The sequence below is a fragment of the Pipistrellus kuhlii genome, unplaced genomic scaffold (genome assembly GCF_014108245.1).
Source record: "Pipistrellus kuhlii isolate mPipKuh1 unplaced genomic scaffold, mPipKuh1.p scaffold_m20_p_7, whole genome shotgun sequence".
NCBI classification, from domain to species: domain Eukaryota; kingdom Metazoa; phylum Chordata; class Mammalia; order Chiroptera; family Vespertilionidae; genus Pipistrellus; species Pipistrellus kuhlii.
The window spans coordinates 19,431,047-19,573,137 of record NW_023425573.1 but is presented as its reverse complement, the minus strand read 5'-3'; the positions used below and the strand labels follow the sequence as shown (position 1 = coordinate 19,573,137).

Below are 142,091 nucleotides of genomic sequence, written 5' to 3'. Positions count from 1 at the left end.
GACTTTGTAAAACAACAATTTACTTTCGATGTCTGTGCTGGTAAAACACAATAGGCACTCTGAGTCCCCAGAAGCCTGGGCCACTAATATCGACCAAGGGGACCTGATGCAGGACGAACCACACCGAAGTTTGCCCACGCCATTGACCTGCTCAGGACCGTTCAGGATTTCATTTTCTGAGAAACTCATGAAAGCATGTCTTTTTTTGGGAGAGTGAAGTTAGAACATGGTTTTGTTTGTTTGGGAACTACAATGATAATATTAAATTTGGAGTCCATTCTGAAGATTTGAGATTATGCGTTTTCTTTCTCTTGCTTTTTCCAAAATCAAATACATGAAATGAGAGGAATGATTCAGATTATTATTTAAAAATACTAGACACCAAATCCATATCTTTTTAAATTTCATTTATTTTTTCCTATAAGAAAAGAGAAGTCAAGCTTGCATGTTACCCTAATAGTAAAACGTGCTTTGACTAAAGTTGCAAGGAACACTTATATTTGTATTCAGTCTGCTAGTGCATTTTAGTTTCAGTTTTAGAAATGAGTTTTCTTGTCAAGGTACTTGGAGTTTTAGGGCAAATCACGTCAAGTGGCTGGAATCCAGCGAGAAGGGAAGTGGCTGCCTTACAAGGAGGGTCGCAGAAGGAGGTGAACAGGATGCCAGTTTGACCTGAAGTTGAAGTTACCCCTTTTGTGTTATTCTTGAGAAAGGCTGCAGTATGAATGAAGAGAGTTGGAGAGAGATCTGGGAAGCAGAGTAAAAATGCTGCAGAAGAGAAAAAAAAAAATCCCAAATCTAAACCATATGACAATGCCTATTTCTTCATTTTCTTTGTCATGTTGTTTTGCTCTTTCCTGGCATTAACTGTCTTTTCCGGTTACAGTTGCTCCAAGAAAGCCATTTCAAAGAAAGATCTTTACCATTTCAGTGAGAGGAAGCGTGAAATAAGAATGTGACCTGTCCATGGCGGAAAACTAATTCTTAGAAACAAGTCCACTGGGTTAAATAGTTGTAGAGACTCTTCTCTCACAGGGGTTATAGATACCTCATTCAGTTAATTCCAGCCTGATAAGCCAAAATTATTGCCTAAACTCAGATAATCCCTATAGAAAAAAAGAAAGAAAGAAAGAAAAAAAGCCACTTCCTAAAATGCTGATTTACTTATGAAAGGACTTTCAAGAAGCAAAATAATTTATGATGACTTTTTGTCCTTTTACAAGTTGGTTATTCACATGCCACTAATTTATCATGGAGCATGAGTAATGGAATCTTTTTGGATTGTGCTCTTTTAAATTATGGGCAGAAAAAGAAGAAAAAACGTTAGAATCAAATGGTAACTAGTTCCAAGGAATTTGTCACTTATGATGTTATCTGGCTGGAAGGACCATGGGCTTTTGCTTTTAAAGGGACTTAACTCCGGGAGTGTATGTGGTGCAGCAGAACATGCTTTCTTCTTGCTTATGAGCTAATCCCACTGAATATGGAAGTATATTACCCCTCACCCCACCTGATTGAGTTCATATGCAATGGGAAAATTATTAGCATGACATCTGCAGTACATAATTACAATGCTGTTTTATATCCTTTCACTGGAAAGCCAGGAGTTGAAAGCTGACATTTTTCCTTTCCATGACTTGAAAACATTCATAAATCTTATAACACTAGTGTTTCTCTGATTTTCATTGGTGGCCATTAATAGTCATTTATTCCCACAGGTTATTTCCATGAATATAAAAATGTATGTATTTTAATATTAATTAAGTTAAGGCAAAGGCACAGTATGTTTTATGTATATTTATTTACAATTACCAGATTGTCTGACTCTTTCTGTCAGTGATTTCCTTGACATTATAGACTATTTTAGAGACCCTTTGTATTTGTTTGATATCACAATTGCAAACATCCTATCTAATAAAAGGATAATATGCAAATTGACTGTCACATTCAACACAAAAGATGGCTGCCCTCATGTGGTCAAAGATGGCTGCCCCATGTGGACACAAGATGGCCACCACAAGATGGTCAGCAAGGGAGTTGGGGGTGATCAAGCCTGCAGGGAAGAGCAGTTGGGGGGGACCTAGCCCTTCAGGGGAGGGCAGTTAGGGGTGACCAGGTCTGCAGGGGAGGGCAGTTAGGGGCAATCAAGCTGGCAGGGGAGCAGTTAGACATCAATCAGGCTGGCAGGGGAGTGGTTAGGAGGTGATGGCTGCCAGGCAGAAGCAGTTAAGGGCAATCAGGAAGGCAGGCAGGTGAGCAGTTGGGAGCCAGCAGTCCTGGATTGTGAGAGGGATGTCCAACTGCCTGTTTAGGCCCAATCCTACTGGGATCGGGCCTAAACGATCAATTGGACATCCCTTGAGGAGTCCCATATTGGAGAGGGTGCAGGCTGGGCTGAGGGACCCCCCAACCCCCCATGCAGGAATTTTGTGCACCGAGTCTCTAGTTATTAATAAATAAAAATGGCTCACAATGCCTGTGAAAGCATCACAATTATTGTATTGTGTCGAACTTTTAACACTACATACATTCATTAATTGAGTGTCTACTATATGACAGATACAACTCTAGGAGCCAGGAATATAAAGGTGTGAAAACCAAAGTGTTTACCTTCATGGAGATCACATTCTAGTGGAAGAGACAGACAATAACAAGGTCCAGGTGAAGCTGTAAATGCTAAGAAGGAAAGTAAAGCAGGATAAGAGGATAGGGTTGGGTGTCGTTTTAGACCCAGTGTGTCTGGGCAAGTGATATTCAAGCAGCCTTGAGTGATGAGAAAGAGTTAGAAATGAGATAATCTGTGCCAAGAAGATTCTAGGCAGAGGGATTAGGAAGCATAGGTCAATGCCAAGGAAAGAGCATGAGATGTGGGAGGATAAATTCAGATGGGGAGGCTGAGAGGAGAAATTGGGGGGACATGAGTCTGGAAGAGTGGGCCGGGTCCAGATCATGTAAGGCCTTGATGGTCACAGTCAGATCACTAGGTTTATTCTAAGCATAAAAAGAAGGCACTGGAGGGTTTTGATTTTTTTTTTTTTCCCTACAAAAAGCTTTATTGTTTCATTTAGTCCAATCCATGGAAGAGGGCTTCAACGTTGTTAAAGAATGGCTAGTAGTTTCAGGGAGAGGTTCAGGTGAAAGCCAGACATTAGGGGAATGTAGAGGGGCCCCTCAAAGGCCTCTGGGCTCCAAAGGCTCCTAGTCATGCTTCAGGGTGAGCCTTTCAAAGAGATACTCCCCCAGCCCTGCCCGGGGGCCGGCTGCCTGCGGAGGTGAGTCAGGTGTTGCCCATCTTCTTGAAGAGTTTCACCTGCTCACCCCAGAAATGTTTTTCCCAGAAGTCAGGGAGCTGAGGTCCCGGGTAGGCAGAACCCAGAGCCTGCAGCTCCAAAAGGGCCTGGATCAGGATCCTCTCCAAGACCAGGGCGGCTTCCCTGACATCCTGAGTTTTGCCCCCTCACATTGGGAAGGCTCCAGTATGTCCTGGAAGAGAATGTGGCCACTGCACTGGTTTTGCATCTTTAAGAGACATTCTCAGCCTTCGTGCTGCTTCTCTGACAACTCGCGGAAAAAGCCACCAGAGCCCTTGAGAGCCCATCCTCGACGTGGAAATAGAAGCCCAGGAGAGGTAGGTGTGGGAGACCCGCAGACTATTGACAGCAGCCTCCACCTCAGGGGAATAGTTCTGGTGAATTTGGGACTCATGATTTTTGGCAATAAGGAGTTAAACTAGAAAAAAATCCTGGTGTGTTGGCTGGGCCGGAGGTGGTTCTGAAGGTGGTGACTGGATAAGATGCAGGCGAGTGGCCAGAGGCTGGAAGAAGGGACCTCACTAGATCTGTTCCATCCAAACACTGATGAAGCGAGAGACAGATCCGGGACCGCCACGGGCACTGCTGAGGGTTTTGATTTTTGATTTTAAAGAATTGCTTTGGCAGTTGTGTGAAAAATAGACCCTAGGGAGGCAGGAATGGAGGAAGCTACTGAAATGGTCCAGGTAAGACACGTTGTGTTTTGGACCTATGGCTGCTTGTATAACTGTGCAGGTTGTGCACAGGCTAAAATCGCCAAAGACAGTTCTGCTCCGTCATTCTTCTGTGAATCAGTTCTGTTCATGATCCAAAATTTAATTTTGTTTAATCCTAGTGTGAATTTGAGCCATACATAATTAAGATGTGAAATCATCCATATTAATGAGAAGCATCATTTTAGATTATGAAATTGTTATTCATCCTTTTAGTGCAATAGCTATGATGGATTGAATCCTTGGCATATCATGATACAAGTATTCATTTTTCAAATGTGATGAACTCATTTAGGGGAAAAGGAAACACATTAGATGGATAAAATTGAGATAGGGAATGATGGATTAATAGCCAAGTACTAATTTAGGAGGAGAGTTCCCAATAAATTTATTAAATCATTGTTATTACAGAAAAAAAATCTCCCAAACTTCAACAAGGACAGTTGTCCTGGCTGGACTAATCATAGTTCTATCCTGGGATTTTTTTTTTTTTCTTAAGTTTTAAAATAAGACACAGTACAAAAAAGAACACAAAACAAAATGCACAGCTTAGACACCATCCCACCCCCAGTGTACTACTTGTGTTTCCTATACAATACCATCCTAGTTCTACTTCGTTCTTGAGAACAAAAGGAGAAATACCTTTCAGTGTGAGATTATCCTGCATTTGAAATATATATATAATTTTTTTTTTTTTAACAAACTCCCAATGTAACAGATGACTTTGCTTGTATGAACAACTACCCTTTCTCCTGATTTTGTATTTGGTGTTTTACTCTGCTGCTCCCTGGCTTGGATTGGGTTCCTGAGATGCTGAGAGCCTGGGGCAGGGATTCTTGATCCACTGATTCCTGAGGCGATGCTGTCCAGTGAACACTGTCAGGAGGAAGAATGGCAGAGAGACAGAAATCAGGCAAAATGTGGCTTTAGCTGAAGCTCAGCCTCAGTCTGATCCCACAGGGAACTCTGGAGCATGAATGACACCTCGAGGAAAGGGAGAAGGCCTCTTGTGTTGGGTTCTAACAACCTGGCACCTTTGGCAGAGCATCTCTTCTAGCCCAGGAGAAGTGTAAAGTGAAGGGTACAGCTGTGAATTATTAGCATTGGGAACAACAGTTCAGTAGCCAGGGTGTAGGTGGGTACCATCTATATTTCCTGCACTCAAGATCTGGCTTCCTGTGTTAAGTGTTTTCCCTGCACATACATTTACTTGTATCTATAAATTTCATGTGCACACAATACACATACAGGTATATAGGTGCATCTATGCATCTATGTACATCTGTATAGTTACAATGTGTATGTGTTATGCACTTGTGTATTTGTATGATTATAACTACACTAGTGGCTTAGTGCATGAAATTTTTGCATGGGGGGGAGGGTCCCCTCAGCCCAGCCTGGATCCTCTCCAACCCTGACCCTTTGGGGATCCTCTGGGATCCCAGAGATCGGGCTGAAACCACCAGTTGGACATTCCCCCCATAATTTGGGACTGCTGGCTCCTAACTATTCATCTGTCTGCCTGCCTGATCGCCCCTAACTGCCCCCCCCCCCCCGCTGGCCTGGTCACCCCTTAATGACCCCTCTGCCAGCCTGGTTACCCCCAACTCCCCCCACTGCTAGCCTGGTTGCCCTCAACTACACTCCCTACTGGCCTGGTCACCCCCAACTACCCACCAGCCTTGTCATCCCCAACTGCCCCTCTTACCCCCTGCTGGCCTGGTCGCCTCAAACAGCCTCCCCCCACCAGCCTGGTTGCCCTTCACTGTCCCCTCTGTTGACTTGGTTGCCCCTTACTTCCCCCCTATCAGCTTGGTCTCCCTCACTGCCCCTCATGCTGGCCTGCTTGCCCCTCACTGCCCCCCCTCTGCCATCTTGGTCATCCCTCACTACCCCACTTTGCTAGCCTGGTTACTCCTCACTGCCCCCCTGCTGGTCTGGTAGCCCATGTAGCCTGCTGGCCAGTCATTTGGTCATCCCTCACAAAACCCCCTGCTGGCCTTGTCACCCCACACAGCCTGCCATTTGGTTGTTAGTGTGAGGGTGTTGTGACCAATTTGCATATTACCCTTTTATTAGGATAGATGCCTTTTATTTTTGTGCTTTTTCCATTCTACTTTTGTTCTATTTAGACAAAGTTGTGGTATAGGTAGGTAGTCAGCATGAAAAAGGAGCATGGTAGAGACTTGGCTCCTGGAGATGGGTCTGGGGGTCTGAGCGCTCCTGCGACTTCTACTAGGAAGATCCTTCTATGAGAACTAGTACATTTATGACTGGGATGGATGGTGTGTTGAGGGTCTTTCCAGGAAGGCTGAAGGGGCTGCTGGTTCCCTACAAAGGTATAGCTATGGCATCTGTGACTGGGGAATCAAAAGGGGCAGGAAGTAGCCATTCATCTGTATGGGTCACTTCTAAGGCAAATGTTCTCTAAGAGGCAATTGCTTATTTTAGAAATTTGTGGTGTCTCATATTTTGAGGCTTAAAGTGAGAACTATTCCTTGGGTTGTGGTGTGGGGTAAACGTGGAGGCAACAGGAGTAGCTGAGTGATGGAGTAATTAATATCTCAAGGTCAATTTAATTTTTAAGATTTGCGGTTCTGTGGTCTCTCTTTGATTTTTTTTTCTGTAGTAAAACTTGCTATAGAAGTGTTGGAGCTATATGGACCTTTCTATGAGACCTTCAAGTCAATAAAAAAGTACCATCTAAGGTCTTTTGATGGTTTACATTAATTACTTAGATCAAATGTGTATTTAAAATTTCTGTGGTGAGAAATTACGGATATTTGCCCCTTTAAAGAGATGTGGTATGGCTGTTTGTGACATCCAAAGCTCCCAAATTGTTTTAATATTTGGATGTAATAATTTATTATAACTTGCTATGTATGAAATCCATGTTCCCTATCCAAATGGGTGAAAAGAAAAAAACAGGCAAAGGCGTCACTTTGGTTTTCTACTTTTCTCAGAATTGTCAAAACCTCTTTGTTCCCTTCCCCAGTGTGGGCCCTGCAGGCAGAAGTGATGGTAATTTTAGAAATGGGCGATACATAAAGAGGCCAAATCCAGGAGGTCACTGACCTCTGGTTTCTATAAGTGAAGAGTGTCTATTTTGAGAAAGCAGTGTTTGTGATGATGCATGATTATCTGCAGATCTGACAGCATGAGGTGTCACAATTGGCCTCCAGCCTCATTCTCTTGTCCGAGTTCTGAAGACCTAACACAGCAAGGTCCACCCATAACTGACGTTCTTTTTTCTGTACTTCCACATTCCTGTTTATGTCACATTCTCACATTTTAGCATATTTTGTGAATATATATATATATATATATATATACATATATATATACACACACACACACACACACACACCTCCTCACTGAAGATTGCTGAAAATTTCTAGCTCATTTTGGTGTTTGTGTTTTATTTTTTTCCATTTAACACAGATCCTGATTTTTGAGTTGGTTGAGAGACCTTTGTTGGAATCTCCATAAAGGGCATTGTCTCTATAATTTCCTTTCCCTTCAGGCTTTAAAGCCAGAGTTTGAACTTTCTGGCTATTGGGTAAGAGCTGTTCCCCCAATGAAGGATCAGCTCATGTTTAATAGACTCTTAGTGCTTGAAGCTATTTGAAATTATAAACTGTCATCACTTAAGAAATGTCAACAGCCCCAACTGTCTTAATCTAGCATGAAACTGAGGGCTCTTGGAAAAAGGTGATATTTTAAACAAACAAGTGAAATGAATGAGAAGATGGCAGCTTCCAGAAAGTAGAAGTTAGCTTTTAATCATGTGATATGAGATAATGTCTTTCCAAAGAATGGGTCCATTGAGTCAAGGAAATGACCCTTTTTCCCACGATCAGAAAACACTACACAATGTTGCTGGTCACATGGCTTTATAAATATATTTTATGGCTAAGCATGTGGGACTGGAATTGTACTTTAAAGCTGCCAAGGCATAGAACTTGTTTTCTCCTGTGGTTTAAGAAGTGTTTTCACCACACATGAATATACTCCTTCTCAAAGAGAATGTGCTCATCAGCGAAGGGCTTGTAGTTCACAGGAGCCTGGGAAAGAAAGTCACAAGTTAGATTTTTCTAAGATAGAAAATGGGAAACTTTTCTCTGTGAAAGGCCAGAGAATAACTATTTATATATATATATATATATATATATATATATATATATATATATATATATATATATATATATATATATACTGGAGGACCGATGCACAAAATTCGCACAAGAGTAGGTCTTCACAGTCATGGCTGCCTGGATCCCTGGTCTAATTAAGATATTATGCTTTTATTATTATAGATAATTGATTTGAGAGACAGAGGAAACACATCAATTGGTTGCTTCCCCCATGGGCTCAAACCGCAAATCTGGGTTTGTGCTCTGACTGGGAATCATACCCATCACCTTTTAGTGTATGGATGATGCTCCAACCAGCTAGGGCCAGAGAATAAACATTTTAAGTTTTGTACTCTAAGAGGCAAAATTGAAGATATGTAATTACTTATATGACTAGAGAGAAAACATTTTCCACAAATTTTATTGATGAGATAAATAAAATAAAAACAATAATTCATACAATTTTTTGTAATGCAGGCCTACTAAAGAGAAAAAATGATTTTTTTGGGGGTAATGTTGCACTTAATTTCAAATCAAGTGTAATTGTTCACCTGAAAAAGCCATGTTTAGCTGGTGGCCCATATACAGACAGGAGTAGTCTGGATTTGGCTCACCAGCCATATGCCAAGAGATCCCATGCTGAGCTCCATTCTCTGGGTGTTGATTCTGGGTTTATTTCTGTTGCTTGAGGAGGATTAACAGCAGTAGAGAAATATATTTAAGAATGCATATTTATGAAGCATTTATGAAGTTGTTTATGTCTATGATTTGTTTTTAAAATTTGAGAAGTATGATGCTCTCTGTGTGCTCATAGTGATAGATTCTAGCTCCCTTCTTTTCCAACAAGTGAGTCAATCCTAGGATGCTATTCTCCTAGGCATGGCCTTTGGCTATACACGATTGTGCATTTCTTAAAATTTTAAATTATCTACCACAGATCAGGTGGTGGAAATACAGTGGTGAAGAGGAGTGACAGATCTTACCCTTAGGAGCTGGCAACTGAGTGGACAGTTGGACAGGTAATATTTCCTGGACATCTACCAGAAGCCATGACTAGGCTAAGCATTCCATGCTTATTATTTCTAGTTCCCATGATACCCCCTGATGTCCTGTTTTTCTCTTCATTTACAGAAGGGAAGTAAAATTTAGAGTAATAGTAATGGTAACTAGGTACTTGCTCTGTGCAAAACTCAGCTCTAAGTCCTTTACATGGATTTCTCGTTTAACCTCAACTCTAATGCAGTTGGCACCATTGTCATCATTTTCCAGATGTGCAAACTGAGGCATAAAGAGGTAAAGAGCTTTCTGGTACCAGGCAGAGCTGGGATTCAAACCCAGGAAGCCTGTTCTTCAGCACCTGGGGACTTAACATTATGCTTTTTTTATTATTTGAAAGATTGTCACTTGCCCAAGAGCATGCAGGTGGTAAATGGCAAAATGGAGAGTTGAACTTCAGGAGTATGGCTCCAGAACCTTCTTCATTTATTGCCTGTGCTCAGTGGTCCCATTTTTTTCCTCCCACTAGGATTGATCCCTCATTCATTAATGCTTTGGGTTGAGGGTAAGGGAAGGAAGTGGGGCTTGGTCACCGGTTGATAAACTCAGGAAGCTGGGATGACCCAATTCTGCATCATTTCTCAATAGACAGAGGAGAGGGAGGGAGTCACACAGGATGGGTGTGCACCGTGGATTGTGAGCTTGAATCAGGGGGCCTTGGTTGACCAGCTTATTTCCTCACTGGTATTGGATAAATCACAACCCCTGTAATCCTCACTTTTCTTATCTGTAAAATGGAGCTAATAAACTTCCTGGAAGGAAATTTAACATGAAAATGTTTAAAACATCCTTGTCCTCGTGATGCTCTGTTTTCTGGGTCAGTTAGGATAGGCTACAGTCCTGTGAGTTAATCAAATAATCGAAATGTTGGCATGAGATGTGAAGCTATTTTCTAGATGTAGCTAACATCTGCAATCAGTTGATTTTAAGTAAAGAAGTTCACCCTTGATACTTTGGGTGGACTTCTTCCAACCAGCTGAAAGCCTTGAGAACAAAACTGAGGTTCCCCGAAGAAATTGCACCTCAAGATTGCACCATAGAAATCCTGTCTGAGTTTCCAGCCGGCCCATCTGCCCTCCAACCCATATGTCTTCCAATAGGCACCTCACACAGGGTCACTAGGTAACTACAGCCATAGATGTCCCGAGGCCCACAGAAAACCTTTGAATCTTGGTACAAACGATCACAGTATCCACATTTACTTTCATTTGGCTTACACATCTCAGGCCTGCAAAATAAAAGCACTCCTACCTTTGAATTTCATTCCAATTACGAAGTGTATTGGCAGCACAATTTTCTTTGAGCAGGTCTGCTGTGGTGAAAATACAGATATGGTTCCATCATCAGAAAGCCTGATGTGCTGATTAAAGGAGAATGCCATGGTGAATTGAAAGACGTTTTAACTACTATATCTAATTACAAAGAAGAACATGTTACTTACCAAAATTCGAATGCGTTCTATAATAAAAAACAAGGGCAATTAACAATCAAACAAGCAACTGCTCTCTTGACAGGCAGATGACACAGAACAGGACTAAGAAAATGCAGAAAGGTTTTACTTGACGAGGAAAGCTGAGATGTCCCTTTAAATTGGAAGGTAAGATCCCCAAAAGCATATGACTTTGTGGTTATAAGGCCAGGGAGGGCCTCAGGAAGTACTGGAATTGCTAAGCTTGGTTCTGAATTACTGAAGCCAAGTTCTATTTATCTTCAAAATGCAGGAGGGCGGACGTGTAGTTACAAATTCTCAGAAATTTTAATATAAAAATACTTTCCTCCTCTCTGTGTACTTTTACTTAGAGAGAAATTAGTATTTATTTTAAATGCCTATTTAAGTTTGGATTTTTTTTTTTTTTTACTGTATTATCCTTTAGATATTTTGTTTTATATTCAGAATTTCATAGTCTGGCCTCCTGACTATCTCATAGGGATTTGCATGATTAAAGAATATTTATAAATTATCATGAGCTGTAGATAAAAAGTCCTAACCAATTTTAAATATTCTTGATAAATATTATTTTTTCCTTTTACAGGAAGGACTATGTGATGTGCTACTTCCCCCCACAATTATTCCTAGTAAGTCTGAGAATAGGCTAATGGTCCATCATTGTCAACCAAGGGGGATAGATCTTTATGCTCAGTCCAAGGTCTCTGGGAACAAGGAGTACATATGGCTCAGAGTCAGCCATGATTTTCCTGGCTAGATGCCCTGGTTTGCAAACTGTAGCATGCAGAAGATTCACCTTAAGAGCTTGCTAAAAATGCAAAACCTTTGACTACATTGCCAGAGATTCTGAATTGGTAGTTTTGGGTAGGGTCTGGCTGGCCCACCCCAATGTGTGTCGCTCAGGCCAGACCAGTGGAGGGAGGGTGAGGGGGGGAAGGAGGGGCCCGCTGTCCCTGACCATAATTGGGGAGGGGTCGATCGGGGGCCAGGGCTGGCTAGAAAGATGGGCTGTGGGAGGTTGCCCAGCCTCCAGATCAGGCCAGTTGGCTGTCCACATTATGCATTATTGCGACCAATCATTCCAGTCATTCCGGTTGCTTGGCTTTTATGTATACAAATTTTAATAAGAGCAGTGTAATCAACCATGCCCCATTATTTTGGAAATATGGGTTAAATTTACTATGTAGTAGTTATTTAAATAGCTCTCTAAGTTCAATTTATCTTGATCTTTGGTTATAACAGATTTATAGCTAAAAAAAACCTCCCAACCTTTCAATATGCAAAGATTCAAATGAAAGACACATACCTATGGCTGGGTTTAAAACTATGATACTCATTTTTAAATTCTGTTCATCAATCTTGCAACATATTTATTGAAATTTGGCTGATACATTTTTGAATTCTCTGGTTTCATTTAGTTTTTTTTTTTATTTTTCAAGGTAATCAGAATATGCCAAATTTTCATATTAAAAATTAAAAAAACTCTAAACTTCCTTATTTGGAAAATTTCAAAACAGGTTAGAAAGTACTTTTTTCAGGTTTGAGTGCATACTCTAAATTTTTATAATGACATACTACATTTTTTCCTTCCTCAAGTCAGATGTTTCTAAACTTCTGTTTTCAAATGTTTAGCATTCATAGCTTAAATTACCCTCTAAAAGCAATATCATTTTTCAGTTATTATTAAACTGCCACCTTTATTTTGAAGGGATAGATGAAATTTAAATATATAGATCTGACATTGATTTGCCTGCAATTGAGAACTACTAGTCATCACAGAAAATGTTGGCAAATTTGGAACACTTGTGTTCAGAAAAAAAAGAGAAAAAAAAAAAAGTATAACTTTTTTTTAAAGTTGGAAAATTTTTATAATTCCTTGACTAAGGGATAACAGGGAATCTCTGGTACCAAAGATTTTCATGATTATTCTTTCTCATGACAAAGCTTGAGCAACATCCTGCTATAGAAAAGTGCTATTTGTTAGAGAAGTAAGCATGTCAATGGCCATTGAGTTCTCTGGTTTTCACTTCCCTGTTGCCATAGCTCTGAGTGGAGCAGTGTATGAGTTTCAAGTGTGACAATATCTTAGTAATCTTATAATAGCTCGGCATTTTTGTTTGTGCCAGACAAACATTTTTAGTTTCTCATTATTATGCAAGAAACCTCAAAAATTATTTCAAAACATCACCCATTAAGTTTCAGAGAAATTTTTTTCCAGCCATGACTTCAAAAATTGCTTGAAAACATCACAGTTTGAATTTCGTTCCTTGATGCTGATGTTTAAATGCCTTGCTGGTCATGATGACTGAAACCATTTTAAAAATAATATCTCTAGTCTCATTCTTCAAATTAGGCAAGGACATTGTTTGGTGTAGTGGATACAGTCTGATAATGTCTAATTTGGCTGGTCATTCTTCTGTCAGAGTTGATTAGATTGCCATTATTCTTTACCACTACCTCCAAAGAGCTTGTATTTGGGGTTTGGAGAAATTTCAACTCTGTCCCCTCTTTTAAATTGTTCACTTATACTCCCATTGTTTGCATTATCTTCAATACGTATTATTTTTGCCCAACTTTGTAATTCATATTCATTTGTCCATTTTATTACTTAGCTCTGTTAAAATCAGATAATAACACTTCTAAAACTATTCAGTTTGGCACTTGTAAACTAGAATTTCCAGTATGCTGCCCATGAATGTAAGAGAACTGGTGTCACTCTCAGGCCCCCAGGGTGTTAGGAAGTTTCTGCTCCTCGGTCAGGTCATCCCAGGTACCAAGAATAGGTGGCATGTAGGCCAAGTCAGGGCACTGGCCCCAGCCCATGCATTAAATATTAAGAATGCATAATTTACCTTTCTCACTATTATAAAACATTAGAGGCCAAGTGCACAAAAATTTGTACACTTGGGTGGGGGCGGGGATCCCTCAGCCTGGCTTGCACCCTCTCACAGTCTGGGACCCCTCAGGGATGTCTGACTGTGGCTTAGGCCCACTCCTCTGTGGAAGGCACGGTTTTGGGACTGGGACTGGGACTGGGTCCTGCGCTGCAGCCTCTCTCGCTGCCTCTGTGAAAGGGTGAGGGGTAATAGGACACCATGGCTGGAGTGGCAGTGCAGGCTTGCTGCCTCCCCCCCCCCCCCCCCACAACTGGTCGTTCTAGCAGGTTGTTCCCAAAGGTTGTCCCACTATCTGGTCTAATTGGCATATTAGCTCTTTATTATACATGATAAGTAGAATGTCTGAAATTGTCTTCTTCCACCCCAGTAATCACTCTGAGCATCCCTGTGCTGTGTTCTACCACTCATTAGAGAGGACAGCTGTAGAGGCTGTTCACAGATGCAGGACGGGAGTATGCAGATGCCCAGCCCCGACCCTCTAGATCCATCCCTGGGGCTGTGTGTATGCTGAGACAGACAGCACAGAGCACTCTACACTCACTCCAATGAGCTGTGTGTGTGTGTGTGTGTGTGTGTGTGTGTGTGCGTGTGTGTGCGCACGTACACACGTTCTCAAATGTGCTTCCATTGTCCTATGAGGTGGAAGATGCTGGTAGAGGATGCACCACAATCTAGATTTCTCACAATGTTGCAGATCATTATAAATTATCCAAGTAAAAATTCATTCTAAGAAAGTATATATTGAGCTATTTGTGATTTGAAGATAACATAACAAAAATTTGAAGGTGACTGGTAACATCTTATTAGAGATGATAGTTTATAGGTCTCTCATCTTTCCCAAATATACAGGACTGTATGTTCTCTGGACACAGGATCATGTGTCTTGCTCACTGCACTGTTCCACTACACAGAGATGAGAGCATGGTAGGCATTTGGTAAATATTTGTTGATTGAATGAATGAAAGAATAAGCAGGAGATTAGTTACCTCTTTCCTAGCCTCTTATTATTTTCTTACCCTTGCTTTCCCTTTGCATTGATTTACTTGTTTATTTCTGTTCTCTTGTATTTCATGAATATTTGTAAGCTTCTTTAAATTAAATAGTAGTAAAATGATTTATAGTATTATAATTACAGGTCTCTCTCAGTATTATTGAGTGCTAGGTGTTTTGCTAAGTACTTTATACACACTTGCTTATTTAATTTTCACACAACCCCACGAGGTAGATATGACTAGTTCTATTTTATAGCCAAAATGAGGCTTGGAAAAGTTAAATAACTTGCTCAGACACACTGAAGAAGTTGCAGTGTTGGCATTTTTTATTCTGATTAACCTCTTTTCATAGCTTGTGCTTCTAGAGTGTTTGCAACTTACTCACCATGAGATTGCTTAAAAGTTTTGGGGGAGGATAAAATAGTAAAGCTCTTTTTATTGTTTTGCCAATACATTTTTCCCCTAACAGCAATGTCTTCTTGGATTTATTGTTTTGAAATGTCCTTTTTGATTTTTCTCTGCATTTGGACCAAATTGCAATGCCACATCTTATGTAGGCTACCTATATTATATCTGGTCTGATATCATCACTTGAAATTTTATACTTCTGTCAAAACAACTCATTTATTTTTTCTTAGAAAATATTGCAAAATTAGCCTTGGTTATATAGTTAGGATTGTCATGGTATGGGAAAATGAAAACTTCATCCTCAATTTAATATGTGAATTAAATGATGACGCCATAGACCTGGAAGTAAGTGATCACAAAGCCGGATGATAGCTTTCAGAGGGACATTAGTGGTGTCTTATCTTGGGTTCTCTATGTCAGAACACGTGTAGTTGGATATTCCAAATCCAAGTGCAAAGAATCTTTCAGCTTCTGAGCATGAACTTTTATTAATAAGATTATTTTTAATGCTATGAGTCTCATGGAAACAATTTGTCGTTTTCTCTTTCAAAAGTGTGCCATTCACCCCAGTTTTCTTTCATATAATAAACTCCTTATTTTGAAAAAAAGAATCTGCATCTTCTCTCTGTCTTCCACCTCCTCAAAATGAGAACTAATCCATAAACTGTAAGATTGTCCTTGTGGAGATTACTCACTCTTGGAGCATTTCATGGTAATAACCGCAGCCACATTCCAGATCAATTAGGTGTGCGTGAATTACTGCAACCCCAATGCTCCACTCATTCTGCTCTCCCATCACTGCTGTGTGTCATCAGCATATCGGATGTCACAATCTTCCTTAATCCCGTGAGACACACCTCCACCCAAGGCCTAGGCGATTTCAAGGCAAACCCTATTTTTTGTGTGTTTAGATGAAACTCTAAGCCATTGCAAACAAGCTTATAATCTCTCCTAGTAGGTGCTGGAGGGTTTTAAAATGGAAATTAACTAGTTCTTTTTTTTGGTGTGTGTACATGTATTTGAAAACATGAAGAAGATATCAAAGCTAATATCATCTGACTTGTCCCAAATGTTCAGACCGGATCTCCTAGGAAGGTATGTGAGATCAAAAAACATCTAAGTCGAAGCAAGTATGGTTCTTTGAAAAGGCAATTGTTATATAATTATAGATATGTAACTGTGTGAGTGATAGAAATGAGTCTCATTGGGGAGCAACTGTTCTAAGAACATGTCTTATGTAAAATTTGCTTGAGGCTGTAACCATTCTTACTTATTTTAAATTGTTAAGTACTTGAAATAGCACTGCTTCCCTGTGTTAAGATTCATGTGACTTATCACATGAAAAACAAAAAGGACAGAGATGAGTTTTGTTGGGGAATCCCCACTTCCCTAGTCATTCCTTAAAAAACATGTTTCAGATGGCTAGCGGGGCAAACTTACATACATAGAAATTGTTAACTTCCTCTTTGGAATTCCATGGGAATTAGCAGTCTGCAGACCAAGGCTCGGGCTGGAAAGGTCATGCTTGGACCATGACTTCCTATATGCCTGCTGTTCATGGTCAGTTACTTGTTTTTCTTTCTTCAATGTGCGCTTAGGCCCAGAGGCTCTTTATAATGGGAGGATTTAAAGAAATCCATAAATTTAAAACACCCCACATATAGAAAATTCTTTCTGAGTGCATCATCCTAAAATTTGCTTCCCAAATTCACATAAAATAAAAGAGCATAATAGCCCTCTCTTTGAAATAGTCTGTTATGTTTAATTTTTATTAATCTTTACCACCATCCTAGGTAACATTACAATAGAGCAATATAAATTGGTCTTCTGAGTTTAAATGGCCAAAAGTCGTTTTTTTGATGTTTACTTCTTTGAAATAAATAACCTAAAATTTAATTTAAGAGCAAACGTAGTCTAAAGAATTTGTAAGCATTGACGAGGAAGTTTTAACATGGACCTTTTAGAAAGTGTTTATGTGATATGAATTAACTTGCTTTGTATACGGAACAAACATAGACTCTTCAAAGAGCTAGCATCTGATCCTCCAGAACTGAGTTCATTGAGGTTAAATTGTGTCCAGAGAGTTTAAGGTAAGAAGTAAAAAGGAGATTATACTTCTCCACATTGCAGGAAGAAGCTCATTTCCAGGGTAGAAACCCCTGAAACTCTTAAAATATGTTCCAGATCCAAGATCTGATAAGTTCATGCATTCTGTCCGGACACCATTTCTGCTGGAGAGAAATTTGGGACCAGTTTCATTTACTGGATAGGATGTCCAAACTATATGTGAGAGACATATTTTTAAAGTTAAAGCAATTAAAATTTTGTTCTGTTTTACACTAATGATCTCCTTTTATAAAGTCAATATTTCAAACATTGTACACCAAAAATTGAAATGTCGGGTAAACCCAGAAGGACAGAGCATTGATGAATATCTGCTAAGCCAATAGCAAAACAGTCCTTAAAATTCAAGACGAGGGTGAAGATACCTGATCCAGGCATTCTCAAGCTTTTTCTTTTCCATGAACCCTTTAGCAATCAGGTAAATGGTTCCTGTTTCAGAGTGCCATAAAACAAAGTACATAGGATTGCAAAGAAAACCAATTATATTGAGATAAAGATAAAAATATAAAAAAACACCAAATTTAGTAATACATTAAATTAATGCATTAAATACCAAGAGTTAGCAAAAGGTTTGATAACAACTATCACTTTGAAGTGGATATAAATGGCACATTCAGATATTTGCAGTTATAAAATGTTATTTCTATTGGTGACAATGTCATAGAATCTGCTAATAATACTGTAGTTTGTTGAAGGAATGTTAGATTTTAGTTAGAGGTTACTGACTCTGAAGATATAATCTCTTTCCATTCAACTTCACAGACTTTTCTGTGATCTATTGAAGAACCTCTTCAAGATCTCAGGCCCCAGGGTTGGAAGCCTTGTTTTAAATTTAAAGTGTAAGCCATGGCCACAAATACATTGTTCAAGGAGCTTGGTTTTGGTCAAGAGGTAGCCTAATATTTTGGTTATCTTAGTAAATGAGCTGTGTTTACCACATGGACATTTACTCCAAGGATATAAAAAGCAGAAAGCCTTCAACTGGCAAATGGCTTATTAGTTTGGCTCAAAGTTATTCCTTTAAAAGTACAAGAAGAAAGCCATCTCTCCTTTAAAGACCCAGACCACTGAAGTTTTTACCCCATTTTGCCTATAATTATACAGAATGGGGCAAAAGCAGGTTTGCAGCTGTGAGTACATAAAACAGAGAGTTTATTCTTGTATTATTATTTACTAGAGGCCCCTGTGCATGGATTTGTGCACTGGTAGGGGGCATGGCCTTCAGGAATCGGCCTGCTGTGGGAGCACTGCTCACCCCAGCCAGCTGAGCAGCTGTGGACCCATCCTCTGATCAGCTGCTGAATGAGAAAATTAGTTTGAGCTGGTATTTTGGGGTAATGTCTTGGATATAGGTGTGTTCTGTGTCCTGGAGGAACCTGGCAGAGAGCTTTGCACTCCAAAGCCACTTGGTGAACGTCCTTGATGTGTGATGCCAGGTCGGTGACACCATCGGGGAAGTTCAGGGCAGCGGTGCTCCAGGATCCTCAGCCATCAGGACAGCCTCCCCAGGGTCCACAGTCACATCCCCTCTTGCCATCTGCCTATGCCAGCTCCCCACACTCTTTCTAGAACACACCTTAGAGGGCCTGCATCAGCTAGTGGGGTCAGGCCAAAGTCTGGATTGTCTTCGGTATTTGATAGGTGCACAGACTTGGCCTCACCCTGGGCCTGCTAGTGACTGCTCCTGGAGCAGCCACTCATCTCAGTCAGCGAGCAGTGCTCCCATTGTGGGAGTGCACTGACCTCTAGGGGGCAGCTCCTGCGTTGAGTGTTTTCCCCTGGTGGTCAATGCACATCATAGCGACTGGTCGACTGGTCGTTCTGGTCATTCCACCATTTGGTTGCTGGGCTTTTATAGATATAGGTTAATTATTCTATTATTTTTTATATGAACAACTGTAAACCTATTTTGGTCCTACCCATTATTCTGTCAAACAGCACCCCTTGCTTTGTATTTTTGGTTAACTTTTTATGTGCAAGATATTGTTGCATATTCTTCAAGATAAACTTTTACTTGTTTGTTTATTTTTAAATTTAGAAAATATCTAGCAAAGAGATATACACAGAGCAGAAACATTGAAAGGAATGACAGGCTATAAAATACCAATATTCATAGTGCACCTTTTAAAAACATTTCTCAAGAAGTGTTAGGCATTATTTTACTTTTTTTTTGTTTATCCCATTCATCCTTTCACTCTTTTGAGAAATAAAAAAGTAAAAAAAAGAAAAAAACAAAAAATGCAATGGGCACAGATAAGTTATTTATAGAAGAGCTGTGAGTTTCACGAAACCTTATCACTGAAGATTAAGAACAGATTATATTGCCCAGTGACTAGTCATATCAATGCCACATCTTTCTAATGGCCACCAAACATCTATTTTAAAGCCCATGTGATGGGGACTGGCTACTTCCTAAGGTAATTAATTCATTTTTGGAGTAATTATCTTACTGTTAGGGAGCACTTCCTCAGAATGAGGAGTATTGGTCTTCCCTTTCCTTTTATGCAATCTTTATGTTTTTCAGAGTATCAGAAGGCAAGAATTTTGCCCTGAAGGGCCCTGTCTGAGCGTTGGAGAAAAGAGAAAAAGACATTGATTCTCGCTGTAACCACAACTAAAATGATGACAACAAAATAACTTTGAATGATCCCATGTGACTGAGCCACCATCTTTTGAAAAAGCTTCTGTTGCAAAGTTTATCATGTGACATGTCTGGAGTCAGGCATGGTAGATGTGAACTCTAGTTATAACTTCGTGAACTAGTGTAAGTTACTAGATGCTTTTTGAAACTTTAAGTCTTCTTCTGAACAGTGACAATATATGTCTCATACAATTTCTAATGAAAATGAAATGTAATAATTCAAGAAAATGATCAGTTCAGTATTTGCTATTAGGAATTCTTTCAGCTGCAGTTAATTGAGAGATCCAAATCAAAATATCTCAAACTATAGGGGAATCTATGATCCCATATAATAAGAGGTTTGGAAGTAGGGAATTTCAGGGTTTGACTTATAGGATACAACCATTTTATCAGAGATCAAGGTTGTTGTTTATTTTTTTTTCATTTTTCTGCTTTCTCCAACAGTTCTTTGCAGTATATGGTCTTAGACAAGTCATCTACCCTTTCATACCTCAGTTTTTCCATCTGCAAAATGGAGGTGAATAATTATGCCTTTCTCACCATGTTGCTTTTATCCTCAGGATTGTCGAGATGTCCAGCCAGCTTCAAACATTAGGTGTCTACATAATAAGCCTCACAGCAAATCTCCTCTTGTATCTCATTGGTCAAAATGGATCACATGTACATTTCAAGAGCCAATCATTGGAAAGGGGATAGGATTACAATGATTGGTTTAACTAAATCAGGTATTATTTTCTGGACTTGGAAGGATTATTTCTGCTCCTTCCAGGAGATGGCCAACTTATCACTGAGTGCAATTCAGGTTCTATGAACAAGAAAAAAGTGGGGAGATGGGTGCTTGAAGATAACCAAATGTGTATCCTGAACATAACCACATGTGTCTCCTAGATTACCCTTGACATACCACTTTATAGGATTGTAGTGCAGTGGTTGTAACATGACTCCACCAATTCGCTATATGATCATGGACATGACATTTGAACTTTCAAACCTCAGTTTTCCCATCTGCAACATGGAGGTGAATAATTATGCCTATTCCTCAAGGTCAGAAGAAAATGTATGTGAAAGCCTTTTATCAAAAGAGCTCTCTTCAATTTTTATTTCAATTTAAAAATAGTTCATTATGTCTTATGAAGAAAATAATCACTCAGCTTTTCAGTTAAAGCTAACAACTGAACCTAGCTCTCTTGTGGTTTCTCATATAATCTTAAAAAAACTTTTATATTTGTGTACTATAATAAACATACAAAATTTGCATAAAATATAAAGGATAGCTTAACAGGTTTATTTACAATGAACATTTGTGTAATCCAGGCTAAGAAATAATATTATAAGTGCCCCAGAAGTCCTATATCTTCATTGCATCTATCTATCTATCTATCTATCTATCTATCTATCTATCTAATCTACCTACCTGGGATAGGGAATCTTTTTTCTACAAAGGGCCATTTGGATATTTATAACATCATTCATGGGCCATACAAAATTGTAAACTTAAAAATTAGCTAGCCAGCCGAGACCAGTTCGGCTCAGTGGATAGAGCGTCGGCTTGGGGACTGAAGGGTCCCGGGTTTGATTCCGGTCAAGGGCAGGTGCCTTGGTTGCGGGCACATCCCCGGTGGGGGGTGTGCAGGTGGCAGCTGATCGATGATTCTCTCTCATCGATGTTTCTAGCTCCCTGTCCCTCTCTCTTCCTCTCTGTGAAAAATCAATAAAAAAATATATTTAAAAAAATATTAGCTAGCCATATTTGGTCAAGCATTTAATTAACTCATCCTTAATGCCTTGGCAGGGCCAGACCAAATGATTTCATGGGCTTTATACAGCCCGCAGGCTGGCTGTTTCCCACCCCTGATATGTCATCTGTCTCTCTCTTGCATAATAATATACCCAGTAGTTTTACACTGTCTCATACTTACCTCAAAATCTCTTATGTTCTTGTATTGATCATTCTTTTCTATATTCTCCTGCAGTAACCATTATCAATGCACAAACATTTATTGTGTGTACGTTAGACACCGTGCCAAGAATAGTTTTCCCTCTCCATGAAAGCATTATATTATATTGATTTTTTTACAGAGAGGAAGGGAGAGAGAGTTCGAAACATCGATGAGAGTCATCGATCAGCTGCCTCTTGCACACCCCCTACCGGGGATATGCCCGCAACCAAGGAACATGCCTTTGACCGGAATCGAACCCGGGATCCTTCAATCCCCAAGCCGACGCTCTATCCATTGAGCCAAACTGGTTTCGGCACTTTTTTTTTTAATGTAATATATTTTATTGATTTTCTACAGAGAGGAAGAGAGAGGGATAGAGAATTAGAAACATCGATCAGCTGCCTCTTGCACACCCTCAACTGGGGATGTGCCCACAAACAAGGTATGTGCCCTTGATCTGAATGGAACCTGGGACCTTTCAGTCCTCAGGCCTAAGCTCTATCCACTGAGCCAAACCAGTTTCGGCTCCATGAAAGCATTTCTAAGTGTAACGTTCTTCCCAGGAGAAGAAGATCAAATTTTTGTTAACGTGATTTCTTCTGTTAAATGCCAAGGCTCAGAATGTCAGATTATTATGAATTTAAGCAAATCTTTCCCAACATTTGCAGAAAGATGCACCTTTAGAAAGTTTGAAGTTATTTTTAACCACAAAGATTTGTCAGTTGTTGACAAATTTTTAAGAAGATTTAAGTTTTTTTAGTACACTTTATTCATTTCTCTCTCTCTTTTTCCTTCAGGATGCTACCTCTAAATTCTGCATTATGCCTTGATATATGTTGCTTTATAAATTTTTAAGTAGTTTAATAATGAATGGATTTGAGGGGTTCTACGTCCAATCAAGATGGAGTAATAAGAACTGGATTTACCTTCTCACTTGAAATAACTGAAAAACTGGACAATAAAATGACAACATTCAACATATTGGACATTGGGCAACCAAGGCTAGCAGTCCCCAGTAAATAGGAAACAAATAAGGTGACCCTTAGGACTGCCCCAGTTTATTTTGTTTATGAAGTTTCCAGACTACAGTACACAAAATAGAGCATAGTATGTCTGAATTGAGAAGACAGTCTTTGGAAAACAAGGCAGCTAGAGTGAGCTGGGCAGAACACCTAACAGGAAAGAGTTGTATAGAGGTCTGCAGGAAGTTTCCCCTCCCCTAAACATTCAAGTGCTGATAAGTACATGTGCATGGGGAAACTCTCTCAGGCTGGGAGAGAACCACTCAAAAGGATTTGAGAGAATGGTGCCTGAACGTCACACAGGGCCAGGAATAGTGCTTGTTTCAATGGCCATAGTGGAGAATCCATGGGGTATTGCTTATAGGTACTAAGAAGGGCCTTTCCACAGAATCAGGGAAAACCAGACTAAATACTGCTCTGGTTCTATCTAATCAAGCAAGATCTGAAGGCTCAAATTATTTCTGAGTAATTTAATTGTGTCACAGAGTAAAATACAAGAATATTTACAGGAAAATAAAAATAATTAGAACCCAACAAGGGAAGTTCCAATTGTCTGGCATCCAATAAAAAATTATCAGGCATGCAAATAAGCAGAAAAATACTACCAATAATAAAGAGAAAAAGTAACCATAGCTGAGCCAGAAATGACAGATGATAGAATTAGCAACTATTATCAAAATAGTTATTACTGTATTATTGAACCTGCTAATTAGAGACATGGATGATATAGAATGACTCCAGTCAGTCTTCTAGGGAAAAATCCATAGTAAGTGAAATAAAAAAAGAAAGAAAAAAACTCTATGGGATTAACCATAGACTGAACATTACAGAAGAAAATATTAATGAATTTGAAGATGTAGTAATAGAAATTGCTCAAAATGACACACACAGGGGCAAAAAATGGAAAAAACAGAAAGGACAGAACAGCAGTGAGCTCTGGGAAAAGCTCAGATGGACAAGCACATATGTAACTGCAGTGCCCCTAGGAGAGGATGTGGGATGAGGGAGGGCAGAAAATGTATTTGAAGGAATAATGGTTGGAAATTTTCCAAATTTGATGAAACCTATTAATTTACAAATATAAAAAAGCTCAACAAACCCCAAGTATAAGAAACATGAAAAAAACGACATCAAAACACATCATAATCAACTTGCTTAAAGCCAGTGATAAAGAGAAAATGTTAAAAGTAACAATTGTGTTTGAGACTTTACTGTTTACTCACCTAAAACCACACAGGTACACCTATGTTCGTCCCCCCCCCCCCCCCCCCCCCTCTCATCTCTCCTTTCATAAGAAGTTTGAGTGAGGTCTTTCTGTCCCCAGCATTTGGTTTGATTGAAACTGAGCATTTGAGCATTTGCTTTGTGTAACTACAGAAGGACAACTTTTATTTTAAAAGCTAATTCATGTGATTTGGAAATTGCATATCCCCTTAATCATAAGAACTAAAACTCAAATGAGACAGCTGTTTCCATGTTCTTGCCTGGGAATCCATCCCCCAGCAAATGTTTCGCATAAACGTACAACGCCTTTAAGCTCTTGGTGATTATCTATAGCAATTAGGATGCTATGGCATCTGGTGTCTTCTTGATTAGATCTTTCATGAAAGTTCTAAGTGTTAAAAAATAAAATGGTGAGGATGAGTTGCCTCTTTTATGGAACAAAAGGCCTTTCTTTAGATGAGACAACCGCTTAGGAGTCGGACAGACATTTTCCACCATGGATGATACGGGGCAGCACTGTGGAATCACGGAAGGAATCCTAGAGATCAGCTTGCCTTCCCCTCTACAATTACAAAAGAATAACAGAAGTCCCAGGGGTATTTGATGGCTTGCCTTGTTTCCAGATTAGAAACCACTGACTTCTAGGCATTCTGATGTAATGAAATTCCAATTAACCAAATAATTTGATCATCCCCTTCTTATTGGTTGCAGTAGAGCTTGCTCCAAATGTTATTGCCAGGAGGGAGATTTCAACATTAAACCTTGGCCTTTTTAAGGCCAAAGTCCCTAACAATTGCTCCAAGTAACCAATTCTGAGATTTCAGGCTACTTTTAAATGCTTTGGTTATCCCCAACTCCCATTCTCTTTATTTTCCTTCTTAAGTTATCTTTTCATCTATTCTCTCTGTGTCTTTATATTTCTTTAATATCTGTTTTCATAAAACCAAATAACATACCAAACATTCCTTATAATGTGAAAATGCCATTTTGTCATTGAACAATACTCATCTGTTCCTTAGCTTTGTTGCTTCATAATTTCTAATGAGGCTGAATATCTGCTAGGTAATTGGAGTGCCACTCTTTCATTTGTGGTAAGACTACCCATCAGGCAAGAATGCCACAGAACCTATGCCTATGTTTAATGGTATAAAATTCAAGGATAATTAAACTGAAATACTGATAATACTTACAATGTGTGAAATCACAACTAAATAGTTCTGGTATTTGGAATCCTTGATTACAAAAGCACCATCTATATGCATCTTATTGAAATAAATGGAAATTCTCACCATACCAGACATGTTAATGCTCAATTATCTTCTATATATTTTTTTTTTTTACTGGAAACTTCTTAAACTAATAGATTATTATCAAAGCATATTTGAATGTATTAAACTCTCAAAAGTTAAAAAATCCTTTAAGTCTATCTATATAAAAACCTAAGTGACTGTCGCAACTGAAACAACTGAATGGATGACCGAAAAGGTTGTGTGGAGTGACCAGGCCAGCAGGGGGGCTACTGAGGGCTGACTAAATGACTGAGCAGTGAGGCTGTGTGGGGCAACCAGGTCAGCAGAAGGGTTAGTGAGGGATGACCAAATGACTGAACAGCAGGCTGTGTGGAGTGACCAGGCTGGCAAGGGGGACAGTTAGGGGTGACCAGGCTGGCAGAGGGGGCAATGAGGGTCAACCAGGCCAGCAGAAGGGGGTGACCAAGCTGGTGGGGGGGGACTTGGGGATGACCAGGCTGGCAGGGGGGGAGTTAGGGGCAACCATGCAGGTGGTGGTGGTGGGGCTGTTGGGGGAAACCAGGCTGGCAGGGGGGACAGTTGTGACCAGCCCATGGGGGGGCAGTTAGGGGTAATCAGGCAGGCTAGCAGGAAGCACTTAGGAGCCAGTGGTCCTGGATTGTGAGAGGGATGTCTGACTGCCGGCAGTTGGACATTCCCTGAGGGGTCCCGGATTGAAGGTGGTGCAGGCTGGGCTGAGGGAATCCCCTTCTCCCACCCCTGTGCATGAATTTCATGCACCTGGCCTCTAGTGTTTATATAAAAGAAAACAAATGAAAGAAACACACTTTTTCATAAAGTTGCAGGTAGTATTTTTCAGAAAGAAATTCTGTACATCTGCCTATAAGAAATTTCCTCTACTAAAGCTTATTCTGTCTTTTTTTAGTGCATTTTGGTGTACCTCTTGGAACTACCCACATGGTTGGGAAACCCATTAGCAATTGTGATGAGTCTTCCAGCCTTCCTCTTTCTCCCTCTGCCTGGTCATTCCCCCTCTGCACCATCCCCATCCCTGAGGGGCAACATGGCTTCTGCTTTTGGTTCTGTTTTATACTGAACCCACTTGGTTTATGTGTGTGTATTGTGGGACTTATTTGCTCTGTGTGCTGTAATCTTGTGTAAGAAATGGTCTCCTATGCCTTACCCATTACCCAGTTCCTTGACAGGAGAAGAAGGCTGCCCAGGTCTGTCATGGTAAAGTGAAATGCTTCAAAATATCTGGAAATGAGTCAACACATATATCTATCTCAATTGTCTAGAAATATTTTTAAGAACTCTGGTTGATATGGAATATATCAAATGCAGATGCACAAAACAGAAATCAGTTCTCTGCTGAGCCAACCTGTGTTCATTCACTCATATACTCATTCATTCATTCATTCATCATGGGAAAACATCTCGAGCATGTCTGAGGTGTTGTGCTTATTGCTGTGTAATTATGCTTTTAAAACAAATAACAATTACTTTGTTAAGCCATGCTATTTGTGCAGTGGTACCTCTGCTCATCTCTGAACTATTCAAGTGTTGGGATTGCACAAAGATGAATTATATGGATTTCCTGAGTCAGAAATCTGATATCCACTGTTCTTCCCAAGGTTCCACTAATGTCACAGGTAATTAATTACCATGATTTTTAAAACCTCCACTTATATCAAAGTATAATTTTTAGACAACCATGCTATTCCTTCATTGAGAGAACTTGCAATATGCTCTGCAGAGTTTCTGTCAATCCAGATTCCATTTGGACAAAATTGTGGAAATGCAGGTGGGGCTTCTCAACTAACTTTATGGAACACCCTGCTGATATTCTATATACCATCATCATCTCTTAACTTAAATAATTGCTGTGTCCTAACTTCCTGTTTTTGATACTCACTGTCCTCCCAGTTACCCTGAAGGAAAGACTCCAGGTCATCTCTATGCTTCCTTTTCCACTACTTCCCATTGAGACAAATACTTCCACGTTATTTATACCCTTTCTTTCCATCGTCACCTCTTTAGTTCATTGATTCATTAATTAGTTCACTCATATTTACTCATTCATTCTGAAAACCTTTATGGAGTGTTTAGTGTATGATATTTAGAGATATCTTGTCACTGAGATTTAAAGATAAGTAAGATGTCATTTTTATTCTTTAGGAGTTTATAGACTAGCTTGTAGAGGCAGGACAGCTAAGGGTATCATAGAAATTCAAACGGGCATCACCTAACTTTCTAAGTTTACCTTCCACTTTTTCTGGGTATGTAATATGTAGTACCCTATGCTCCAGCCAAATTTGCCTTCTCTGATCCCTGAAAATATTTCAAGTGTTCTGCTCTTTACCTCTCCTGTCCCCCCGTTCTGCCTCTTCTGTAAAAATCCTCTTATACATCAGTGCCCACTTGTAATGCTACCTCCTGACTTTCCTGCCTACCTGATACTATCTTTTTCTCCTTTCAACACACAGAACATATTTTTTTTGCATTTTCCTTATGTTATTATGTCACCTCACATTATAATTATGTACATACTGCATTATAGATCTTTCAGGATAAATGTGAATGACTTATCTTTGTTGACCAGATTCTCAAGAATATTGTTAAATTGAATTATGCAAGTGACAAGAAAGAGTTATTATATGGAAAGAAGGTTGAAGAGAGAGTCAGGGTGCTAGAGTCAATTTTCTCACCAATTTGTGGTTAAGCCCCCTACCCCCAAATCACTTAATCTCAAAGTCCTCATGTCTGCACCAACAAAATGGAAATATCAATTAATATTAATGCCTTATTTATATTATAGCATGGTGATAAATAAAATATTAAAACATGGATATAAAAATACTGAGAGCCACAGAAATATGTTATTGATGACAGAATGAAAGAAATTAAGGGTTTCTATGGAAAGTTCTAAGATGTGTCCAATACAAAAAAATACATATTTACTACTTTTTAACTAAGTCTATAATTCAAACTCTTTGAATATCCAGGAGCTGTCATAGAGATTCTAAAAGATTTTTCCAAATAAATTTTTATCTGAGAACATCTGCAACCAGTTCTTAGTTTCCACTTAGATGTATTATAAGAATCAAGTTCTTTGTCAAAGTCCAGGTCATGTCTTGTTTTATTGAAATAACATAAATTATACTACGTTCATGACTAATGTCCCTTTCAACTGGGGATGCTCTATCATTAACAGACTTCTAAATCTTCTGAGATTTGTCATCAGTATGGCTATAACCAAATTTCCAGGTTGCTCTATTACCTCTTTGTTTTATAATAGTTTTTTTTTGAGATAAGGATCTTTGTTTTTGTTTTGAGTTAGCTTTTTCTATATAAACTAAACAAGTCAACATTTCTATAACACCTGAAGAAACCTCCCCTTTCATCTCAATTAACCATGATTACTTAGGTATAGTTAAGATGAAAATACTAATTGGGGGATTAAGAAGCAAGGCACTGGCATGTATTGAGTAACCACTGTAGCTAAGGCACCATGCTAGGCAATTTGCATATATAACCACACATAATCCTCACAATCACCCCACTGAGTGGGTGCTATTGTCCCCATTTTATAGATGAGAAATCTAAGGGATTAAGAGCTCTCCCCAGGGCAAGTCTTGATTCAAATCCTGGTTTGTTCTTTGATGATTCCAAAGCCAGGATTCTTATTTTCTATGGTGCAATGCCTCCCAGGTTTTCTTTAATTACAGAGATATTTCTTCAAGGTCTACCTTACCTTCAGTCTACAGTGAATTTGCTGATGATAACATTGGGAATTTTTTACTTTTTTACATCTCCAATGTCTCTGGTACAGCCTTTTGGGGTCTAAAGATTCCATGAGTTAATATTGAATAAAGTGTGTCAAGGAAAGTCTTTCATCCTTGTAAACATTGCCTCAGTTACATTAAGCATTTTGTATTGTTCTTTTCCTTGATCAATTCTTCTAGATTAATGGTTATCCCTAAATTTAAAAGGGTAATATTCAAATAGACCCAACAGCTGAACCACTGGTCGCTATGACATGCACTGAACACCAGGGGGCAAATGCTCAATGCAGGAGGTACTTTCTGGTGGTCTGTAGGCTTCCATGGGGGAGCACCACTCACCCAGAAGCTGGGCTCACAGCTGGCGAGTGAAGCTGTGGTAATGGGAGCCTCTACCCATCCTTCTGGGGGATGTCTGCCTGCCACCTGCAGGAAGTGGGCCTAAGCCAGCAAGTGGACATCCCCTGAGGGGTCCTGGACTGAGAGAGGGTGCAGGCTGGGCTGAGCAGGAATGTCATGCACCCAGCCTCTAGTGAGTTATAAAGAGTTAACTTATTTGTTGCTTCCTTAGCTTTGTAATCATGCATTGTTGATTGCCTGAGGCCATCAAAGATGTGCCCAACTTCAATTGATCTTTTCTTATATGGAGCAAAAGCACATTTAAAAACATTTAGGAGGCCTATACAGTTTGGCTCAGTTGCAATAGCACCCTCAGTCTACATGATGATCAAATGTTCCCACCCATTGCCAGATGTCCCTGGGGGGCAAAATTACCCTTCTCCCCCAGTGGAGAACCACTGCTTTAAATTTCTTTATTGATTATGGTATCACGTAATTGTCCTCATCCCCCCATCCTCACCCCAAACTCCTCCCCACGTAAGCCCCCACACCCCTGTTGTCCGTGACCACTGGTTAGGCTTATATGCATGCATACAAGTCCTTTGGTTGATCTCTCCTCCTTTCCCTCACCCTTCCCTACCTTTCCTCTGAGGTTTGACAGTCTGATCGATGCTTGCCTGTCTTCTGGTCTGTTTTTGTTCATCAGTTTATGTTGTTCATTATTTCTCCTAGATGTGTAAGATCATGTTATACAAGAAATACACTTATAAGAACCAAAAATGAGACAAGCCATAATGTGGAGAACCATTGCTTTAAAGTATGACAAACAAACCAAGGGAGAATAAAGTACAAAGACTTATATGTCTACAGCAAAACCCATACTTTCAATACAAAGGCACCTTTTAAAGAAGTTGGATATGTCAATGTTTAAGAATGAGTTCTGTTTGATTAAATTGGGAGCACGAAATTAGATCACTGTTCACCTTATCCTTAACTTTATATGATATTCATTGGATTGCAAATTAGGTAAAATTAAAAAATATATTTTTATTGGTTTCAGAGAGGAAGGGAGATGAAGAGAGAGACAGCAACATCAATGATGAGAGAGAATCATTGATCGGCTGCCTCCTACACACCTCCTACTAGGGATTGAGCCCAAAACCCATGTCCCCTACTGGGGGTTGAGCCCACAACCTGGGCATGTGCCCTGACCCATGAGAATGGACCCAGTGACTTCTTGTCTGTTGGGTTGATGCTCAACCATTGATCTACACCCAGTTGGGCCAAATTAGGTAAATTTTTATTTCCCTTAAACACTTATATTTGAATCACTTGTTCTGTGATAAATAAGAAAACTTGGAATATTTTGGTTCTGCTTTCCCTCCTAAGTTGTTCATTTCAATTTTATATATTAGTGAGAGTTGAGGATATGATTTTTACTGATAGACATTCAAGGAAACCTAGGTCAAAGTGGCTGTGATTTTCCTAAGTTGATTTGCTTCTTCGTGAATTAAGTTGATTTTTTTTCATTCATTGTCTTACTTTATTTTTCAGTTTGAAGCCATTGTAAAATGTACTTTACCAAATCAAATGGTTAGTTACCCAAAGAGGAAACACCCTACCAAAGCTGAAGTATAAAATGCAAAGGAATTAGGCATTCATGTTTTCCTACTGAGCTGTCATAGAAATCTCTTCTAGCCCCTTATCCCTGCTTTAGCAAAGGGCGAGCAGAGGCCCGGCATACCCTGTTCTTTAGCATCCTCACCACAGCAGGGAGAGGTGGGGCTTGGCAAACGTTGTGCAGTGAATTCTTCTGCTTGTACTTCTTTCCTCTTTACTTAGATGGCCCTCTCCCCACAGCCTCCATGTCTTTTGTTTGTTGTGGGGGGGTGGGGGGGTGCGGGGGTGCCCCTCTGACTGAATTCCTTAACATGGGCATAGACTCATACTTGTCTAGTTTCTGGCAAAGTCTAGGCTGGAATATCACAAAAATGCATGAATAGTTGGGCCATTCCAATAAAAACTAAGAAACTTCTAATAAAATACTTGGATTGAATGTGAGAGCGAGGGGAGCAGGAGCCACTTCCTCCCCCTCCCCCCAAGCCTTTCTTTTCTCTCCCAATATTGAGCATGCCATTGACTTTGAACTCACTCTGGAATAGCCTCACTAGAACATCTATTTTTACAAGGCCTTGTGAAGCCCATGTCTTCACAACACTTAGGTAGATATTGTCAACATCCAGCAGATCTTTTTGGGTACTCCTGGAATATACCAAGTCACACATTATGGGTTGAGTTGTTGTGCCAGATACTCAAGCTGGGCAGACAGCAAGCCACTGGTGCCACAACTGGTGGATCAGGCTGTGGTTCTTGTTTTCCTTAGTAGGAATAGCTGGTTTGGCTTCTTAAAGGGTAGACTTACACGACATCTTCTCTTTCAGGCACACCTGTGTCCAATTAGAAGCAGGACTACTTCCAAGTCTCAGAAAGGTGCCAGCATTCCTGAAGGGTCTTCATGTTGGTCTTCAATTTGTTTACACTCTCAGCTACCAGCCTGCAGTATTTTCAAGGTTGCTGAGAAAAGCCATTGAATGACATAGGTTTCTGGCTATGAGAAACAGACCTGTCTTTATAAATGTTTCAAGATCCTATCACTCCCAGGTAGACTGTATATGTGTGTGTGTGTGTGTGTGTGTGTGTGTGTGTGTGTGTGTACTCTGGAAGGGGTCATCTGTGCTGACTGGCCACCCAGTTTTCACCTCCATGGACCCCCTTTTTATTTTCATATGGAGTGAATGCTTGAAAGGTTTGCCAAACAAACAAACTAACAACCCTTGAATTTATTAAGGAATTAAAAGAATCACAACACAATTCATACTCATTGTCCAAATTCAAACCATATAAAAGTTTAGAGTAGAATGTGAAAAAATGTGTCTATTTGTTCCCATCTGCCCTCTTCTCCTTCCTGGCAGTAACTGCTGTTACCAATTCAGACAACCTCTCCCCATTTCCTTTTCTATTAATGTACTTAGAAGGTATATTGAGTATATATATAATCTGTTTACATTTTCTGAACCTAGACAAGAGTGTAAGGTGCATGTATCTATGTAATACATGTTTTTCTGTGACTTTCATGTTTTATTCTATAACATATCTTGAAATGGTGCTTGCCCTCTTTCTAGTTTCATAGAATTCTATTACATGGATAAGCTATAATTTATTTAGTTTTTCCATTATTATTGAGCATCCAGTTTCTTCTCCCACCTCTTGGTACCATAACCACAATGCTGCAATAAGCTGGTACATATATTGGGTCGGCAGCTAAGTAATTGCGGGTTTCACACATATATGGCTTCAGTTGAATTTTTAGGTTTGCAGACGTAGTACAAATGTAAAACACATTTTGTTATTTGATAGTTGGCTATTCAGCTGTTAATCAGTAAAAAAAGTTTTTTGATCTGTTTTGTAGTTTTTGTTTGGCGTTCGTTGAAAAATGGAAAATCAAAAGGAACATTTTTGTCATATTTTGATTTTTTATTTCCACAAAGGGAAAAACGTATCCCAAGCTCATAATAAGTTATGTGTTATTTATGGTGACGAAGCCTTAAAAGAATGGCAGTGTCAAAATTGGTTTGCCAAATTTTGTTCTGGTGATTTTTCACTCAAAGATGAAAAACGCTCTGGTCGTCCAGTTGAAGTTGATGACGCCCTAATCAAAGCAATAATCAATTCGGACTGTCACAGTACAACACGTGAGATTGCAGAGAAGCTTCATGTATCACATACATGCATTGAAAATCACTTAAAACAACTTGGCTATGTTCAAAAACTCGATACATGAGTTTCTCACGAACTGAAAGAATCACAGTTAACGCAACGCATTAGCAGCTGCGATTTGCTAAAGAAACATAATGAAAATGATTCATTTTTAAAACGACTGATAACTGGCGATGAAAAATTGGTTGTTTACAACAATATCAAGCGGAAAAGATCGTGGAGCAGGCCAGGTGAACCAACTCAAACAACATCAAAAGCTGATATTCATCAAAAGAAGGTTTTGTTATCAGTTTGGTGGGATTACAAAGGAATTGTCTACTTTGAACTCTTACCACCCAACCAAACGATCAATTCTGATGTCTACATTGAACAACTAACGAAATTAAACAATGCAGTTAAAGAAAAGTGGCCCGAATTGACAAATCGAAAAGGTGTTGTATTCCATCATGACAATGCAAGGCCACACACATCTTTGGTCACTCGGCAAAAATTAATGGAGCTTGGTTGGGATGTTTTGCCACATCCACCATATAGTCCTGACCTTGCACCATCTGATTACTTTTTGTTTCGATCTTTACAAAACTCCTTGAATGGTAAAAATTTCAATAATGATGATGATGTCAAATCGTACCTGATCCAGTTTTTTGCTAATAAAAACCAGAAGTTTTTTAAACGTGGGATTATGATGCTGCCTGAAAGATGGCAAAAGGTCATTGATCAAAATGGGCAATACATTACAGAATAAAGTTATTTAGTTCCATAAAAAAATTGTCTTTGATTTTCTTTAAAAAATACGCAATTACTTAGTTGCCGACCCAATACATTTACTAGAGGCCCAGTGCACAAAATTTGTGCACTCAGGTAAATCCCTCAGCCCAGCCTGCACCCTCTCACAGTCTGGGAGCCCTTGGAGAATGTCTGACCAATGGAGTGGGTCTAATCCATCAGTCGGACATCAATAGCACTGCCACGGAGGTGGAAGAGGCTCCAGCCACCACTGCTGTGCTCACCAGCTGTGAGCCTGGCTTCTGGCTGAGCAATGCTTCCCCTGTGGGAGTGCATGGACCTCAAGGGGGCAGCTCCATTAGCCTTTTATTATATAGGATGACATTAGGTAATTCTTATATTTTTTGAAAATGTTTTATTAACCAAAGACACATGCATCTGCCAATCAGTCTTCCCAGTCAGGATGAGGTCATTAGTATTACTGCATTGAGCTGAAATAATTCTGGCCAATAGCTTAGGAATGTGAGTATTTAGTGAGCCTGTTCTGTTTTATTTGGAAAACCTAGTGGGTATTTGTTAGACTCTTTGAAATGCTGAAAACAGTCTTCAGATCTTCTCCCTTCCCCATGCCACCCGACTGTAAGTGTATTCTACACATATAGAACTCAGGGGAAAATAGAAAGTTCAACTGGTTGTGTGTGTGTTTTTAAAAAATATATCTTTATTGGTTTTAGAGAGAAAGGGAGAGGGAAAGAGAGATAGAAACATCAATGATGAGAGAGAATCATTGATTGGCTGCCTACTGCATATCCCCTACGGGGGATTAAGCCCACAACCTAGGCATATGCCCATGAACAAAATCAAACCTGGGACCCTTCAATCCGCAGGCTGACACTTTATCCAAACCAGCTAAGGCTGGTTGTGGTTCTGATTTGCAAAATTAAAACTGAAAAGCATAAACAGTTTGACTTTCTTAATATCTAATCTACTTGACTGAACTGATTTATTTAATGAGCTTAATCAATCTTTTGGGGGTCTTTATATAGACTGAATATATGGATTTAACTACATATACCAAATATACTTCTGACTTTATTAATTATTAATTTCATGTAGTTAAGCATGATAGATAACCCAGTAATTTTGATCTTTCAAAATTTTATGGAAGTTCTTTATAAATTACATTATAATCTTATTGGAAACTCTTAATGATTCTGATATAGTAAAACTAACTCTATAATTTGAGCACTGTAGAGAGACCTGGATTCAAATTCAATTTATACTGAGATTAGTTGTATGGTCTTGGGAAAGTCACATAGATTCTTCACATGTAAAGAGTGAGTAGTAACGAGACTGCAGAGGTGTGAGGATTAAATCAGATAATGTCTTTAAAAGCACTTGGTTTATTGCTTGAAATGTTAGAGATTTGATATTATTAATAAGCTCTTATTATTATTAGCTGATATATGGACTACATGTTTATATTTTTAGAAAAGACATGACCAAACTCAGAAGATGCCTCAATTGGGTTAATAAGAAGTCTTCCATGAGAGTGTAAAACTCTCTTCACCGTGTCCCAGAGAGAAGAAAATGGTTGTTATTGTAGTCACTTTAGCCATTAGAACACTGAGATACTGTGAGATTAAGCAAACTCCCATGGCGACACAGTATGTCAGGTAGGGAACCAGAACTGCCTTTCCAGGGGCTTGATTCCAATCCTTGGCCAGTAGGCACATTGTTTCTTTACAGAATGGTGCCCTTTTTAGAATCCTCTATAAAATATTGGAGTTGAGAGACAAAACTGATGGCCATGTGATGGCTGGAGGCAATCATTACATATAGTACTCTCAAGTGGACATGATTTGATCACAGCACATCTGAATTTTTGAAATCCCAAATCAGCACTGTCTTACTTGGCTTGACTGCACATGGGGTGTTTTTAGAACCAGAACAAATACATTACCTTTCTTTGTAGAAGAGATTATATTTTAAGAGAAATCTATAATTATTACTTTAAGCTTAAGGCATGAAATATTTTCAAAACTCGTCAGTAAACAGAACATTGTCATTAATTTGTTGTTGTGTTTGTATAATTTCAAGAAATATTGGTCATATATTACTTAAAATTTTAGAGATTTGGGCACCATCCATTACAGAATGGATTAATTTTATGGTTTCTATTTGCATTTGCACAAATTAAAATTTAAAACCTCACTTAATTTTTTTGAACCACTTACTTTAATTAGTTCTATAAGCAGAGCCTGTTAGACAGCAAGTTTCACAAACAGTCCAATGTCTTCTATATGCTGTTGTTATCATATAGTTGAGTTCTTTTATGTTGCACATACTGGTGTGATAGGACTGATGCCTGAATTATAAATTAACCTGCTGTATCAGTTTCCCTCAGTGACAAGTTCTATATATACAGATTTGCAAAATAATGACAAATCTTTCTCTGTAGGGGTCTTCTTTTGTATTAAAGAGCAAAAGCATTAACTTCTTATGGACAATGGTCAATTTAATCTTTTTTAAAAATATATTTTATTGATTTTACATAGAGAGGAATTGAGAGGGATAGAGAGTTAGAAATGTTGACCAGCTGCCTCTTGCACACCACCCACCGAAGATGTGCCCACAACCAAGGTACATGCCCTTGACCGGAACCGAACCTGGAACCTTTCGTCCGCAGACTGATGCTCTATCCACTGAGCCAAACTGGTTTCGGCTTTTTTTTTTTTTTTTTTAAAGGAAAGCCAATTCTTGGTCAGAATGTTTTAATCTAAGTTTTTAAGAACCCTGAACTAAGTCATTGACTTCACAAAGATTCCCAACAGCTAAATAATGGACCCAAAGAGTCAACTTCAGTGATCTCAATTTATAGTGAGGATAACACAGTTTGGGAAGCAACTATTATGATTGGATGACTGACCAACCAGGGGGAAGATACTCAATGCAGGAGGTGCCCCCTGGTGATCAATGTGCTTCCACAGCCAACTTCCCATGGTCCCTCCCCCCAGCTGGCTGGCCCTGATCAGTCAGGCAGAGGGACCTCACCCATGCATGAATATGTGCATTGGGCCTCTAGTTATAAACTAATATTCATGCAATATTCTTCCCCCAGGATGCAAATAGAATGTTGCTAGCACTCCAACACCCTCAGCATGCCTCTTTTTTAAGAAATCTTCCTCTCTGGTAGCCACTCTCCTATTTTCATATCCTTTTATGGGATTATGCTATCAAATATCTATTATAGTACTCATTTTCTTTATAGTTTTACTACTGAATTATGCATGCTTTAAGAATACAAATAGAGCCACACAGAATGTATGCTGTTCAATCTGTCTTATTTTGATCAATCATATATCATTAATTTTTTATTTAGAAGGAAACAATGAAAAAAATTAAATTACAAAAATAAAATAGAACAAAGAACACCCATTTATCTTTTATCTAGATTTACCTCAGTTGCTTCATTACTTGTGTGTGCTCTCTCATCCCATATATACATATTTTTTCTGAACTACTTGAAAGTAAGTTATATACTTTCTGGCACTTTAACCAATAGATACTTAGGATATGTTTTTCTTAAGAGTAAAGATATCTCTTATGTAACCACAGTGCAGTGATCAACTTTATAAATTTACATTGATACAATACAATGTGTTGTCCATAACTCATCCACATGTGTTAGATAAGCTAATAACTGTTTATAGCATTTCCCCCTTCCAGTAAAGCTTCCCTCCTGCACAGGACCTAGCCTGTTTTTGTACTTAGTTGTCATGTCTCTTTGATGTCCTTTAATCTGGAATATTTCCTCACCTTTTCTCTTTTTTTTTTATCTGAAAATTTATTTTTGTAATGCATACACTCCACCCCCTATAAATAGACTATTTCTCATTCCATGTTTGTTTGGTTTAACAGTATTTCTTAAAATTCATCCATATTTTTTGTAGTTTTCCCCATTTTTGTTGCTAAATCATGTGTGCCTCGCATAAAGAACGCCTCGCACAGCGAACGCTGCACACAACGAACTTCATTTCATGATTCATACAACGAACTTCGTTTCACACAACGAAGTCGCCCGAGCTTCCACGATCGCTGCCGATGTATTGCATCCTTCCTCGCAGGCACTGCAGGCAGTCGTTAGTCACTGCACTTAACTTAAGCACGTATCGCGGCAATCGTTCTTCATTACGAATTAAATCACGCACGTATCACGGCAGTTGTCCTTTTAAGTTAAACTCAATATTTTTTTTATATCATGGCTTCTAAAAAAAGCAGGAAGGTGATTTCTGTTGAAATGAAACAGGAAATAATTAGAAGGAGTGACTGTGGGGTAAAACAGTGTGACCTCAGCAAAGAGTTTGGCCTCAGCAAGACCACCATTTTCACCATTTTGACAAATAAGGATGCAATCAAATCAGCCAAAGTAGCCAAAGGAGTATCAAAACTATTTCATGAAAAACATAGGTCTTCAATCCACGAGGAAATGGAGAGGCTATTAGTGATTTGGATTAAGGACAGGCAGGTGAAAGGTGATGTAACAACCCAAGATATTATCTGTCACAAAGCCAAGAGAATTTATGACGATCTAAAGAAAAACGTCCCTGGAAGTAGCAGCAATCAAGATAATGAAGAAGAATTCAAAGCCAGCAGGGGGTGGTTTTTTAGATTTAAGAAAAGGTGTGGAATCCACAGCGTTACTATGCATGGTGAGGCTGGCAGTGCTGACAAGAAAGAAGCAGAAAAGTTCTCTATTAACTTTCAAAAATGTATTAAGGATGAAGGATACTGCCCACAACAAGTGTTCAATGCCGATGAAACGGGTCTTTTCTGGAAAAGAATGCTGAGCAGAACCTTCATTACAAAAGAGGAGAAGAAATTGCCAGGACACAAAGCCATGAAGGACAGACTTACCCTTATGTTTTCGTCTAATGCCAGCGGAGACCTCAAGATCAAACCTCTATTGGTTTATCACTCTGAAAATCCAAGAATTTTCAAGAAAAATAACGTTATTAAGTCCAAACTGCCCGTCCATTGGAAGTCCAATCAAAAAGCCTGGGTGACCCAAGTTATCTTCAACGAATGGATTCTGGAAACCTTTGCTCCTGCCGTGAAGAAATTCTTGCTGGAAAAAGAACTGCTGCTCAAAGCCCTTCTGATACTTGACAATGCCCCTTCTCACCCAAAAGACCTAGAGGAAATATTGCAGGAAAATTATCCTTTTACTATCAAGGTGCAGTATTTGCCACCAAATACCACATCCATTCTTCAGCCAATGGATCAGCAAGTTATTGCGAACTTTAAAAAACTCTACACTAGAGCCCTCTTTAATAAGGTGTTTGAAGAATGCGAGTTTGGTGGAGACAATATGACTGTCCGAAAGTTTTGGAAGGAGAAATTTGATGTCCTTATGGCAATACGACTTATACAGAAGGCCTGGGAAGAAGTGTCACAAAGGACCCTCATTTCTGCTTGGAAGATGCTTGTGCCTTCGTGGACCCAGGAAGAAGCAGTAGTTGATGACACAGAAGTGTTGAAGGACATCATCACAGTGGCCCAAAGGTTGGAATTAGAGGTAGAGGAAGAGGATGTGGAGGAGCTTATTGAGGAACACGAAGAAGAGCTGACAACTGAAGAGCTCCAAGCACTTCTGGTCCAGCAACAGGACAATGCTCAAAGGGAAGCGTCATTTGATAACGAGGAGCAACAATCAAACAATCAACCAATCCCAACTGCTGACATCAAGAACATCCTGGTCAAATGGAAAGCAGTTCAGGAGTTTACCAATGCCCACTAACCGGATTCAGCTGAAGCAAACAGGATCAACGATCTTTACTCCGATACTCTTGTCCGTTATTTCCGGCAGATGTTGGAGAAAAGAGAAAAACAAACGACTTTGGACAGGTTTTTCATGAAACCATCGGCCAAAAAGCAGAAAATGGATGAAGATGTGCAAGATTCGGTAGACTCTACTTAGTCTGTCTTAAAATTAAAAAAATGTGTTTTTTTTTTTTAATTATGTTTTTAGATGTATCTAAATAAAAATAATAACAAAAAATTTATCTTTTTTTATGTCATCTTAGCATATTTTATGCTACAGAACGAATTATTTTTTTTAACATGTATTGTTATGGGAAAACGCGTTTCACATAACAAACTTTTCGCATAACAAACTTGCTCCTGGAACGAATTAAGTTCGTTGTGTGAGGCACCACTGTATTTTAAACATATAGATGCAAATACGACAGTTAATAATTATTTCAGTGTGTGCGTACAACTTCCTTTAATGAAGGGAATTAAGCGAGCTATTATGATATTGAGTTATCAGTTTTTGAGAAAAGCCCAGCAAGTGGGTCTACAGAGTTGCACCCAAATTTCCCTGGTGGAAGCTACCTGAGACTGAAATGATGACTTGGGAGAAATAAGTAGTTTCTGAAGAATTAGGATTGCAAACCAAAACCCACAAAATGATAATAATCACAGTCCTAAGGCTTCAGCTTTAAATATCTGTTCTGAAAAGAAGCAAAATTATTAGTCACTGAATCCACTGAACCAGAATCAGGGGGTATTAGGATGTACCGTTAATTGGAAAATGACTAGTGATGGATAAACCTCAGAAACTCTACTATTCAGGATGCTTATGTGAGATTATAAAAAATACTTTTAATCAAATGGACTCAAATCCTTTTGGTTAAACCCTGTTCCTCAATTACTAGTTTACTTTCTATTCAAACCAGGCAGAATTCATATGTTATTTGCCTCGCCTCCATCAAGATATTTTTTCTCATGTCTAAGAGTGATTGTCTTTGTTGATATTTCACTTTGAAGTTGGTACAGGGTTGCAGTACATGACGACTTTTACAATAATAACCCTACATTTGAGCCAAAAGAATTTCAAGAACTAAGTTTGTTCCAGGAAGTGGTTTTAACCATCATTCTTCCATGTTAAATTCTATTCTTATCTGTGACTTGTTTTTAAAAAGGTAGGTGTTTGAACATTTAATATGTATATTTCCAACTTGTCTGTAACCCTACCTTTCTTTGTCATTATTTTCAATTAATTCAGATATTGGGAACATAGACAATATTTCTCTTTTTATAGATGGGATGTGCCTCATTAAGAAATTGATCACTGAGGGTTGAAAACAATGTTTGGCACTGTGCTAGGTAACTGGCCTGATCCTTCTAACAAAGGTGTTTACTTTATTGAGGGATAAACTGAAGGCTAAAAATTATTATAGTATTTTGATTATAAATCAAATGTATTTTCACTTAATGATGTTAGAATTTGGATTTCCTTTACAGTCTAACTTGCTGGAAAGAAATACTATATGTAGCTTTTTGCAGTAGAGTGAGAGGGAACTGAAAAAAGATTCTTTGAAGATAGCAGACATGCAAGGAAAAGCATTTTCATGCCCATAGCTTACATTGAGAATAGTAAGATGTAGGCTCTAACAATGCAGCTATACAAAGGTATCCAATTTCAAGAAAGTAAATTTGGGGGCATTAAGAAATTTAGTGAACAAGGTGCAATAAGGAGAAGTATAAAATTCACGAGCATGAAAGCAGCTGAAGAATCTTTTAAGACATGTTAATTAAAGCTCAGAGAACAGCAGTTCCTCAGAAAAAAGAAGAATGTGGGACTTAACAAAAATAGCATGTGCATAACACACTGGAGATTGCCAGGAGAGCCATGCAAAGATCTGAGAGAGAGAAGCAAATCACTACAGAGTGATTGTCCTGTTTTCTAATGGAAATGATAGGGCAGAATGGAAAATAAATACAGAGAATTAACTGAAACCTTTGCTAAAAAAAAATTAAACAGAAATGATCAAAATTCATTAATTTGAATCCTTGGTAATGAGAAAGCAATTTTTATTCAGAATAAAAAGGAAATTAAATAAACAAAAGCAAAAAATATGCTTAAAAGAATAAAATAGTTGAAATAATTGTTATTAAACTATCAATTTAGCTCCTTATAGGAGAAAGTACATGGATAGCTGGGAATAACTAAATTGTAGTTTAATAAGTAAATTAAGAGCTTTCTAGATTTGGTTAGATGGTTGATTCAAGTGCATAAGGCTGTGAATTAAAAGATTTGGTGACAAGTTCAAAAAAGATGACTTTGGTCTAGAGAAACAAAAGTTTTGGTCTAAAACAGATCTAGCAGTAGGATCAGCATAGAGAAACCCATTTTAAAGGCAGCAGAAAATGGGGGGGCATTTCCCTTGTGATTGAACAAAATAAATGGTGGCTTATGAGAATATACAGATAAAGAGAGAGAAAGGACAATTGAATGTCAGACCCTTTTTTATTTTCTTTATGATGAACTTAATCCTACTTAACATTTGTTGTGTTCTTACCTCTAGTTAAATGCTACCCATATTTCTAATGCTGGCCCTCAAAATTATAGCCAGCTGTGGGCAAAACAAGCTTTTGTGGCCAGAGAAATCAGGTTGAGGCAGTTGGAAATTGGACCAGAATGCACTGAAGCAGAAAGGGCATGGAGATACAGCAAGATAGCAAACACTAAAGTTTGTGATGGGGTTGATGGGACAAAAATAGTAACAATAATACTTAACATTTATTGAGGATTGGTTTAAGCTCTTTACCCAAAGTACCTTATTTAAACATATAACAAACCCATTTTCCTATTTTATAGATAAGACAGCTGAGGCAAAGAGGGGTTTGGTAGCTAGCCCTGATCCCATAACCAGCAAGTACCAGACTCAGAATCCTAACTTAGTTCTTCTTGGCTCAATAAGTTCTGCACCTGCTCTTTCCCATGAAAAGATGTGGATGTGTGATTTCAAGAACTGGAAGCATTCACCAACCCCCAACTTTAGTTCTGGTCTCATTCTAGCTATAACAGTGAGGACATGGTAGATGAAATGACAAATGGAGAGAGATGACATTTTCCAGAAAATTGATTTTTTAAAATATCATAATACTCAAGAGTTTGAGAGTACAGTAAGATACGGTTCAAAACCATATTGTGTGTGAGTGTTTATGAGTTGTGTGCATCACCTCATTCCTGAGATAAGGTAAAGGAAAACCAGATGTGATTATGGTTGGGAGATAAGTCAGGTAAATACAGTGTGTACCACAACCAGCAAACACCTACAGGAGACATCCTGGGAACTTTCATTGGCTTCAGGCATAGATAGGTACCCATGAAAGGTTCATGGTCAGAAATGATACTCTCTAATGTAAAGACCAGTGAGCCAAGGCTTCACCTTCCCAAGTGTGAGATCTAACCTGCCTCTGCTCTCTCCTAAAAGTCTACAGGCTAAAGCTATTGAAATACATATAATTGTACAGAGATAGAGAGAGGGGGAGAGAGGGAGAGAAAGAAAGAAAGGGAGAGAGAGAGAGAGAGAGAGAGAGAGAGAGAGAGAGAGAGAGAGAGAGAGAGAGAGAGAGAGCGCTGATAGATGGATTTATGGAGGAATCTAAGGATGGCTGGATAGACAGAGAGGAAGATAGATATATAAGTATACATTTCTAGATAGAGGTGAAACACTCATTACACAGGTCCCCTTCTTTTGTTAAGAGAATCCAGAAACTGAGGAAGTAGTCATCATTCAGGAGATTGAAATTAGAGTCTTAAAAAAAGGGGGTTTTATTGGGAAATGGGGCTTTTTAGTAAGGACATCCCTGTGTACCTTCAGAAGCTGGAAGGCTGGGAGAGCCTTCAAAGATCATCAAGCCCATTTCTTTTATTATCCAGATGAGGCTGGATGTTAAGTGGCTTGTCTGAGGTCTCACAGATAGGTGAAAACAAGATTGAGGCTAGAGCCAGGACTTCAGACTTCTAGAATCATGTGTTTAACCCTACCACGCTGCATCTGCATTCTAATTTGACTTCTCTGTGTCTTTCTGTAGACACAGACTGGAGGCTGTGGACATGCTTATGATTTCTCTTTGCATTATTTCCTAATATGTGAAGTATGTTAACTGTGCATTTGAAATAAGCTGGCCACTGGGATTTGTTGACAATGTGCACCCAAAATAGACTTGTGTAGTGAAATCAATGTGGTGCAAAATCCTCAGTCCTCTTAGAAATGTTTCTCTGTAAACTCATTGGAAAACAATCTTTAAAAATATTTTTTTTATTCAGTCATCACCATTTCAGTTCAGTGAATTCTTTATCTATTAGTGTTTTTGTAGGGCATAAATTAAAATGCATGTAACGATAGTTATTATTTTCCCACACCACTCAATGGGAAATTAACAGAGTCTAGGGCTGAAAATAATGATGTAACACAAATAAACCTCCCCCCACAAGAAAATGGATATACCAAGCATGTAAAGTATTATATTTTGGAATTTATTAAATTCATCCATATACCTGTGAGTCTTTTAGGAAAAAAAAGAGGACCCTTCCCCCCAAAAAACCCCAAAACACAACACCACCTACTTAGAAGAGGTTTGTGGGTAAGGGAAACGGGATGAGGAGAAAAGGAATGAAAATGAATAACCAGTTAGGACAAGGGAAATAATCCACATTTGTAGAAGAAGCTTTGAAATGCTTCTTTGGTCTGTCTACTGTTGGCCTCTATATCAGAGGCTAGGATTTCAAAATGATTTATGCTAGCGAGAAATTGCATCTAGTGACAGGCCCTCCTTAGGATTCTGTGTCTCTGGCAAGGGTATGCCTCTGATGGCTGGTAGATCACTCACTACTTCCGCTCTATCAAGCTCCAAGTCATTGAGAAGCCCTTTTGTCCCACAATGACAGGCTTAGCGAGCGATGCTGATACATATGGTCTTTGTGGGCTATGATGAGTTGATTATAATGAGAATGAACCTTAAAAAGGACCATCAGAAACACAACTTGTGTAAAGTATAATGGTTTTCCATTTGGCAAGCATCAATGCAAAGGAAAACGGTAGCTTAGGTGGAAGGACCCTGTAACCCTCTTACCTATCCTTCCAGAAAGGTTAGGTAATTTTATGCAAATGCAAGTGCATACAACTGTATCTGTACATATACTAAACTTTAGATTAGTTATTTGTTTACACAAATGAGATTATAGGATATGTATTTCTTGTGCCTTGATCTGAGGAGATTCTTCTAAAACAACATATAAATCTAATCTATTCTGTAACAGCTGTTCAGTATTCTATGGTATAGAGGTAACATAATTTCTTGGTGCAGATTAATATTGTTTCTAATTTTTTGGTATATACAGCAGTTTATTAAGGAAACTGTATCCATTGGATTTGTTGGATCAAATGCATGTATATTTAACAATTTATAAGTATTGCCAAACTGCCTTTCAAAAGTATTGCGTTATTTTTTTTATATGTTTACCAACAATTAACGAGAAAGCCTGTTTTTAAACACCATCAGACATAGTAAATTTTAATTAAACTTTAAATATTTTATTTTATAATTGAGAAAATAAAAGAATCCCATTGTTATTATTTGCACATATTTAATTATGTGTGAAATTATACATCTTTTCACATCCTTTTAGCTGTTTGTATTTCATTTTCTGTGAATTACCCATTGATAGTATTTTCTAGCTTTTTTCTATTGAATGCTCATACTTTTTAAAATTGATTTTTAAAAGCCCCAAGTACATGATAGCAATCTTACCTTTTTCTTTTTATCATTGTCTTTTTGCTCTATGTATCTATCTAATGTCTATCTTCCTTCCTACCTATATATGTATATATATTTCTATAGATGTTTTAATCTTTTTTCTTTATGTCTTCTAGATTGTGTGAAATGCTAGGAAGCTTTTAGGATTAGGGAATTTTAAAATTGGATTTTAAATGCAGTTCAATCCTGTTTCATTCCAGGTGAGCAGAGGATAATGTTCTAAAAAATATTGAGTTATTCTCAATGCTGAATCATCAAGAGAAACATTTACAAAATACAGATGCCTGGGCTCTGCACTCATTGATACTCCACTCCTTTTTTTTATGATAAGGTCTTATTAAAAATATACTTTATTGATTTTCTTTTTTTTTTTTACAGAGAGGAAGGGAGAGGGATAGAGAGTTACAAACATTGATGGGAAAGAAACATTAACTAGCTACCTCCTGCACACCTCTTACTGGGGATGTGCCTACAACCAAGGTACATGCCCTTGACCAGAATCGAATCTGGGACCTTTCAGTCTGCAGGCTGACACTCTATCCACTGAGCCAAATCAGTTAGGCTGATTCCCCTTTTATTTGGTTAGAATGAGCCCTGAACAGGAGCAGCATTTATAAAAACTGCCCTCACACGCTGATGATTTATAGCTGGGATAGAAACTTGTTGGTGTTATAGAATAGACAATTCTGAAAGTCTGTGCATTTTCCATCTAAACATTGTGATTCTTGCTGGTATAGACAACAGACATTCTTTGTTAAGCTTTGCACTTTACAACCTCCCATTAATCTGACTTTATTTTTCACTAATTTTTCTTTAAAATCTTAACTATTTAGAAAAATAAAGAGAATAGTAATTTATAAAAACATCTGTTGTCACCACCCGGCATTAATACTTGTTAACATTTAATCACATTTGCTAAGTCTTTTTTTAAATTATTCATAACTGTAATGAAATTCTTCAGACAAAGTTGAAATATACCATTTGGAGCTCTCATTTTATTTCCAGGCTTTCCTCTGTTCTGATGAAGGTAAAAAAACAGACAAAGGGGTTTCTGCCTTCCTTATTGCCTTTCCATCCTGAGAATCCAGAGGACACAGCTATTTGCAATAAAGAAAATGCTCCCTGAGTTATCAGAGAGCTTTGAGGTCCTCCCAGAAAAGAATGACTCTTGTGTTATGTTGTGTTATGGGGTGCACCAGCTGAGTCAGGGTAGGAAATACTCCTTCACATTCTGGGAGGAGAAAATTGGCTTAGTGAGAAGTTTCAGGAGGTCAGTTTTCATGCTCACAGAAGGACTTGGGAATCACAGACCGCAGACATGTAGTTAGGAATGCAAAAATCCAATAGCTGGAGATATGCAAAGCTATTATTTTTCTTGGCTCACACTGGTACATTTTTTTTCTTTTCCGCATAAATCAGGGTTTTAAAATGTTGTTGCTACCACTTATTTCTCTTGGCATGTTCGATGACTGAGTTTCTTTGTTCCCACTGCCTTTTCTGTAGGACCCTCTTGAGTGCCTTCGCTTGAGTAAATAATCTAGCTTTTCTGTGGCTGCGTAGCTGCATAGCACTCCTCCGGTAATTTGTTCCCTCTGGCTATGGGGCTTAGTTGACCACATTCTCAGTATGTATGTTTGCCTTCTTTAGCTTCTGAAGTTAAGGGTGTTTTGTTGTATTGTTCTTTTGTGTACAATTGTCTTTTCCCTGTCTGCTCTTCAGTAAGCACCTTGAACTGCACTTCTGTTCTGATTTCACACTCTGTCCATTTATAGTCAGACAGTGGCTCAGCCAAATGAAGTGATTCCTCTGATATCCTGTGTGCAATATGTTTCTGCTGAATGGCATTGTGTTCTTATTTTTGTTGTTGTTATTAAAATAAAAAAAAAGACAGGTGAAGACCCTCAATCCTTAACACATTTTAGTAGTCTCTCTAGTTTTCATTCAATTCTAACATCTCTCTCTCTCTCTCTCTCTCTCTCTCTCTCTCTCTCTCTCTCTCTATCTCTATCTCTCTATCTCTTTCTCTCCATCTTGTCTTTTATCATTATGTTGCATTCTACCCCAAAATGAACTTGGGCTAAAGCTTATTTCTTTTTCTAAGTTTATCTGCTCAGCACTTGTTGCATACTCTATAGTTGTCAAATCAATTTTTTTGGCAAGAAAGAATAAACCTAAAAGATCCATAGAACCCTCACAAGTAGATACATGTGTTTTATAGGCTAATGTCAAGTACCCAAACATGAAGAAGAAGGAGACCATGGGTGTGTAATAGCTTGAAAATGCCACATCCAGTCACTTAAGAAATTGTAAGATTGAAAACACAGTGACTGCCTCCCTTCTATTCACATAAGTTATTTGCTTTCTTTTAAAAGTCTTTTGAATTTTAAAGTGAGAGCTTGCTTCTCCATTTTATAGTTTGAAGATAGTGGCCCAATTAACAGGAGAAAGAAAACCATAATGATTCACAGCATTGTGGTTGTGCAGCATTTGTTTGCCTGGATGCAAGGAGATGCATGGAGGTGCAGGAAGGCTATGAGCACCACTCACCCAGGCAGCTCCTCTTCCTCTCTGCTCCTGGGAGTCACTGATGGTATAAGGTTGTGAATCATCAGGCCGCCCCATATGTCTCTGGTTTGCCTCTCAGAAACACATTACAGCTGCTAATTGGGTTTATACTTACTTAGACTTAGCTGCATCATCTGCTCTGGGAGAGGGACTTGATGGATGGGGTGGTGGATTAAGCCCATATTTGCTTTATGTTGTTCAACCTTATTTTGAATTCCAACTTTTAAAATGGCTTACAAATGGCTTCAAGTCATTAATGCTTCCTTTTAAAAAGTTCCATTGCATACTAATGAGCATTTTAATGCTAACAGAAGCTGCATTGCCATGCGAGCCAAAGTTTGCCATATGCTTAACTCCTGTTTCACACAAAGACTAAGTATGCAGAATGCAGAGTTGCCACAAATAGCCAAGTGCAGAATTAAGTCCCATATACAAGTATGTGAGTGAAGAATTTGGCTCATGTATATACCCTTGGAAAAAATTTTCCCAGAGTTTTCTTTTCTCTAAGGTATTGAATGGGCCAATACTTGTCCTCATGTTTCAAACATTTCTGCCCCCCTGAAGGGTTTTGATTGCTTGTTGCATTGACTAGAATTGCACAATTCTATGTTCCAAATGGTATCTTTTTCACTGGCTTCATATAATTCCAGAATAAGTCCTCGGCTCCCTACACCATGTCCTTATGTGTATGGCTTCTATTTTTACTTTGCTTTTTCCTCTGTTTTCCTTCTACTATTTCATGCAACATGTTTTGAATTTGTGTAATTGTTTATATTTGAGACAATCATACTTGAAACCAACAATACTTACTTTATTTAAAAGATATTTGTCTTGATGCAATTCCCCATTTTGGGACCTGGCACATCAAACTCAATAGAAAAAATGTAAGGTTTGGGAAGACACAATAAACCCATGATGTAATTGGCCAAATTGATGTGTTGACTCTATCCTTGTGGAATTAGGATTTTTATTTTATTATTTTTGAAACTAAACAATAACAGAAACATAGAAAACATTTAGCAGTACAAGCTAGATTTTTAAAAAAAATGTGAATGAGAAGATTTGGAACAGAACACTAATGGTCTTGTTTCTTGTACATTTCATTCAATCATCAAATATGTGCCTAAGCACCTAGAATTTGACAGACAGGTGTGTGTGTGTGTGTGTGTGTGTGTGTGTGTGTGTGTGTGTGTTTGTATTTTAAAATACTAAGATGTTTACTGGTAACTTAATAAGATGCCTTTCTCAGGAAATCAGGAGACCTAGATTCTAGACCTATCCTTTAAACGCAAAAGTCACCTTGCCTTATTGGGCAGAGAGATGATCATGAAGCTTGGTTTCATATCCTTGACAAAGAAGAATCAGACACACAGTTTCCTGGTGCAACTTGACTTTCTTGGAAAAATTCAGAATTGTGACCCCACTTTCAGCTAAGACTCTATTGTAATTCCCTAGAAATGCTATTGGTTTATAATGTGTAAACTTCAATTTACAACTCATTTGCCTAAATTAACTCTTGGCTCCAGGTTTTTCCTTCCTGGCTCTACTGCTCAGAACTGGTCTTCTTAACTTTGGTTGATCAAACTTCTCCTGTGGTTGCTTCATATCTCTGTTTCAATCCTTGATCACTGATGAAGTGGTGGGAAGGCCTATGTTTTCCTTTATTGGTGCTCTGTGTTTTTGACCAGCTTTATACTTGACTACTTGCCACCAATGGCTAGTTTCACTCTGTCCTAACTCTTCTAGAACAGACCTCGTCTTCTCTTTCCCTCCCTCTGGCTTGAATTCTGATAATTCCATAATCAGTTAGAGTTTTATTTTTGCTCTTTGCTTCTATGGAATTACCTCACAGCAGATCTAAGAAAAAGATGCAATGATCTTAGAAAGGATAGAGAGAAGGGGAAGAGGGGAGAAAGAGAGTTGGGGAGTACGGCGGGAAGAGAGAGGGAGAGAAAAAAGAGTGAGTTAATTATCTGTTATTTTTCAGGGCTTCTGCTGTGAGGAACAGATCCAGTCCCTGGTGGGATTTTCTGAGAGACTGTGGAGCAAACACCTCAGAATTATCCAATAATGAGGTGTGAAGGTTGATATATTTATTGACTCATAGTTTCGCACTGCTTGAGGTTTGTGAACTAGGTGTTAATTTCTAGCCTGGCCTGCACTCTCTCCTTTAGTCAGATAAAGCACTCTGCCAGGTGGATGCAGGTGCCTGAGGCAAGAAACTGTCCAGAAGGGTCTACGAAGCTGCAGGTATAAGCAGGGTGGCCCGTGTCACATATGGGTAGTGGATTCGCAGCTTTTGCAGCACTGATGCTTAGTATTCAGGCTTTACAGAGGCCATTAGAAGGAACTGTTACCAGGAAGTGCTAGTGAAGGAGAATTTATTTCCTGGGTGGGGGGATTGTTTTTCCGGGTAGCTCTTCACACCAAAGGCAACACTGAGGTTCCCAGCGGGAAATTAAACACAGGCATACCTGTTTATTTTCAAATTTAAAGCAAGACCCTTCACCTGTAATAAGATTATGACTCACTTTCATTGAGATACTCATTTTGTACTGGTGCCCTGGAACCAAACTCGCAGTGTCTCTGAGGTATGCCCATAGCCTTTTCCACTGTGGCTGAGAGCTGAGGAACACAGGAAGTGTTGAAAAGAAAGCCAGCTGAAACAGGTTTGGCTCAGCCGTAGAGCATTGGTCTGCAGACTGAACGGTCCCAGGTTCAATTCTGGTCAGGAGCATGTACGTTGGTTGGTTGCGGGCACATCCCCGGTAGGGGGTGTACAAGAGGCAGCTGGTCAATGTTTCTCTCTTATCGTCGTTTCTAACTTTCTATCCTTCTTCCTTCCTCTCTGTAAAAAAAATCAATAAAATATATTAAAAAAAAGAAAAGAAAAGAAAGCCAGAGTCTATAAAGGGTGTGCAAAATGCATAGCATTGGTTCAGGCTATGCTAAAATACTTGGTGATTCAGATCTCTGAGAATTATTTGTGTTTTCCAAATATGTGTTGTGCATATCTTCCATGACAAACATTTTTCAAAAATATTTTTTTTTATTGATTTCAGAGAGGAAAGGATAGGAAGAGAGATATAGAAATATCAGTGATGAGAGAGAATCATTGATTGGCTGCCTCCTGCATGCCCCACACTGGAGAGCAAACTCACAACCCAAGCATGTGCCCTGACTGGGAATCAAACCATAACCTCCTGGTTCATGGATCAACCCTCAACCACTGAACCTCACTGGCTGGGCCATGACAAGCATTTTTATAAATGACAGGTCACATCCATTTTATTGCTATATGTGTTGTTTTTTTAAGCTCACTTGTTTGTTACCTGGCTCAATGAAAGAAACATTTTGCTTGTGTCTTATGTGAGAAGAAGCCGCTCAGTGACTGATCCTGGCATTCAACTGAGCTAGCCTCCTTATGAGCACAGCAGAGAGATGAACAAAGACCCATATCAACTCTGTTTCTAATTGTGAGTTGGAGAAGAGTATGGGTAATCTGAATGAAACTCACATACATATTTTTTATTTATAGTTATGGTTGTATAAGAGATTTATAATGAGTTGTATATGCTTAATTTGAATGCTTGGTAAATTTTGGTTATACGCTTATGTATATGGTATGTGTACTAAGGCATTCTAAGGGGTGTCTTTGGTTATAAAGTTTCAGTTTGAGGACTCTGGTGGGGCAGATCCTGTTCCACATCTGGTTGTTTCTTTGTTCCCAGGCAGTGACTAATTTTGATCAGATCTACTAGCACCTCCTTCCTACCAAATAAAGAGAGGTCAGATTCCAGAATTCAGACACCAATGTTGATGTTTATATGTAGAAATTAAAAATTCTGCTTCAGATCATAGACTCTTAGCCTTCTATGCTAGACTTGAACTTTAGAGAGAATAAGAAATAGAGCTGGATGAGAGGAAAGCCTTTTACCCAAGGTCATAGAGATCATAGGTTATTTTTAACTTGTATATAATTTTGGTGATACACTTGTTATATAATACTTACAACAAACTATCACAATTTTGATTAATGCTAGTGTCTGGCATTATGTAAAGTTAAGACTCATTTATAGATTCCTTTCAACACAGTAAAAGCTATTGCAGTCATAAATTTCCTCAACCGTGGCAGCTGCTGTACAAGACAGTAGTAAAAACTCTAACATTAATCTCTTTTTTTCCTGAAGATTTCAGTACTTTATGGACTTTTAAACCACCCTTTACAAGTTGAAGTGGGGCCAGATGGCAATAGCTTTCACTAGAAAGCAGCTAGTGACAAGAAGAGCCTTGGTTGATGCACATTAAGGAGAAATGCTGGAAGAAACGAGAGTGAGAGCTGTTAACTTAGGAAAAGGGGTATTTATATGAAACTCTCAATCCCAGCCAGTCAAAGCTGTGAAAGAATGACCCAGTTGGCAATTGGCAAAAGAAAATATGAGGCTAAAAGTCACAGTAAACACTCTTTCTTTCTTTCTCCCCAAAGAGTGCCAACACATTTTTAATTCTCAACAGATACATTATACCTAGAGCTAAACAAGGTACAGATTTATCTTCCTGGGAGGAAGTATGGATTGACTCTGTGACAGTTTGGAGAAGGATTGAATCATTTATTCCATGGTCAGTAATAAACAAAAACACACAAAGAGGAAATGACTCTCTTAGAACACCCAAGACCTCTCACTGTCTGCTTTTGTTTAATAACTATCAATGTTTATGACTATCAAAGTTTTCTGACTTTTTGTCAGAAAAGATCACTGCATTGTAGTTAGAATTTCTCCAAACAAATATAGCAAATTTCTTTGATGCCAACATGGTATTTTTTAGAAATGGATTCCTTAATGGATTATAAGCTTCTCTTTTCCTTTGTAACATGCTAAAGGCTGAACAAAATATTTAAAATACAACCTGCTAATAACAAACACCACATCCAATAAAGTAAGCAGGAAAACAAAGGGCCTCATATTAGGGTACAAGAATATGTTGATGACTTTAATTCAACAAAGAAAGATAAAATAAACTTAGAGCAGTAACTGATGATTTAATCTAATTCGTCTTTAAAATCTATGGAATAGTCCAGAGTTGAAGACACCTGCCACCAAGATGCTGAAATCTGAGAAAATGTTACTTTCCCTTGATTGCAACTGGAGGTAATTTAATTGGAATTACTGCATAAAATTTGTTGAATGACAGTTTAATAAACTCTGCTGAGATAAATATTATATTATTACAAATATAATTTTTGATTTTCCCTGTTTGAAGTAGATAAATGATAAATTTAAATGCCATTTCCTAAACATCTAAACAACAGCAATAATCATAACTTCTTATAACATCCTTAGTCTGTTTCCTAACCAGTGTTTCATAAACCAGAAAGCCATAGACCCGGGTCTATTTATGTGAAGAAAAAAGTAATCTCTCTCCCACGGAGGAATCAGAGAAAGGCATTTTTCTCAGCTCTTTGACTATGAAGTTAATAGAATGAGAAGGTGAAGAACAGAATGCAAGTGATATTCTTGCTTATCTTGAATAAGATAGCTGCTGATGCTTGATGTTGAATCTAAATGTTATCTCATAGGTATTAGATTACAAAGCCAAAATTAATGGATACAGACATACTTAGAATTTATATAAATTTATTTGAGTCTTCATGGAATATAATTAGAAGAGGGAAACTCAGAGTTTAATTGTTTGGAAACCAAACCATACATGTTCCATGCTAAAAATAAGGAGAACAGTGAGTAGGAAAGCATAACCAGTTTTCTACTTTCATCAAATTAACTTGGTGATTATAAAAACCACCTACCTGAGCACAGGAATGGGCCAGTATGTAAAAAGTAGGTACTGAGGAGTAATATGGGATTTCTATCTTTAGAAATCTGTAAAGTAGCTGAGCTATTAGATATTTGATTTAGCTAAAAGCAAATGGGTAGTGTTTTAGTCTTCTAGGGCTGACATACGAAGTACTACAGACTATGGGGCTTAAACAATAGCAACTTATTTTTCCATGGTTCTGGAAACTAGAAGATAGGCAGGGTTACTTCTTCTGAGGCGTCTCTCCTTGTCTTACCTGCCTTGTCTTGGTTGTCTTCTCACTGTGCCTTTACGCGGTCTTTCCTCTGTGTGTGTCTGTGTCCTTATCTCTTCTTCTTGTACATGCATACGTTAATTACCTCTTTAATACAGTCATATTCTGAGCTGCTGGGTATTAGGATTTCAACATATGAATATTTAGGGATACAGTGCAGCCTGTAGGAGATAGGTTCTGTGATATTTGGAAGTTTTGTTGAGGCTACCTGATAATGCTATGAAATAAAGTTATTGCACAAATAATGGCTTTGTTTTGTGACTATACTGAGAAAGGGTAAGTGGAGAGTTAAGGCAGATATTTGATTAATTAAAAAATATCTTTACTGAAGGAAATGTTCATTTTGATCTTCGTCCCTAGATTTCCCCCCGCCCCCAGCACACACCCCTGACCTTTGGGTGCCCTTGACCAGATTTGAACCTGGGACCCTTCACTCTGCAGGCCGATGCTCTATCCACTGAGCCAAACCAGCTAGGACTGTCCCCTCCTTTTTTTATTGTTTAAACTTTAGTATTACAAATAGTAGTACATATGCCTCCTTTTCCCCCTATTGACTTCTCCCCCAAACACCCCCCAACTTGTCCCCTCCTTCTTAATCTAAATCAACTCATTTGTCACTAGGAAGCTTGTATTTTTCTTTGTGATGGCATTCATCAACATATAACACAATTGTTGATTTGTCTTTCTGTCTACCCTGTTAGATTTGTACATTCACAATTATATTGTATAATATCTTACTTGACACTATGTCTACTGTGTTACCCGAATTTTAGAACACTGGTCCCTGGACCAGCAGCCTTATTGTTATCTGAAAACTTATTCAAATGATCAGGCCCCAGTCTCCTACTTATTGAATGAGAAATTTTGAGTATGGGGTGCCCAGTACTCTTTTTTTATTTACAAAAAAAATTTTTTTATTGATTTTTACAGAGAGGAAGGGAGAGGAATAGAGAGCTAGAAACATTGATGAGAGAGCAAAATCAGCCAGCTGCCTCCTGCACACCCCCTACTGGAGATGTCCTTGCAATCAAGGTACATGCCCTTGACAGGAATCAAACCTGTGACCCTTGAGTCTGCAGACCGATGCTCTATCCACTGAGCCAAACCTGTCAGGGCAGTACTCTGTCTTTTAACCAGCCCTATAGCTAATTTTGAAGTACACTCAAGATTAAGAATCACTATTGTATATACTAAAAAAAATGGTTTTGCTTGTTGAATGATCAGTGTATTCCCCCCGATGCCTGCCCAGGACATTCTGTAAAACAGTCCTCTGGCAAGTGGTTTTGACTACAAGTGCATTGGATATTTGTTTAGTTGAAAACAAACTCTCTTCAGGGAAGAAGAGACCTGGCACTGCCAATCACTGTAAATGAAGCAGGGTCTTCCAGAAGTGGGCAGGAGGAGGAAGGCAGGCAAGATCCTCATGGTAACTATTAATAGGAGCAGCAACTGCTCACAGAATCAGTATTGCCAGGAACCAGCAGGGCATGAAAAGCTAAGAGAGGAAATGTGGCTGGTCCTTACATTTACATTTTCTTTTCATCATGTTGATGTGAACACTGTATGGCGAAAGATAACTCATTCAAAATAGCACAAGATGTTTCCCTGTGCAGCCAAGCCTCTGTGCTGCACTAGTGTAAAGAGACATGGAGACAAAAGCACATCTGGCCAAATGATCTCCTCAGTTACACATGTACAACTACTAATGATTTCAATGGGAGTTGCCCATAATCACCAAGGGTAGATTTGGCCCAGGCAGTTTAAGTTGAACTAAAGCCCAATTTGTAATACTTTAGTTGAAAACCAGCAGTGATTATAAGACTAGCATGTGATTAAAGCTTCACCTTCAAAATCTGCTGCCCAGAAATAAAGAAGTTTAAAAAATCATTATGTGTTTTTTCAACTTGTAGTCAAGTATGAATTGTTAAAACTTCCAGCCTAAGAAAAGAATTAAAGTATTGGGGGAAATTGGATATTTAGGGTGGCTGTTTTTCATTACAATACAGCTAATGAAAAAAGTGAGACTTCAAATAGGATTCTGCTTTTGTTGTTTCTATTTCCCCAAAGGACCTTCATCATGTCTTTGGAAACCATATCAACAACTTTTTATCTGAAGGTGGTCTAATCCTAGAAGACATGTTATGAATGTTCAAATCCTTAAATTTAATTATTACTTTAAAATTCTTCATCTCCATTTGCTTTTGTCATGTGGTAAACTACCCCAACACTTAGTGTCTTAGAATAGCCATTTATTTGTCCACAATCTTATGGGGCAGGAATTCACAGAGGACTCCCTTGGCCATTTGTCTCTGCTTCCCTGGCATTAGCTGGGCCAGCAGGGACTACAGAGTTTATTTCCAAGAGGGTTTTTTCACTCTCCGATGCCAGTCTTTCCCTACATGGCCTCTCCATGTGGCTTGGGCTTCACTCTGCATGGACATATGTCTCAGCAAAGTCATCCTTCTTCCCCAATGGTTTTCTTCCAAAGGATAGAGAGAGGATTCTGCCAAGCTAGTTAATGTCTTACTTAAAACTGGGACAATGTCGCAGACACTGGTTTGGCTCAGTGGATAGAGCATTGGCCTGGGGACTGAAGGGTACCAGGTTTGATTCTGGTTAAGGGCATGCACCTTGGTTGCGGGCACATCCCCAGAGGGGGGTGTGCAAGAGGCAGCTGATCGATGTTTATCATCGATGTTTCTAACTCTCTATCCCTCTCTCTTCCTCTCTGTAAAAAAAATCAATGAAATAGCCAGAGCCGGTTTGACTCAGTGAATGGAGTGTCGGCCTGCGGACTGCGGGGTCCCAAGATTCGATCCTGGTCAAAGGGCATGTACCTTGGTTGCGGGCACGTCCCCGGTGGGGGGTGTGCAGGAGGCAGCTGATTGATGGTTCTCTCTCATCGATGTTTCTGGCTCTCTGTCCCTCTCTCTTCCTCTCTGTAGAAAGTCAATAAAATATATATATATATATTTTAAAAAAAATCAATGAAATATATTAAAAAACAAACAAACACTGGGACAATGTCACTTCTATCATATCTATTAGAAAAGCAGCCATAAGACCCACCCAGACTCAAGAAAGAGAAAAAAGATTCTGCCTACTGTTGGGGGAACGACAAGCACACGTAGAATATGGGAGATATTGTGACCATCTTTGGAAAATAAAATCTGCCACATTTTTCAACATCTGAATGAGCTCAATGTATCCTCCTGTCAACAGCCATTATAGATGTTTGTGACCAGGTTCTGTGAACACAAAAGGCAAACAGCATAATTTCCTGTTATTAAATATGCAGAAACCATTCATTCTCTATACAAAAGAAACTCTGTGGCCATATGTAAGTATTCATTTTAAATTACTAAACTAAAAGTCAAGATGAAAACATGGACAAAAGTAAATAGGTTGATTTCAGAATCATGGAAGTTTGCTCAATTACCCTTTTTATAGATAAGAAGGTCTGGTGAGATTTTCTACACACAGAGCCAATTTGTTTCAGTCTGGGTTTCTCCTAAAAGAGACTGTGAGACAAGGACTTGGTCATAGTTGTCAATTTGAAAAGTGATCCCAGAAAGCAGATGTGAGGATATGGGGACAGTGACAGGGAAGGAGGAAACCCACTAAAGGCAAGCCAATGGTTGGGTTACCAATGTGGACAACCGAGGCCCAATCTCACTGGGAACTGCATGGAGTGCATCTCAGAAACATGCTGCCAGATGATGGAAACCCTGGTTAATTTAGGCACCGGCCACCACCCTAGGTTGATGGTTGTTTCTGGCAAGGCACTTAACTCCTGCTCTCAGTTGAGCAAGTTTTTGTGATGCCAGAGAAATCCTTCAGGCCGAGAAGAGAGATGATGAGCTTCAGGTAGGAAGTTGACTATGCTAGAAACTGTCTACCACACATGCTGGTGAACACAGGTATATCAGGGAGTTTGGGACAGGAAAAGGCAATTGGTAGATCAATTTTGAAATGTCATAATCACTATCACTTCTTTGGCATTTACTAGATTCCAAGTGCTTTATATGAATTACTAGAGGCCCAGGGATCGGGCCTAAACCAGCATTCAGAATTGGGCCTAAACCAGCATTCGGACATCCCTCTTACAATCCTGGACTGCTGGCTCCTAATCGCTTACTTGCCTGCCTGCCTTGTTGCCCCTAACTGCTCCCCACTGTTGGCCAGGCTGCCTCCAACTGCCCTCTCCCTACAAGCTGTTCTCTCCTAACTGCCCCTCCTGCCATCCTGGTCACCCCTTACTGTCCCCCCTGCCAGCCTGGTCACCCCTAACAGTCCCCCACCCCCACTGGCCTGGTTGCCCCCAACTACCCCCCCCTACTGGCTTAGTTGTCCCTCACTGCCCTCCCTACTAGCCTAATTGCTCCCAAATTTCCCCTCCTGCTGGTCTGATTGCCCCCAACTATACCCCCTCCCACCAACCTGGTTTCCCCTAACTAACCCCCCCCCTGGCCTGGTCACATCTTACTGCTCCCCTTCCTCGCCCTGCCAGCCTGGTCACTCCCAACTGGTCCCCTCTGTTAGCCTGGTCACCTTAACTGCCCCCCTGATGCTGGCTGGTCTCCTCCAATGCCCCCCTTGTTGGCCTGGCTGGCCCTCACTAACCCCCTCTCCAACATTATCTCCCCATGCAGCCTGCTATTTGGTTGTTGCTGTGAGGGTATCCTGACCAATTTACATATTATCCTTTTATTAGTATAGATGTTATTGGATCATAACAATTATGTGGTATAAGTATTAATATTATTCTTTTTTAATAGATGAGGAAACGGGGGTTCACAGAGGTGTAGTAAGTTCTCCAAAGTTATTTTGATACAAAGTGGTGAGATTGAGATATGAACCTCCATCTTTTTGATGTCATAATTCTTGATCTTAACTATGAGCCTATCCTAAAAACACAATTGTGCCATCACTATGATATCTCAACTGGACCCCCCACAGTAGTCTCCCAAATCCTCTCCCTGATGTCACTCTTACTTTGCAAAGAGCTAGAGTGTTTTTTTTTTTTTAAAAAACACACAAATCCACATCATGGCTCACTGCTCCACTGGATTCTCATTGCATTTGGACTAATATTCAAAACCCATACCAATACCTGTAAGACCCAGCATAATCTAATTTCACCTTACCTCTTCAATTTTTTATTATTATTGATACTATTACAGAAGTCTCCCATTTATTACCTCTTCAATTTTAATACACCCCACTCCACACATACATGATGGTTCTAAGAAATTCATCAGTGAAGTTAAATTTTATGTTTAAGTCATTCACTTAATGTTAACTCAAGTTATTTTATCATGGAGATATTTTGTTTTTTGTTTTTTTCAAGAATGCTTATCATCATCCAGAGAAGTTATAGTGTGAAGTACTCTGAGACAATCGATGATTTCCTCTTGGGGTAAATTCTCAGGAATTAGTTTCTCTGGTTTCCTCTAGGTATATTCTTGTTCTGTTCACAGAAGGTATTGAATGTAGCACTAAGTCCATGGAACTAAAGGGCATATTAGGAGTTTAAAAAGTTTTAACTTTATTTAAAGTTAGACAATTGACATTTTACTTTGAAATACTCTCCAAATTTTTATTATATGATCTGTAAAGATCAAATTTAATAAGAAGATGAGAATTGTACAGTATTATTAGATCCTGGCTCAACTTTTCTAACATATAGTCTTTTGATTTATGACTCATCTGAAACATAATCGTTTTAAAGACTCCATCATAACAACATTGTTAAAATGCTAGATAAATTTCACTGTAAATATCAGATGAAAAAATGTACCCTCTATGAATGATATGTTTCAAGACACAAAAAATGGAATTCACATGAAATTTTATGTGTTTTAGAATGAAGTAATCCCTGATTTGTGCAGGGAGTCCATAAACACTAATGTTATTTATGGAACACAAAACTGTGAGACTTGGCATGCTGCCCCATTGGTGGTGGCTTTTCTGAAACTGCAATAAAGTCCACCTGTTCAGACTCCTTTATAACTTCTGCAAATGAAAGGCAGGCCAATGAAGTCCAGAAGTTGTCTTTAATATTCAACTTTCAGAAATCAGTCTCATTACCTTGTTTCCCTCATCAGAGAAAACTCAGCTCAAAACAAATTTGGCAGGACTGGGAGAAAATGAATTAAAAAACAACAACAGTTAACCAAGTCAATATTCCACTTCCCATCACAAGTATTTCTTCCTTGGGCAGAAGACAATGATCCCTGCATGGTCCCAGCCTAGAAACAATGCTTAGAAACAGTGGGCTTTTCTGTTCTGGCCTCCTGGAAGGTCTGTCTTTGTAGGGTGACAGTGTGGGTACCCCTCGGAAGTCTTGGGGCTGTAGGAGCTCTGCCCCAAGGGAGTAGACTTGGATATCCAACGAGACACCAGATTCATGAGCTATGGAAATGAGGACAGTCATATCTTCTCTCCAGACTTCAGTTTTCATCTCTGAATGGAACTTTTGAGTTCTGAAAGCTCTGTGATTCTACCTTTTTAATGCCAAAATTATTTCCAGGTTATTGTTCAAGGCCAAGTAAATAAAAATAATTATGAAATCCAGTTTAGGCCCTCACTGGTTTGGCTCAGTGGATAGAGCATTGGCCTTCAGACCAAAGCGACCCCAGTTAAATTACTGTCAAGGGCATGTTGCAGGCTTCTACCTCGCCCAGACTCTGGTTGCGGTTTGTGTAGGAGGCAACCAATTGATGTGTTTCTCTCACATTGATAGTTCTCTCTGTCTTTCCCGCTCTTTCCCTTCTCTAAAAATCAATGGAAAAATATCCTCAAGTGAGGATTAAAAAAAGAAAAGAAATACAGTCTAAGCAAATGTTTCATGCTTCTGTATTCACTATTTCATCTTTTTGAACCAGAAACCAAAAGCTCCAAATTATTATTTCACTACTTTGCTCCCTAGCTTAAAAGTATTGATCTCCTTGTGCTTTTTGGATAGCCTGTTTTCCCAGCTCTCCATGGGGGTATGAGAATGGTTTACTTTCCCCATTTCTTCCAAATTAGGGCCACATGGCCTTCTCACGGAGTTCCTGTTGAAGGAAAATGGGATTTTAATCTATGAGAGTTAATTGCCATCAAGGTTGGTCTGTTCTTCTACTGAAACCAGAGTCCACTTTTCTTAGGCTCAGCCTTTCCAGAAACCAGCCTCGTCTAATTACCCATTGGAGGGAAGGACCTCTGTGCCTGCAATGCCTGTGCTCCCTGACTTAATCTGCTACTTCCCCACATCCTCCTGATTGCTCCTATGTCTACTACTTTCCCAGCATCTATATTTATATTCTTACATCCTCAGTGTGTGTGTGTGCATGTGTGGGTGTATGTGTGCAAGAGAGAGAGAGAGAGAGAGAGAGAGAGAGAGAGAGAGAGAGAGAGAGAGAGAGAGAGAGAGAGAGAGAGAGAGAGAGAGAGAATGGGTATCTTCTGAGCCCTGTCTTCTCTCCAGGGTAATTTTCATGACCCTCTTATCTGAGACACTGAGGTTCAATATCAGGTGGGGAGTGACCATGATAAGAGGCTAAATGACAGGTTAAATCATTTTTAAAGAACATCAAGGAATTCTCCAAGTCCTTTGGATGCTTTGTCAATTTTTTAACTGTTTTTTGACATCTTTTTCTCTTTTCATGATTCTGTTTCATTGGAAATTTCTCAAAGTGAATACACTGCCGGTATTGGTGACATTTTGGTTATGTTTATGTCTTTTGGATATAAAAAAAGTCTCTTGTGATGTTTAAGAGCTTGTAGGTGTAAGGATGAGAACCTCTCTTTGCACTGCCTCATGCTTCTATGGTGTGGGAGTCATGGGTTAGAAGTAAGCCCCTGTTGCTCACTGTCCCACTTTTAATCACATTTAGGAAATAAAAAGGAGCTATGCCATGGGTTAGTTTGTGAGAAAGAACATGACACAGCACTTGCTCTCTCTTTCCCTGTTTCTCTGGCTCTGTCTTCTTTTTCTATATGTATTATCTATGGAGACAATGCTTGTGGTCTACTGATGGTCAGGAGGCTTGCCATTTTCCCAGCTCCAGAGACGAAATAAATAGACAAGCCTATTAAATTCAAAGTGAAGTATCAATGCTTTCAGTCATGACTTTAAAGCCACATCCCCCCATCTAGCTTTGCTGCTTCTCCTTCTTCTTCATGAGCAGGAAAGCTAATATCTTGATGTCCAAGTATCTGATTCCCATGTCTTTCTTTCAACATCAGCCCTAACTCCCTTTTAGTTTGGAGACCTGAGACATTTTCTGCTCCTACATTTTCCACGTTTTGAGATGTTTCATGAGACTGAAAGAAACTTCCAGAAATTTCTTGCAAATAGAAATTAGATTAACCTTTCAGAAACAATTAAGACAAATAACAATGACGCTAGAGGAGTTTACTTAGCAACATAACAGTCCTCAGGATGGAACGATTTAATCATCTCCACCGAAAATGGAAATGGGAATAATGACCTCGCCTCAATTTTCAGAAACATTTAAACGCATAAACACATGTCCTTTTGGGCTGCAGTTTTCAGTAATCAGTTTCTGCTTTTTACCCACCTGTGCAACAGTAGGGATTAGTCGAAAATTTTCAATTACACATCATACCACAAGCATGCTGTGTGGGAAATGCAGCATGTAAAAAACACAATTTCTAGCTTTCAAAACAAACATGAAAAGGGATATTACACAGGGTGGTTCTGGGGAAGGGAAGACGGAAGTAATGGTTATGGATACATGGGGAATTGTGGATATTTAATTGAATAGAAAGGTGGCATTGAGCAAGGAAAGCAGAAGGTTGCAGAGGTCAACCTGTTGGTGAAGTCCTGCACTCTAATATTATTCCACGATCACCTATAACATGTACAGATTTCAGTTTTGAGTATTTGGCTTTCTGAGGCAAAAAAAACAAACATCTTCCCATACAGTATTATACCTTAGAGAAATATGATGGTTTGACCCTTAAGGAAAAATGCCAGCTCATGAACAGCTCTGGAAAAGACTTTCTATGAAACTTGAAGTTGACTTAAAAGTCCAGCTTTCATGGAGTTGAAACCATTTTGGAAATAGAAGTGCAGCATATTCAAAATGTTACTTACTTTTCAAGTGTTTTTAACATTTATTACAATTATGAAGTTATGTGCAAATGGAAAGGGTTTCTAAAAGCTTTGCGTTTTCTCATAAATATTTTATATGGCTATGGATAAAATGTTTTTCTTTTTTCTGGTGCTCCTGAAAAATCTTTTCAGTTTCTGGAAAATAAAAGGGAGATTAAAACATAGGGGATTGCTTTCTCTGGTATGTAGATCAAGAATGCATTATCCAGGCCATTTCTTTTTTAAAAAAAAAATATTTCAAGGAAAACAATTTTAAATATAATAATATTACATGCAATAAACATGAATACTTCAAGAAAAAAGATTTTAAATATAATAATATTACCAAAACTGTGCTAATGTAGTATAATGCAGGCCATTTCTGATGGCAGGTCCCCAGGTGACTGACTTTCTGGTTGGAGAGTGAATTTTTGTCCCTTGACTGGCCCCTCCCAGTCTGCTGGCCTGGACACTTTCCTGTGCACCTGTGAGAATGTTCAAGGAAGCAATTCACAGTCGCTTTTGAACTTCTTGGAGAATCTGCAACAGCTTGATTTTGAAAACATAAGTGCTGGAGCACTGCCTGATTGTGAAACACTTTTAAAAAGCATTATAATATGCTTTGCAAGGCCCACATTTCAGACACAAAAATAAGTTCAAAATTGAGCGGTGCGTAGGTAGAAAGCAAATGTTTGAAAACTCTAATGATACATTTAAAGTAATTGGATGTTTGGGGAATTGTGTCTTGGGCTATCTTCTTTTATGACTTGCAAAATAATTGTCAGATTTAAGAAAAAGGTAGAGTAAGTGCATTTAAGTTGATGTTTCTCCAACAGGTTTCTTTATAATCAATTCAATAAAATCATGTATGTTTGATTGAAAAATAGTCCCGTACCTCTGGGAAGGCTGTGTTTTTCAAGGGAGCATTTTTTGGGAAAGGAGTACATGGAAGAGAAGAGGAAGAAAGTGATATCAGCTTGCTGTGAGATGGTCGTTGCCATGAAGGGCATTGCTTATTGTATAGTTGAATTTGATTTGAGTAGGGTTGAGCCTACTTTGGTTTGAGCTTTAGCTTTTTGGTTCAACCCTAGAGGGCCAGAACCTAGAATAATTCCATCTCACCAGCTGCTATAGTGAGTGGGTCAAAGTTGGACATGTGACCAATAGGGTGAAGTGCATTTAAAGTAAAGTATTGCTGTTTTTTTTTATATATATATTTTATTGATTTTTTACAGAGAGGAAGGGAGAGAAATAGAGAGCTAGAAACGTCGATGAGAGAGAAACATCGACCAGCTGCCTCTTGCACACCCCCTACCGGGGATGTGCCCGCAACCAATGTACATGCCCTTGACTGGAATCGAACCTGGGACCTTTCAGTCCGCAGACCGACGCTCTACCACTGAGCCAAACCGGTTTCGGCGTGAAGTGCATTTTAAAAAAAAAAAGTTGTCGAATTAAAAGCAGTATCTCTTTTAAAGGATAGTCTGTGGATTTGAGGCCTGGAATTTCTAAAGCCACTTTGCTACCAGGAGAGAGAAAGCCAGCTTGAATATAATCTAACTAGGGAAAGCTAACCAGTATATATCATTTTCTTGGCCACTGGGATTAATTTGGAGACAGACACATAATTAAACATAATTAGATAAGTCCTTAAGGAAGAAGCTGGTAACTTCTAGTCATTGATTGAGAGGACATAAGTTTTCACTTCTTCTGGGTGATATGGTATGAGAATCTGAGGTCACTTGGCTACAAGGAAAAAAGGTGACCAGAGGACAGAGCCCACACATAGAGAGACAGAGTATGAACAACTGTAGAGAAATGGAGCTGAAACCTTTCAAACCTCTTCTTAAGTTTTTTACTCTCCTCAACTTTGAGTTTTGTGAGCCAATATTTTCTATTACAATTAAATGAATTGGTTGTGTGGAAACATGAGTTGATTTAAATAAACTTGAATTAATGTTATTCCCTAAAGAATAACTGTTGTGTGCTATCATACATACAAAAATACACATTTACTTTCTAGAAGTGTCCTAAAAGGAACATTAACATGTACAAGACAAAGAACAATGAAACATGCAAATTTAAATCTGCACCTTCCCTATGTAGGTCAAATGTCACAGTCACTTAGTTTCAACTGATTTACTGGAGAAAACACAAAAGCATATAATAAGAATCAGATGTATTACAAGTTGCATATAACTAATTGGATTCAACAAAATCTTGGAGATGTTTCTGCTTCTTTTTTTTTTTTTTTTGAGCAATCCAACAATTTAGTCAAAATAGAAACTGTCTTTTTTTCAGTTCAGAGCAACAAATGAAAAAATATACAGTACAACATGAGAAAACAATGCAATTTTGTTCAATTGAAATATACACACATACCAAGAAAACTACAAACATATATACACAAACACACAGAAAAATGTTATACAATGATATACACACCAATAATTTACCCAAACACAAAACTAAACTGTCTCACATGCAGAAATCCATGGGTACCAGTACACAAAGAAAAAGTATCTGCTCCATTTCAACAATTATAGTTTGCTCTAATGTGACAACCAAAATAATTGAAATACCTAGTGGTTATTAAATTTATGATAAATACTTTAATATTTGCATGCTTTTCCCTTCTTTAAAAAGAGCAAAGGAAAAAAAGATATTAAAAAATTATCCAAGAACTAAATCAAACCCTAATGTAAAACTAATGGAATTAAAAAATGCCTTGAGCTTCTTCTTTTCTAAAAAACATCTAAGATCACAAGGCAGGTAGAACAAAGAAGAAGGAGGAAGAAGACAGAGGGCTCGATAACAAAGAACAAAGAAAAACAAAGAGGAAGAGAATGTGAACTACAATTATGTTATTTAGCAAATGAATAATGGATAAATTAGAGAGTTGGGGGAAATGCATAGACAATATTTCTAGAAAGTCTCATCATCAACATCATTATTATTTTCAACCAACCCAACAGTTTAGCTATGGTCATAATTATGTCAAAAGTCATCTGAGTTGGTCAAGTCAGCTATCTTAATAAAAGTAATTTAAATTAAAGATTTTGGAATTACAAGAACATGACCAAAAAGTGTTCTGAAGATGATAATTGCAATACCTATTTTGCTCCTCAGGGCAAAATGCCCTGCTCACAGTGCCACTATAATAGGCTCTTTCTGTTTTATATACTGTTTATTTAGGCCCTATGCTCACAGATTATTAAGCCAGAGTTGGACATCTGATTCCAGGTCAGCAAAGCCATAGGCTCACCCACAAATTTGAGCATAACCTGGCACTAAGAGACAAACTAGACCAATCAGATTTTCCACCTCTGAAATTAAGAAAGACAATGGAATCTGCCAGTTGGCAATAACACAGAAGCTGAAGAGTTACCTTGAGGTGAATTTGAAGCATCATACATCAAAGCCATGTTTAGCCAGAAGTTTGAAGAAGCAGATACTATAGAGGAGTGAGAGAAGGAAGCACACTGGAAGTGTACAGAGTCCTGTAGAGTCATAGGCCTACTGATACTGATGGTAGACTGCAGAGAGACCTACACTTCTACTTGCTGGCATTCCTGGAGAAACTGTGATTCCCCAATTCTTCCTGAAGTGGGGATCCACTACAGCACCTGTTTTGTGAGAGAATGGATTCTCTCAGTGGTGCCAAGTGTATATTTGCAATAAACTCCTTTTTTATTTGGGATCACTTGGGTGAGTCTCTATTCTTGCAAACCAGGGATTTGGATGAAATACTTTTCAACTCACTTAAGCATTTCTGCCTCTAACCCTCATATAATAATTACCTGGGGAGCTTATTAGAAATATAGCTCCCTGAAAAAGAACTCTAGAAATTCTGATTCAATGGGTTGAAAAAAACCCTGAGTTTCTTCCTTCCTTCCTTCCTTCCTTCCTTCCTTCCTTCCTTCCTTCCTTCCTTCCTTCCTTCCTTCCTTCCTTCATCTCCCTCTCCCTCCCTTCCTTCTTTCCTTTTTTAAAGTTAGCCGTCAGAAGACTGGTATATTTTGGAACCACTGCCTTGGTCAGGCTGTCCTTTTACTAGGAATCCTCTAATCCTGTGGTCCTCAAATATTTTGACCTCAGGATCCCTTTTCACTCGTAAACATTATTGAAGATTCAAAGAGTTTTTACTTAGGTGTGTTAGTCTGCCAGTATTTATCACATTAGAAGATAAGATTGAGAAAGTAAAAATTGTTAAATTTATTAAAAGTGATAAACCAATTACATGTAGCACTAGTTTCCTGGTGCTGCTATTGATAAGTGACTTAGCAGCTGAAATTTATTGTTTCACAGTACTATAGACTAGAAGTATGAAATCATGGTGTAGGCAAGACTGATTTCTTCTGAGGGCCATGAGGAAGAATCTGTCTTTATGCCTCTTTTCTAACTTCTGGGAGCCTCAGGTGTTCCTTGATTTGCAGATGACATTCTTCCCATGTCTTCACATCATATTCCTACTATATATGTCTGTTTCTGTGTCCAAATTTCTTCTCTTTATAAAGGCACAAGTCATATATATCAGATCAGAGCCCACCCTAATCACTTCATCTTAACTAGATCATCTATAAAGACTCTATTTTCAAGTAAGGCCACCATCACAAGTATTGCAGGTTAAGACTTCAACATCTTTTGGGGAGAGACAATTCAACCCATTGCATTTATTAACATAACATATTTTTGTGAAAATAACCATATTTTCCAACATAAAATAATGAGAAGATGGAAATTGTTTTACATTTTTATAAATCTCTTTAATATCTTGCTTAATAGAAGACAGCTAAATTCAACTTTTCAATTTGCTAGGATATATCATTTTATTTGAAGTATATGGGGAAAAATCTGATCTCACACATAATTATAGCTGGAAAAAGGAGAGTTGTTTTAAAAGCATTTTCAGATAGTTGTGGATACATTTTCTATGGTACTATACCAAAACTTGACAAATTGTAATTTCATAAACATTATTTTTATGTGGAATTGAAACCATGTTGATAAACATTTCATATGTTATTACTTCAAAATTCACTGGTATGTCTTGCCATTTGAAGGGTTCTTTTATCTATGCATGATTTTATGACATCAGCAATGATCATTTTAAAAATATCAACTTCTTGAATTATGCAGATTTTCTAATTGTACAATGGAAAACTCCAATGTACCCTTATGAGATGATGAAAATAAGGTCACAGAATGTCTTAATATTTTTATGAAATAATTTTTACCTCATAGATTAACTGAGTGTCTCATGTACCCCCAGTAAATCCCCAGGCTATGCTTGGGGAACTTACGTTCTAATCCATTCTTGATTAAGTATTCCAAGTACCACCTTAAATTATCTCTTCTCCAGACATCTTAGCTGATTCCCTGTGAAGATGGAATGGCCCCTTCCTTTGTATGGCTCTATTTGTACACTCTCTATGTGAGTCCCATGGGGACTGGATCTTATTAAAAAAATTTTTTTAAAATCACTGAAGGTAAAAAACATAGAGCCTTGAGACAAATAATATGGGTTTTCAACTCGATCAATTTTATTATATTGTTTTTATGCAGAATAGCTTTTAATAATTAAGGGACCCAGCTTTAACTGCTGCTATTGCCAGTGTTAACCATAATGCAGGCTTTTACAACAATTAAAAAAATTCAGATATCTCTACCCTGAAAAAGAATATTGTTTGTAAAAATAAGTACCACATATGTCTTCTTAAAATCTCATAGATGTACCCTTAGAGTTTTATAAGTGTGTAGATTACAGTTGGCCTGGCAAACTTCTCTTCATCCTTCTTGATGCATATCAAAAGTCACCTTGCCTGACTGCATGAGACACCATTCAGCTTCTAAAGTAATTTCACTCATCATTATGCTCTAAAGTCTTCTTCGTATTTTTCTCTTATAGGAATCTCTAAAAGATGTCTGAACAATTCAGAGAGGGAGAAATCTATTTCTCAATTCTCTTTTGTAGCTAGTGAGGACAGGAGTGTTGTGCTGTGTTACTCATGTTTACATGAGCATTTGAGATAGGGTTATCTCAGTTATCCTAACAAATGATGGATCATATTTTCAGCCAGAATTCATTGGTTTCCAGAGGCAGAAATTCAACTAAAACTTAAGAAAAATAGGGAAATTGTGAGTGAATATGGGTTGCGTGTAAAGTTTATAGAATTGAAGAGCAGTTTCAGGTAAACAGGAATCAGGGCTGCTCCAGGAAACTCAGAGATTGGAACTGGGACCAGAATGCTTTCAGAACTCTGTGTCTCATTTTCATTTCTCTTTATAGACCAGCTTTCTCCTTGAAGCTAGACCCATGGTTGCTGCCAACAGCTCCTGGGATAATACCCAGCTAGTATTGCCATCCTCAAGGAAGGGATGATTTTCTTAGTAATAGCTGAAAAATCTCAGGACCAACACATGGCCTTGTTTTGCATGACCTACTCAATTCCTATATCCTTGACCATGACTATGACTATGATAGTAAACTAGACTTGACTTGGATTGGGTCATAGGCCCACTGTAAGAAAACTTACTGCATCCAGGGAGGGGAGTCATGAAAGAAGATGGCAGCAATCCTTTGAAGCTAATTATTGGAATGGGGGAATAAAAGACTGGGGAGAAACAGTTCCCGCAGAGAAGGCAAATTCTGTTTTTAGAAAAAAGGAGGGTTCCTAGATAGACTAATTATTAATTGCCCATCACAATAACTGCCTGGTCTGTCTCCACAAAATTCCTTGTGAAGACATTTGAAAATACCACGTCAGCCTGCCACGGCCAATTTAATCATGTTGTATGCTTTGGAGTAGTGACATCAATTAATATCTGTGGCTGAATGAACTTACTTATTTAATAATTGCATTTTAATATTTCAGGTTACATGCTTTCCTAGTATTGCAAATCAGCACTTCACAGGGAACTGTTTGTTATTATTTTCCTATGGTAAGTAATGTGATGAAATTACACGGGTACCACTAGATTTTATACAGAATTGGAATTCACATTAGTTTCACCAGTTTCCCCAGGATTAGTCTGGGCCTGCTATATAATGTAGACTTCCCAGGGTAGCTATTACCCTGATAAGACCTTCTTGAGGCCTGGGAAGATGGCCTAGAACCACTATGAAATTCAGATGGACTTGCCCCTTTTAGTCTGCTCTTGAATGATAAGCACAGGGCTTGGCACAGTGGATACAGGGTGACCGGTCACCTCAGAACAAACCCAATGTCTAGTTGCTCTTCCCCAAATAATTTTTGTGATTTCCATTTGTTGACAACCTAGTTTAATTTTGAAAATATTGTAGAAGTCTATCAAATATTATATTTGTTCTGCTAAGATCATCCGTGTTGATATCAGATTAAATGCCAGAGGGTCATTCCCCAGGTTTCCATCAATATTAGATTTCCTCTATTAAACTATCTCAATCTTTTTTCTTTTATAGAACTTAATATAATTTATAATTATATACTCAGAAGTTTATTTGATTAATGTCATCTCTCTAACTATAACCTCATGAAGATAAGATAGGTACTATATCTTTGTTCATTGCTTTGGATGCCCTCCGTCTCACACAGGACTTGAGATATTAGGTGCTCGAAACAATATTTGTTCAATGACTGAATGAGTAAAAGAGAAAGTACATTTTTAGTTATATTTCTTCATGAAACAAAATCTTCTCTATACGCAACAGGTAATTCTAAGTAATGGAGGAGGGGCACGTGAAAAAAAAATGGCAGACAGCCAACATACAAAGTCAACAAAGGCTTTTTTTTTTTTTTTTTTTTTAAAAAAAAACACCACGTTTTTCAAAAGTGGCCTATGCCCCTGTGATGCTCTTGAACACTGGCTGTAAATATGAAGTACACATGTTTTATATTTGAATACATAGAAGCAGGAGGCATCTGGCTCCCACTGTAAGCACTAATAGGAGTGGTGGTGACTCATTGCTGCTCCCCTTGAGTTCTCTTTAAGTTTTTGCTTTACAGACCAAAGAGATTGACCAATGGAGGCTAATGTGTAACCATCTCCTAGAGCTGGTGCCCAAGTTCTTCCCTTCACCTACAATCACCTCTGAAGGGAAGAGGAAATAAAATAGTGAAGCAGCAGTCATTCTTATCTTCCTTTCTTAGAACTCCAGCTTGTGTTTTTCAGTTAAACTGGAATAATTTATTTTCAAAGAAAATAGGAAAGCAATATTTATTTCACAACACTTCACAAGCATCAAAATATTTACCAAATTTTCCTCTGCGTGTAGCACGTTGAGACTGTGTTCTAGTTCCAGCCATGCCACTAATTAGTTGTGTAACTTGGGTTTTTAACATTAACTTTCTTATTTGTGAAAAAAAAACAAACCTTGCTACATACTAAGCTTTTTCCAGGTTTAACAACCAAGGAAGACAAACAGGTAGCATATCCCTTATTTGTAAGTTTACTTAATACAACAAAGTAATCATTTGCTCAAGAAAACTAGGAAATTTATTCATTCTTTCACTCATTCATTTATTATTTCTTTCTTTCTATAATTTTCCCCAGACCTGTAATTCAGGGGATAAGGTATGCACACAGCAGTCTAAGTTTAAATTCCAGCTTCGCCAATTCCCCAACTTTGGGCAAGTTACTTACCCTTTGTGCTTTATTATCTTAAATATAAAGGAAGAACAATGGCACTAATACTAAACTCAAATGATTTTGGGGAGGATTAAGGGTTAAAATGTATATGACACTTAGAATATATAATAAATATTCAATAGATATTAGGTATTATTTATTGAGAAGTAGCTTGGTGTCAGGCACATTGTTAAGCATTTGGGGTATAAGAATAAATAATAAGATAGCTAGATGTCACTGTATTCAATCAAACCTCTAGATCAATAGATTGTGACAAAATTTCATTCTGTCACTTTGTGGGAATTGGGAATTGGGAACCAGATCTATGCTGGTAGTGTGGGTACTGTTATTTCTATCAGTATGTCTCTGAGACATACTGAGATGCTAACTTGCAAGTGGGGTAAAATCTCAGACCCTTCATAGTTCTTGACACAATGTGGATCTAATCATGTGTCAAGGAAATACAAAATACAAAAGAAAGAGAACAGTTTAAATAACACTAAAATGATGGTATCAGCCAAACTCAGGATATAAGACTTAAGAGACTAATAACAATAAAGTAAGATGCATGAACCTGTTTCAACCATCTTATGTCCAGGCCTATGGTATAGGATGGGATCCTTGATAGCTGGTGGGGACTCTAATGCATGAGAGATGCTCAATAAAAGTTAACTCTTTCCCTTCTCTTCTTGTAAGTTTTGTAGATTAAATTGTGGGGTTCATGTGGATGAGGAGATGTGGTGGATAGAGGTAGTGAGAAAGTATTTGTTGGGAGAAAGAAATTGGCCAGAGATGTATACAGGTGACATTTAGCTGCCAGGATTTATAAAACTGGTGAATCATTGGAAGCTTTGAGCCTGGGGAATGTCAGGATCAATTCTATATTTGGGGAAGGTAATTCTATAGATAGCTAGAAGAATCAATTGGCAAGCAAGAGATTAGAATCCAAAAGATGAATTAGTATTTGATGCTCAGGACTGATTGGAGTATTAATAGAAGGAAGTCTGGATCAGAGAAATAGTTGGAAGGTATTTTCAAATCATTCAGGCCCATGGAGTTAAGAAGTCAAATCAGCATGAGTCAGCATTAGGATGGAAAAGAAAAGGTGTGAAGGTTAGTTCTCCCTGAAAAGATGGAATTAAAATTATATACAAGTTCTTTATGGCCTTTTTTTTTTGTTTTGTTTTGCAATTCTTCTTCTAATTCTTCCAATTGTTTTTGTTATATAGTCTTAATTAACAAAAATAAGAACTCCTGCTTAAGTTTCATACCAGTTGTTAATCAGGACCCTGGAACTAAAATACATTGATTTGTAAGTAGACAAGCTTATTGAGAATACTTTAAAAAATGTTTTTATTGAATTTTTTAGAGAGGTGGGTGGGAGAGGGAGAGAGAGATAGAAATATCACTGTGAGCAATAGGCTTCCTCCTACCTGCTTCCCATTAAGAATCAAGCTCACAACCCCCAGGCATGTGCCTGGACTGGAAATCGAACCGGTGACCTCTTAGTGTACAAGACCATGGCCAATCCACTGAGCCACACCAATTGTGCTTAAGAATACTTTTGATCATAGAATGTAAGTTATATTTTTGTATCCCTCAGCTATCTATTTTTAGATATATCCCAGCTACTTCTGTTCTTTATTGATGGTATCTGAACTGGTCTAAAATGAAATATGAGAATATATATCTGAGAATAATATAGTTATGGTGATTGAAACTGGGAGACAAGAGTGAGTTGGGGGACAAAAGAATTGTGTGTGAGCACTATAATTGAGAGTTTTCCAAAGCACAGAAATTTGGATTTACCTATTGTTTAACTGCTTCTTGGTGAAATTTCACTTGGGTGATACATTTTTTAAAAAATTATTATCTAGACTTTTGGCTTGGAAAAAGTAAACCATTAATTGTGTGTCTTTGTAACAGAAATACATTATTCTATTAGTAAAAATACTTGGTCATAAACCCAGTCCTGCTTTATTTTTTTAAATGTATTTTATTGATTTTTTACAGAGAGAAAGGGAGAGGGATAGAGAGTTAGAAACATCAATGAGAGAGAAACACTGATCAGCTGCCTCCTGCACATCCCCTACTGGTTATGTGTCCATAAGTAAGGTACATGCCCTTGACTGGAATCGAACTTGGAACCCTTCAGTCCATAGGCCAGTGCTCTATCTACTGGGCAAAACCTGTTAGACCGTAGTCCTGCTTTATTTTATTTTAAAAATGATGATGGTGATAGTGGTGGGGGAAATCTTATTTTTATTTACTTCTTATATGAGAATAAGCAAAGTACTCTTTGAGAAACCTAATTTAAGAGTGAATGTGCTGTGGGCGAGTAAAACATGATAGCCTGATAGCTAGGGTCAGATGACTTCATTTTGAGTTCCCTTTAAAGCTTCATTAGCTTCATTTTTAAAATAAAATGTGGAATAACTGAATCTACCTCTGAGAGCTGTTAGGAGCATTCAATTAGTTAATATATACAAGCCTTGCCAGAGTATCTGGCATAAAGGAAGGGCTTAGCATTTATTAATTCCTTTGATACATTTTTTCATGGAGATCTTCAGAGCTTTCAGTAAGAAAAAGTATTTGTGTTTAAACCAATCCTATTGTATAAAAACCCAGAGTCCATAATGACCCATCAGGAATGGCTAACGTTTGAACTGGGTCCCTCAGGCTTCAATGAATCTGTGGCAGCAGCGACTGGTGAGTGGGCAGAAGGCAAACCGCTTGGTCCCTCCCGGTCTCACAGGCTCCCATTGATCAGGGAATGGTTAACAAGGAACTGGAGTGGCGTGGGGACTGGTGAACAGCTGGAAGGCAGGCCTCTTGGTCCCTCCTCCTGGCCCTCAGACTCCAATCAATTGGTGGCAGAGGCGGTGCAAAACTGGGGACAGGCTTTCTTAGTGGTCCTGCAGGTTCAATCTCCAGAGGACAGACCAGGCACCAACAGACCAGCTTCTGGCATGATCCTGACAGTGCTGCTGGAACTTGGCCGTGGGCACTGCGATTGCTTCACCTCCCTAGATGCTCCACAAGGAAAAAAGGATACTGCCAGCAGTGCCAGGGGCAACCATCGGTGACTGACAGCTCTCCTTGTGCTTCCTCCAGGTCCCTGGAGCTGGCCCCCTCCTGCCCTGCTCCAGAGGAAGTGTGATCACTGCACAAAAAACCGATGACCAAGAGAATGCTGCAAAGTCGGAGTCTGGTTCAGGAGAATGGAGAGAAGGGAGAATTCCATAAGTTGGCTGATGCCAAGATATTTCTGAGTGACTGCCTGGTGTGTGACAATTGTGTGACTGCAGAAGAAGGAGTTCAAGTTTCTCAACAGAACACCAAGGACTTCTTCCGTGTTCTAAACCTTAATAAGAAATGTGATACCTCAGAGCACAAGGTGCTAGCAGTGTCCGTGTGTCCTCAGTCTCTGCCTTATTTTGCTACTAAATTCAGCCTCAGATTCACTGATGCATCCAGAAGGCTCTGAGGCTTTCTCAAAAGCCTTGCTTGGGGTGCACTGTCTTTGACATGAAGATACCTGTGGACTTCAGCATCCTGAGGAGTCAGAAGGAATTTGTGCATCGGTACTGCCAGCACTGTGAGGAAGAGCCACAGCTACCCATGCTGACCTCCGCCTGCCCTGGCTGGGACTGATATGCAGAGCTTGTGCTGGGTCACCCCATCATCCCCACCTCTGCATGGCAAGACTCCCCAGCACATCATGGGCTCTCTGGAGAAGGATTACTTCACCGGATGGCAGAACCTATCCCCAGACAAGATTTTTCCGTCATTGTGGCCCCACATTATGACAAGAAACTGGAGGCCCTTTGAGAAGATGTTCCCACAGTTTTACATATTTCCCAGGGTGCTAACCATGTGTTAACCTTAGGTGAGATTGTTCAGATAATGGAGCAAAGTGACCTTGCCTCAAATGATGCTGCCTTGGACACTGTTTGGAAACATGAAGGAGGAGAAGGTGAGGACCCATGAGGGTGCCAGCTCCGACTGGTACCTGGCACATATCTTCAGGCACATGGCCAAGGAGCTATTCAACAAGGATGTGGGAGTGCTCACCTACTGCACCCTGAGGAGAAAAGACTTCCAGGAGGTCACCCTTGAAAGCTGGAAGGCGGCCTCTTGGTCTCTCCTCCTGGCCCTCAGACTCCAATCAATTGGTGGCTGCTTACGGCTTTTGGAACATCCAGAAGCTCCTAAATCTGTAGAGGGGCAAGTTCCCCCGCAACTTAGTGGAGGTCCTGGCCTAAGCCAGGGATGCCTAAGTGGCAAGGGCCAGGCCCAGGTGGATGACGGTGTGCAGACAGGGCACTGCTGCAACAGATGGAAGCGCCCATGTGCAGGAGCTGTACCAGGAGTGGCTGGGGCGAGGTGGGGGTGGGGATGACTCCCCCTTCCAGCGCCCCCCCCTCCCCCAGCCCAGGTGGCCCTGCACACTGCCTAGCAGGGCCCAGAGCAATCTGCCAGGACATCAGGTGGTAAAGGTCCAGCAGATGCCTGGTCTGCAGCCCGTCTGAAGAGGGGTGTTAGACATGAGAAGGAAAAGCTTAGCATCTCTGTCATCATTTGGTTTTCAGAATTCACTGCTCTCCATCTGTCGGCTTCCTCCCTCTGAGGGGCACTGTCATTGTCACATGGGTGCCCCTGGAATATTGTATTTCAAGAGGATTGCCCCAACATACATATCATTTTATCTGATGGTGAAAAAGTCCCAAAGAACAAGAATGGAGACAGACTACTGTCCTTTATGCTTAAAAAAAGTTGGGAAGTATCCTGCAAAGAGCTGAGACTTGATTCTGTCCATTGGATGAGGAAATGGCCTGATTTGGCCCCGACTTTACCCACTTATGTTACTCTTGAAAATGTCTTTGCTACAAATAACTGAATAAACTGCCACCTTTTGGAATAGTGGCTCATACAAAAGTCTGCATTCCCAACTTTTATTGAAACAGATCTGTGTTCTAAAGCTGTGGCCACCGTCCTGAGGTCAGGTCCTGTCGACCAGGTCCTGTCGCTGGGAATCAGGGGGTACTGGAGTAGAGCCCCCTATCCTCTCGTGCCCTTTTACATTCAGGGATTGAGCTGAACTCACTTTGGGGAGGCCTGGAAAGGATGACAGGTGTCACAGATGGAAGGATGGAAAATGGAGAGGCGGACACCCTGCTCGGTCCCTTCCTGTGTGGGGTCAGGCAGATGAGGGCCAGCCACCCCGCCTCACAGTTGGGTAAGATAGCATCCTCTGTGTCCACCTCTCACCTCATGGACCCAGACACTCTCCTCAGCTCCAGGCAGCCCTCTGCATTTCATGACAGTGCTTTCTGCCCTCACATGCTGCTCGCCCTAAGTGAGAAGGTAGAGAGTAGTTGGCCTACAGACAACTGCACAGAAAAATAGGGCTTATGGCTGGTGAGTGCATGGCAGTGGCAGGAGCCTCTCCTGCCTCCATGGCAGCACTAAGGAGCAGCGAGCTGAGTGGTAAGAAGCAGTGAGCAGGCAGGAGGTAAGAAGCGAGGGGTCCCAGAATGCATGAGGGATTTCCAATTGTCAGCTTAGGCCAATTCCCATGGAGAATGGGGCTAAGCCAGCAGGTGGACATCCTCTGAGGGGTCCTGGACTTTAAGAGGGTGCAGGCCAGGCTGAGGGACCCCCACCCCCAGTGTACAAATTTCATGCACTGGGCCTCTAGTAGTGGTATAACAAGCAACTCTGGAAGAATGCTGAGGAAAAAAATGAGGAGGATATTTCTAGATACAAGAGCCAGAAAATTATTAGAGGGGAAATAAAAGAAAGATGAACAAAATTAACAGTAATCAAAATGCTGGAAAGTGACAATCAATTGTAAGCCACGAGCAATTTGTAGGTACAGTGGGAGGTAGTGGACTAGGGGTTGAAGAACAAATTTCAACATTACTTAAGTGGCCTCAGAAAGTTATCGGCTTTCTCTGGGCCTCTGTTTTATCCCAAATAAGGACCATCTGCTGGACTCTGAAGATGAATGTGTAAGTCAGATGAAAAATAAAAAATAAATTGTGGAAGGAGGATATATGTTCAAGGCTCTGCTGTCAGATGATGCTGTTCAAAGGCAATAAAGATAAAGACAAAAACAAGGCCCATCAAACATGCCACCACTCCGAGGCCTGGACATTAGCCTTTCAGTGGATGTTAGGAAAAAATTTGACCCCTGAGCCCTGAAGAGGTGTTGTGACTACTTCTACTTCCTTCAAGACAAACAATGAACATTTCAGCTGCTCTCGTTCTGGGTACGATCACAACCACGTGAAGGATGTAAAATATCACTGGGATAACATGCTACAGAGCAGCTGGCTGGCTGGAGAGGCCCCATAAACGTCACAAGAAAACTCATACCCATAGGGAAGGCAGGAGACAAAAATAATAACAATAATTCTTGGCGCTCACATGGCATCTTTCATCTGAAGAGCTCCAAGTATTTTACAGATGTTACATCCATTAAAATGTATGTGGCAAGCATTACTCTCCCTGGATTACAGATGGGGAGGGGCCTGTAATCCTGTCATTCAGACTAAAAGTGGAATAAACATCTAATTACCTTTGAGAGGAAGCCTTTCTACTGTAACCCTTTCCTTCTGCCATTCCCCCATTGCTCCTGAGTGAATAGGACAAGTCACGTCCTTGGGACTGGAATATCTGCTGCAGGTATCCAAACACTGAAATGAGATCACCTCTCAATCTTTCCTCCCCAGACGAAACATATTTAACTTCCCGAGTCTTTCTTCAGAAGCCTGAGCTTCCTCTTCCTTGTTTCCCTTCAACCTGGAGATGGTTTTCAAGTTAAGTAACTAATACCAGGGCCTGGTGCTTCTGTGTAGATCCGTCAGTGACTTTATCTGAATAAATCCACAGTCTTGAGGTTAAATTTGTGTTTTTGCAGCTGGGCCCTAATGGTGATATGTTGTTTTGATTTTGGCATTTTTCTGATAAGGCAGTGGCTTCTATCCTATTCCTGAGTTTCAATATCTCCTTTGTTCCTTCTTTCTTTGATTTGGGAGTTCAACTTGTTTTAAGAAGGCAATGTTTTTTTGTTTTGCTGTTGGTTTTTTATACTGTACAGAAGATTTCAGTTTGCTATAGTTCCAGTCATTTATTTTTGCTTTTACTTCTCTTGGGGTCAAATTCATAAAATTCTCTTTATGAACAAAGCCCATAAATCCAATATCTATATTGTATGTATTTTATTGTTTCATGTATTATATTTAAGTCTTTGACCTATTTTGAGTTCATTTATGTGTGACATTGGGTAGTGAACACACAATGCAATATACAGATGATGCATTATAGAATTGTACACTTGAAACCTATATAATTTTGTTAACCTATATAAATGTCACCCTAAACATTTAATAAAATTTAAACAAGGCAAAGTATCCCACTCTTTTAACAAAGCAAGTATTATTTTTTTCACATTCTATTTTGTCTTTAATTGTATTAATCTTTTCACAGGGTTAAGGTAATACCATACATATTATTACGCATTATTTTAAAAAAATCTTTATTCTTTTTCTCCCCATAGCCCCCCTTCCACCCAGTTCCCGCCCTACCCCAAGCCTTCACCACCCTTTTGTCTGTGTCCATAGGTAATGCATATGTGCATATAAGATTTTTGTTTAATTTCTTCCTGGCCCGCCACCCCCATCCCTCTGAGAATTGTCAGCCTTTTCCATTTCTATGCCTCTGATTCTATTTTATTCACCAGTTTATTCTGTTCATTAGATTTCTTATTTGTTTGATTTTTAAATTCACTTGTTGATAGATATGTATATGTTGCCATTTTGTGGTTCATATTTTTAGTCTTTTTCTTCGTCTTCCTCTTCTTAAAGAATACCCTTCAGCATCCTATATAATCCCATATAATAAAAGGCTAATATGCTAATAGACCAAATAGCAGAACAACTGACAACTAGTCGCTATGATGTATCTTGACCACCAGGGGGCATGCGTGGAACATGGAAGGAATCAGGCACAGAGGGATGGTGGAGTAGGTGAGTTGAGGCACCAGACCAAGGCATGGCACTGGTGGCTATCATTGGGGCGAGCCTCTGGTGGTTACTGAAAATTCTTTGCTCCTGAGTGCCACGGTCCTGCCCGGAGCTTGCACCTGCTGTTAGCACCAGTCCTGCTCATACCCACTGCCAGCACCTGGTGCTGGTCCTGATCACTCAGCACCATCAGTGGATTTGAACGGAGGCTGCCAGCCCTAATCGCCCCTAAGGGATTCTCCACCTCCCCCTGCTTCTCAGGAGTGATTGTGACTCTGAGGGGCAATTGGGGTAGCAGCTGCCACTTGCACTGCTGACTGCACTGGCCCCGCTTATACAAGCTGTTGGCACCAGCCCCAATGGCTCCATGCCTTTAGCAGGTGAGAGCAGGACAGGCGCTGTCAGCATGTGGGAATGGTGGCAGCAGGAGCTGGGCTGCTGGCAGACAGAGAATGGGGCTGCAGAGGATAGGCCGAGACCCACCACTGTGCCTACTGCAGCCTCAAGGCCCACAGTTCCTTTTAAAGTGCATGAATTCATTCACTGGGCCCGTACTTTAATATAATACTGGTCTGGTGGTGATGAACTCCTTTAGTTTTTTTTTTTTTTTTTTTTTTTGTCTGTGAAGCTCTTTATCTGACTTTCAATTCTAAATGATAGCTTTTTTGGATAGAGTAATCTTGGTTGTAGGTCCTTGCTATTCATTACTTTAAATATTTCTTGCCACTCCCTTCTGGCTTGCATAGTTGCTGTTGGGAAATCAGCTGACTGTCATATGGGCACTCCCCTATAGATAACTAATTGCTTTTCTCTTGCTGTTTTTAAGATTCTCTCTTTGTCTTTAGCATTTTAATTATGATGTGTCTTGGTATGGTCCTCTTTGGGTTCCTCTTGTTTAGGGTTCTCTGTGATTCCTAGACTTGTAAGACTATTTCTTTCAACAGGTAGGAGAAGTTTTCTGTCATTATTTCTTCAAATAGATTTTCAATATATTGCTCTCTCTCTTCTGGAACCCTCATAATTTGAATGTTGATATGCTTGAAGTTGTTCCAGAGGCTCCTTACACTATCTTCATATTTTCAGATTCTTTTTTCTTTTTGTTCTTCTGGTTGGGTATTTTTTTGCTCCCTTCTATTTCAAATCGTTGATTTGATTCTTGGGATCCTCTAGTCTACTGTTGAATCCCTGTATATTATTCTTTATTTCAGTCAGCGTATGTTTAATTTCTGACTGGTCCTTTTCCAAGTGTTAGGCATTCTCACTAAGATCCTTGAAAGTCTCACTAAGTCCCTTGAAGGTTTCTAGAAGATTCTTGAGTAACCTTATAACTGGGTTTTGGACTCTATATCCAGTCATTTTCTTTCTTCCATTTTTTCCATTTGTGACATATTTCTTTCTTCAACCCCTAATGACTACCTTCCACTGTGTCTGCATCTTGGCTGCTTCCCTGTGTTTGTTTCTGTGTATTGAGTAGAGTTGCTAAATCTCCTTAAGTTGATAGAGTGGTCTTGTGTAGTAGGTATCCTATAGGACCCAGTGTATCAGCCTCCTCAGTCACCTGAGGTAGACACTATAGGTGCACTATGAGTGGGCTATGAGCACAGTCTTGTTGTAGTTGAGATCTGATTGCTGTTGGTGTCACTGGGAGTAATTGACCCCCAGGCCAATTGGCTATGAGGACCAGTTGCAACTACAGTGGGAGAACTGATGTGTAGGGAGACACCCTTATGGAGCAGGACTTGCTTCAGTGGGGCTTTGGTGCTCACTGAGTCTGCCCCTTGAGTGTGTCGCTTATGTATGTGTATAATTGTAATCTGGTATGGTCTCATACTGACCATTGGGAACACTGGCACTTGGTTCTCCAGGGAGGTGCAAATTCATCCACTGCCTGGGACACCCAGTAGGAGCTACAGAGAAATAAACAGATTCCTCCTCTTTGTATTGGGTTTGGAAGTGCCCAGACAAGGTCCAGCCATGAAGCAAGGCAGGCTGGTGCTGGTGCTAGGTCTTGGGACTTTTATTGATAGATTTGGGCTCCCTGACCCAGTTGTAGCTTACTTGAGATTTTCAAGGCAAAAGCTGCTGCAGGCAGCTTGGGTGGGGTTGTAAATTGAATGGGGCGGGATCTCAGGGAATCACCAGGGCAGAGCAAACAGATATGGCTGCTAGTCAGCCCTCATACTGGGGAGATACCAGCATAGGAACAATGACCATTGCAAGCAACTTAGTCTGAGAGAAAGCTGCCCCTGAGTTCCTGTTGATGCTAGACAGTCCAGTTTCTTCTCATATGCGTCTGTGTCCCTTAGAGCCTTGCCTAACACTGGTGCTCGGAGGAAACATAACCTTATAAGTTCAGTTCATGGTACCGGCCTTTTAAGAGGAACAGCTGGGTCTCCAGCAGCCTCTATTTCACTGAGCCCCAATCCCCACTGTTTTTTACAGCCTGCAGTTCGAACTGCCCAAAAGGACTTCTTTTCCCAGCTCTGGGATCTTGGGCTGGGTCCTCTTGCTCCTCTAGGTGGTTTCTACAGAAACTATTTCCCTCCAGATTAAAAAAGCGGCCCACGTGAGCAGCCAGACCAGCCCAGTTCTGTACTTCTGCACCTTCTACTTGTCTCAGTGCTTTCTCCTTTACTTCTTTAGTTGCTGGACTTCCATTTAGTCAGCTTTCCAGCAGTTCTGGATGATGGCTCTGTATTTTAGTTCTAATTTTGTTGTTGTTGTGGGAGGCAGTGAGTACAGGCATTTGCCAACACCACCATCTTGGTTCTTTCCATTATGCATTCTTTAAATTGTACTCTGCTTTGGAGATTCACAAATTATAATAATTTTTTTCTCCTTTGCTTCTTGTAAGATAAGTACAATGTTGACTGTATAATCCAGATTCCAAGTTTGTATTGTGATTTGCTCAATCATGCTATTAGACAATATTAGAATTGCCTCATTTTTATGTTACAGTGAGTTGGTTTTTGTTGGATATTTTGCCCTTAATGCCTCTTTTATATTTAGGTGATTTTGTTTCCAAATATATAGCATTCCAAAATGACTGAAACTAAATCCAGGGCCCCAAATAATGTGTGGAAATATCAGTTTCACTGCTCTCCTGTTAGAACTGAATTTTATTATTTTTTGAATTGGTAAAAATGTGTACCTCCTCTTAAAAAAATCTAATTTGTAGTTCCTTAATATTAGAAAAATTGTCTATTTTACCTTTTTTCATTTTTTAGCAGACTAAGTGTGCTCCTTCTTATTTGGAGTTGCACAATGAATGAAGGATGGTGCATAAACTTAAACTATGTTAAAGAAAATCTTGATATGAAAATAGTAGCAAAAATAAATTCTAGCACCATATAGCTCCTTTTATGCCTGTGGTCCATAGTGTGGCTTTTTTTTTTCTTCAGTGTGTGACTTTTTTTTTTTCTGTAAGATTCTTCTGTGAGTAAATGAGGAACACTATGGATCAGTTTGAAAGATGAGGAGAATAAAAAGGATAGTACAATTGCTATGTCATGGCAAAGGACACGGATCAGGTTTCCTCACTGGTTCTCACTATAGGGTATTCTCATTGCAACAGCTTCCAGCTCATCCTTAACCCTCTCCAAATTCTTCAGGCATCATTGCTGTTCCCTTTGTGCTTTGACTATATGCACAATTATTTATTGTACACCTAGAGAGTCGGGGGAAAAATCAGTTGGACCAGTTTGGCAATATGTTTGGGTGGGAAAGGCCCTTGTGAATTTAATCTGTTCTCAGAACTAAAATGATTTACATATGCATCAAAGAGCCAAACCAGTTTGTGCATGTAGACACCAGCTCAGACAGACTGATTGTCGTTAGTGAGATATTTAATATTTAGACTTAGCTCTGTTCCCTGGGAAACCTGATTTATGATTTAGCTCTGTGAGAAATCCTGGCCATGAACCATGGATTTTAAATTCTTTGACAGTCTGAAGTTCATCCCTTCCCAAACCATGTTTCCTCATGAGCTCTGTGGGAAGTTGTCTTAACTTACAAATGCAGGTGCTTTCTCCCATTTGCCATCATGGAACAGGCCAACTTGAAAAGCAGCACCTACACAAACTGGGCTTCCTCCTGAGATGGATGGGAAAATGTTCAGTCTTTCAGGTCAAAGCACCGAATTACCTTCTCCTGCCACAATCAGAGTCCTTGATCCTTTTGTAAGAGTAGGAAGTGCTCCATTACACAGCTGGGAGGGAATTGATTTTTAATGGCATGCAGCTCAGTGAATTTTTTGGAGTTTAACTAAGTTTTTGGAAAACCACTAAGTATCCATATTTCCCTAGTGTCTCTCTCCCATAACCTTCTGCTTTACATGAGGAGAGATGGGGAAGAAAGCAGATTGAGGACATACTTGTCTTAGAGTTCAAACGTTTGGACTGAATTCATTAGCAGAAATGCTGCAGATTGTTAAACAACAAACCTTTTCAGTTGGGAGATAAAGTAATGAGAAATGACAGGAGAGAGGTAGGAATGCTGACAGCAAAACAGCAAGAGTGAGCCCGATACGATCTTAGGGAATCTGAGACAAAACGGGTTTGGTCTTATGATACCTCCTTCACTCTCTGCCCAAGACCTGGCCTGGGCACTTGCCAGTGCCTTCTGTTGTGAAGGAGACCTGGCCCAGTTCCTTTGTTCCTTTGTTCCTTTCCCTACCTTACCTGTAAGAGGGCTCTGGGTTCCGCCCGCCCCCTAGCCTTGGATGCTGCAAGGCTAAGACCCTGCTCTGCTGTTTCTGAGCACCTGAGAGTAATTAAGTGGCCTCTCCTACCTAGAGCTGAACGGACTAGTTCCAAAATTATACTTTCCTGGAACATCTTGTTGAACTGGAATGTTTGGCAGTTAAGAAACCACTGCTCACACCTGAACAAATCAATCTGTTTTTCCTGAAATGTATTCCATGCTCCCCACCTGGCCCATGCCAAGGGAACTGGCAGACCCAGTTGTCTGGCTGACGCAGACTGTGAGGGGATCATTATATTATTTGTAGAGAACAAAGTTAAAGGCTGTGGAAAATCAAGAGTTACACTGATTGGTCTGAAGTCTGATCATAGAGGCAGATCAGATGAAAAAACAAAACAAAACAAAACACACACACAAAAAAACCACACACACCAAAAAACAAAAAACAGAAAAGAAAGACTAGAGGGCATGGCCAAAAATCTTTACAAAGGTAAGTCTACCTCTAACAAAGTTGATTTTCCAAAGAAACAAAATTCTTGAATTATAAAATAATTCTTAGGTGGCCTATATAAAACACACACACACACACACACACACACACACACACACACACACCACACATACTACACACATACACGGAATCTCTATTATCACATCCTACCCCTTTTGTTGGAAAGTAAGTAAATTCTTTCACAATTCAGACTTCTGGCCTACAATTTTATTACCATTATTATTATTTGCTGTACTACTTGCCACATCTTTTTCTTTGGGCCAAAGGCAAGAACTCCGTGATAATTTGTAGGGCAAGCTGAGAAAAAGAGTGTGGCCAACTTAAGTCAAAACAAATGCTTAAAAAGCACTTAACTAAATGAACTTTTGAAATGGTTCTCCCATATGCAAACCTAAAGGTAATATTTTTTTGGGGGGGAAAAACAGGACAAATTAGAAGCATTTAGGAAGACAAATGTATTAAAACTGGAAGGCATAATATTCCCCCTAACATCCCATTTCCAGGGATTGAGTTGGCTCCTTACTTTCTTGTCACTATAGGCAAGACTGCCCTGGAAATGTTTCAAAAAACCACTGTGACTGAAGTACGAAATGCATTGTGAGATTGGTCCCCAACTGCCCTCCCTGCCCAGGAGGGAAAGGTCTCTTTGGTAGCCATAGGGTGACGCCGGAGAATCCTGGGGTCACCACCTGCAACCAGTGGGGAACTGCACAAAATTGGTGCTCTGGAACTGGCCCTCTGCCCGGGACTATCAGATATGGCAGGCAATTACTTTTCCAATGCCATGGGAAAATAGTTCTTCTCTAGTAAACAGATAAACATGGCCACAGAAAACCCAGAGAGAGACAGAGTCCTATTGTGATCTAGCTTTATTTCATTCCATCAAGCAGTTTTGACTTTTGACTAATGCCAGCCCTCTCTCAAACTACCCTTCTCCACCTTATGCCCCTAAGTATTTGCCCCAAAGCAGTAGTATGGTACCAGACATTAAAAATGGCCTTCTAAGCTTTAAGAGCTTATGTCCTCTTTCCTTTATTTTTCTTTGTTGGAAAGGAAAATCCAGTTTTGTATTCATGACCATCTTAACTTTATAAGTTATAATAAACATTTTGTAGGCTGATATAGTAGGGGATGGAATTTTAGATTGGGGGAGCTAAACACAACTTTGGCTTTGGATGGTAAATGGAGTTGTAAATGTTTAGAATGAACAATCTGATTCCATACACTCTGATGTAGGGCTGTCAATCATGGCTCCAATGGTGATTCCTGTCAGAGGCTGGAATAACCAGTCAGGTTGCTCCCTCTTGATCCAGGTGTTAAGTACAGTAGCTGGCACTCACTGATCTAGGTTATGTAATCTTACAAGAAATACCGTATTGTTCGGACCATAAGACGCTCCGGACCATAAGACGCACCAGTTTTTAGAGAAGGGAAATGAAGAAAAAAAGATTCTGAAACAAATAGTGTCCTAAAATATTTTATGTGCATTAAAACCCAACATCACAGTCATAAACACATGTAATCAACCCTGTAAAGTAAACAGCAGCATTTAGAACCATTTTAAAGTCGGGCAAGCACACAGAGACCACACAGAGCTGGGCAAGTAAAAAAAATTTTTTTTTAAAGTATATGTGTAGGCTATATTTGGACCATAAGATGCAGGGACTTTTCCCCCCCACTTCTGGGGGGAAAAAAGTGCGTCTTATGGTCTGAAAAATACGGTATGCAACGTCATGAAAAGTTAATAGCATTCAAGACTCAGTACTGCTAGGGATGGATTTCGATTGTGCTTCTTGCTGGTTGGTGGCTTCGGTTGCTAATATAATATATGTGCTTATTTCAAAAGACAGTTTTAAACTACAGTTACATTTTATGACTCCTTTAAACATACTTCTCACAAATCCTGTATCACCGAGGAGCGTATTGGTGTAATCTTTTATGGAGTGCAGCCCTTGTCCTGTTTATGACCCACAACTGATGCACTGGCCCCAGAATGTGATTTCTCTGAAGCACTGCAGGACAAGTATCTCAGCCTCTATGACAGGAAGGCAGTTCACAGAATTGTTTTACTGCTCTGAACGTGCCCCTGTGGCCAGCAATGCAGATAGGAAACAAGGCTTCCCACGGCTTCTGCTCCTGCAGGAAAAGCACAGGCTGTTTTAGAGAAGGTAGTTCTAATTGATGCAAACCATCTTGAATTGCTGAAGTTCTAATGGACTTGAAAAAGCCTCTGGAGAATCAAAGGAAGAGCAAAGATGATGTAATGGTCTTGAAAAGATAAAATACAAATGAAATGAAAAGGGCTATAATTCATTTCAGAAAGAGATGTCAACTCTTAGTGGATAAAGTTGCCAGATAATCTTTCTCATTTCAAAATCATTTTGAGGGGCAAGGGGCTTGGGGGGGAATGTGAGAGGCTTTGGGCGGAAGGAGGACTGTCAAACAATCAGTGCCATCTAGAGGTTGTAGAAGGTACAGACAGAGAATTTTAGCAAACCTGGGAACTAACTTTTGCAACTCTAGTGCCTGAGAAAGGCCAAGCTCTAGATTCCTAGAGAAGGAAGGTTGGTTTGAACTTATATATCAATTTTCTCACTGACTAATGAGCATAAAGTGATATGGCAGAAGTTTTAAATATTGTTGCTGAACACTAAACAGATATTAGTTAAGCCCCTAGAAGTCATATATAGCAAATAAGCCCTTTAATGTATTTTAAACACATCAATTTTGTAAGTTTCAGCAATGTCTGAGTCAAAACTACCAAATGATATTTAAGGATAAAGAGCTGCATCAATATCAAAATATCGTGTTAATGTGAGTTTTGTCACCTGTAAACAATAAGCAGATTCTTAAGTAAGACTACTGTCCCGAGGCTCTTTTTTAGAGGAGCAAAATAGAATCAAAGAGTCTAGGAAATTAGGCAGGAAAAGTTACATCTTTATTTTCAGTGCTCTAAATCTGAAATCTAACATTTCCCTCAATTAAAAATGCAGAGTACAGACCACCGTAGTGTTAGCAATTCCTGGGACTTTGATACCAAAAGAAATCAGATATTTTTGTATCATTGTATATGTTCTTAGCTACTTATAAAGAATAGTAGTTATTAGACCTGACATCAGATACTCTTATTTAATGGTAACAAAGAAGTAATTATATTACCATGTCATAAGTTTAACTTTAAAAGCATTTAAATAACTGTTTTCAGTAGAATTTATTCTCTTTGTAGTTTTAGGTATTTTATTAAAGACATTGACACATTAGTCTAAGTGAGAGTCTGAAGTCTTCATTAGATTCTTGAAAGCCAAAGGGGTTCATGTGCTCAAATGGAAAGAACCCTGATCTAAAGAAATGGTTGAATCATGGAATTGCAATGCATAGTAGTTAAGCAGTTAAGATCTCAGCCTCCTGATTCAACTACTTGGCTTCAAATCCCTCTCTGGTTGAATCTTTTAATTAGCTGCTCTGTGCTTCCAGTGTACCCATCTATGACACCTACCTCACTGGAGAAGTGTGAGATTTATTTATTTACTTTCTATTGATTTTAAAGAAAAAGGAAGAGTTGGGGGGAGGGGGGAAGAGACATCAGTGTGTGAGAGAAACGTCCATTAGTTGCCTCCTGTATGTGCCCTGACTGGGGATCATACCTGCCAGCCACCTTTTGGTGTACAGGATGATGGTCCAAATAAATGAGCCACACTGGGCAGGGCAGGAGATGTGTGAGTTTTACATGAGTTGATACATGTGAAGTGTTGAAACGAGCATCTGACCTTTAGAAGTTCTCAGTGTTAGTGCAGTAATTAAGTCTGGAAACTTCTAGTCCAAATCTCAAGTGAGATAAATGACCTAAATGTACAATCTAAACTACCAGCAGTTTTCACTAATAAACACGCTTTGACAAATATTTAATTAGGAAGTCAATATTTCAAATAGGAAATGAACCTAGGCATGTATTTCATAGACTTAACTAATACTTAAAACAACCTTAAGAAGGCATTAGTAACCCCATTTTTAAAACCTTGTGTAAATCAGTCAAGTCCCTGATTCAGTCATATAGAAGTGATTAGAAAACAAAATATTTGGGGGCTTATTTGTCATTCACTTAATCTTCAAAATCCAAAAGCTTTAGGAGTTCTCAAAATATACTTAAAAGATAAGACTTTAAAAGTTGGAGGAGAAACTATATCCACATTTGTAAAGAGAACTAATTTACAAGGCTAGGATAACCTAATTTGAGGGTTAATCCCACACCAGAGGGGAAGAAAGTAAGCTGAGTGCTTTCACCCAAATGAACTCATCCAATCTCTACAACACACTTAGGAATCCTGGCTTTTCCTACACAAATATTTTCAGTGCATGCTATGTTTTAGACAGTTTAGATTAGAAGAGTAAAGAACATAAAATTCTTGTTCTCATGGAATTTACCTGCCCATTTGGCTGATGGAGACACAGAGTCAAAGGATATGTAATAACTCACGTTAAATTCAAAGAGCTACTGAGACCCAGCAGAGGATGGGAAATGAAGTTCTGCTGATAGTGCAGCACCTTCAGTGTTTTCTGGGAAAAGCCAGGTGTGCTTTTGAAGGTGAAGATTCCTTTGTCCGTCAACATAGCAGCACAGAGAATGCTCTCCTGCCACCGGACCTTCTGTTTGTTGTTTACGGATTAATTTCAGTGGAGAAGCATTGAAATTGGCATCAAGAGATCTATGTTAGATTCCCAACTTTGCCACTTGCTAGCTGTGTGGCTGAGTTTAAATGTGTTCAACATCCTGGTAAAAATTAGTTATGTCACAAGGCTCTCGTGGGATAAGCTAATGTTTATGAACATCTAGAAAAAAGCCTGGTCCACAGTAGGTATACAATAACTCTGAGGCAGATATAGTATGATCTATTATTACTCACAAGGAAGCAGTGGCTCTCATGAGTGAAATAGCTCTACTTACCTTTTGTTGTTGAGTCTTCTCTTTATCTCTAATTTAGATAGCATCTGCCAATCAGGGTGGTGGTTGAAGTTTCAGCACTAGACCATGTAATGCAGCTAATAGGGTGTCAGGCACAAAACAAGCAGTCATGAAATTGTACCTATTGTGATCATTACTGCTTATGAGTCTAATAAAACATGTATTAACGAGGCAATTTATAAAATGTGTGACAAATTTGGATTAAGATGCTATTGATGTTTTCAGTACAAAGACTGACATCTTGATAAAAAAAAAAAAGCACGAGAAAGAGAAAGCATTAAAAAGGCTAGAAATGATAAATTTAAAGGAGGATATAAGAATAACAACTAAGTATGGGTAGTTCTTCCTTTGTTAATTAAGAATTCAGGAGATGTTAATAAGTACCCCTCCAAAAATATGTCTTCACATTTCAGATTTTTCTTTAAAGGGGAAATAATGTAAATACCGTTCATGAGGTGTTAGAGATTTCTAGAAGAGAGAACACGTTTTTGGGGGACAAATTTTCCCATGGACTTCACAATTGTCTGATAAATGTGGATGTATTCATGGTACAGCAGGACTGGGTCTTTAAAACTGAAAAAGTTTGGCCCTGTGAGCACAGACTGTTATTGATGGGAATTAAGTGGAAGGGGAATTGATTTTTATTTATTAATTTTAAAAAATCTATTAGGGTGATATTGGTTAATAAAATTCTATAGGTTTCAGGTATACAATTCTATCCCACATCATCTGTATATTGTATTGTGAGTTCACCAGTCCAAGTCAAGTCTCTTTCCATCATCCTTTATCCCTTTTTAGGAGAGTTTATTTTAAAACAATATTTGGAGCGGCCCTGGCTGGGTCCTGATATACAAAGGTTACCAGTTGGATCCCCTGTCAGGGCATGTACAAGAATCAAACAAGTACAGAGACAAGTAGAACAACAACCTGATGTCTCTCTCTTTCTTTAAAAATAAATAAATAACCCCCCACAAAAACATATCAATATTTGGAAAACCAGGATTTAAATGTAAATAATTGGCCTCAAGTTATCTGTGCAAAGTTAGTGGCCTGGAACTTCTTCATAAGGTTGGGTCTAGATTTACTCCTCACCTTAAAGCTCCATGAAGGAGGGCCTGGTGGTAAGGAACACGTTATGGACATCATGCTGTCAAACTTTCTGCTTGGTTGAGGAGTTATTTCCTTTTCCCATCTCCCTCTCTCTCTCTCTCTCTCTCTCTCTCTCTCTCTCTCTCTCTCTCTCTCTCTCTCTCTCTCTCTCTCTCTCTCTTTCTCTCTCCCTTCCCCTCTCACCCCCCCAAAAAAATCTCATCAGCTCTTCTTATTGTGTAGTAATGAGCATGTGAGGACCTCAGCCTTTATTGCATTCCTCTGGGAGAAAGAAGGGGTTTCTTCTGTAAGAGAGAAGACGGAGTCAGTGGCTCATGCTAAGCTATTCTTTCCATTGAAATGAATTCTAACTCTGTGTGATGAAGCTCCATGAGGCCAAGCCTGGAGGCTGCCCTGGGGCTTTAAGAACTGCTCTCACCTTCTGCAATCCGGGCAGGTTTCCAGCCTGGCCTCCTTTTTAACTGCTTCCCAGAATTTCCCTGTCCTGGAATCCTTAGTGACTTCTGATCCTTCTGAACAGCTCCCTTCTTAATTAGGATATGCTTACCGCCCTATCAGGCTCAGCGCCTGATCTCTTGGTCACTAACTGTGACTCGATTTTCTTAAATTTTGCCAGGGAGGAGCCAGTTGCAGGCTGCCTATTCCTATTCTGCTGCCTCTCAGTGCCCCCTACTGGCCAAAGATGTTACTTCAGTAAACCGTTGGAATTTAGATTCTATCTTAGAAAATCTGATGAGGTTTTTTTTTCAGTCTGGCTTCCAAGCAGATAGTTAAGTTAAAAAAATAAATAAATAAAAAGAGAGAATGAAATATTATTTTTGTTTTTATTCAAATCTTAAATATAGGTAATTATATTGAAAACATTTCTGCTTAGGTAATTTGATTTCAGTGGATTACGCAAAAACAAGTGGTTTTCCCCCCCCCCTCATTATTCAGAATAGCATCTTTTGATTCTCATTCTCTAGATAACCGCATAATTCTGCCTTTTACATAGTTCCAAGGGTCTTGCACATGAATCTGAGCTTCTGTCACATACTTCCAGGTCATGCCTATGCTGCTGGTTCTCTGTGGACCACAGTTTGAGTAGCAAGCAATCAAATCATCTGATTAAAGGGACTCCTTTTAATTAAAGTGTAAGTGACTGTTAGACCCAACACAGCTGGTGTTTGCATTTTAATGGAGTGCTGCTCTTTCCAGCAACCCTGGGAGATTTCAGGAAGCACAATTGTGTAACCTGTACTTTTCCTTTTAAACTTACTTCCTTTACTGAAATGATGAGGTGGGAGGGATAAGCTTAATTCCAAAAATGTGCAAAGGGTTGTTTTTTTTTTTTTTTTTTTTTGGTTTTTCATATCTTCTCTGTGCACCTTTTAGCTGAGGCTCATTCTCTGCCTCCATAGCTCTTTTACAGTCTGTAATTCAAAGGCATGAAAAAGCTATAAGTTTTTATAGTATTATTTAATATTTACATGTTCTTTTTCAGGATACAATATTTATAAATTCTGGTAATTGATGGTTTTTGTCTTCATTTTGTTACAAAATTCAAGTACATATGGTATGTTTCTTGACCCAGTGCTTGAGTATCCAAAGTTAGCTTCTAAAAACGAGTAAAGCTTTTTTAGAAGCTTTACTCAATTCAATTAAAAAAATAAAAATACTAGTAAAGCTTCAATAATTTTAGAGATAAAAGACAAGTAATCAGCCGAAACTGGTTTGGCTCAGTGGATAGTGTGTTGGCCTTTAGACTGAAAGGTCCCAGATTTGATTCCGGTCAAGGGCATGTACCTTTTTTTGTGGGCACATCCCCAGTGTGGGGTGTCCAAGAGGCAGCTGACTGATGATTCTCTCTCATCGATGTTTCTAACTCTGTATCCCTCTCTCTTCCTCTCTGAAAAAAAAAAAAAAAGACAAGTAATCAATGGGTTACAAAATTTGTACTATTGTGAATTGAACAATATCAATTTAATAAGAACTGGCACTATGAGAATTTGGTTCTGTTTCAGCTCTGTCTTCTCTAGCTGAGTGATCCTGAGAAGCAGCAATAAAAACGGGCTTCCGTTTTCCTATCTGTCATTTCTTTTCATTAGTTGAACAAATATTTGTGAACAAATATTTATTGAGTACTTGCTATGAGGTCTTTAGACATCTAGTAAGTACTTAATACTGAAATATTGATCAAGTTCTTATTTGTGTTCGTCACAGGAGTTTTGAAGTTTGCATGTATTTGCTCCCAGAAAGTAATTTAGGCACACAGAATAAGGACTCTACTTTTTGCTATGTGCTCCTTGATGTAGGAGGCATCGCCTCCAGTTTCCGGTTGCTTTCCTCAATGTAAGCTTGTGTCTGGATGTCCTGAAGACTCAGCAGGCTGGGTTTTGTAGCAACTTCCTCTGTTGGGTGATGGCCAAGGAAGGTGTCCAGTTGCATGTGTGTAAACTGTGTCTGGTGAGCTGGGGCTGTTAGAACTTGGGTGGGCTCAACTGTAAGGGATGCTGGCACAGGCCAAGAGGAAGTCCTGGAGAAACCTAGGACCAGATGGGACCAGGCCTAGGAAACTTTCCCAGCTGAAGGGCCTGCTCCAGGGCCAAGGATGTGATTTGCAGTCTCAGAAAGGTCAATCCATGTCATAGATCCTGAGCATAAGCACATTTTGAATGGGGCTCCTTCCAACAACTGGGAACAGAGGGAACAAGCTACAACCTTCAGGGGAGGGACAAGGGCAAGAATGCCGCAAGGTGTTGAATTTCTGCCCAATGAGCTTTGATGGTTCTAGGCAAAGTTCCAGACCCAACAGTGGTCTGGGATACTAAGTAGGAAATTGAGGATGAAGTCTGATGAGAGAACAGGGCTGTGGCCTGGTTTCAGGGCTCATCAGACACCAGGCCTGCAGCAGCAAGATGAATTCCAGACTCTACACATTAGTACTAATCCCTTCCCTGGTCAGAACTGATTGACTCAGAGCCTGGGCAGGGCCATGTCTGTAAGTGGCCAGGACTGGGAAGACAGGAATCCTGTGGGAGGAATTAGGTGATTATTCTGATTAATATCCTCAGTCCCAATGTGGCCACCTCCACCCCACCCCTTACTGGGGCATTACATTATGCTGGTAGAGAATCACTCCCTTGTCTTGGGAAAGCGTTTAACAAGAGTAATTTTGTCAAGTGTTAATACTTCTGAGAGATGTAACATCTTAAGCTCCACTTCCCTTTTTCTGTACTGAAAATTCTGAGATAAATGTATTATCAATGTCCTCCTACCAAAGACCATCAGGGACACATCTATAGTTAAACAAGCTCAGTTGTTTATTCTTTGCAAGTAGGGAGAGCACATACTCTTGGGGATCTATGTGATGTCTTGGTGAGAAGGTATTACTAATAAGTTATTATAGGACCTGGATTTTGATTGGGTGACTTCGGGGGAAGATCTAAGGAAGCAGGGATTTGTTCTAGAATTGCTTCTCTCAGAAAGCAGGGACATTTTTTTGATTAGACATCTCAATAACACAACCGTATCTATAGGGAGGGGAGTCTAGAGCAAGGTTAAAGCTGTAATTGGTAAAGAAACTGCAGTCAATCAGATTAGCCAAGAGTGACTGGAATGTTTGATTTTTTTTTTATAGATTTAATAATGATCACATTTCTGTCTACTCTTAGATAAAATTATGAAGTGCTCTTGTTTTGTCTCACATTATCATGGCTTCAGAGTGATTGTTTCTGAGGTATTGTCCTCTGAGGTCCTTTATGTCCACCAGGAGACACGATGGCCCAGCTATGAGCATCAAGTCTACACCTAACAATACCTCTAAGCCCAGTCGCAAGTGCCAGACCAGATCTTTGATGTCAATATACTCTGGCTTATCCATTCCTAGCAAACTAGAAAAAGTAGGGTTTAACATTTTTGATAGTCAAAGTTTTTGGGAACACAGAAAAACTCATGTTCTCATGCTAATATTTTGCATACTTCACTTTGCAGTCAGGAAATATAGTACATACCATAGCACTGCATTAATCCCACTCAGATGTTGTTATTTAAATTTTTAAAAAGAAGGGGTGATGGCATAGAAAGTTAGGAAAGTTGTCACAGACCATGCAAAAAGTGAACCAGGCAGAATGAAAAACACAGAGGCTAAGTTTTTCCAATCATACAGTAGTGGCTGGCCACCAAAGTCAAGGCTGTCTGTTGCTAATGTACCCAAGGTGAAAATGGTGGATGATGTTGGCGATGAAGATGATGATAGCTTCAGGGTTAGGAATGTATCATAAGCATATCTGACTTAAATTTTTTTTCTTTTTATTAGAGAGAAAGAGGAAGGGACACACACACACACACACACACACACACACACACACACACACAAATTTGTTGTTCCACTTATTTATGCATTCATTGGTTGGTTCTTGCATGTGCCCTAACTATGGAGTGAATCTGCAGCCTTGGCATATAGGGATGATGCTCTAACCAACTGAGCTACCTGGCTGAAGTTTCTTTAACATTGATCTATTTTTTCTTTAACATAACTGATTATATAATTATCTATAAACTTTTTTTGAGCCAAATTATAGTTTTGGCCAGCTTTATTTCTCTGGACATGAGTCTCTTGAGTTTCCTGGTAATTCTATTAAGGAACATATCGTCATTCAATTTTTTAATACATTTATTCAATTCACTAGATTTTGTGCTACTCAAGGCAAGAACAATATCCTCCTGGGTTGCTAGAGTGCAATTCTGGATAAATATCTATAGGTGAAGGATGCTTATTTATTTTACAAGAGGCTATATCATTCCACTACTAAGACTATCACAAGCTCAAAATCTCATTATAATTGAAATGGTAACTCCCCAATTTTATTTCCTTCCCTGTTGAATGAAAACAAATATCTATAAGATACCTAGTTATAAATGTTTATAGCAGCATTATTCATAAACACTCAAACTGGAAACAACTTACGTGTCATCAATAGGTGAATAAATAACAAAATGTGATATATCCATAAAATGGAATATTACGTAGTAATAGAAAAGGAGTATTAATTTATGCATCAACATCGATAATTCTCAGAAACATTATGCTGAGCAGAATGTGCTGGACATGAAAGAGTACATACTGTATGATCCCACTTATGTGAATTTGTAAAATAAAAAATTTCGTTTATGGTCACAGAAAGCAGTTCATTGGTGATCTGGGTCTGAGAAGTAGAGGTTGATTGATGGAAAAAGGCACAAAAGAAGTTTTCAGGTGATGAAATTTTCTATATTTGATTGTGGTGGTGCTCACACGGGTTTATACCTTTGTCAAAACTCATTGAGCTTTACACCTGAAATTAGTGAATCTATTATATATATACCACACCTCAGTGAAGTTGATTTTTATATCCCTCTTCAGCCACTGTACTTTTTCATTTAAAGCGAAACTCAAAAGAACTGCCTATACTCTTCAATTCCTCTACTCTGATTCTTTTAAGAAGAAAAGACTCTTGTCAGTGTCATCTATGACATCCACTTTGTGACTCCAGTGGTCATTTCAAGTCCTCATCTCATGAAACCTCAGCAGAGCTTGACAGAGCTGCTCACTCCCTCTTCCTGGACACACTTTCATCAACTCTCAAAGTTTTCTCACATCGCCGGCAGCTCTCCCTCAGTCGTCTCCTTCTTTGCCTCCTCATCATATTTAGTCACTGAATTTGGAGGCTTATCCCTCAATGACCTCATCCAGTGAGGGTTTAAAATGTCACATCTGTGCTGATGATTCCCAGAGTTCTATTTCCTATACCCTGAACTCCAGATTCATATGACCAGCTACTTACTCACCAGGCCCATTGACTGTCTTTCTCATGCTCATCCTGTTCTCATCTGCACTCCTGATTTCAAGTGTCCCCACCCCACACAAATGGGGGTACTTGGTGATGAGGCCCCAAATTTGCCAGCCTTGGGTATCCTTGGGTGAGGGTGGTCCCTGGTTGGGAGGCTGTGAAGTGGGCCAAACTCTTGTGAGTATGTTCCTGAACTAAACTTATATTATAGGTAAAAACACTTTCTGCCTAACAAACCTGCTTCTCACACTGTATTCCTCAGGTTAGTAAAGGCAACTCCATCCTTTCAGTTCCTTAAGCCAAAACCTTGGAGTCATGCTTGGATCCTTTTTCATCCCACATTCACTCCATTGAAATTCTGCTGACTCTACCTCAAAAATATATCTAGAATCCAACAACATTCAGCAGTATTGTTTCAAACAGTTGTCTTGTGCATGGATGCTACTTGATGTCCTTTGATGAGTAAGCCATTGCTTTTGTGTTCTTCTGTAGTCTAATCCTCATATAGAAGTTTGCATAATCCTTTTAAAAAACAAATGCTCTAAGCTCCAAAGCTAGTGCTTAAAACCCACATCCTTTACCTAAAAGGCCTAACAAGAACTGGACTCCTGTTGTGCCCCCTTTCCTCATGCTGCTTCAGCTACACTGGCCACTTAGCCATTTTTGGAATGCACCAGGCATTCTTGTACCTCAGGGCCTTTGCATATCCTTTTCCCTCTGCATCTTTCTGGAATGCTCCTCTTTCTCTCCCTCCCCCCCCAAGATATACACATAGCTCCCTCCCTCACTTTTCAGGACTTCTTTGGAAAGATCTGAGACAGCCCCCTTGAACATTGCAGTCATTTTCATGCCTTTCTGGGATTATCACAGAACTTACCACTGTTCGAAATACTATATACCATACTTACGTACTTGTTTGTTGCACGCTTGCCTCCACTTGAATGGAAGTGCTCTAAGGCAGGATTTTTGGAGCTATTTCTTTGGCATTTTATCTGTAGTCCCTAGACTACAGTCTGGCATATAGGAGACTCAACAAATACTAGTATGTTGTTAATTAATGAATGGGAAGAAACTGAGGCATGGGGAAATTAAGCAGATTGATAAATGTTGTCTAATAGAGAAATAGAATTGCTCTTTAGAAAAATCATTATCCTACATTTGGATTTAATCCTCACTCTGTAGAATAACACTAAAATTCATTTTTTGTGTGTGAACTTGCATGAATGCCAAATAAACTTCCCCTCATTGGCAAGATGGCTCTAGAAATTAGTTACCAGTTTTAAGAGGTCTGTGATCGCTGATGAAAAAAAAAAATACAGGCATTCTACACCTACCTCAGAAATGATAATAATTTTTAGATGTTTCTGTTTTATTTGTATGTAAAGAAGCTGAAAGGATAATTGCTCAGTGATGGAATGATTAATGTGACATTTCAGCCCAATTTCTGCAAATGGGGGTACTTGGTGATGAGGCCCCAAATTTGCCAGCCTTGGGTATCCTTGGGTGAGGGTGGTCCCTGGTTGGGAGGCTGTGAAGTGGGCCAAACTCTTGTGAGTATGTTCCTGAACTAAACTTATAGGTAAAAACACTTTCAAGGTCTGCAGTATCCTTAAAAAAGAAAAAAAAAAAAAAAAAGAGTGAGCAAGTATCTACAATGTGACTTCAGAGATGGTGGTTTAAGCCTGCACACAAATAAAGCAATACTTCTGACATATTCCTGTGATTAAAGGTATTAGGTATTTTGTGACTGTAAGCTTACTCAGGTGTGCCACTTGTTCAATGTGTCATGACGCTCAGGTCTCCAGGCCATGCAGGTTTGCTGGGTAATTACCTTACTGAAAACCAGATTACTTATTGTTTGGATGTCAGCTCCCTGAGATTGTGCCAAATAACTCTCAGACAACTAGGAATTAGCAACAATACTTGCCTGATGAAGGAGCCTGCTTTTTTTCATGTCATGTGTGCTGTGAGGGTGGGCAAACTGGTTCAGGGAAGTGAACTTGGCTCCACCCTGCAGTAGCCCCACTGAGGAAATCACATGACCTTCATTTCCTCTGATGGATTGATGCTCTGAGATAGCTGTTGAGCCTTCCACCAAGAATGACTAATTGGACATTTGTCTTTCTGGCAATCCCTCTGCTTAGGAACTTCTGACGTGCTATTGACATCATGACATCAGAAATTAGATATTTTAGTCATTAGATCTGTTTTGAAAACTTGGATATGAATATAATATGATCAACTGTGGTCAGAAACTATTAATTGGAAAATTCAAGAAATAAACAAACTTTAAATTTCTCACTGTTCTGTTCTGAATAGTGTGATAAACTCTCCGGCCATCCCGCTCTGCTCCACCTGGATGAGAATCACCCCTTTTTGCCAGTGTATCCACACTGTAGATGCCCTTGACCTGTTAATTACTAACCCTCCTAGGTATAAGATCAACTGTCATGGGATAGCAGTGCTTGTGTTCAAGTAACTTTTATTTTACTTAATAATGGTCCCAATGTACAAGAGTAGCAATGCTGGTAGAGAAGCTGTAAAGTGTTTCCTTAGGTGAAAAGGTGAAAATGTGAAAATTCTTGACTTAATAAGGAAAGAGAAATAATGTATGCTGAAGTTGCTAAGAGCTATGGTAAGAACAAACCTTCTCTCTATGAATTTTCCTAATTTGTATATTAAACTTTGTCACAGATATGTATGTACCAGTATAGGGAAAAACATAGTACATTGGTTCAGTACTATCATGATTTCAGGCATTCACTGGGAGTATTGGAATGGATCCCCTATGGAAGAGAGAGAACTACTGTAAGTACTTACATACTAACTAGGAGGATATAATATATGTTTTAAAATTTGCTATTTGAATGAAAATATGCAAAATCCATTCATGTGGAGAAATTAGCTAGCTTCAAAATTGCTTTCTTCATGTCTTCTCCTTAAAGTGAACAAAAAAATAACTTTTTATTATAAATCCATGTAAAATAGTAAAGTGATAGTGTAGTTTATATTCAAAATGACTGGCAAAGTTTCCATTTCCTACATAGCTCTATAGCCTCTTCCTGAGAAAATAATCCAAGATGTTTCTTTCTCTGTACAAAGAAATGCTAAAAGATAGAAAATAAATTACTTCCATATATTTACATCTAATTAAGAAAAAAGATTGTATTTTTGAATATTATGCAAAAAAAGTATTTGTAGATGCTCAGCTTAAAATATGGAACCAGAAGATAAAAATGAAAAGAAACAAATTATGGTAAAGCAGTTTGATGGAATGACTGAAAAATAAACTTGCATGAAATAACTACTGACTTAGCCAGGGAAATAAAACATAAAGATCAGAACACTTCTAAATCAAAAGAAGAACTTGAAAATAAGCTGTAAAAATGGCTTCTTTTTGACAAGGACAAAATTAAGCACAAAGTCCTCTCTATATTTGCCACAAGTCAGCCCTCTTGTGGTAAATACAGATAATGACAGAAATGATAATTAGAAATTTCTGTATATAAGATATTTTTTTCAGAGTTAGAATTATATTGCTCTTATACTAAATTTCAGAGTATGTTTACTTAAAAAAAATCATCATGGTATTTTTAAGTACAAAGCAGAGTATAATATTAATAGTGGCTGTCAGGTCTCCTGGGCAAGGTTCTCAACCTGTGGAAACCTCTATCTCCATAAACATGAAATGAGCATGAAATGCTTGCTCAACAAACTCAAGGTCATTTGGAGGATCAAATTAAATAATGCACATAAAAGCATTTTTAAATCACTGAGTGCCACCAACACATGTATTACTCATGAGCAGGCAAAGTGACTAAATTCCCTTAAATTAATCTAAGATACTTGAAACGTAGCATGTTTGTGAGTCTATTCTAATCTTAAGAGCCACTTAATTATGAACTATCTACAACCCTTGGCTCAGGGTTGTTGATATGCAGCCTTCTTTTATGGTCTCTTTTTCTGTCACACCACTAAACATTCTCTTTAATCTCCAGTTTAAACTGTGGTTAAACATTTTCATTGTTGTCTCTCTTGGGTTTCACTGTTTCACCGTGAACATTTATATGTGGAAATTATAGTTTTTATGTGTTTTCCAGTATTCCCCAGAGAGTATTTATGGGAGCTAAATGCAGTATATTTTAGTTTTATAAGAAAGCAAACTCTATGTATACTGTATTCTTTTTAAGCTCTGAGTTGTGTGGTTGATTGCTTGATTTTGGAGACTGGGTGAGTGTCAAATTGGGGCATTAGAGTCTGTCTTATTTCTTCCCCACCAAAGCCCTCCATGTGCATGTTATCCTATGTAATAAAAGGCTAATATGCAAATTGTCCCCTTGACTGGGAGTTTGACCAGAAGTTCGACCAGGGGGCAGGGCTGGCTGGCCAACCTCACCTATCCCCTCTCCCCCAGCTGGCCTGGGCTAATTGGGCTGATGGGGTGGGCTAGTCAGACCCTACCAGTGCATGAATTTTTATTTATTTATTTTTTTTGGTAACTCTTAAATGCTTTAAGCCTTCTTCCTTGCTTTCTAAGGTAATTCCTATATTTCTCTAAAATTCCACATCTTATTGTCAGTTCTAAGGACTTGGGCTATCTTTCTTCTGTAGAAATACTTTGTGGATGTTTGTCTTTTAATAAAGGAGTCTGCCACCACTGCTTCTGTTCAGATCCCAATCATTGGGGTGGGGGTTGGGGCAGAGAGAGGCTCAGAAATAGTGTTCTCACCCGTCTTTCTACCTTTGTCTGGTTGAGGCAAGTTACTTTGATTTTCAGCTAGGTTGGTTGAACAGGAACAGTGACTTGTGCACGTGTGTGTGTGTGTGTGTGTGTGTGTGAGAGAGAGAGAGAGAGAGAGGGGGGGGGATTTAAAATAGAGAAATAAAAAGAATACAAAAGAAGGCATGGAAAAACATTAAAAAAGAAGCAGATAAATGAACTTTTCTAAATCCTTTATACAGCTATAATGTTATATTTCCTTTATTTGTCCTAAGGTAACCTGTCTTTATTTACTTCTCTCTTTTATTTTCCATTAAATATCCTTGGAGAGTCTCCCTTTGCATCTCTTTCCCTCTTTTGTGCTTCTGCTGCCCCTCCAACTTCTATTTTTTCTCCACAGAATTAACACAATCTGTTCAGCTCTCGCCCAGGAGAAGGCTTTTTGTGGTTTATATTTTTAGATCATCCCTGGAGTCTCTAGTCTCTTTCCAGATATAATGCAAGAAGATTGCTCAGGATATTCTCTGGAATGTTCTATAATGGAATGGACAGAAATTTGGTCTCTCTGTGGCCATCACCTGGGATTTTCATCTTCCATAAGCCTGGTCTGCCTTAACTAAAAATTCCTGGGTGTGGAGTCATTTGAGGACTGTAGGGTGGCCAGACTTCTGCATAGCTTTAAGGGTGGTGATACTGGTATAAAGAGGAATGCCAAACATAAAAAAACCCAACAAAAGCAGAGTTGGAAAACAGATGAAAAGGCCTGGCAGTACAAGGTGGGGTGTTTGTATAAGAGATTATCTCTTCTCCTCCAGCAGCTGCCTCTGTGGGAGGAGATGGTCTTCCTTTCCCAGGCTTCCACCAGCCTCCACCTACCAGGAAAGAGATCCAGAAGTGTTGAGTTTCTCAAGACAGGGCTGCAGCCGGAGTAGTCAACCCGGGAAGTCACTTTGGCCATCAATGCTTCCAAATAAGACTTCAGTTCACCAAATTAAAGTGTGAGTCTTGCATGTTTCAGGTCTTGTGTTAGGCTCTGGTGTCTGTAAATGTAGTAGAAAAGGATTGGCAGGATTTGGTGCCCCATGGGATTGGGGAAGTGGAAGCAAGGGAGGGGTGGAGAATGACTCCCAGGCATTCTGCTTGAGCAACTTGTAGGCAGGCGATGATGTTAGGGAACAAAGGATCATAAGAGGAGCAGGATTGAGCAAGGTGGATCAGGGAGGGAGTGCTGAGTGATGTGTTTGGTTTGGGAGGTGTTGAGTGAAGCATGCCATTAAGAAATCCAAGTGGAGGTTCTATAAAGAGGTGGAAGTATAGGTCCAGGTTTCAATAGAGAGTTCAGAATTGGAAAGTTGACTTGTGAGTCATCAGTGTAGATTCAGCTAGTCACTAAAGATGCTCTGACTTCAGGTTTTTTTTTTTTAATATGGATAATGAGAATAAATATATGTTGTGAAAAAATAGAAAGAACACATATTAGTTTCTGACCCTGGTTCCTGGCTCAGAGCTCCTAAAACAATTGTAATGTCCTAAGTGGTAAGAACACTAGGAGCATCTTCTTTATATTTTGTCTGTGATCCATTCCTATCAAAGAACCTCTTAATCCCTTGGAATTCCCTGGCAGATTGGAAATGTTGTTTGTTCTAACGAGGAGACTCATGACACCCTCCAATAGCCTCAGGATGGATGCTGGTCACCAAAAAACCAAGTCTTCATTAGAAACTTGAAACTTTCAGCCCCACTCCACTCCCATCCCCCAGGAGGGAAAGAGGAGCTGGAGACTGAATAAATGATCATTCATGCCTATGTTATAAAGTGTATAAAAATCTCCAAAGTACTGGGTATAGTCAGCTTCTGGGTTGGTGAACACATCTACATGCCAAGAGGGTGGTGTACCCCAACTCCACAGAGACAGAAGCATTCAAGACCCTTCAGAAACTTTCTCTCTGTATCTCTTCATCTGCTTGTTCATTCACATCCTTTATTCTATTTTTAATAAGAAACAGGGAAACCTAAGTGTTTCCTTGGATTTAGTGAGCCATTCCAGAAAACTATTGTATCAAATCCAAGCAAGGGGTCAAAAGACAGCCAGTTGGTCAGAAGACGACATGGACCTTGTAATTGGTGTCTAAAGTGGAGGTGGTCTCATCAGACTGAGCCCTGAACTTGTGGGATCGGATGCTAACTCCAAGTAGATAGTGTCAGAACTGAATTGCATTGTAGGACACCCAGCTGGTGTCAAAGAATTACTTGATATGTGGAAAAACCACACATCTGGTGTCAGAAGTATTATGTGTTTTTCTTTTACACCTGCCCTGAAAAAACTCATGGGTTTATTGTAATCATCAAATGATATATCAATATTTTACATGAAAGTATTTCAACATGCTAAAATAAACAATTGTAAGATCCTAGTATTCTTGTTTGATCCCTGTGTTTATAGCATGACACTTAGCAATGCGGGATGTAAAATGAGGGAGGATGAGACCCTTCTCTAGAGGAGCTTGCAATTAGTGAAGTGTCTGAAAAGAATATCTGTGCCTATGAAACAATGAGGAGGATAAATCTGAGCGACTCTATTGCAGCTCTTTTCCACCCTGCAGGCAATTTATAGGAACACCTGCTCTCCTTGGAAGATGGCCATTGTTTAAAAACCCTGAAACACCCTGTTAATACCTTCTCCACAGAGACCAGATAGTGTCTATTAGCAAAGCAGCAAGCTACATCCTAGACTGCCTATAAAAGTTATGGGGCTCAGTGCAAAATGAAAACATGACCTCCTGATTACAAATTATTAAGAATTTCAAAGTGGTGGCAACAGAGCACAAAACCAAATTTGAGGTCCTTCTAAGCGTGGGGTTCTGTGCTACTGCAGGGATTGCTTACCCATGAAGTTAATTGCCTACAGAATTTCCTGAATCTCCTATACGTACATCACAAGGTCACCATTTTGAATTGAGAGAAAGAGCTTGAATCTCCATATATTCAATGACCAGTTGTTAAATCATTTCACCAGACGTTTATGTCCTGGGCCAGCCCAGAAGTGGGCACAGAGGTGATTCGGACAGATAAAGCCTTCTTCTCTTGAGCATTTGCTTGCTTAGTGAAAAAAGAAAATAACATATATTATGTCTTTAAATGCTACCTCCCAAATGGCTCATTTAGAATTTTTCTCTTTCTTCTCTGTTCCCACAGTGGTTTATACCTTGACTGCATACTTTCTTAAGGAAAATGGACAGAACTTCATAACTGACATTATGGGCTGAAATCCAAGTCTTTTTTGTCCAGGGGGGTCTTTCCAGTAGACTTATCACAGCACCGTGCCATGATGGGGTCATGGGCATGAGGAGATACTGGTCCTGAGGGGAGAACCAGGTAGGGCAGCCAGTTGGGGCCAGGTGGGGCCATGGCAGTAGACATCCCCTGGCTGGTCCCTCTGGCTATGAGCACTGTATTTTATATATGTTACCATCTGAAAAATGTCAGGAAGTCCTAGGTTTCACCACAGTTCTTGAATACCAAGATTGCTTAGCCACTGTGACTCTCACCCCCTGTTCACACACACTCTTACTCTTGGGTTTCCATGTAACCCCCAGCTATCCTTTCTCTTCTTATTGTCCTTTTATCATGTGTTGTTGTTTTTTGGCTTGTAACAAGGCCAAGACACAGGAACCATGGTCTGTGGGCCAGGCCATAGCCTCACAGATCACGATTCTATAGCTCCTTTGTTTTCTCAGATATAGGCAAACATTTAAAATCCAGAAAGGGTTTGGTGGATCTTCCTTTCTCCTAGAAGGGAGAGACAGTGTGAGGACCGGCCTAAAAAAGATGATAGCTAATAAGATCACATGTCCCTTCTCTACTTCCCTCCCACTCTCCTTCCCCTACATTCAGAAAACTTGATTCTGCCTTGTACTAGTTCATCCTGCTTCATCCCTTCTTTCCTTTCTCCTTCCTCTGTTAATGCTCTGATAATGCTCTCCCTGCACAGCATTATCTAACCTTTACATGGCTTTGTCCCTCCCAGAAGCCATTTCTTCACGCTGAGCTTTGTCTTTGGGCCATCAAACTATTATTTTTAGAGAATTTATAATCCAAAGACTCCTAACATCTGGTTGAATTTTTCAGGAATGGTGTTGCCTGCAAGCTGAAAACCGAGAGAAGGGGTTTCTCAGAGGCCTTAGTATGCAGAAGAACCAGGCCTCTCAAAGAGCTGCTCTGCTTTTCATTTGTTGTAAATTGTTTCCCCTTTGCAATGGGTTGCTGAGAACCAAACCAGTTAAAGATTTTAAAGAGTGCCTGGATTTTCAGAACTACTCTATAAAAACATATATGACTTTATCACATATTATTGGAATATTATTATTTCCCTTATCTTAATTTTCTTTTCCTTCTTTCTCTCTGATTTTCTATTTTTATATTGATGTGGTACTTGTGTCCTATGCTGCTTTAAATATATTTTTAGAATGAGGCAAGGTAATAAATAAAAAACACCAATAAACAAATGAATACATAGAGAGTAAATGAACTTCTAGACTGTCTTTACAAATCATCTCTGTGTTTTGTTTTTTCCACTGCAGCTGCTCCATAAACCTTCTACTAATAGAGGGAAACAAAAGGGACAAAGCAAAGTGCCCGATGTGCCCAGGAGTATTTGCCAGGGAGTACCTGAGGATCACATGATGAAATCATCCAGTAGCATGTGTTATTACTTAATTACATGATGATTGCTTGCTTATATTTTGCAGAAGAAGACATATATGCACATGTGAAAACATAAACCTTGAAGGAAGAGAATGAGTCTTTAATGGACTCCAGGCACCTATTGCATTTGTGTTGATGTTGAAACAGATGGGGCTTCTGTAGGGGGCTAAGGAAAGGGCTGTTACTAGCAGGACAGATAATTCTGACTTTAAGATAACTTAGTCCCAGGGAGAGGAGTCAATGAACCTTTAGCATCCTTTCAGCCTCACCTTTATGGGCTGGAGGGAAAGCCACCTAAGCTGTAGATGCTCTCCTGTGTGGTACTTTTCATAAATTTAAATCTTGCTGCTCACACAATGTACAGTGCAGATGCATCTCACTCTGTGTAATAGCCACGATTCTGGGCATTTACATGTAAATTAAGTTCTTGTATAGTATATGAAATTATTTAACATACAGTCGGGCAGCTCTCAGCCCAAAGGATCCCTGCAGAGAATCCTTTTGAAAGGAAGGGTCCTCTGTGACTCAAGTAATCACATTCTAATTTGTGTTTTCTCTTAATTTGGGTTATAACTTAAAGAGTTTCTTTATACACCTTCACTTAATGTGAGTAAATAAATTAGTGTGTATCTTGTAATATTTTCCCAGGGGCAAATGATTATAGATGTGTCATACTGATAATTATATTTTAAGTCAATGATTTAAGCCAATGATTTAATGATAACCAAAGGAGAGATACGGATGCCATGAAAGGTTTCTATCCATTAGCTCTAATAAAGGAGGGACCGACAGACATCTAGATCTCATCTAAGAATGACTAAGGATGGCTGTTTCTCTGAGAGGTCCTGAGCTCTTTGATGATAGACCACAGAGGACTGTGCACGAGGAAAGAAGAGATTAGTTTGAGTTGTACCTTAATTCAGCAGTTGCCTTATACCAATTTACCTTGAACTTGTCTCAGAATCACTGAGCTTTATTTCCTCAGCTTAAAAAATGGGCTAATATTATGATATAGGGTTTCTGTGAGGATATGGAGGGACAGTTTTTATAACATACTTTATAAAGCGCCAAGTATAAAACATTATTAAGCCATTGATAGAGGAAAGACAGGTTAGATTAAAAAACAAAACAAAAAACAAGAACTTACTTCTGTTCTTTAAACACAGGGTTTCCTTGATGGCCTTTGATTCAGCTTTTTTTTTTTTAATTGAGCTACTCAAATATTTCAAAGATTCCCCAGAAATTAGCAATCCTATTTAGAAAAGTCCCTCATCTTCATTCCTTTGAAAGGATGCAGGTTAGAAGGATTTCTAGAGAAGAGAATGTTCACACTCTGATGCGGCCCATGAGAAAGATGGTCTATGAATTTATGAACTAGTTACAATGTGCCTTTTAAACAGGCTGCTCTCTGAATTATTATTTTATTCTGTCCTTTCAATTAAACTCCAACTTCTTTACTAATTTAGTTTGGCTATTTACTCAATTGTTCTTCAAGTGAGCTATTTATGCTTTATAATGATATATATTCTGCTTGCTTTTTAAGCCTTTGAAGACCCATACAATTTTCAGAATTAGTTCAATTTTATTTTCATAGTCATAGTTGTAATGTGAATGTTAAGTATTTCTATTTATGTATGTTACCATCTGAAAAATGCCAGAAAGTCCTGTGTTCCACCACAGTTCTTGGACACCAAGATTGCTTAACCACCATGACTCTCACACATGTTCACATACACTCTTACTCTTTGGTTTCCATGTAACCTCCAGGTATCCTTTCTCACTTTAATTTATTTTGCTTGAGTTTAACTTCAGATTAAATAACCCCAATGAAGATAGTGGGCTGAGTGGCTGATGCTGTGTGTTTTAGAAGGTCCTGCTCCTGGGGAGTAGAGAAAGGGTGGAGAAATGAACATTATCATAATTTTAGAATAATGACCAGCATTTAATCATATCAGCACAAAATACACTAATGCATGAGATTCCATATCCCTCCGCCCCCCACCCCCATAGAATTACTAGCTGCTTATGTTGTTTTAAACTTACATGGGTGCATCTTCACCAAGCTTTGAGCTTTATGCCAACACTTTTAATTTTTGTTGGAGAGGAACATTTCAATAAAGAAAATATAGCAATATAAGTAAGTTTCACAAGGCACATAATTAAATGTACAAATATTTTATTACCTTTATTTTCCTATTACTGGACAACATATATCTTAACTCCTTATTCTGCTTCTTTGGAGGTGTCCTCCAGCTGGCTTGTACTTGCAGGCCACCTCCCGTTAGCCATTCTTAGCCCTCCAGCCTCCCGGACATTGAGTCACACAGCCAGGTTGTTTTGGCATCCTGGCATCTGACTATCAGTGAACCACTCTCCCTACTGGCAGCCTGGGGCTGCAGAGGACAGCCACTGCTGAACTGCTTAGTGACCTTGGTGCCCCTCTCACCAGCACATTCCCGTGGCCTTGGTGTGTGTTGTGTTACTAGGGCCCTACGTGGAGCATAATCATCTGGAGAGTCTTCTGGTCACACCTGGTATCCGTTCCAGCATGCCCAATTTCCTGAGCCTTTTGATCTCTTTCTCCACCATCTACCACCACGATTCTGTCTTTTGGGCATTGGCCATTGCTTTTTCCATGCCCCCAGGGGCCATGCTAGTAATGAGTTAGCACCCTCTCCTACAATCATTGCCAAGGTGGTAAATCCTATCTGGCGGGACAGAGAGATAGGATTCCATTGACTCAACAAATTCTTCCTTATCCGGTTTTATGTTCTGCTTCCCTTAATCAAGCATGCTTAGAATCCATGCCACATGTACTTCTGCACTCCTTTTGTTTAAATTAGTTTTTTCAAATATAGTTTCTATATATTACGATTATTAGTTTCAGATGTACAGAGAAGTGGTTAGAATATCTTGTACTTTGCAGAGTGCTCACCACTCCTTTGGCATATAGTTCTTCCTTCCCCTGGCAGGCCTGCATATCCACAGCTGGGTTAGGCTGGGACTGGTTATAAACCTAGTGGCCAGGATCCTGAGAGGAGACCCACTGGCTCTGTTTCTACTATGATCTATCGAGAACTCCTCTGAATGCCTAGATTTGTTAGGGGTCTGGCTCTCCCTTTCCACAAAGTTCCTTTGCATCCTCTCCTGGAACACTTGTTACATTACCCAGTCTTCCCAACCAAACCGTAAGTGCCATGAGACAGGCAGGAACAACCTCTGTTTTGCCCACTAATGTATTCTCTGTGCCTAGTTCTGTGTCTGACCTGGGTGTTAATGTGGGCCTTGAATAGGCCCCTGAAATAGAGGCCTTCGTGTACTGCATGTTCACCTTGAGCCAGGCTCTGTTCAACTCTTCCCTGTGTGCTAGCTCTTTTAATCTTCATCTTAATCTTCTGAGATAAAAACTACCATGAGTTCTTCTTTTGTGGAGGAGGCAGGGAGCCTGCCCTTCACCTGTATTCCCACAGCATCCTCTACAGCCCATTGTCAGAGCAATAATTACATGATGCCCCTTGAAAGATTTGTACCATAGACTTTAAGTTGTATGCGTGTGTGGGATCATAAAAATTCCATAAATATTCTGTGTATTTATGACCAAAAGAGTGAATAAATTAACTCCCAGAAATTAACTCCAGGGTTTTAAGCATTTTATAATTTCATTTTTTGTTCTGGGACTATTGCATTTATATTGTTCTTAATTCCTGCATGCTGTTAAAGAAACGTCGGATCTTTTAATTTAAAGTTCACGAAGCCATTGCTGCACTCACCTTTACAATCATCTGTAACTAGTAAACAAGCTATATATTTCATAGACCAGGCTATATAAAACTTTATTCCACATGATGAACCTGCTTCTTTCTGTGTGCTCTCCTCCTCTGGCAAATGCATACCAACCTTTTTATGTCTGTCAGATACCAGCACACTTTCCAGTGATTGAGAGTCCTCTGTTAATGTGATGAAAGAAATTAATTTTAGATGTGTTTGGAGTTTAGAAAGAGTTTGTGTAGAAATAAGATCCTGCCGTGATTCAACTGTGTCCTAGCAATCTAAAATATGCTGCCCTGGGAAATGTGTTATTGGCACATTTATCATAGATCACAGCTCGTTATTTCAAGGGCTGACAGTGTCTCACTGCACATTTATTAGGGAACTGAGCCTTAATCATATCGGTGGTTTTAAGAGTTTCTGTCCTATTAGATTTGTGACCTTTTTTTTTTTTTTAACAGAAGATTTTTAAAAGGAAAAAATCTCTCAGATCTGAAACTGAAAGATGATTTTATAGAGTATTAAAAAAGAGTTATAAGGACTCACCTGCATAAAAAGGCTGTCTCCTATTTTATTTTTATGTTCTGATGAGCAAACTCAATTTCTGCTTCCACTCAGTGGCTCTAAGCACAGTTATATTCTGAGCTAGTAAAACTCGATGCCTTAAAAATTTTTTTGTAACACTTTCTTTCTGGATTTCCATAAGGTTAAATAATAACTTAGAAACACAAAATTAAGAACAAATCTACATTACCAAAAACCATACTTTCAAAATGTTGCACTTTAAAAATATTTTTTTATTTAATTACTCAACAAATATTTGGGCATCTACTATGTACTGTTCTGAGTGTGTCAGGTATATCAGAAAGAATGTATCTAGGGTAAGAGCAGAACCAAGGAGGGCTCAAATGCTTTGTAGACTGGGAATATAAAGAGAAGTCACCAAAGGAAACAGCTGAGGAAGAGCTAGCGGAGAGACTGGGTATAAGCAGAATGGGCTAATGTCATGGAAGCTAAGGGAAGTCTTTGAAGAATAAACAATGTTAAATACAACCATGTAAGATCAAGGAAGCTAGACTGGGGGGAAGTTCATTGTATTTTCAATTTGGAGGGCAATAGTTTGAATAGTATGAAGTTGAGTGATACAGTGTTTGCAAATCAATATTTTGAGGAGAATGACCTTGAAGAGACAAGAAGGAGCTAACAGGAAACATCAGGTCATTTAGGAGTCTTCTGTCTCTACCTTTAGAAAGATATGAATCTGTTTAAGTATTGCAACAAAGAAGGCAATAGAGAGGGAGAAATTAAAAACAACAACAACAACAACAACAACAACAACAACAACAACACTACACAGAATAAGGAGGGAATTACTATGAAACAAAGTCTGTTCCCTCTCTGAAGAAGTGAATATTATTACAAGTGTGGGGATTGCCAATTTGGCCCCCTGTTGTTTGAGATTATATACATGTATGACTACATACATGTATATATTAGACTATATTCATATATGTTTGCAATCTCATTAGGATAGTTTTGGTAACAAGAGTCACTGAATCTATAAATTAAATTTATTAGACTTTTTAGAATTATTTAGGTATGTGGGAAGCTTTGCCAGGTGGAAAGTAGAAGTATCTTAGAAAGAAAATCAAACACATTACATTTATATTGCAGTTAAAATGTTTGAAGGTATATAATTAAATTTGCAAATTGGAATAAATTTATTCTGAGCCCTTCAATTTTATTAGACTTACAATAAAATAAGAATAATAAACTCAATTGCAAACTTAAGATAAAATATGTAAATTTAATGCATTGAATATTACTTGATTAACCAAAACACACCTCCACTCAGTCCTTTCTTGCACATAAACACTGCTTGCTTGAGGGCACCAGATGCGTATCTTATATTCAGAAGCTAGGTTTGTATTATGCTGGCTTTCTTTTTGTTCTTATTCAATGTTCAGATGTGGACTGTTCACATCTGAAGTCCAATATATCATAATACCTACCCCACTAAGTATTGCAGAATTCAGAAGTAGGACAGAATAAATTCCAGAAGTACCTCTTTTCACCCTTGGATTAGTATGCAAACCCCCTCAATAGCATCTCAGGTAAGAGGTTGTCTAGACCCTGTTTGAACAGCTCCTGTTCTGGGAAGTACAATAAGAAAAAATCTAACTTTTGAACAACTCCAAAAGTTAGAAAGGTCTTCCTTATAGTCTGTTAAAATATATCTTCCTGCCTTTTGCCTCCAATTGTCTTCATTTTTCCTTAGGATGTCCACCCTGCATTAGTGGTTTTGGTTTATGTGACATTAGATAGACATTTAAAAAAAATAATTAATCTTATTTTTAAAAAAGTTTTTTATTTTTTATTATTGACTTCAAAGGAAAGGAGAGAGAGAGATCAATGCTGAGAGAGAATCATCGATTGGCTTCTGCACGCCCCTCACTGGGATCCAGACCACAATCTGGGGCATGTAGCCTTGACAAGAATCAAACCCAGGACCCTTCAGTACCTAGGCTGACGCTCTATCCACTGAGCCAGACCAGTTGGGGCCAGACCTTGATGTAAAGTGTTCATCAAACTTGATATAAAGTGTTCATCAGACTTGAACCCTGTGTGATCCAACAAGCTCAATCTAGAGCCAACTGCTTCCTCTCAGCCTTCACCCCTGTGACCTCCTATTTTTTATTATATTTTCATTGACTCTCACCTGTCTTTTCCTGTCTAAAATTTTTGGCTTGGAATATTTAAAAGTTCATACAAGCCAAATAGCTTAATTCCCCTGGTATCTTTATGCTAATCCTCTTCCTTGTTTTAATTTTTTTTTTTATACCAACTGCTGCCATTGTTTTTCTGCAGAATTTATGGTTTAAGTTGAGACTGAATTCTTAGAAACAATAATCAGTGGGCCATTTATCACTGAGTCTATGGAAGTTGTAAAATTGAGGGAAGATGAAAAAAAACAAAACAAAACACTTCTCCTCCCCAATACTCTTACACATAAAAAGCTCAGAAATACCTTTGTTAAGCAGGTTTTAAAAGTTCCTGCTTTTGGAATAAAGGGTTCAATCCTAAGCATCACTTGGAGAATCTTTGCAAAGTGAATAGTTCTACTTGGCATGCACCGGAGTATTTTCCACACTCATTTTATATCCTGAAGAAATCATACTAATGTAAAAAAAATAAATTTGCAAAAGTGAAAAGCCACAAAGGCCATGTGAAATTTAACCTGCAAAAGAATGCGGATGGTGAGCCAACGGATGGGTATTTGCTCTGCCTATTTCTTCCGGGAAAAAATATATAAATGGGGTAGGGAACCTGCTCAAGGAATAGCCTTGGTGAATTTGTCCTGGATGGACTCTTCCTGTATTTGATTAAGATTATGCATTTATCTGTTTCAACTATTTTTCTTAGCTCATCATTGTTCAGGTCCTTCAGGAAATGTGAGCTTCTAAAGGTAGGAGCTAATGACCACATTCACTAAAAGAAAAGTAATACAAATTTTGCTGACAGATTTTTTCCCCTTTACCATTAATGATGGTAATGAAAATCTTAAAATATTAACTCAATTAAATGTTTTATAGTGAGAAGGAATTACCATGTTATAGAAGTTGAATTTCTGGCCTGATAAATGTTTTAGTGGGTTGGCAAATTGCAAGACAGGTGGTAAAAGAAATGAATGAAACACAAATCTCAAACTGTGAACTTTGGAGGGATTTTTAACAGCCATAATTTGTTCTGGTTAACTCTCCTTTTCCCCAAAGCAAAGAGGATATCCTATGTGAGAATAATGTAGCTAGGATAATCCGTCAAATTTAATAATACCATGAGTAACAAGAAAGCCATTTTCAGGCTCTTTTGTTTTAATTAGGTGCTGGGTAGCTATCATCATGGATCATTCTATTCTTTCTTTAAGAGCTCATATATTATGGCTTTTGTGGAAGTAGAAGTCTTATTATATAGACAGCTGTTTAAAGTCATTCTGGCAAAGGCAAGTAACATTTATATATTATTAGAGGCCCAGTGCACAAAATTCGTGCATGGGGAGGTGGGGGTCCCTCAGCCCAATCTGCGCCCTCTTGCAATCCAGGACCCATCAGTAAATGTCCAACTACTGATTTGGGCCTGATCCCCAGGGCAGTCAGACATCCCTCTTGCAATCTGGGGCACTGCATGCACCAGGTGTAAGGGTTCTTGCTGTTATATGGGAAGTTACATTTTTTGCCCTGATTATAAAAAGTAGTACATAATATGATCCTTCTGAGGCAGTAGTTCCATTTCCCCCATCTTATAGGTGGAAAAACTGAAGCAGAGAGAAGTAATTGGCTTTGCCACACAGTGATAAGTGTCAGAATCAGGGCTGACCACAAAATGTGCAAGCCAGAGTCCATGCATGACATCGCTGCATCATCCTGTTTTTTCAGTGTTAGAGTAGCCTTGCCAGATTTTAATTTTTAAATCTAAGAGACTGTCCCCAATATATAGGAATGCATATTCATTCCCATGTAGAATAAACAGGATGTGGACAGTTTGGAGATTCTTCTGATGGATTAGGATTAATCAGCCACAGATACCTTTTTCAAATACTGCAGGAGCCACTTCCCTTGTTTAACTGTGTGTGGGTGTAGCAGTTTAAAAGCTATGACATAGTCACTTGCAATCTGGGACCCCTCGGGGGATGTCTGACTGCCGGTTTAGGCCCAATTTCCCCCCTACCCCACCACCACAACATCCCTCTCGCAATGCGCCAAGCGGCAGACGGCCAGAGAGGAGCCTGAACCAGGGCTAGGCACCATGATGTTCACACTCATCCCAGCCCAATGTGCCTGCTGCTGCCACTCAATAGTGCTGCCTGGAGTTGGGATAGGCTTCTGCCACAGCTGCTGCACCTTGCCAGCCGTGAGCCTGGCTTCTGGCTGAGCAGTGCTACCCCTGTGGAAGTGCACTGACCACCAGGGACAGCTCCTGTGCATCATAGCAACTTGTCGGCCAGTCGTTCTAGTCATTCTGATCATTCCATCATAAAGGTCACTTAGGCTTTTATATAGATAGATAGATAGATAGATAGATAGATAGATAAATTAAAGAAAGAAATTTTTGTTGTTGTTAACCCTTACTGGAGTATATTTTTTCATTGATTTTTAGGGAGAATAGAAGAGAGAGGGAAAGACAGAGAGAAATATCAATGTGAAAGAAACACATCAATTAGTTGCCTCCTGCAAGAGCCCTGACCAGGGCTTGGGCCAGGGAGGAACCTGCAACCAAGGTACATGCCCTTGACTGGTGTCAAGCCTGGGACCCTTTGGTCTACAGGCTGATGCTCTATTCACTGAGCTGAACTGACCAGGGAAAATAAAGAATTTTTATTTTTTATTTTGTGGTATGAGTGAACTTACCTACATGGTGAAACAGGGGTATGAACAGACATGTGTTAATCTGGTCAGTCATGAGGTTGGTAAAAGCTATAGGCTTCCTTCCCTATGGTCCTGCAACCATGTGCTATGTTATAACTTCATACTGAAGACTTCCACTCATGCAAGCAATTACCAGTTCTACAGAAACAACCATTTGGTCTGGTCTTACAAACTCAGTGAAGTCCCCATCTCTGTCCTTCAGTCTGCTTTTCACTGTGTCATGCCATCTGGCTGCAAGTCCTCTGGTTTACTTAGACATTGCTTATTTTTCTTTCCCTGTTGGAATGTAAGCTCCTTGAGAGCAGGGCCTTATCTGTTCAGTTTATTGCTGTTACCTAGGACCTAGCACAAGGTAGGATCATAATAAATCAATTAAATTTGGACTCCCAAACCTAGCAGGCCTGCTGCTCACATTATCAGGTTCCAAGGTAGAAATACAAATGGATATCCATATACTTACCATAAATATAAATATTTATAAATCAAGATAACATATTAAATAAAATGTGTTTTAGATTTTTATCTTGATAGATAATCTTCTGTAGTAATCTAGGAAAAACAATTTTGGATTCTAGGACTTTAGAATTCCAAAGTTACATACTGAAATGCAGTAATGTGGGGCAGAGTTGGCCCTGGCTGGTCACCTATACTCATGGCTCACACGCATCTTTGCCTACCCTAAGTTCCATCTCATACCTTGAAGATACTAAATAAGCCTTTTTGGCCACATTAGCCCATATATTTAAGCTTTGTGTATATCCCTCTTAAAATAGGCATCCCTTGGCTGGAAGCCCACACCCAGGCCCTGGAAGTGGACTTGGTCTGTGTTTGAGCAATAACCTCCAGCATTCTGGGGTATAGTCTGGTGGTGGTTCCAGGCTCTGGTTGGGCACAATTCCTTCTCTCAGTGGACTCCCCTCCTTAGGCAGAGGAGCATGGCTAGAAAAGGAGCAGAGCAAGACCTTCTAAAGTTTATGACCTTTATCTTCAGACAGGAATGTATCTGAGGATGCGGGTTGAATTGATCTGAATCGAGCAGAAACAGAGAATGGAAGAGTGGGAAGGAAGAAAGGTTATCTGGGATGGATGTGAGGTTAATTCAGTTGCTGTGCCAGTCTCCCCATGTGTTTATGAACCCTGTCCACTGCTGGAAGACAAATGGCAAAGAAACACTATCACTGAAATAGTCAGAGGTGAGATGGCAGGTTTTGAGTGGAAATATAATAGACTGCTCTCTCAGGGCATGATTCCATTGACATTATCCAAATAAAGCCAAATAGGTCGCTCATACTGATGAATTCCCTTAGTTTATTTCTCATTAAACCAAACTGCTGTTAAAAAGAACTCTTCCAATGACATTCAGTGAAGACTTGAGGGGGGAAAGCACATGTAAAGATTAGCCTCAGCTATTAAATGTAAAACTGAGAAGAAATATTCAAAATGAACTTTTGGAGGCCAGTGCTACTTCTGTGTGTACCCAGGAAACTTTGTAAAAAAGTAAATTCAATATCTTAATGCAAGGAAACAATGTTGATTTTTTAGCACCTTTCAGTATAGACACATGTGTTGGGCATTAGAAACCTAAAGATGGATAATTTTAGACCCCAGACCTGAAAAATATGTAGATTTTCAGATGATCCACATAAAGATTTGCTGTATGACTTTTAAATCCATGCCTACATTATTTTCTATTTATAGATATAAAAATAGCTTTTATATTTATACCAGAGGCCCAGTGCACAAATTTGTGCACAGGTGGGGTCCAGCTGGCTTGTCTGAAATGGGGCCATTCAGGCCAGGCTGACCTGTGGAGGGGCTGTGGGTTGTTGGCTGATTGGACCTATCCCCATTTTTGGTGGGGGGCAGCAATCAGATGCAGGGCCATCTGGGGGAGGGGCTGTGAGTGGTTGGTGGGCCGGCCCTGCCCCCAATTGGGGGGGAATGATCAGGGGCGGGGCTGGCCAGCAGGGAGGGGACATGGGTGGTTTCCTGGCTGGCCTCAGCCCCTGGTCAAATTCCCAGTTGAACTCCCAGTTGAGGGGACAATTTGCATATTAGCCTCTTATTATATAGGATCTTTTATAAATAAAATCTTGAAAATATTTTACTTTGTCTCCCAAAAGCTTTTATGTAGAATGAATAGGTTGATTAGAGGAAATAATTTAACTCTTTAAATAAAAATTCTACAAAGGCAAATATTGAGCTTCTTTTCCTTTTCATTAATTTGACTTAAAGGGTCTAAAAAATGCATTACGGTTCCACAATGTTTCACTCTAATTGTAATTTATGTTTCTTTCCTCCTTTAACCTCTACCTTTAAGGCTCTCTTTTCATTCTTTATTTTCATTTTACCCCATAGCAGTGTTACAAGTCATCACCTTTCTTAGTAACAGGGTTTGTGGTAGTCAATAATTATGATTTTTAAAAATGATAAATTCTTCTAATTGCTTTAGCCAATAAAATGGCATAGAACTGGTAAGCCTGGATAATGCTGCTTAATTGCCTTTGCTAAAAATTGAATTGGCTGGCATAGTCTTTTAACTTTGAAGAAGCAATACAAATATTAGAAAAAAATGGCCATGAACTCTCGAGGAAAATGGAACTTTGCTTCTCTTCTTGTTGGTAGGAAAAGTATAAAAGTATCTTAGGCACAACTCAGTTCTGTTATCTTATAGTTTTATGAAAATTATTCTTTTCTGAAAGCTAATAAAGCACAACAACGAGTGACCAGTCCCTAAACTCAGGGGGAGGGAGGTCTTAAACAGTATCAAAGTGTATCTCAATACTATTTTTAAAGATATGCATTTTTATTACTTTTGAGTGGATGCTATCACTGTTGATAGGCAGTGTGGCTCAGTAGAGGACCCACTTCAATAACTAGATGAGCTATTCTCATTTAGCATCTACTAAGTAGGATTGGTTTTTGCATAGATGGTAACTGGATTGTTTACCACTTGGCATTGTTTTGAGTCCTTAAGCACTCTATTGGGAACCTTATGTACAGCATCACTTCATAGATATTTCTTTTGTATCTGGTGGAAAGGCCAATGTTAGCCCAGCTCCTTTTTGAATAATGGCAAATCCTAAATGGATGAAGTCAAAATCAATGAGGTTTATCTTTAAATACTGTAACTTATTTACAGTATTTTGTGTCATTTTACCTTGTTGAACAGCTGTCTCTGTGCTGGGTGTTTGTTTTCTTTATGGGTGCCTGTGTGAGTGTTGCCTGTTTTTAATAAAAACTCGGAGGGTTCAGCGACATCATTTTAACTTCTTCAACTTTGTTCTATAGTAAAGCTACTGGTGTGAAGCTCTGTACTATTTTGAGCAAAGTCTAAATCTGAGTGTTTTTATCTATAAACCAAAAGAGTTTATAAGGATGATTACGCAAGATCAGATAAATAAATTGCTTTTTTTTTTTTTAAAGTCACAGTGCTTGATGTAGAATAAACAGCTATTGTATATTTTTTATAGTAGCATTGGATCAACCCACTATAATAATGGGCATATTAGCATTTGATAAGTATTATTTGAATATTATGAGATAGCAGTAAAACAGCAATTCTTAACTGGGGTTGAATTTTTTCTGCTAGGGGACATTTGGCAGTGTGGAAAAAATTTGCTTGTCACAACTGAGGAGGAGGTGCTACTGGCATCTAGGAGGCAGAAGCCAGGATGCTGCTAAATAGCCTCTCATGTGTAGAATGGCTTCCAACAACAAAGAATTACCCTGACCAAAGTGTCAATAGGGCCCAGGTTGAGAAACTCTGTAGTAAATGGTGAGATTGCTTACAGAGATGCTATAGGAATCCTGAAATATAAAATGTATCTAAAACTAAGGTGTTTTATTTTTCTTGATTCATATGAAAGGTTAACAGATTATTGCTTTCTTTATATAGTTATTTTCCTGCTAGTAGGTCCTAGTAAGGAATTGTTCTAATGACTCAAAAATATTTTGTTCAGCTAAAACCGGTTTGGCTCAGTGGATGGAGCATCGTCAGCCTGTGGACTGAAGGGTCCCGGGTTCGATTCCGGTCAAGGGCATGTACCTGGGTTGTGGGCACATCCCCAGTGGGGGTGTGCAGGAGGCAGCTGATCAATGATTCTCTCTCATCGATGTTTCTAACTCTCTATTCCTCTCCTTTCCTCTCTGTAAAAAATTAATAACATATATTTAAAAATATATTTTGTTCAATTGCCTTATGAGTATGAAATGTGCTTCTCTGCTGTTCTGGTGGAATCATTCATATGGAGCAAAATTTAAAAATTAAATCATTGGGCAAAAGAGGTCTGTTTGTCTTAGTGCTGTTCACATTTGTTGTTAATTTTTTTATAATTGCCAAATTGTCCACTTATCCTATATCATAGAAGGCTAATATGCAAATCAATTGAACAGTGGAACAACTGGTTGCTAAGATGCACACTGACCACCAAGGGGCAGACACTTGATGCAGGAGCTGCCCCCTGGTGGTCAGTGTGCTCCCACACTCAGCCAGAAGCTGGGTTCACAGCTGGTGAGCACAGTGGCAGTGGTGAGAGAAGTGCTAAGGATGTTCAACTGCTGGCTTAGGCCCTTTCCCAGTGGGAAGTGAGACTAAGCCTGCAATTGGACATCCCCTGAGGGTATCCAGACTGTGAGAGGGTGCGGACCAGGCTGAAGAACCCCCTCCCCCTGACTCCCCAGTGCATGAATTTTGTGCAGCAGGTCTCTAGTAGTGGAATAAAAGAAGAGAGAAGTTCTTTGTTTATACATTTTTTTTTGGGGGGGGGGGGGGCGCGACACGTCACAAAAAATAGAGTTATGTTCCTTAAAGTAAGGCCCAAAGACTCCCTGCTCAGAAAACCAAACATCCCAGTGCCAGATTTCCAACTGAGATGAACTGAGTCAGAATCTTTGGTGGTTGAGGTCAGGGAATCTGTCTTTTTCAAAGGATGCAAAATGATTTGCAGCACTTTAATATTTGAGAACCACTTACTCCAGTGTCACAGGGTAGCAGGCAGAGCTGTGTTCCCGTGGTCTTATTTTTTACATCAGACAATCTGTGAACCTGGATTATAATGTATAGATTCCCAGAGCTCTTTGGTTTAGCATTTTCTTTTATTTTTGCCTTAGAAAGATCTTCAAAATATTTCTTCATCTGAAGATATTAGTTCTACATTCAGTAAAGGAACCTGTTTTTTGAGCTCTTGGCGAAGCTCTGGACAAAGGGAAAGCTGATTCTATATTTAGAATGTTCTGTGGGGCTGAATTTATGACAAATTCATTCTTGTTCCTCTTAGAATCGCCAGGATTTGTAAATCAGAGAACAGTTCACCATATTCAAGCTCTTCAAACTGGGTAAAATTTAGGATTATTTATGTGTCCCTGAGGAAAGATAATATATCTATAAAAACACATTTTTCTTCCTTCTTCACACATCAGTTGTTAAGTTAAAATAACATCACACCTCTGGTTCTTATGTTATGAGTTGGTTACCTTTCCAAGTGCCAGAGTAAAGCCTACCAATGCTAATTGCTAATAGGAATTACATGTTTTGAGAGAAGAGTAGTAGGGGGAGCAAATTAACCCAAACCTAATTTGCATTCCCTTGCCAAGTTTGAATTGGGACCAATTTGCAAACTGAGTTATCTCTGTAGCCTTGATAGAGTTTATAATAATGTTGAAAGTTTCTTAACTCATGGGCAGCCATGCCGTTTTAATAAAGACACATTCACAGCTGCAGTCTGGGTGCCTTGTAACATATTGCTAATAATTGGGCTAATAAGATTTTAAAGTTAATTAAAAGCATGGGAAAACCTATAAAGTCTGGTGCAGCTCTCAAACTGGTTGCTGACCAAGTAAAAACGCAAAAAGAGAAGAAGGATAAAATTTGTTCATTAGTGACTTACCAATGCTGGACCTTTATTTTATTTTATTTTGGTTAAAAGTCACAATTTTTGCATTTCTTTTTAAACAATTGATAACCATTTAATCAGAAATAGTTAATGCTCATTATCTTTTTATGATTTACTAGAGGCCAAGTGCATGAAATTCATGCATGAGGGTGGGGGATCCCCTCAGCCCAACCTGCACCCTCTCTAATCTGGGACTCCTCAGACATCCCTCTCACAATCTGGGACCACTGGCTCTTAACTGCTGACCTGCCTGCCTGCCTGATCACCCCTAACTGCCACCCACTGCTGGCCTAGTAACCCCAAGGTACCCCCACCTGCTGACCTAGTTGCCCCCAACTGCCCCCCCCCCCGCCCCAACTATCCTGCTCATCCCTAAATGTCCCTGGCCAGCCTGGTTGCCCCTTTCTGCCCCCCCCCCCATGGCCTGGTCACCCCCAACTGTCTTCCCTGCCAGCCTGGTCACTGCTCACTGCCCCCCTCTGCCAGCCTAGTTGCCCCTCTGCTCCCCTCCCCACTCGCCTGGTCACCCCTAACTGCCCTCTAGCAGGCCTGGTCTCCCCACACAGCCTGTTTGATCATCCTGTTCATTCGGTTGCAATGGTCTCTTAGGTTTTTATTATTATAGATTTATTTATTTATTTATTACAAAATAAGTCAGTCAAAGATGCTGGCTTTACATAGTTAACTCATCATTTTACAAAATTTATGGTCCATGAGAATCTGGTGTATGTCCAGCATCACTTCATAGTCCAGAGGGAACTTGGATGCTTTAGTCTGGCTCTCTTGCCCAGTTGCAATGCTCACAGCCTCTCTTACTACCAGGACTCCAGAACCAACATGGTGAATATTAATATGATTCTTGTCTGATTTTTAAAAGGCCCTTCAAGCTTCTCTAATATAAGCCTGCCTCTGGTACCGACCGCTTGTGTGTTCTTTTTTAAAAAACAGCTCTTTCTGCAGCTTCGTACAGAGTGGTAACTCTAGTTATCCTGTGGTAAGGTGCAGGTGTCCTACTACATAAAATGGCAGAGTCTTTGTAATGTATGCTGATTTCAATATGACATCTCAAGTGGGATAATGGAAGGGACAGATCCCAACTGAAGTGCTAGCTAGCTATTTGTAGATGGCAACATCCTGATGCCTCTTGTTTTTTGAGCTTATCTGAATGGCTGCTTTTTGCCAAGTCCTTCAGAATATTATGTTCTGGCCCAGTATAATCTAGTATATGATTTGGAATTCTAAAGACTATTTTTTTCTTTTGGAAAGATTCTAGATAATTATTCTGAGCAATAAACCCTGACTATTCTCCCATAAATCACACAAGAGTCTGTTTCAATAATTTCTATATAGTTTTAGTGTTCTTCTTTAATAACTGGGGTTATTAAAAGAAGTATGCACATATAAGCTCAAATATATATAAGCTCAAATTGAATGTAGGTCATATACATTTTGAAATCCTTTCTTCACCCCTTCACCCCTCACCTTTCCTTTCTCTGAGTGAAATTGTTGATGGATCAATCACTGGCTTTTGTATAATAATCTATAACTTTCTTACTTATTGTATACATATTTTATTTTTCAGCATCTGAGCAGATTTTTTTGCCTTTCTAGGGGCATATCAGTAGTGACAGAGGCAGCTAGTGGTCTCCCAACATGCATTCTTTCCTTCTATAGAAATATTTGTGGTACAATCACTATCTTTCAACTTGGCCTATAGCTACTTGGAATAAAGCTTTTGCTACAGATAAGGATTGACATGAAACTAAAAATGTGAAAGGTACAATATAAGTTAATGGCTAGAGTTCAGAGGTCTACAGTGGGAGGTAAAGCTGAAAAAGTTTTAAGGGATTTTTTTTCAGGGACTTTATAATTCAGACTAAGTGTTCTGGCATGACTTCTTGCCAAGAAATTCTTTTCTATTTAATGGGACTAAATTTATATACAATTAAAATTTCTAGTCCCAATTTAATGGAAAATATTATATGCTCTTACAGGGGTAATTTTAAAGCAACTGTTCTCAAACTTTTTTTTTTTAAATTCTACCATAATAGACAGAAAAAAAAGATGTTAGAATACAGCACATACCCCTAGATAGGATGTTTCTAATATTCTATGTTAACTCCATCTTCTTATCTCTAGTTTAAAATGCCTATCGGAATGCAAGTACACAACAAAAATGGCATTAGCGCGATTGAAAACAATACATTAAAATTAAAATAATTTGCAATTGTTGGTCCTTGGAAGCTTATGGAATAACAAATTATTTGTGGTATACTTTAACACTGATTGTGACATAACTGTGTTTCTAACAGGATAGGATGGCTGACAACTATTGCTTTAAAAATCAAGGTTGCAAATGGGTGACCTGCAGGTAGAAGCTATAGGCAGAGTTTTTGTGATTATCTCACAGTGTTGGCTGCAAAGGAATGGAGTGTAAAATTCCTATGACACTAAGGCAATGACAATAAGCTCATTCTATAGAACAAGGAGTCAAAACCCAAGGGGATTTGTCAACTGAGCTGCAAATGTCCTTGCACTCTAACATTCCCACATGAGACCTGGCTGGAGTTGAGGAGCTCAGCTGCTTCTGGATATAGCCTGCTTTCTTCAGTTCATCCCTCCAGGCCTATTTCACTCTTTCTTTACTTGAATGGTCTGTAGGCATTGAGTGTGAAATTCCACCTACATTACACCAAAGGGACCCCTGGTTTCTGGAGGCTTCCCAAGCCAGTTAGTTGGTGCTTGACCCTGGATTCTGAGAGTTGGTGTTCTCCATTGATACTTAGGTAATTGCTAGGTAATCTCAATTAGAGCATCTCTATAGCAATAGCCTTTGTATCTTAGTGAAGAACCGTTTTGTATCTCTCTAATCCTATCAAATGTACTTTTCTGTCTCCCTGGAGCTAATTTCCTCTTCTCCACGAGAATACAATGAGTATTGATAGGGCTCCTTCAATTTGTGAGAACTAGCTAAAGTTACCTAAATAAATGCTTTGTTAAAATATGATCAATTTTATTAGTTTATTATCAGTAGCCTTCATTCATTTAACAAACAGCAACTATTTATTGAGAAGTTCTGTTGAACACCTATGGTTTTAGGTGTTGAGGATACAACAAGGAATTCTGTGCCTTCAGTAAGTGTACTAGTACATTCCAGTTGAAGAAGTACTATCACAGATGAATAGATATTTAATGTGCCAGATGGTGAAGATACTAAGAAGAAAACAGAGAATAGGGAGGATGGGAGGAGTGCTGTTTCACAGAGATTGAGGGAAGACCTTTCTGAAGAGGTGGTAAACCAGAGCCTTAAAAGTTCTGCAAGGGAGAAAGGTATACAGAGATTTGATAAAAAAGTATCTCAGTTTCAGAAACAGTAAATTCAATGTCCTGAATTAAATGTGTACTTGGGTTATTTTTAATTAGTAAGGAGGCCAATGTGGATGGAGCTCAGTGAAAAGCTAAAAAGAAATTATATTGGAAAAGTAGATGGAGATCATAACTTGTACTGCTTGTAAGCAAAAATAAAAATTTTGAATTGCATCATGAATGATGGGATTTGAGCAAAGGAGTGGCATGATTTGAATCATTATTCAAAAGGATGATTCAGACTGCTTCTCTATGGGAGAAACAATCAGTAGTAAGATGAAAGGTGGACATGGGAAAACCAGGTGGAAAGCTATTGCAATATGGTGGCTTGGGTTTGGATGATAGTGATGAAAGTGCTGAGAAGTAGTTAGAACTGATAGATTTGTTGACATGAGGTGTGAAATAGAAAAAAGCCTCTATCTCCATTGGTAGACTATGATATGGGAAATACTGCAGGGTGGGGGAATTTGAGGGGTGGGTGGTAGTGGAAATCAAGAGTTTAGTTTTAGATGTATTAATTTTAAGATGCTCACTCAACTTCCAACTGGAGATGTCAGATAGGCATTTTGATAGACAAATCTGGAGCTCAGGAAAAAATTTGAGGCTGAAGAATTTAACAGGGGAACCATCAGTATATTTAAAGCCTATGGAACTGAATGAGTTCATCTTTGAAGTGAGCATGTGCCCTGGAGGGAAGACTGAGAATAGAGGATGGGTGTAGACAGGAGCAGTTTCAGTGGATGGGGAAAGGCTGATAGGAGAGGAGAATTGAGAATGGGAAGTGAGAACATGGAAGCAGTGATTTGGATCATTCCATAGGAGGGAAAAAAAGCAATGGGAGAGGGAGAGATGGCCATAAACTCAATGGTAAAACTACAATCTTTCTCCTTCTTCATATTCTCTTGCAGACCCTGAGGTGCAATTTGGAGAATGATGGCATGTTTTATGTATAAGTCACACATCTGCTTTCAATGTATCTTTTTTTTTTCCCCCCCTGCTGGCTGTTACTCTTGTCTTTCTGAATCTTGTCACTGTTCTGGTTTCATTGGCCAGCCCACTGTTGTCACTCACAAGCTAACGCTGACCCACCTTAACTAATGACACCTTTGAGCATCTGTTTCTGTCTCTGTCTTCCCATCATTGCTGCATACGAGTGTGGGTGTTGTCTATTTCTTGGCACCTGGTTGGCATAGTAAGTTGGCTCCATGAGAGCCAGGCTTTCTGTTAGAGCTGAAACTTACTGGTTAGCCTTTGTAAGTTTAGCAAATCAAATCCATTTTAAAATGTCAGTTAAGATGTGTGTGTGTGTGTGTGTGTGTGTGTGTGTGTGTGTGTTTGTTTTTAAACTATGTTTTATTGATAGGAGATAGAGAGAGAGAGAGAGAGAGAGAGAGAGAGAGAGAGAGAGAGAGAGAGAGAGAGAGAGAGAGAGAGAGAGAGAGAGAGAAAGAAACATCAATGTGTGAGAGAAAAGCATGGATTGGCTGCCTCTTGCAAACCCAATACTGGGGATCAAGCCTGCAACCTGGGCATGTGTCCTGACCAGGAATTCAACCACTGTTGACTTTTTGGTGCAAGGGACAACTTGTAACCAACTGAGCCACCACAGCCAGGGCTAAAATGTTTGTGCTTTGAGGCAAACAAATTTTGTTTCTTGAGCCCTTTTTCAAACGTTTTGCCTAAGCCTTTAATATCTGAAAAAGAGGAAACACGCATATATAGAAAATGACCTTGGGCTACATCACTTAACTTGCTTTTCTCAGTAACCTCTCCTTTATTTTTAACGATGTTTGTCCTTGGAAAGAGAGTCCTCTAGGCAAGAATTTCAGAGGAGATACTGCTGGTTAACTCAGATGCCTAGTCTTTTTTTCTCTTTTCTTTTCTTTCCTCTCTAGAGATCATTGTTAGGCAGTAGTTCCAAGTCTCAGGCAGAGAATAGAGAGGATTTTCCCCATTTCTCATGCTGATCATATCACTGCATCTCAAAAGTGAATGGGTCTTCAACAAGCACGGATCAAGTGGGCACTTTTGTGAAGGGAGCATGTTAGACTCTTGTAGTGGTGCTGGTAAAACTCTTCAAAGTGGTTCTTGCTGAACTCCTGAGCCCTGAGTTAGAAGATGGGGGAAGTTATACCTGTTATTTCCCATACCATGGTTTATAATTCATCTCTAAGGCCTTGTTTTGAAGTTTCTCTTTACTTGTTTATGAGTTTTTATTTTGCCCCAGCTGATATGATTGCTCTGAGGAGTTCTGTAGTTTACTCTTAATTAAAATTTATAGAGACTCTAAATAATTTTTGTAAATGGTAATGATGTTCATTTTGATCACACCCTTTGGAGGAATAAAGAATTCTTTTCATATAAAGAATCAGATTCCCAAATTCTTCTAGGAGTATAGATTAAAATATAAACTCAGATGCCCCTGGAAGTTCTATTAGTCTTTTCCAAGCTCTTTACCTAGGAGAGTAGTAGTTTAGCCAATTCATCAAGCAAACAAAAATAAACAAGCAAATAAATATACCCACTTACAAATCAAGCTGAAGTTTCTTGCTCTTTAGAAATATCAAATTTAACCCCTGTTTCCATTTAGTTGAACAATTTTCCCTTCTGTACTTTCCTTCAAATGTTCTGTAATTACTCCCAGGTTTGTGCACTGGTGGGGTCCCTCAGCCTGGTCTAGAGGGGTCTGGTGAAAACCGGCAGTCCAACATCCCCCAAGGGGTCCTGGAGTGTGAGAGGGCACTCTGCAAAGTTGCTGTAGCTCAGCAGTTCCTGCCTTGAGTGTCTGCCCCCTGGTGGTCAGTGTACATCACAGCTACTGGCCGGCCAGTTTCTTAGGCTTTTAAATATATAGACTAGAGGCCCAGTGCATGAAATTTGTGTAGAAGGTGGGGGTTCCCCTCAGCCCAGGCTGCACCCTCTCCAATCTGAGACCTTTCAAGGGATGTCCAACTGCCGGTTTAGGCCCAATCCCAGAGTTTGGGCCTAAACCAGCAGTTGGACATCCCTCTCACAATCCTGGACCACTGGCTCCTAATCACTCACCTGCCTGCCTGCCTGGTTGCCCCCCAACTGCCCACCCTTCCTGCTGGCCTGATCTCCCCTCACTGCCTCTGTGTGCTGGCCTGGTCACCCTCAACCGCCCCCTCTGCCAGCCTGGCTACTTCCAACTCCCCCCCCCCCCCCCCCCCCCCCCCCCCCCCCACTGACCTAGATGCCCCTCACTGCCTCCCTGACAGCCTAATTGCCTCCAACTATCCTCCCTGCCAGCCTGGTTGCCCCCACACTGCCCCCCCCAATGGCCTGGTTGACTCTTACTGCCCTCCACCCGCAGCAGTCTGGTTGCCCCCAATTGCCCCCTTCTGCTGGCCTGGTTACCCCTAACTGCCTGCCCTGCCAGCCTGGTCATCCCTCACAGAAACCCCAGCTGGCCTGGTCACCCCATGCAGCCTGCTTCTTCAGTTGTTTGGTCACCCCTCATTAACTTCCCTGCCGGCCTGGTCATAAGCAGCCATCTTGTGAGGGTGTGAAGGTTAATTTGCATATTACCTCTTTAATATATAGGATTATCAGGCAGCTCTGTCATATTCATATTTCTGATAGAAAATATGCAAATGGAAGTTTAACATTTAGCCTTCTGTGCCTGGTACTCCACTAGCTTAACTTTAAAAACTGTCATTGCCAAGGGAAAAATATCTATCAAGTATACATATAACATCAAGACAAGTGTGCCAACCTAGAGCAGATCCACCAGGTCACTGCTCAGACTGCAAGTGCAGGCAGGGGCACCTTGGGTGAGGTAATGAATCAGGAGAGAGCTATTGCCACAGTGCTGAAGCTTTCTCAGCCACATGGAAGCCAGAGAGAAGGTTGTTTGAGCCCAGGAGAAAAACAGTCAACTCTTACTGCTCAGGAAATACCCCAACTCTATTATTTAACATGCTTCTGAGGTTTATAATGAGCAATGCAGCTTAATAAATGGATGATAACCAAACAGAAAAAACACACCCTCAACCCAACTTGAAGAAACTTGAAAACTAGTCTGGCCAGTTTATAATTACGTGTGTGTTGTAATTAGACGAGCGATTTGTCAGAACTTTATAAAATTTGAATTTGAGTTAAGAAACTTAGGAGGAAAATTTTTCTAGTCTTTGAATGACTGACTTCATTTTCCTTGCTGAATTTAAGTTCTGGGTCTAGAAGGAAAAAAATCATATTTTAATTCTCTCCTTCCCATGCAAGTGTTTAGTAGGGAAACATTAATTTGGCTTTGATATAAACCAAGCCCATTGCAAATCATGGCTCAATTTATTTCCCCAATGTTTGCTTAGTTTTGGGCCTGTGTGACCTACGGGTAGGCAGAAAATTCAGATGTAACCCTATACTTCATTTTTAGCAACTTCAATACTAATGACAATTCTCTCTTTTCATTTATATCTGTTGTTGAAAGTATTACATGTTCCCCTTTTTCCCCCTATTGACCCACTCCTCGCCATTCCTGCCCCCTCCCTGAGACCTTCACCACACTATTGTCTCTGTCCATGGGTTATGCATATATGCATATTTAATATTGTGAAAGGGTGTGAATATTTTATGCTAAATGCCACCTTGAAAAAGAAAAAAGAAAAAAAAAGAACAAAAGAATGGAAGACCATAATAAAATGTGATAAGTGGTATGGGAGGAGTGTTCAACCTAAGACTTGAGCCTTTTTGCAGCTTATACTGTGTCTATGATATGAACTATTACTTTGTGTAATTCTTTTGGGTATTTCCAGGCATTTTATCAAAATCAGTGCATTGGCCTCTTGGCAAGTTTTGGATGTGGGCAGCGCACAAAATATGGGCAGAAATGGTAGCACATGTTGGGACTTCCAAATCTCCTTGACATGATAATAAAATCAGAACCACTAAAATAAATCCTTATCCCACCATCATTGAGATTAGCCCTACTTTCCAATTCAAACATAAGATCTCATTGAAAAATCAAAGTTGAAGCTAGGAACTCATGTGTCTTAAGTTAAGTTAATTCAAACTGATTCTTACTACAGCAAGAATGTAATATGGGGTTTCCAAACATAGCTTTAGATGCAAATTTCATTCTATGATAAGAAATTATTGTAAAGTAATCTCAATGAGACTATATAATAATATCAAAATGCAAAACATAACTGGGAAATGATATGATTATATTATAAAAATTAAATAACATGCATTTATTCAATTATAATAGGAAAGCATATGCCAACTTGCTATAGAACCCACCCAAAGTCCATTCACTGGAGAGTCTTTTTGAAATGAGATTGGCCCAAACCACTAAGTTTTATCTTTTATAGGTTTTCTCTGCAACTCTTATGGAAGATCTGTCTTTTCCTATAGAATGAATACCTTCACCAGCATGCAGTCAAACTTGGGGAAATACTCTGAAAGTGTAAAACACAGACTGTGATGTATACATTATGCTTGGAGATATATGCACAAGAAACATTTGAAGTGACTGTGTGATTGGGTGTTTGAGTTGATCCCATAGTAACTAGGAGACTATTAGGTAAATCTTGAAGAAAGACAGTATGATTGGAATATTTGATAATGATATTTTTGGAGAAGTTAGAATTTGATGGATAGATAAGATCTAAAAAGGGGAATAGAAAGTAAGATTGGGTATAGGGCATAAATAAAAATGAGAAGAAAGAAATAAGCTTAGAATGTATTTATTCAATATTTTTTATTGAGTGCCTCGAAAATGTAGCAGTAAATCTGATGAGGTCTTGACTCTCATGAAGCTTCCATTCCAAATGTGATGTGGTAGGCACATTTGGTGAGACATCAAAAATTCCAGCAGGCAGCTGAACATACATGACTGGCACTCAAGAGAGAGTTTTGTTTAGCATTTAAAGATTGTTTAATCAAACTGTATGATGTGTGAGTAAATAATTTCTTTCAGGGCAAAAGTATGAAGAAAGAGAACAGATTTTTGAGACTGTTTTGGAGAATATTTACAGTCTATGGAAAGAAGAAGAGGAGCATGTGAGGAAAATGGGGAGGGGCTGAAGAGAAATTTAGAAAGATCAGGAAGTTGTCAGGAGTAAGTAGTCCATGTCCAACATGGACACTGGACGCTGTGATGACAGGACTGAGTGTTGTCAATGCCATTGTATGCAGGCCAATTGTGAAATCTTTACTTCTCTTAACCACTCGCCTTTCTTTCCCCCAAAGCTCTCCATTAGACCACAGCCATTCAGTCAAGCATTTCCACTTGAGAAGTGCCTTCCATCTATGTGGAGGAGGGGCAGGGAGAAAGAAAAGGTGGCCAGGAAGGAGCCAAGCTTGCGGTCAGTGCTGAATCTGACCTTACACAGCTACTATAGCCCCAGAAACCCACAGTTCTTCTCGGGATGCACTGCTAATATGCACACTACAGAGGAGAAGAGTGAGGGAGGGGAGAGCTTTCCTTTGTCTTTGCTTGTATTATAGAAAAGTTGAGTCCTGAAGAGACTCAGCAGTTTATGAGAGAAAAATTATGTTACCAGTACTCCAATACACTAAAAATAAAAACCCAAACTTTCTTGACTTTCATAGTGGTGATCTTTTCATTGCAGCTAAGGTAAATAATGACAAGTGTTAAATATATACAGCCTATCTTGTTTCGGGGTCATTGGGGAGCCTTGGTTTTTGCATTTATTAACATTAGTCTTTAGCCTTTCTGGATTCAGGACATAAGGTGACATTTTTATGTTTGCTGTAGTCTGCATGTTATGTATATGGGAAAACCTTCGGTGAATGTTTTGGGCAGCTCCATGTTGAAATACTAGGTGGCAGTCTAACACAACCTTTGGGCATTTAGACTGTCTGATTCTTGAAATAGTATTTTAATGAAAATCATGGGTATTTTAAAAATAACTTTAAAAGGAAGCTTTTCAGAAATAAGTGAGTGATGGATGCTACATTTTAAACTTTTTTCCAAAATGTACTTTTAATTGCATATTACACATGTGGTTGAATGAGATATTAAAAACTTAAGACTTAAAAAAATAAACAAAGGACATAGATTTCATAGAAGAAATACATATGGCAAGGAATATATATATAAAAAAACTCAAATAAGAAAGAAAATTCTAATTAGATGAGTACATTTTTTTATTCTCTCTCAATTTGAAAGAATTCTTTTTAAAAGTTCTACCCTGAAGAAAATTTCAAATGTGGTCATCTTCCTTGGTGTTTTATTGATGATAATCTAAAACATTCATACTTAGAAGGTGGCATTTCTTGAAATGGAATACTATATTATACATTTTTAATTGATAGGACTTAACATTTTAGCTAGACTTTAACAAAATTACATTAGTTATGGCCAATTAATGTAAAAATACAAACACATAATGTTTATTTTTTAAATATATTTTTATAGATTTCAGAGAGACAGGGAGAGTGAGAGAGAGAGAGACAGAAACATCAATGACAAGAGAGAATCGCTTGGCTGCCTCCTGCACGCCCCACACTGGGGACAGAGGCCACAACCCTGCATGTGCCCACACTGAGAATCAAACTGTGACCTCTTGGTTCATAGGTTGAAGCTCAACCACTGAGCCATGCCATACAGCTGGGCTAACATGTAATATTTAAAAACACAAAGAGAATGTAAGTTAACCCTTGATGGACAGACAGAGTTTGTTATACAGAATTGATCAGATCAAGATATATTTAACTAGGTCAATGCTTGGGTTGACGGTGAAGGAGCAGAATCACAACCAATGGATCACTGGTAGCTGCAGCTTGTTTTCAGAATCAGATGAGTGCCCGTGTCAGCACTTAGTGCCATGCTTAGGGCTGCCTCCAGGTCATAGGTATCCCAGAGGCAGTTAAGAAGGAAAGAAAATAATTCAGATCAGAAAGAAACTCAAATTTCCCTCCTGATTATTAAAATATAATCATCTGTAAATATTTTGCCACACTGACAAGCACATTAATTTCTGTATTCAACACATTCTTTCCTATGAAGTATTTTTTTTTATCAATAGCAGAAGATTACAATTGCTTGGTTTGCTGCCTGTTTTATGTAATGATATGGAATAAACAAGAGTAAGGGAAAAATCAACAAAATTGTCTGGTCCAATGAGCTGTTTTTTGCATTCTGCTAGAAATATATAAATTGGATGTTTAATTTATCCACTTAACTTATTAATTTCATTGCTTGTTGTCTTTATGTGGAAATAGTAAGCAAAATTTAAGGAAACCTTTGGCAAAATGGTCTGACACCTTGGCAACTGTGAAGTATGTGGAATATATAGAACTCAGTCTTGGAACCCAGTATCCATTATACATTTTTTAAAGGCCTTAATTTTAGGATGAACATATTTTAAAAATAAGATCCACATAATGGTCCCAAATTAAAAATATAGTAATTATCTAAGCAAAATCAAATTTCTTTTGCTGCCTTTTAATATGCCAGCAATATAATTTGTGGAAAACCGGTTGGGTAGTAACATCTGCACTGACTATGCTTTCAGCCACTTACATATTTTTTTTTACTGTGAATAACAGGAAAGTTATAGCCAGATGCTCATTGATAGTATTTTTTTAGATCCCGCCTTTAATAAGGAAAATATAGTGAGACTTTTAAGTTCCTTCTTAACATTTTACCATGATTAGAAAAACACACCACTAAACATAAAAATACTTTTTTATAGCACTGAGATATTTAGGCACATCCTATTTTCTGGCTTTCAGCCTGCTGATGAGGTCCTACCCTTTGTGTGAAATGACAATGCACCTATTATGATCATTTCCATGGAGAATCATATAATATTCACAGAGGAGAAACAGTGGCAATCATCCCCTCTCATTTCACAGATGAGCTTGCCCATTTAAGTGGTTTTCCACTCTGGGTCAAAACCTACTCTAATGAGACTGATGAAACAACAGATTTCATTATAGTGGTACACAAAGGAAGTGTGTAATATTTATTATTTTAAAAATTTGCACACTCGAAACAAATGTTTTGTCTGCCCTTTATTTGTGCAATTAATAAGGTGGGGAAAGGGAAGAAAAGGAAATAAATGGATTGTAGTAAATCTAAATTTTGAGGGAATTTGAAACATTAGGAAGGGTAGATGTTTGTATTTTTTTTTAATTTTAAATGTTTCTTAATTAAAAAATATTTTATTGATTTTTATAGAGAGGAAGAGAGAGGGACAGAAACATGGGTGAGAGAGAAACATCAATCAGCTGCCTTCTGCATACCTCCTACTGGGGATGTGCCTGCAACCAAGGTACATGCACTTGACTGGAATCAAACCTGGGACCTTTCAGTCCAAAGGGCGAGGCTCTGTTCACTGAGCCAAACAAGTTAGGGTTGTTTCTTAATTTTTTTATTATATGATTCCATTTATATGAAATTTCCAGAATTGGCAAATCCATAGTGACGGAAAGCAGATTTGTGATTGCCACAAATTTAGGGGGAAGAGGGAATGGGGCCAACTGCCTAAAGAGTTTCTGTTTCAGGTGATAAAAATGTTCTGGAACTACATAGCAGTGATGATGGTTGTATAACAATGTAAATATACTTTACATCTTTTAAATTAAATTTAACCAAAGGACTTGTATGCATGTATATAAGCTTAACCAATGGACGCAGACACCAGGGGGATGAGGGCATGAGAGGGGGTATGGGGGGGGGGGCAATGGGAGGATAAGGACATATATGTAATACTTTAATCAATAAAAAAAGAAAGAAATGATTGGGATGACATCTATAATAATAAAAGCGTAATCTGCTAATTAGACTGGACAGCTGAACGACCTTCTATATGTCCTTCTAGATGAAGCCAGTGCAGTGGGGGCCAAGGCAGAGGAAGTTAGGGGCAATCAGGTAGGCAAGGGAGTGGTTAGGGGTGATAGGCAGGGAGGCAGAGGTGGTTAGGGGCAATCAGGCAGGCAGGCAAGCCAGTGATTAGGAGCCAGCAGACCAGGATTGCTAGAGGGATGTCCGACTTCTAGTTTAGGCCTGATAGGATAGGGCCTAAACCAGCAGTCGGACATCCCCAGAGGGGTCCTGGATTATGAGAGGGTACAGGCTGGGCTGAGGAACAACCCCCCTCCCCATTCTCCCCCCCCCCCCCCCCCGCATGAATTTTGTGCATCGGGCCTCTAGTTGGTAAATATGATTATATAAATTTCAAGTTTACAATTCTATAAAACAGCATCTGTATCTTACACTGTGTGTTCACCACTCAAAGTCAAGTCTCCTTCCATCACCCTTTACCTTGTTCTACCATCTAACACTCCTCTTCCCCTCTGGTAACCACCATACTGTTGTTTGTGTCTATGAGCCCTCCCCCCACTATTTTATAATTATATTTCAGTGCAACTTGAGATCATCTTAATACAAATGCTGATGTTTTATAAAGGGCTGCAGAACATATCTCTTGTTTGTATGAATTTATTTACTTATGTAATCTTTGTGTCAAGAGCCTGGTTACCTTTTGTTCAGGGTTATTTCTTACTTATGTTTCTATTTTTTTCAGAAACATAGGAGATGAATTCCCTTTGATTTCCTGGTGTCTCAGTAACTTCAGAAGCTGTGGGATCCTAAAGGGACTACTTGAGCCAACCCCCTTCATTTTACAGGTGAGAAAAACAAAGCCTGGGGATGCCTAAGTGTCTGTCCAAGGTCAATTGCAGAGCTGAGACAAGGATCAGAGTCTCTTTTCTGCCTAAAGCAGGGTGATTTTTCTACTTTATCATTCTTGCCTCCCAGGCATTTTCTTCTCTCAGAACTTTCCTCAAAGGGCCATATTCATAGCACTTATAACTAACATAATTGTATCTGTATATGAGAGTCCGTGATCAAAGTCTATCTTCCCTGCTAGACTATACTTTGCATTAATTAATGCCCAGACTGATTCAACTCTTAGATAAACTGGATTATTTGGTTCTACTGCTTACAAGCCTCCAACTGTAACAGAATAAACCCAAATTCCTTACCACGGCCCACGAGGTCTTGTGTGAATCGGTCCTTGCCCAACTGCTGGTCTCGTTTTACACCGTTCTTCCTCTTGCATTCTGAGTCTGCAGTGCTTATCTTCCTCCAGTTACTTGAACTTGCCAAGTTCTTTCTTACTCTAGACACGTAGACTAAAACACTGTTTTTCCATTTGTTATCCTTCAGATGTGTGATGGACAGATAACAGCCACCTCCCAAAGATAGCCAAGTCTCAATCCCTAGAAACTGTGACTATGTTACCTTACATTGCAAAAGGAATTTTGCAGATGTAATTAAGTTAAGGATCTTGAGATGGGCGATTACGGTGGATTATCTGGGAGGGCCCCATGAATCACAGGGCAATAATAAGTGAAAGGGGAGGCGGGCGGGTCAGAGGCAGAGAAGGAAATGTGAGGAGGGAAGCAGAGGTGTTATGATCACTGGCTTTGAAGATGAAGGGAAAGGCAGCCACAGCGAAGGAACGTGGGCAGCCTCTAGAAGTTGGCAAAGGTGAGGACTGGATTTCCCCTAGAGCCTCCCAAGGAACACAGCTATCCACTCATCTTGATTTTAATTGCACAAGACTCATTTAGGCTTCTGATCTCCAGATAATAAATTTGTAAGATAATATATTTTTGTTGTTCGACTCCACTGCATCTGTGGTTATTTATCACAGGAGCATGGGAAACGAATACAGGTTTCTGCTTAAAATGCCATCTTTATAGGAACACCTTTCTCCAACAACTCTGTCTAAAAAAAACCCCTGTACTGCTTTTCTTATCCCTGTTCTTGCCTCCATTCCCACCCCATTGTTTCTATTACTGTTCCTCATTTGATTCTTCCATGGTAAAGCTCACCACTGGTGATCATCTTTTACTTATTCTCTGTCATCTTCACTAAATGTGTTCCGTAGGAAAATATCTAAGGAAATCCATTAGGCAATGCTTCTCTGTCATTGTCTGCGAATTACTCTGTATGTCCAAGGAAAGTGTACTCAGGAGTTGGGAAATGGAGACCTTGAGGAATCAGCCTAGGGCCCTGCCCAGTCCCAGTTTGCTTGAGTTTTCTTTAACATTCACTGTTTTGTCTTATAAATTCATGAAAATATTATGATCTATGCTTTTTTTATTTGAGGCTGCTGTGACCCCACTGTACTGATACGCTGGAGCACAGTGGCACTGGGGTGACACTCTGAGAACTAGGGAATTAGCACTGATGTCTTGTGCCTTAGCATTTTGGGGAGTCCTTGTTTGACAGCAATGCTAATTGGGCAAGCAGTGAGATGGCAGAGGCGGGGGTGGGGAGATGAAGTGGTTCTCCCAGTTGATGCAGAGATGGAGGGTGAGAAGAAGCAAAAACAAAAGACTAACAACGAAAATACAAAAAGGCCTGTGTTTGTTGCCAGGCCAAATGGACAGATCAACTTTGTCCATGACCACTTTTTATTTCCTTCTGGTTTCAGGTTGTCTTAGAGATTGGTGTGTGTGTGTGTGTGTGTGTGTGTGTGTGTGTGTGTTCACATGCATATTGGATATGCATGCACCTTTGAAAAACAACACTGAAAATCCTTTTCCCTATATAAATGTTGGGCAAAAGGGAAAGGCAGTATCATTTTTTCAGACTTTTTTTTTTTTTTTTTTTTTTTTTTGCCTAAATCTATGAAGAGATAGTCTGGCTCATGCCCCATTTCAACCCTGAAAGACATAGAGGTTGGTTATTACCATTTGGTAGAAGAGCAAACTGAGTGTCAGAGAGGATACAAAGTTTGCCCTTGGTCTGTTTAGCTTGTAAATGGCAGCGTCAGGACTGCCAGACTCTGGCTCCCAGCTGTTCCCCTCACACTTTCTCTGCCTCTCCAGCGGGTTTAGAGGACGGTTTAACTTGACTCTGCAATTTCTTTTTAGTGCTTCTGACATCCTAGGGACTTGCTAGACTTAAAAGAATATACAAAGATGAATAAAGATATATTCCCTGCTGGCTTCCAAGCCAGAAACTTCCCCCCTCCACGACACTCCAAAGCAGCACGTAAGAGGGATAAAGCTATTAGATTACTTTCTTTGGGCAAGCCCAGAGTTAAATGCTCTTATTTACATTGGCAGATGGTAAATGAACCGACAATGTCTGCATTAGAAACAAAACAAAAGTAATAAAAAGAATTGGCACTTGGGTAGAAAAGATGAACTGTCATTCCTGCAGGTCCTCTGTCTCAATCATTCAGTAGAAGAAGGAAAAAAATCACTTCATAAATCAGCTGAAGTTGGTCTCATTCTGCCATTCACAGAACATGGAACTACTTGCTTAGCCTGATAAATGGATGTCTTTGCCAGAGTACTGACACCGAGGCTGATATAACTTACAGTGCAATTATTACTTAGGTTCTAGAAAAGACTTTTTTATTTTAGCTTATATTATCTTTTCATTTTTTTGAAGCCTGTTCTTTATGTGTTTGCTTTTAAAAACTGGAGTACATGCCAGTATAAAAAGAAGCTTTTCTATTACTGTAACTGAAATACAATTTCGAAAGTGAGTGATATGAACCAATGCATTAATTCTTTGCATTTTTATCACCAGAGGCCAAAGGCAAAGGCAAATAGAAACTGTATTTTTAGAAAATTAAGGCTAATCTGAAATTTTGATTGAATTTCAAGAAGTACTAAAGTCAATGTGTGGAGTTTTCAAGGTCTAATTTGTTAATGTACAGCAGGTTGGTTCCTTAAATTTTTGTTATTAGGGTAAAAAAAGGATAGGTACAACTTATTTTCATGTAAATATATACACTGAGTGGCCAGATTACTATGACCACCTCATCAGTACTTTGTTGGACCACCTTTTGCCTTCAATACTGTGGCAATTCTTCTTGGCATTTACTCCACGAGATGTTGAAAGGTGATGCAAGGAATCTGACACCATGCCTGATGAATAGCTCTGTCCAGTTCTGAGATTTGATGGTTGTGGAACCAGCTGCCTGATGGCTTTTTTTTAACTTTGTCCCACAAATGCTCAATTGGATTGAGATATGGTGATTGTCGGGGCAATCTAAGCAAGATAAAGTATCCCTCATGTTCTTGAAACCACTCCTGCACAATACAAGCACCGTGCGATGGCATACTGTCTTGGTGGAAGAAGCCATCTCCATTGGGATACGCCATCAACATGATAGGATGAGCTTGATTAGCAATGATACTTAGTTATGTTGTGCTATTCACACACATACATACTAGAGGCCTGGTGTATGAATTTGTGCATGGGTGGGGTCCCTTGTGCTGGCAGCACTGGTCCATCGGTGCCTGGTCTGTTCCCTGGAGATTGGACCTGCAGGACTTCTGAGGGACTGAGTGGCTGCAAGCTGGTGGACCTCTGAGTGGGTTGGTCAGTTGAGCAGCACTCCTGCTGTGGGAGTGTATTGACAGCCAGGGGGCAGCTCTTGCATTGAGTGTCTGCCCCCTAATGGTCAGTGCATGTCATAGTGACCAGTTGTTCAGTTGTTTAGACATCTATACTAATAAAGGCCTAGGTGGCCCTTGCATGTGATGTCATCACAAGATGGCTATCACAAAATGGCTGCTTCAAGATGGCCACCACAAGATGGCCACATACACAGTAGAGGCGGGGCCTGGTGGCTGCTCCACATGGTGAGGCCTGGGGGTTCTGTGGCTCTATGTGGTGCAGAGGAGACTGGTCCTAGGGTCTCCATTGTCCTGCATGGAGGAGGCAAGTCCCAGTGGAGGAGGCAGGTCACAGCAGGGAAGGGCAGCTGGAGGCAATTGAGCTGGCAGGGGAGCAGTTAGGCATCAATCAAACCAGTAGGGGAATGGTTAGGGGGTGATCAGGCTAGCAGGCAGAAGCAGTTAGGGGCCAATTAGGCAGGCAGGCAAGCAGTTAGAAGCCAGTGGTCCCAGATTGTGAAAGGAATGTCCACCTGCTGGTTGCAGAGATTGGGCCTAAACCAACAGTCAGACATCCCCTGAAGGGTTCAAGATTGGAGAGGGTGCAGGCTGGACTGAGGGACACCCCCGCCCATGCATGAATTTTGTGCACCGGGCCTCTAGTGTATATACACTGAGTAGCCAGATTATTATGCATTTAGAGATCATAATAATCTGGCCACTCAATACACACACACACACACACACACAAACTTACTTGCAAAAAAACCACAACAAATTCTATCTTTATATGCATAGGAAAGGTAAAAAGCTCTAGTGAATATACACTGAGTGGCCAGATTATTATGCACTCAAAGATCATAATAATCTGGCCACTCAATACACACACACACACACACACACAAAAAAAAAAAAAAAAAAAAAAAAAAAAACACCAAAAAACTTATTTGCAAAAAAACACACAAAAAACAAATTCTATCTTTATATGCATAGGAAAGGTAAAAAGCTGAGTTTCCAACTTTTGCTCTGTGTATCCTATAATCTCAATTAATACCTTGGGGAAGAGAACTGAAATGCAGCAAAAGTATGTATGTAATTTGGTAATTGGGCATACCTCCAAGTCATTTTATAGTATTCCCAGGAGTTTTGGTGAAAGTTGAAAATTAATCTCTAAATCATTCATTTTTATATTTTTACGTGTGTGTGAGTCTTTTTCTTCATCATAGATTATGGCATGTCTACTTTATAAAGTGAAATTAGGCCTGTATCTTTTCATTGGGTAATCATTCTACTTTTGATATGCATCCTGGGATTGTCCAATGCACATCTGAGTCTCAAACTCAACAATAAATCATCTCAATGAACACCAATATCAGTATCCATTGGGCTTGTGGCCAAGTTAGCCAACTGTAGTGAATTGAAACTAGAAATTTTTTTTGATATGTGTGCACATTATATCCTACATGTTCCTGCAGAAATTATTCTGTTTCTTTTCTACATAATAAATAAATCTAATTATTTAGCAAAACCCAGACTTTATCACCTTCCCTGCATTTTAAATAATGTTTTGATTTAGAAAGTAATATTTGTAGTTAATTTCTCCTTTTCTCACATTTATAACTACCACCCTCTATCTACTACCCTATCTCCATACCTTTCCTGGCTATCAGCCAAAACAGGATTGCTTGACTTAATTGTTCATTTATCTTTTTTTAACCTACATTTTCATTCATTTTATTTATTTTTTAAACATATTTTTATTGCTTTCATAGAGGAAGGGAGAGAAAGAGAGATCAAAGCATCCATGATGAGAGAGAATCATTAATTGGTTGTCTCCTGAATACCCCACACTGAGGATGGAGCCCACAATGGGGATGTGTGCCCTGACCAGGAATTGAATTGTGATCTCTCGGTTTATAGGTCAGTGATGCTCAACCACTGAGCCATGCCAACCAGGCTATTTTTTAAAGAAGCTTTCTATTTGATAATTTTGGTTGATTTTAGGTAGCAATTGAAAGAATAGAAGGCTGAAGTTGGCTGTTACTTTTAATTTGTAACCTAAGCTATCATATGTCATATACACTCCACGGGTTTAGGGGAGTAGACATTACATCGTGTCTTTGGTCTCCCTTCCTCTTGTTTTCTTTCCATTCTCATTTAGGCCAATGAAATATTATGGACACAACAATTTAAAAAGAGAGGACTAGATACAAATCAAGACAATTATGTGACTTTCTTATACACTTGCTTGTGTAACGTTTTAATTTTTCATGTTGATTTCAATTGTAAAATTCAGCTAATTTAATAAAATATGTTTCTTCTTATCCCCCAGACTCTGTCACCTCATGACTGCTTTGAAAACTTTCCTTCCCCTGAGCCAAGTTTGGTGAAATTCTTCTCTCTTCTTCCCTTCTCCCTGCACCCACTCTCTGGTTCTGTGTCTTGCTCTATTTAATCCTTTAGGCCCCATAGAAATCCAAAATAGGTTGGTTCCAAAACAACAATTACAACTCTGAGGTGGGGTAGGGAATGGGGAGATGAATAGCAAAGAGAAAATATTTGTAATCCACGGGGTAGAAGAAGCATGGACAAGGTTGGGAGCATGCACACATTAGCTTCCCCCCGCCCCCACCCCCTGAGTACACATACATTGAGACAGACAATTCTCCTTTGTCTCTGTAGACTTCTCTTTCTACATTCTGACACTTTCCATCTTATTTCAAATTTCAGAATTGGAAACCATGGCTCCCAATCTCCTAAAAGGAATACATCTATGGCTTTGAACAGAAATAATGTGTGTATATATATATATATATATATATATATATATATATATATATTTGTAGCAATTCTTCCATTATTATAATTCATGTAATGAGGCAAACCCACAACAGAAAATGGATATACCATCCTTTGGACATAGATTGAAATGTAAGCTTTTGAAAAAGCGGAGATTTTCTTGACATTTCACA

The 142,091-nt window shown here is 39.2% G+C and overlaps 1 pseudogene; it reads left to right on the top strand.

The window, feature by feature from the left end:
- Positions 1-20,659: 20,659 nt before the first annotated feature.
- On the top strand, positions 20,660-78,694 carry LOC118709228 (annotated as a pseudogene).
- The last annotated feature ends 63,397 nt before the right edge of the window (positions 78,695-142,091 follow it).